Source organism: Homalodisca vitripennis, unplaced genomic scaffold (assembly GCF_021130785.1).
Source record: "Homalodisca vitripennis isolate AUS2020 unplaced genomic scaffold, UT_GWSS_2.1 ScUCBcl_213;HRSCAF=1649, whole genome shotgun sequence".
NCBI lineage: Eukaryota > Metazoa > Arthropoda > Insecta > Hemiptera > Cicadellidae > Homalodisca > Homalodisca vitripennis.
In genome coordinates, this window is record NW_025776368.1 from 1,251 (window position 1) to 145,429 (window position 144,179).

Below are 144,179 nucleotides of genomic sequence, written 5' to 3' on the forward strand. Positions count from 1 at the left end.
ACACTTGTAGCATCGTTAGATGTAGCAAAGGGACCTGGGGGTTGCTTTCCACCATAGAGTTCCATGTTAGAAGTAAAAAAAGTTTTGCATCTACAAGTGCGTAGATTTTGAGGCCGTATCTCGCTGCCTTATTCGGTATATACTGCCGAAATTTACACCGGCATCGAAAACCTTCCAAAATTTACACAAACTTATAAACCGTTGAAAGACCTGACGTCTTGGAGCAGCGTTGTCAAATTTCTTTCTTTAAGATCATGTAAGTTTGTCGTCAAATCTAATAGCCTGTAAATAACCGTCTCTTGGATATAGTTGCTGCATAGATCTCAGGTCCCGTTCCATCATTGGACCAAAGTTCATAAGTGTTCAAGTGGTTAGCTTTTTTCACTCCTATAAGATATAAGAGCCCAATAAATGCTTGAAATTCTACTAAATCAGTGACGTTGCAGCCTAGCGCTCTTGTGTAATTTTGACGCATTTCTTGTAAACTGCTGGTTTGTATAACGTGCAATGTCTGATATCATGTCGTTTAGGGAAAAATATCTTCCAACAATCAACTGGGTGGTTCAATTCTCTAAAATGACCGATTAACAGAAGGGGTTTTCTTTAAAATATTTTGTCTTGCCCTTTTCGTTATTTGTAGCATGTGAACATTCCAGTTAGTAACTCCGTCTTTAGATGTGTAAAGTGCAGAAACCGCTCAATGGGCTGTTTAGAACCTTTTCCGTGTAGAAGGCCCTGGTTTGCACAGTGTTTACATCTACATAAATTGATTGTACAATATTTACTTTTTTCATCATCGGTGTCATAACAAGGGCTATCGTCATCAGACTGTTCTGTGTGCACGTCATCAATGTCATGTTCACTCTCATTATCGGTATCTGATAAATGACCTTGAAAAGACATATCACCCTCACTTACGTCATGTTCGTTGTCATTTGTTCTCTCCATCACTAAACAAATGAGAAATGGAGCTTACGAGTGAAAATCCATTAAAAAAAAAAAACCCCAACACAACCAAACACTAAAACCACAGTCAATAATAAAACTAGATGGAATGTGCCGCGATCACTCGCGCCGTTAGGGTCGACTTAACACAGACACTGACGGGGTCGCTTGCATAGTTATGGCCAAACTAACAAAGGCGTGGGCTCAGACATTCCTCACACCTGCCACTCCCCTCCCTCATTACAGATTCTTGAAAAAAATAGAAAGCTGCCTAATATACTCTAGATAGCTTATTTATAACCTGAGGCCCATACAACGAACATTAAAAATATATGTCTTTAACAACAGCTAAAAATGTTAGGTTCAACCTAATAGCGAGAGTTCCCGCGGGTTAATGTCGGGTGCAAGTGTTTACCTATTCCCCGGTTATATATTGTATTTTATTAATAAACTAATGTGGTACATAATTTTTAGTTGGTGTTATAAAACGGTACAAAAATATGATGTAACTTTAACAAAAAAAATTTTGATGTCGGGTGCAAGTGTCCACCTGTTTCCCGGTTTATACATAGTACTTTATTAATAAACTATTGTGGTACAAAATTATTTATTGGTATTAAAAAAGGTACAAAAATGGTACAAATATATAATATAACTTTAACATAAAAATGTTTATGTCGGGTTCAAGTGTCCACCTGTTCTCAGGTTTATACATAGTACTTTATTTTAATAAACTGTTGTGGTACAAAATTATTTATTGTTATTAGAAAAAGGTACAAAAATGGTACAAAAATATGATATAACTTTAACATAAAAATGTTTTATGTCGGGTGCAAGTGTCCACCTGTTCCCCGGTTTATACATAGCACTTTATTAATAAACTATTGTGGTACAAAATTATTTATTGGTATTACAATAAGGTACAAAAATGGTACAAAAATATGATATAAATGTAACATAAAAATATTAATGTCGGGGAACAGGGGGACACACGTCCTGTGAGGTGGGAGGAGAGAGTAGCGAGGACGGTTGCAGATGTTCCCATTTTTACGGAGCAGCAGCTTGTAGCAGCGGTGTCTACCATGCGCAACGAGAAGGCGCTAGGACATGATGGAATTCCAGCTGAGGTTCTGAAGGTTGTTGCGGCGAGTTATCCGCTCTTGCTGCTGAATATGTTTAATGATCGTTTGGTAGCGGCTGTGTTCCCGTCGCACTGAAAGGTTGCTAGGTTGGCACTGATCAGCAAGGGCAAATGTGACACGAACTCCCCGTCGGCATACAGGCCACTTTGTATGCTTGACACCGCGGGGTAGCTCTATAAAAGTTTGCTGAAACCCAGATTGCAGTCTTCCATCGAAGCCGCCGGAGACCTCTCTCCCTGGCAACACAGCTTTCGAAAGCGACAATCAACTCTAAACGCCATTACAGAGGTGGTCAGTGCCGTCCAGCAGGCCGAAACAGCTTGTCACCATGGTCGGCCGATTGTGCTGTTGTGCCGACGGATGCCTTGACGTAAAGAACGGGTTTAACTCTGATCAGTGGGAGGACATGTTAGAGCCCGACTATCTCCTGTTCGTTGTGCAGGACTACCTGAATAACCATCAGCTGTTGTATGACACCAAAGACGGAAGGGGAACGAAAGAGATCACTGCCGGTTCGGCTCAAGGGTCTATTCTCGGCCCATACAATTCAATTCAAACCTTTTATCACCCTAAACAATATATATTATATGGTAAAATTGAGCCATTTAGTCTAAAAGTTTGCAAACGTACCATAGTGTCACATTCATACATACATATTTTGCATTCATTAATTCCAGTCACTCGCCAATTTTCACCATTTTCAACGCCAGAGTCAATTTTCAAAATGAGTGGTCTCCCAGTTACATGCTAAAAACTCGCCGACATTATAAAATGCCATTAACGCTAAAAAGCGTTTAAGACGGGTTTTTAACGGCTTAGGCGTTGATGCATTTTTAATGGAAGCTGGCAATCTGTTGACGACCTGTTTGCGAAGGCAAGTGTTCATAAACCACCATTCTATGTTTTCCAGAACGGTAGTTGTCTCTGCCTCTTGTCTCATATCCGTGCACGTCACGGCAACTACATAATATACATCTCCCGCAGTAGACCAGACCTATCGAATTACCCTTGCAGAATCTCGACATTTGAAGTTAGTGATCTACCTCTCCTGGATATCCATAAGGTTGCACATATTTGTGACATCGGTTGTTGTTGTACCTAGTGTGGGTTCACCTGGAAGCTATAAACCAACCAGAATTGAACCCTTTGGGGAAATTAAATTTATAAATAAATATTATTGTGTTAAAGCTATCAGATACATTACATGAAATCTTCATAATTTCTTTCAGAGGAAATGAGTACACATCTTTAGAGAAACTAAACAAAATTTTCATGGAAAAACGAGACCATAGGAACACTATTCATTTTAGGCTCTCTAAATATACATGCTTGAAACTGATCTCACATTCAGAATTTGTTTATAACATTCCATTTACAGTATGAGAGAGACGTGGTAACACACATATTCAATACAGTTATTTGAGTTTTTGTAAAGCTTAAACGTAACAGGTATTAAATCTTTGATACCTAGAAGTTCAAGTATATGAACAGTTATAATTCCTGAAATGGAAAGATATTAAACAAATTCAACAAAAAGTAAAATTCTGCAGCGATTTTTAGATTGTTATATTGAGACTGTTATTTAAATTCAAATAATAACGAAGAAGGTTTTTTATGTATGTAGTCGTTATTGTTTACTATGCGGAAACAGCGTGCACAAACCAGAACTCGAACTCTGGCCCTTGAGTTGATAAGTTGAGACAGAATTACTCAGCTACGTTAGAAGGCGTCTACTAGACACATTCTGGTAATTTTTCAGCGTAAGCCCAATAGATATGCAAGTGCACCTTTGCATTAACATGCTGTAATTATTATTGCTATATGTTTTTAATATTGCTATATAATGTAAAATTCTTATCATAAAAATAAATTATAATGTAGTTCAAGCTAAAAGTTTAATTATTTGTAAATAGCAATAGCGCCCAGTACGGAATAACTGGATTGACTGATTTTTGTTTTGTGTACAAAGAGAAATACAAAACAATATGGGTTAAAATAATGTTTGTTTGCTAAAATGTTAACAGTTATAAGAATTATCACACGTAAACTCTTAAAACATAACCTACTCAGTTGTTTTTATTATTAATATACACTACTATGCAGTTAATATACACTACTTAGAATTCACTGTTAAAATTTACCACACTACAGCATACCGGAAAGTTAGCTGTCAGTCATATGTATGAAAATGGGTTTCTTAAACAATTAGAAGTTTGTATCAACTGTGTATACCTGATTCAAAACTCATTACGTCATTCAGTATTTTGGTATGAAACCGTTAAGCCGATAATTCATACACGTTCAGGGTATAGAAAGATTTTACACAGTCTAAAAGGCACGCGAGGTGTTGCTTGGCAGCAAGATGTTCAGCTAAAAAATTTCGAGACAGAAAAGTGTATTAGCTGCAAGAATTAAAAGATTACTTAATTCTTGAAAGCATAGAACGTTATAACGTATTGAACGATAGAACGTTAGATTAAACTTATGCTAACCAGTAACTTATGAGTAACACGCTTACGAAAATATGCATTATTTAAAATGAAAATAATAACGAGACAGTTTTATGACTCTCAGGCTTATTCCGAGATTGGACATGCACCATCATATATAACTCATTCTTCTCTATGTGGAAATTTCATTCAAAGTTTTTTACCAGTTTTCGGGTAAGCAAGCGATAGGAAAGAGTGCGATAAAGTACAATATTGTCACTAACGTTTAAAATTGGCTGCAATATATTATTATTTATTTTTATTCTTGAACTAAAAATGTTACTTGTAAAACCTTACATAATAGCACCGAGTTTCTTAATTTTTTTCAATATTTTCTCGGTTACCTTTCATAGTTACCTTTAATAACTTTGCAAAAATATTAGATGAACCTCATCCAAATCCAATCGGTTAACATGTACTAATATAAAACACAGTGTTCCTCAAATATAAATTAACCTTCATGCAAATATTTAAGTCTAAAGTCAGTTCGTTTTCGGGCTATCGTGCGGACTGACAGACAGACAGAATTAAAATATTTCAAGTCTCACGAGTGATGAATTTCGCTAAAGCTCAATGAATAATTTAATTTTTAAATATATAACAGAATTAACATAAGTGCAATAAAATGAGACAATATAAGGTCGCGCGGAGCTGAACATAACGTACACCTATTACCATTATAAATTAGTTTAAATCGTGGAATTAAGGGTGTAAACTAAAAAAAATGGCTTTGTGATAACTTAATTTTAAGTACCACCGACATCACCTATAACAACAAGCTGAGCACTGAATTTAATTTTTAGGAATAAAATGTCACAAATAATTTCTAATAACCCAATAAATTTCTAAGGAGCCAGTCTATTACGTCTACTAAAAACTATTTTAATACTATGAAAACTTAATTTTAAACGTAGAGCTAATATAAATGTTGTCATTATGCGAGTTACTTTATCTGCATGGTTATCGAGTCATAACGTTTTCTCAATAACATTCACCATTACAATGTTCCAGTTAGTGAGGAACCATTTCTGATATGTCTGTGAAATAGAGTGATGACTATATTATTTATTCAATATTGAATATTTTATGTACCTATTGAAAAAAATGTATTTACCTCAGTTTCCAATTGGAAATGTTTGAGTTTCTTCAAAAATCCAGTTTGAAATTTACATTCTTTATTTCAAATATTTCCGTAATAAATAAAGTTTACAGTATAACCAGGACATGGGCTTAATCAATAACACCTGAAATATTGAATAGCAATCTTTACTAGCATATATTTAATTTAATGTAATATTTGTGTATATGAAAACCAGTGCCTCAGTTACCTTGGTCCCGGTATCTGGACCACAAATTAGATTACGTGTGACTTCTGAACAAACATTTTGATTGTTCCTATGTGATTTTGCAGTAGGTTGGTTTCCTGTCAGTGTGTGATGAAAATTATATTCCGATAAACAATTGTAGTGAAAAAATGTCATAACAACTCGGATTTGGTATTATTTTCAAATATAGCATTTTTGACTTTTTTTTAGAGTATAATTATTATTAATAGTGTAAGTGAACCATGTAAAGGTGACAAAGGAATCTAAGGAGTTGTTTCTATAACTGTATCATCACAATCGGCAAGTTATAATCTCTTGTAAAGTAAAAGAAAGCTCTGGTAGTAATCTCATCAACTAATTGAATAAAGTAAAAGATATAGACTATAATTCTGCTCAAATCTGTACAACAACGTTTTTAGAAATGATTGAGTTTAAACAAATTAACGTATTTCGTTATGAGTTTTAATCCGAGGTCAGCTAAAATTCACTAGTTTTAAAAGTTTTACAATACTATATAATGCCTGAAAATTTTCTCTAAGTCACATTGAAGTAAATAATTCTCCTCGTACTCTTTTCACTTCTTATAAACTATGTAAGAATGGACCAAAACACATTTGGATTTAGTAAAATATGTAATTGTAGACTGATTGTTTCTGTACATTTATAGTACTGAAGGGATTTAAAACCATAATTCTGCTTAAGCATAAAACATAATTAAATTTTAATCAACATAAGTATCACTACACAGGAAAATAAATTCATTGCAATAGTCCTTAATATTAAAATCCTCTTAACTGAAAATGCGTTATAATAACATAGGAATTGTTTCACTGTATTTTTTTCTTTAATTGATTATCGCAAGACTAGTATATAGCTTTGGGTAAAAAGAATAGTTAGAGAAAATCTTTGAATTGTACATAATTAAGTAAGTCGTCCATAAATCCTTGTCTCGATCCTGGTCTTCGCCATAGTACTCCTGGTATAGATTTCCCACGCCCTGCGTGTTGAACTTCTTTGTATATTAATCTAAAAAATTAAATAAGAACTAGCCCTTAGCAAGCTTTCGGCAATTGCACTTGTTCCTGGTCTGGCTTCTCTAACCGTGGTGTAAGTTTAAAGAATTTTGTAAATAAAACATATGCATTTATCGAAAGCTTTGTGATACCTGTCCTTTGTTGTTTTCATAGATAAAACAATTACTTAAACTGGTGTGCATGTTTAACCTGTTTCTCTTTGTTTCGCTTTTAGCCTTTACTTGATTGTTTACGTCATGATTATTACTAACATTATGTACATGTTACTATTTCATGTTCAACGAAATCTTATGCATTAAATATATTTCTATATTTATAGATATGATAAACGTAAAATCAATTTTACTTTAAAAATTAACCATTCGTACTATAACCTTTTCCAACAATTATCCTATACTGTGTACTGTTTCCATCATTGAGAAATCTTATGTAGGAGATAAGATAGACCTGTAATAATTTTGTGATAAGTTTAAAGACTTTATAGGTCCTATTTAAGACCTACAAAAAAGTGATAAAATATTCCAACTCACCTATGTTTCTATCAACTGCATACATTAGATTCAAAAGTTATAAGGCCGTTCAATATCTTGCAAATATTAAGTCTATATGCTCGCTTTAGGTACATGGAGAATTAAAAACAGTACAAAGCGCAAATTTAACTGAGAACATACCGATAGGATTTCTTTTGTATAGTAATCATCAATATGTGAGATATGAAAGTTTAAAAGATCAACAAACATAAATATCTGTTTAATTTCAATCACGTTACTATTTTCGTAATATATTTGTATATGTTATTATTTATTTATACCAAATAATATAGGCACTGGACTAGTGATTTATGCTGATAAATTGTAGATAAAACCAGGATTTAAACTGCGTACCTTGAATGTCATGAGATAGTGAGAGCAGAAATTGTGATTTATGGACAATAAAAATAACTCACTGGACGTCCTGGTCCTGGTTCTCTCTCTGAGCCTCACATCGTGATCCTTGTTCAGTGGTTCTCCGAGGTGCTGTGATTAGATTGACATTTAATACTGAACAGTTCAAAACACTAAATTTTCCAAACATTTCTATTGTTGTTTCCATGGATATAAGTAATTTAAATGTGGACTTATCAGGAGCTGGACGTATTAGGAGACATATCAGCTGAGTTATATTAATAACAGTGTCAATATTTTCATTTCCTTAAGGAACGTTCTTATATAGTCAAAACCACAAGATATCTTTGTATTTATGTTATAGTCTATTGGCCAAACATTTACGTGTAGAAGCTAACAGCTTTCAGTTTTGTTAAAGTGATGAACTTTTCCCCCAAAAATGAAATTGATCTTCATCCTACACTACCTTTGTTTCGGTAATACAATAAGTAAAAATCTATGAAGCAATATGTTTATCTAAAATAATTATTTTACTATAAACATTTGAATCCAGCTGTCAGACACGTAAGTGATAGCTATATTACCGTCAGCCAACTATGTGGAAAGACTAAATTAGCCATTTTGAGCCAAATATTTGTACCGATATTGTCAAACATTCAGTTATAATATTTTTATAAAGAGTGACATACGAATCTTTAAACCTGTAAAATACGCTATTGTACTAATCTTTGTGTTTTACTCTAACTTTGGTCATTAAACTTTTTCACCGTGCCCTAGGCTGACATGCACTAAGGGTTAATATCAACTAATTAGTACTACACACCCTGCAGCAACAAAGGGGACTAGCTGTTGATTTGAAACTTCTATTAACTTCTCGAGCATGTTTTTTGTACTGTAACTCACTTTAACCCAAATAAGGACTATAATCTGAAAATGTTTACAGCAGGTATAGTATTACTACATGTGCATTAAAGAATATTTTACAACTACGGAGTACCTCACATTTATTTAAAAAGAACCTCTAAATATAAAAACGAATTCAATTTCCAAAGCTATATCTTATGTCCTTTTATGCAAACTTTGTTATTCCAATAAATACATATTACATATATATATATATATATATATATATATATTTATAATGCAAACCTTGTTATTCCAATAAATACATATTATATATATATATATATATATATATATATATATATATATATATATATATATAGTTATAACATTTATAGCTAATGCATCACTTACGTATGTAGAATTATGCATTTAATTTTAAACATCTAAGCCAGTAATGCAGGGTATAACACGGAAGTTAAATTCATAACTTCTGCGTCAGTTATTTGAAACTGAGTTAAGAAGCTTTCACTTTAATTTCTAAATGGTTTTGTAACTTGGGAAGACGATACGATATTATTCTGATAACTTTAACAAAAGTTGTTTTCTGGAATGTCATTTTTTGACAGGTTTTCTCTCGCAGACATATACTTTAATTACACAAATATAATTATATTGCTTATTGGTTTTGAAATTAGTCTGTAAAATATAATAGAAACAAATTCTTTTGATACTATTGCAAGTATTAGTTGGCAAACTTGACAATGAATTCGCTTGGTAAAGAAAATAATTGACAGAGGTATTTCTTAATTTAATTTCCAAAAAAAAAAACGGTAAAATTTCTGTGGGAGCGTATCTACACGTAACTATACTCTGAGCAGTTGTTGGTCCTATAGTTTCACGTTGCAGTCCTAAGACACCTTCAGTCTGTAGTGTAATTTTACTACATTACAAACTTAATTAAAAGGCTTGTGTTAATGGAGCTAAACTCGAAATACACAGCCCTTCCCACCACATTTGCGTTACGGAAGAATAGGTGGGTTTGCCGTTCTTTTAGATCGTGTCAGTCAACATGTAGTGCACTCAGTTGTGTACCTGATGAGACATGAGGATACAGCGTGCGATATGAAAGTAATGATCATATTCAGGAAAAAAACTGATTTATTCATCCAAATAGTACAAATGGACAAAATACTTCAACATAGCCTCCTCCTGCAATACACCTGCGTAGACAATTGCTTGGAAAGCACCCTGGAACTCCTCGACTGGAATGCCTCTCAGGAGCATTATAACTTCAGCTTGGATGTTCTCCACCGACTCCAATTCCTTTCATCTCAGCTCTCTCTTCAGCCGGTGGTAAAAAAATATCACACGGACCTATGGGGTTGTAAGAAGGTTGGGACAGCACGGGATTCTTGTTCTGGGTAGGTTAGATGGTAACGACGAAGGCCGTGTGGCTGTGGGCATTTTTGTAGTGGAGTTACAAACTCAAAATGGACGATTCATCGAACTTCAAACAAGACTATCAGCATTATTTTGATACGAGACTTCCTCATGTGCAGTTTTTGGGGTTCGGGAGAGTATTTTGTGAGCCACTGGGAGCTCTGCCTTTTGTATTGAAGTATGTACTGATGCTGTTGTGTAACTCACATGTATATCTTAAATTTGTGCTTGGGTGTTTAAGCTGACGAATTAATCTCCAACACTACTTATTCTAATCCTTGATGAAACAGAAATTAAATTATTATAAGAGAGAAATCTAGTTTGGGAAGATTTAAATTCTTCTAGTTTAATGATGATTGTCTTATTTTGGTACGAACGCTGTTTTTGTCAGTTTTTAAACTTAGTTAAATTTATATTACTCTAAACAATTGACTATATCTTAATTAAGAAGTAACTCTCTTTAATGATAAAAAAATAGTAGCCACGAACTGTTACTCGTTTTTCGCTACACTGTTGCAGCGGTTGACGTGGGTTGTGGTGAGTAACCAGCTGCTACTTGACTATCTGGAGGACTATCAAAGGCGAGTTGATCACTCCGAGGTACTGCGGCCTGAGCGTGGCTGAGATGAAGCTTGCCACTCGGGACCTCTCCCTGGACTTCGTAGCGGCTGAAACCTGTGGTGAAAGAATCACAATTGTCCGGCATATGTGAACCGTCTGGATTAGTAACGCTATGCGTACACAGACCTTAATATTATGTAAGGAAAGGACAATGATAACGTCTTAATTAAATTGTGTAATACTCAAATTGGATTTTTAGGCTAGGGCAACGCTTAGGTTACAGCTGTTGTATATAACAAAATATACTCGTCTAAAACTTAAAATTAGGTACTGAGGTTAAAATTGTACTATTTAAAAGTAACGATGTTAACTTATGAGAGTCAAATGCATTACAATTATTTCCTAGTAATTTATAAAGATCACCATAACAAATGGTTAGATGAAACTATAACTAAAACAGTTCGTATTCATGCTTAGGTTACTCATATCCGCACTTTGAAAAAGAAATCTCAATTAGATATACTCACATAAGTAACTTAATTTTACTAATAGTTTAAAAGTGTCTTATGTGAGACTAAAAGTAAAATTGATGAAAATCTGAAACATTATAATCTATCACTTCAAGCGTGTATCTGTACACTCCACAAAATGTTTATAAATATTGCAAAAATATTCTACCGATATCTCATTCCCCTTTCAATATACCTATCAGTTTATTTATGTGTTTGCATTTTTTTTTTGCTGTATTATCAAGTATTATACTTGCATAAATAATGAAGGTGGAGGGAAAATAACTCTTTCCCTGCTGATAAGTAAAACTGTACCTAATGTAGTAGAATTTGTCACTTAATAAAACTTATTTTTAAAATTATTTTGTTCAAATTTCTTTAAGATGTTTATCATATTAACAGAAGGTATAAAACATATTTCTTACATGGAAAACCCTAAAATATTGTAAATGTTTAGCTTAAGAAGATTTATTTCTGCATTGTATAAATTAATTATATGTGGGTATAGTAAAATTTTTTATTTATATCAAGTTAATATTGTTCCGTATATTTATATGGAGTGAGTATTTTAATGTTAGCCATTGGGACCAGGAGTCATATTGATACCATACTTAATATTATGAAACTAAGGTACATTCTCACAGAATCTAAATAATTTATCACCAAACGCTAATGAAGAATAGCTTAAATGTATAGAACGTCACAAGTGTTATATTTAAAAGTAGATGTGAGGAAATTCTGAGCTAAATCAATATTGCCTATGTCAGTGTGTGAATAATTGAATAATTCAAGTTATTAAAGAACTCCCTTACATTCCTTTCCTCCATTGTTTTGTAATCGGTGCCATACTAATGAATTCCTCACAAAGGAACTTAAGTGTGGAAGTCAAAAAGTAAGTGTAATACCTACAAATAGTAATGGGGCAATGCAAAACTAATCACGTATTTAGTGTGTCAGCTTTCAGGTAACAAAGGTGCATTGTGAGTTAATTATAGTTTTATAATTAAATGCTTGTAATACGATTCTTAGAAAGACTTCAAAGAATTGAATTTTACAAATAATTAAAATACCTTGGAGTATAATTAAGCCTATTTAGACCGTACTTTATGATGTGGAATATATTATAATTAAGTAAGGTTCTATTACCTGTTTGATTATAGAAACTTTGTAAACGAGATAATTTCTTTCTTAAAAAAAGGAGAAAAAGGAACTTTATCTAGTACACGCAAAATACTGCTCACTTACCCCTATTTTGGTACTTATAAAGCAACTATTGTGTGATATACACAACCGTAGATTTATGAAGGTTATTTTCAATCTTAAAAATCTATACTATTTAAAACAACATATAAAAATAACAATTGTATCTTCCATTGGAAAAGATGTACGAGAAACAAAAGACAAGGTTGACCTATGTATAAAATAATAGTACTTCAGACTATCCAACAAATTATTTTGATTTCTAGATTAAAAATGAGAGAAATTTTCTGTTCACTGGCTCTACTGCTTTACATGTTTAATGTTATCGAAGCGTAATTAAAATGACTGAAGCAAGGATATTTTGATCCTTGAACAAGAATATTGTTTTCCAATATATTGTTTATTATATAACAATAATCTATAACAAGTATTGATTTTTGTCAACTATTTACAAAACAGGCCTAATTACCACCACCGTAATCAATTTTTTGATAGGAGATATACAGCCCAAAGCACAAGTTTATCAGCATCTATATGGTTTGACAATAAAATGTAATGTCTTAATATTATATTTACAAAACAAGAATGTAGTCCTAATTATATCATTAATAATTATACAATTTTATTTACATTATAATCGAGCTTTAAATACGTATGAGCTTTTTTAGTGGTTGGTCCTATGATTAAATTCGGTAAAACCACGATGTAAACTTTTTTGGGTGGCAAGACGTAGCAAGAGAGGAAAGTGTTATTTTTAATAATAAAAGAAACTTATCCATGTAGGTCCTGGTCCTGGTCCTGCTTCTCACCATCACATCCTGTCACTGGTGGTGGTTCTCCGGGTACTGCGAGTTCAACTACTTTGAATAAGAAAAATGAACTATGCATCAAAATTAAAATCCCTTAAACATTTTTCCTCCTTATTTCCATGGAAATATACAATTTTTATAAGTTTTACTTTTTGTGTATTTCACCTGTTATATTCGTTGAAGTGCTGTTCGCATATATAAAAAGAACCTGCATGTGTTACAAATTCAATGACAGGGGTGACTGAAAATGGTTGAGAGCTTTCATAAAGTATGGAATCCTAGATATTGGAAGGCTGTAGAGGTAAGTACCTCTGTAGAAAATAATATGTTATATTATTCGTAGTTTAAACTGCCGATTTGGGGATCTTGGCTCTCAGAGATTGAGAGCTTTCTGAGTCTATGTGTTTGTTGCCTATGTTGTTCTGAGTCTACTACTAACACTAAACAGAACGCTTGTTATCTGATTACCCCATCACATACATTTTAAGGAGGCAAACGTGTGAATAAAACCGTATTATAAACATTTTAATGAGGATTGTCCCCTGACTCAAGTTACGATTCATGTGCTAAATCATTATTGTTTATAGTAAATCGTTGAGATATATTTTAAATAGTGTGTAGCACACTGTACACTGAATCAGCATGGTAATTTAACAACTCTTTATAGCTTAAGATTAGATAATGCCCTTCCTACTGAAGGGAGTAAACAATCATCTTTAATATTACAATAGAGAAATGATCTAGATGAAGACAACCACATAAGCCAATAACCGGGTCAGTTGGGTTACCTCCGGTTATTCCGAGACAGATTATCCTTACGAAGCAGGCCAGCCCACGTAAAGATGAGAATTTAACCACCACACAACAGCCCCAAACGTTAGTCCAGGTCTAATCCCGGAGATATAAAGCCACTACAATAGCTCTGGCTAAAAATCACAAGACTCTCCGATCGAAAGACTGCACTGTATAAATAACTATATTCACCTCGCAGTTGTAGTCTCTGATTCAGTCACCTGTCAACTACATTTAGAACTTAACTAGAGACATGATCTCTATATTAGAGCCTCCTTGGCAAAAAATGACCGATGGCCCCCAGTGTTGCCCCCTTCCAATTGTGACAAGGGCAACCTGGTAAGGGCTAGCACTAATACCAATCCTATAACACCAGTTTACTGCTTTCTTTGGGATTGCATTGGTAGATTCCGTAACTGTGGGTTTATAAAATTTCTATTCACAAGAACTATCACGTAAACTCATCTGCATATACCTGTGGGAAAAGACCTCTACTGTTACAGACCTAAACAGGTCGTCCATAACAAGGAGAAAGGACGCTACCCTGGGGAGACACTTAAGTGGTCCTTTCACTGAACCTTTAACCAAAAGCAGTGGTGGTAACATTTCTAACTATTAGTAGGACCCTAAGATCCAGAAAACTTCTATACAAATGATTTTTTAAATATATATAAATATATATTTCAAGTTTAGTTATTTAAACCTGAAAATTGAGTCTTTAGAAGTGAGAAAAAACATTACAGTGCGTATGAATGTAGAGACATTTATTATGAGCTCCTTAGTAAACAATATATGTAATTTACATATTGCTCATTGCTTGAAATTAATTTATCTTAGAATTTAAAACATGCTAAGAAGCATTTCTATCACTGCATAAAAATAACGGAGCAGTTTTTAAATTTTAAAGTAGATTTTGTAATACAAATAGGAAACACAGTCATCAGATTGGACTGTAATGCTCAATAACTTAAAACAAACAAAACTTAAAGTATTTTTACGACCATTAATAAATGCTTTATAATCTGATGTGATTAAAATGTTAGTCTCAGAACTAAAACCTTACAATGTAATATATTAACCCTTATATATGTTATGTAATATATAAAACCTTACGTGTAATTTATTACAATGAAGAATACATAAATAAGCAGTATACTTCTTTTATAAGTTTTAAATGTATTGATACTGTAAGGAAATTCAAATTACTAAAGAAGTTGCGTACTGGGGTCATTCGGATAATGGTTTACTTGACAATGGTGTCCATTCAATTTAGAAGTTAATTTATTGTTCGTTACAGGGATGAGACTATTATAAGATATAAATAGATTTCAATTGTAAAATATTTACCATTTTAATTTGCTACATCTAATCTCTTATACTATGGATGCGTGCTCTGGTGTATATTTACTTAACTAACGGAATAAGTTAGGAATTATAGACTATTTTTCTGCACCAATTTTTGAAACAGTTTTTAAATTACTTAGTTGTAAACATAAAAAAATGAATTAGTTGGGTATTATTAATGTTAGTCAGGTAACATACGCCAATTTCAAGTAAATTAAATATTTAGCCTGACAAAACAAATCCAGAAAGTTGCTGGAAGACATACGTTAGAAAATCCTTTTCCTAACAAATTAATTATTCTTTATCAACTATGTTAAACCGATCCTAAACTGCCGACCAGGACGAAGGTCCTGCGCTACACGGCTCTGATACGACCAGTGCTCACATATGCGGCCCCAGCATGGTACCACCTCACCTGCAAGACCGCAAGGAGGCAGTTGCTCGCTGTCCAGAGCGTGTGTCTCCGGCGGGCCACTGGGTCGCCCTGGTTCGTGAGGAACACCGTAGTCAGGGCTTCGTCCAACGTCCCTACCATCAGGAGCTTCGTAGAAGGCCTGACATCGAGCCTTGAGGAAGCTGCAGAGTCCTCACCGTGGGATCACATCCGTGAACTTTGCGCCCAGGAGGTCCCCCAACTGCGTCTTCCTATGGATGACTGATGACATCGACTACAACTTCGACTGCACCACGACACTTCACCCCACTGACAGGTAGCGAAAGCTACTAGGGCTATGACCCTCGAGACACAAGGCAAAAGCCTAACCGGCAGAGGCCTTGAAAGATGTGGGGGATCCACCCCACCACAGTCACAGCGACTTGACTTGACTTGACTTGCTGTAACTCCTAATGATTTTCCATATGATTGAACCCGATTCTCCCTGCACGCTTTGGGCACAGAGAGGTTTACGACAACCCAAAACACAAGTTTTAGAGCTTTTCAATAAGGAAAAGAAATTTTGTAAACACTGAAAATCTTTGGAAAAATAAAGGGAAATTCAACGAAATAACAAATATTATAATTCTGTTTGCTTTAAAATGAGATCTTCTTTTTATATAAACTGTTCAAATGTTTTGTTTTGTATTTAATAAAATGAACATGTCTATCATTAAATAAACGATAAATTTCTCTTCAGTATATTAGTCCAAAGGATATCTCTTGAACGAGTTGAACTATCATTTTAAAATGTTTATGAAAACATTTACATGGACAAGCTTGAGTACAGTGGGGCCCCAAAGCAACGCGTAGTATGGGCCACACCTAACCTGTTATATTAAAGATCGAATAACACTTACGCTATTTGTGGCCAAACCGTTATGTCAAGGGTTTTTAAATATTTAACTTTTTTGTCAAGCTATTTTATGAAATATCTGCAATGATATTTTATAGTAATTTTATAATTGGACCTAGTCTCCCATTATTTATATTTTGGAAAACAAAATTAGGTTCTGAGTCAAGTAGTCATGAAAAAAAGTTATACAGACAATTGGAACAATGATGAATCTAATCTAACTTTTTAAAGAATTAAACTTTTTGATTTCATAACGTCCAAAACTTTTTAAAATTTCAGCGGTAATTCAAGTAATGTGATATCCTACAAATAATTATTTGCTCCACAAGTTCTAACTACAATGTAATTTCGTAAGCCTCTATTTTGAAATCTATGAAACAGAAAGAACTCCTTTATAATTTTACGGCAATTTTGTGTATTAAACTGCTAGTCCATGTATTTGGTATTGTTCAAAAGCTCTAATTATCTAAATATGCCCTTTATGAGTTTCAAATACATCTGTTTGTAGAATTATGTCCCATGAGCAGGTTATAATGTTAGTTTATGAGAATAAATGTTTATTTATTGTTATTTTTTTATTAAGAAATATTCAGCCGTTATCATAAAATTTCACTTTAAAAAAATATTTTGATAATTTTCAATCACCATTTTGAAAAATTTTTTTAATCAAAAAAGGTTTTCTGACGGCTCATTATTTTCGTGTTTTTGTCTATTTTGAAGAAATGAACTAAAAAATATGTAGTTTAATTGAAAAAAACTGCAGAAAAAATTGAAAATAAACAAAATATTTCCATTTTTCATTATACATTCTATTATTTACGTGGAAATTGTTATTATTTATTTAAATTATATTTTTTTTATACCAGTGCTATTTTTAAGCATTAAGCAAAATAATAATGAATCATGCATATTTAAAAATTACGTGGAAAAAGTGTAGTGTTCCTTTTAGGTTGGAAATTAATTGTGAATTGAAATGTTCTAATCTATACTTTTGTCAAAAAATGTATAATTTGTGGCTGTTGAAACACGACTAAAAAGTAACTATTAAACCTTCCAACAATATTTTGCAATGTAATTAGATTTTCTGTCAACATTCGAAACCATTTTTCGTAAACTAATTATGGTTTCAGTAAATCGAAGGAAATTCCTTGAACTATGTGTTCTGAACTCATGTGTAATACACAATATATTTGATTCAGCATTGTAATTTTACAGCTCATTCATAACGTAAGGTTAAATATGAGTGAGTGAACATATGTAACTATATTGAAGTGAGTAAAACAATCCTCTTGGTGATAAACTGAATATTGCAATTCTCAACCGCGCAAAATTAGGATAACCATCTAAGCCAGTAACCGGGTCAGTTAGGTTACCTCCGGTTATTGCGAGACAGATTGTCCTTAGGATGCAGACCAGTCTTCCTAAGGATAAGTATTTAACCAACAGACAACAGCCCAAAAGTTAGTACTGTCTGATCCCGGTGATATAAAGCCACTACAATAGCTCAGGCTGAAAAACACAAGACTCTCTGATCGGAAACCTGAACTGCATTAGTAACCATATTCCCTTGTAACGAACCTCTCCAGTTGTGGTCCTCAATTCAGTCACCTGTCAAAAACAACATTTAGAACTTAACTTGAGACATAAACTCGATAGTAGAGCTTCCTCGGCAAGAAGGAACGATGGCTCCAAATGATGCCCTCCAAAGTTGACAAGGGCATCCTGGGCCGGGATATAACAAATACAATCCTATCACACCAGGTCACTGCTCCTTTTAGGGTTGTAGGTTATTAGACGTGACTTGGGTTTTAAATTTACCAGTCAATGTCATCTCATCTGCATATACCTGTGCGAAAAGACCTCTACTGTTACAGACCTAAACATGTCGTACATAACAAGGAGAAAGGACGCCATCCTGAAGAGATCCTTAAGTGGTTCTTTTACTGACCTTTTACCCCAAATAGTGGGTTTAACTTTTATAAATTATTAGTAGGAATTTAAGATCCACAAATTTCTGTAATAATATTTTAGTTATTTAGTTTTGGAAATAGAGTCTGGAAAAAGAAGTAAACCTTACAGTAAGGTGTCAATTAGATTCCAGAAACTTTTAATCCGTTTCTTGGTAAAAAGGATATTAAATTTACCTATTTTTTATTGTTCAAAAGTTCTTTTGGAATTTAAACCATGCTGAGAATGGTTTTCATTATTAATAAAAAAAAACTTAAAGCGGTTTTATGGTTTAAGGGAGATTTTGTAAAATATATAGTCAGGACTATCATTTTATTAAACTCAATTGCTTCAAGGAATTAGAACTATCAAAACTAACGGAAGTAACACGTATGGAAAGGTGTAGAACTAATAATCACTTATTCTGCCCATTAATAAGTGCCTTTTATTCTGATGTGATTAAAATGTTAGTCTCAGAACTAAAACAAGTAATAGGCGACGTATAATATATAATAAATGAATAAAAAGTACAACTCGCTGGAAAGTTATGGAAACATTTATTAATACTTTTAAGAAATTCACGTTGTAAAGAAGCTGTGTACTGGAGTCTTTCTGGTAATGCTGTACTTTACGAGGTTGTCATTTCAATTTAGACGTTCAGCAGACGCATTTGTATACGAATGATTTATTCTAGTTTACCACGAAACAAAAGTTAACTTATTATTAGAGATAGAAAGAATACCATTAGAAGATGGGAATAATATCTAATTACGAATTTCTATTACTGTATCATTTTAATTTGCAATGTCTTATCTCTTGTACTGTGAATGCGTGCTCTGGTGAATGTTTACATAACTAACGGAATGAGTTAGGAATTTTAGACTATAAACATCTTTAAAATAATTTGGAACCGTATTTAAAATTATTGAGTTTTAAACATTAAACGTGGTGTAGTTGTGTATTTATAATGTTAGACAGGTAATGTACAATAATTTAAACTATACTTAATATTTAGCCTAACAAAAAATTCGGAATAGTTGCACGAAGACGTATTTTGGAACAGTCTTCTCATAAAATATTATATATTGGTCATCAACTATGGAAAGCAGTTCAAATCTGGTGTGATTTTGGAAAATTATTGAACCCGATTCTCCCTGCACGCTTAGGATACAGAGAGGATTAAAACAGCCCAAACACAAGTTTAGTAGCTTTTCTATAAAGAAAATCCGTGAAAGTCTTTAAAAAAAAATTCAACGAAATAATACATTATATTTGAAACTTTTATTTTCTTTAGAATTAGGTAATCGTTTTATATAAACTTTTCATAAGTTTTGTGTAGTATTTAATAGTCAATATAACTAAAATGTAAATTTCTTTGGGTATCAAGAGTCGTTATTAAGAGAAATTGTGATTACTCAATAATAGAATTAACCCATCCTTGTAAGTCCTGGTCCTCGTCCAGCTTCTGACCATCACATTGTAATACATGTGGTGATTACCTGACGTGCTGCAAGTTTAACGGCTTTGTAAATGCTGAAACATATATATATATATATAATAACTGTTTTTTATATTTCATATGGGTGTCCTATTCTTATATCTTTTGGCACCTTTTTATATCAAAGATACTACTAACAAGAATATCTCCATGACAAATTTTTATCTCATTTTATTTTGTCATGAAAATTTTTTTATTACTTGTCATTACTTACATAGAAAAATACGATATTTTAAGTAACATTAGAACCTTATGAAGCGTTTCTATTACTGTATAATGTAATGTTCTTATCTGTTATTTATTGTACTGTAGAAGAAAGAACTGGTGTACGTTTAAGAAATTAATTGGATGATTTAACAGTTGTAGACCATATTTCTCTTACAAACCGCTAAATATGTTTTTAAATTTATTTAATATAAACAATCAAATATCATTTATTGATTATTAAATTTCCTTTAGAAACTGTACACATGATAGTACACAGTTTGTTGACTGTTTATTAATTCATCAATTGAATAATTAGAAATTGTAAAAAGATGTCATGTCGTAAAGTTTCCCTGGATATTGCATCCAAACACTAATAGTGTAGCACATTTATCAGATACGGAAAAAAAAACTTATAAGAATCTTTATAGTGAAGTTTTATTTACCCGTTTGTGCGTCTAAAATTTATGTGTTGGGGTAATCATACGACAAAAGTTTAGCATTATTAGTAGTCGTGACGTCAGCAATATAAGGGACAGCTAAAACGTAAGCAGCAGTTTCAGTAAAATATTATTTTATATCCATGAAAACAAAATAGCATTTATAATTTAATGTTTTTAAAAAAGTCTAAAGCTTTATGTCGCTGCATTTTTTAAATTTCCTAGAACTCACAGCTAGTCGTGGAAGTAGCACCAGGAACACGATGATTGGCCAGAAGCAGGGCTTACAAGAATGAGTTACTGTAATTCAATATATATCATAGTTTTTACTCACTTTTCCTCGTAATACAAAGCAGTTTACAATCTAGTTTTAGCGATTTTTAAAGCACAGAACATCAGAATATATTATATATATAGTGCTAACAGAAGTCTAAAAATAAATAGTAAATACACTTCATTGTTATGTTTTAAAGCTACTAATTCGTGTTTGGTGCTATGTATAATCCTCTTAGAATTTCGAGAGAATACTACAGTGTCCGGGAATACGTTGAGGATAATAAATTGTAGATCACTCCTGTTATATTGATTTGGTCTTGTTGTGTTTGATCTGTCAGTAGTCTATACTTTAAGTTAGGATATTATAATTTTCTTGACGAATGCCTATGCATGTTATGTTTTTGGCAATAAATGAATTGATTGATTGAATTGATTGATTGATTGATCTTAGTACCCAAAAAGTACAGGGAGAATCAGTTTACAATATTTCGTACAGAATGGACACCAATAAATATTGGAAGTTTTCGCGTAATTTTATAAAAACTATGTATATATTGTTATGAGAAGCATTTTCTAATTTGTCTTTTACAACAATATTTTTAGCGTTGCTAGTAAGCAAAAAAATTCGTAATGAGTTGAAATTAGTCGTTGATTTTGATTTAAGATATAAAAGTGACAATTATTTGTGGTTTAATTGATATATTTCAAAAATTAAAAACAGCACCAAACAGTTGTGACCTAAATTTGTTCTAGAAGATTTACGTCATTCTATTAGTTACAGAAATCAACGCCATAACACTCTTTCACAATACAAAAGATAATAATGGGTTAATTTAATTTATGCATAATGCATAATTAGATTCTAACACTAATTTTTATAATAAAATTCCTTTTTGTAAATGATAATAATAAAATTTCAGTTTCATAACAAAATAAATAAGTCGTTTTGGAGAATAATGCGTCAGCTAAACTTCTAAATCGAGAGGGCACCCAACCGGAGTGACCCATTGCCTGAATAACCGAAGCTCACATTTTCTTTAGAAATTTGCAATACAAAAGCATCAGGACAAATTAAAACCATAAATCCGAAAGACTGTATGGTACAAACATTCCTCTCCCGAACCCCAAAAAGTGCACAAGAGCATGTCATCTTCAAGCTCCACCACGAAAATGCCCTCAGCCACACGGCATTCTTAGGTGTCCCAATCTACTTACAGCCCTGACATAGCTCTGTGTGATATTTGTAGTCCACTGGCTGAAGAGAGAGCTGAAGGGATAGCAAAAAGTATTTTCACCATTTTTATCAATCTGATGATTAATTTTTTTCCAGATAATAATCATTATTTTCATTATGTACAGTGTATCCTCATGTCTCATCAGGTGCACAACTAAGAGCACTACGATGTTGACACGATCCAAAAGCGCAGTGGAGCTACTGAGTCTTGAATAACGCAGATGTGGTGGGAAGGGCTGATTCAATACGTATGTTGAGTTTAGCTCGAGTTCACCTTCCTCTTAGTGCAGCGTCTAAAATCTAATGCTGTTGAGACTTCTCAAATCTCGAGTCATGTTCATCGAAAGCGATCCAAAAATATTTACCGAATTAGTTACCGAAAACGAAAAAAGATAAAAGGAAACCCCCGCATCGGTTTAACACTTAACATTAAAAGCCTCACTGAATCATCCTTCTCACCATAGATGTGTACTGTTTAGAAGATTTGATTTCACGTAATATTTGCTTGTGTGGAAGATGGTTGATTTAAGTTGCTGCACATATAAGAGAAAGGTAGACTGGAGCTAAACTCAACACGTACATAGAATCAGCTTTCCCAAACAGCTGCGTTACTGTGTTTGATAGTAGTGCACAGGTCAATCGTACGGATTTGGCAGAGCGAATATTTACGGTTCTTATTTGCAACCATGATTAGTGAATTAATAAACAGTCAACAAACTGTGTACTATCATGTGATATTGTAATGCCAAATTTATTAATAGAGTACAAAGAAATTATAATATATTGTGCTCAATGTAACTTTTAACTTGCAATAGATGATTCCATTGCACACCTTTGCGGTAGTACCCTCGTTTCCTTACCATACATTTTATTTGAGTACTGATATAAAACCATGCATGAGGTTTCTACTAAGACTGTCATAATTAATGAATTAATATAATGGTGCTTTCTACCTTGGAATTAGGCTGAGCGTCATAGAAGCCTAACATTTAACATAGTAAACTCACACGAATTCTCTTTGGTTACCGTGAGATAAAAATTTTCTTCCTGTATGATTGTATGTTTATCTGTCCACAGGTTATCTCGTAAGTGAAATATGCTATAGAGTTCAAATTTGGCTTGCAAACTAAGCGAACCCTATTGCAAAACACGTAATAAAAGTGAAGAATATAATAAAATATTTGTGTTAATTTCTCATTATTTACGTATAAGGAGTGTAACTTCACTCTCCTCTCCAAAACTTTTAAGCTAGTCAGCTTCCAACAACTGACTGAGAAGTTAGTAATGTAAAGTCTGTGTTACATATTATATTGAATGCATATCTTAGGTGTTTAAAATTCAATGCATCATTTTACATACGTAAATGATGCATTAGCTAGAAATGTTAAAAAAATTTATAAATATAATACTTATTCCTTTGAATAACAAAGCATGAAATTAAAGGACATAACATATATATATATTCAACAAACATTACATCACAAAAAGTGCTTGCTCCATTTTGTAAATAAATTTAAGGTACTATTTAGTTAAAAAAAAACTCTTTTTTTAAATTTTGTAATACGATATCCGCTACGAATATCTTTTTATAAATTAACACTTGGTCAAGACACAATCCCTTTTACTAATTGTCACATGTTAACCCCTTATTCGGATTAAAGTGAGTTTCAATATAAAAACATGTTCGAGAAGTAAAGTTGTAGATGTGTATAATCAATGGCTAGTTCTCTTTATTGTTGCAGGGTTGTGTAGTAATAAGTAATTGATATAAACCCTTATTTCAAGTTAGGCTAGGGCACGCTGGGAACGTTTATTGACCAATTGAACGTCACTTGCGTAGGATAAAATATTGACATTTTCCTTGAAATAATCTAGCTGATATGCCCCCTACAGATGTACTCATCTAAATTACTTATATCCATGGAAACAACGAAAGAAAAGTTCAGGGTATTTAAATATTCTGCATTGCTCAATACTATAATCAAAATTCACTCTAATCACAGCACCTCGGAAAACTAGCAAACAAGGAACACGATGTGAGGCTCAGAGAGAGGACCTGGACCAGAAAACTACATTAAGTTATTTTTATTGTTTTATATCGTAGTTTCTGCTTTCACTATCTCTTGACATCTAAATTACGTAGTTTATATCCTAGTTTTCTTGACAATTTACCATAGCAAAAGTAACAATTAATTATTTAACAACAATTAATTTGCAGTCATTCAGGAACTTGAAGGATACATTCTAACGGGTGGCGAGACGGGTGGCGAGAAAGATCTTTTTAAACCTAACTGGTATTTAGGTAATTATTGCCTACTATAAAGTTAAGCTGGGTTTTGAACCTGCACTTCTCGACTAAGTACGGACTACACAGATCCAAGTGTCCACAGATGAATCTTAGAGGAATGAGGATTAGCACAATTCACTAAATAAAAAGTGTAAGGTAGTAAAATTACACTGAAGGTTGCAACAAAAATTCGTACACTGAATTTGGAACGACTGGGTCCTAAATATTAAACGAGGTCGTGAAACGTTGATTGGAAGGTAGGGCCCACGATATTAACACCAAAACACCGTGCCGGTTCGTCGAGGGAGCGGGCAGCCAGCTTTGATCATAAAACTCCGACCACAGAAACTCTAAGATGTCCTCGCCCTACGGAAGCCAGAAGAGAAGAGAGCAAGAAACCTAAATCCAGATATCTAGAAACCTGAAAACTAGAATCAATCAAACAGGCAGAATTCCACAGAAACATCTAGAAATAGAGATAAACCATCTGGAAAAAAACAGACGACTCGACCAGCTGTAGTGAAACAGCTCCCGGCCCGTCCAACGGCCAACAAAATAAAGTGGCAAACGCCACAAGGTGACTTAGGACTGCACCGTGAAACCGGAAGATCACCAACTGTTCAGAATATAGATAGGTGTATAATGTGCCTCGCAGATATTTTGGCGTATTTCGCCTCCACCAAATGTTTTCTTCACATAGCGTATTGAATGTTAATGTTGCTACTTGTTGCGATAGTAACAAATCCATTTTTTTAGATTACATTCTAATTTCATAACCAATATGCAATAGTAGATATAATAATATGTTCATAATTAAAGCATATTTTAGAGATAGTTTCGTATGCGAGTGAAAACTTGGCTAAAAGTGACATTCCAGAAAACAACTTTTCTTATCCTCGTCAGATTAATGTCATATCATCTTTTCTTGTTACAAAACCGTTTATTAATTACACTGCAAGGTTCTTTCCTCAGTTTCCAAGAAATGACGGAGTAGCTAGTAATTTAACGATAAAGTTTTTAAAATACAATCCAAGCTCTACAGCCGTAAGTGATGTCTTTGCTACAAATGTTTAAAGCTGTAATTATAATACATATTCATTTGAATAAGAAAGTATGAAACAAAAGGACAAAAAATAAATGTAGCTTTGGAAATTGATTAATTTTTATATTTACAGGACTTTTCTTATAAATAAATGCAAGGTACGTAGTTATAAAACATTGTTTTTGCAAATTTTTAAATACGAAATCCAGTACTAAGACGTTTTTGTTAAATAAAACTTGGTCAAGAGAACATTTTCTAAATTGTCAGATTAAAAGCTCTTATTTGGATATAAGTGAGTTAATAAATGTTTGAAAAGTAACATGATAGAAGTGTCCAATCAACAACTAGTACACTTAGTTGTTACGGGACTGTATAGTACTGTTTAACTGATGGAAACCCTTATTGCATGTGAGACTAGAGCACGCTGAGAATCTTCAATGACAAAGGTAAGAGTAAAACATACAAATAAGTACTAGTATTGTATGTACTACAATAAGTAACCTAGTACTAGTGTATTTCTCAAAGAATAATTTACGAATTAAAAGTTTCGAAGGTCACCCTTCAAAAAATATATAATATAGAATGTTTTACATTAACTGTTACAAGTACTTGACTGAAATTGGCTAGATTAGTATTTCCATAACGTTGACTGACGGTCAGATTTAAATGTTTTTAATAAAACAAAATATTTGTGATAAACCTATTGCTTGATATTTTTTACTACATTCTAGTTCTTTTATTACGACCGAGATCAAAGCTAGTTTTGGCTGATAATTAATTTCATTTTTAGAGATAAGGTGTCATAAATTTTACGACACATAAGGCTGTTTGCTTATACTCGTAAACGTTCTCCCTATATTAGAAAAGAAATAGAAAGAATTCATGTAGGTAGTTGAATAATTACTTAAGAACGTCACTTGCATATAATAAAATATATACATCTAAATTACTTGTATCCTTGAAGAAAGTTTCGGGGTATTTCAATGTTCTGAATTGCTCAGTATTATATTCGTCATTCTAACCGGAGGACCTCGGAGAACCACCGAATAAGTAACACGATGTGAGGCTCAGAGAGAAGTCTAGGACCGTCGTGTACAGTGAGTCATTTTTATTATTTATATACTTTTTTATACTGTTTGTAGATATTGAAAAAGTTATTCCTTCTCCTCTTATGACACACAAAATACGTAGTTACATCCCAGACACCTTATCACAGCATAAAACACTGGTCCAGTGCATATGCAGGGTGTCCCACTTCTCCCACAAACTTCTCAGATGGTTTATTTTCATCAAAACCGGAAAAATTTTACATAAACATTGTCGGTAAGCGCTTTGTTAGCAAGCTACGGGTAGCCAAAGGGTTCACCCGTTTTTTCAGGAAAGGAAGGAAATTAAGCGAAACCGATGTTTTTATGGTGCAAACATAGTTTTTAAGTTATTTGAACTTATTGGATCCATTTAAATCTATTGGAAGTGAAAAGCTGAATTAAATACATCCAAGACCAGTGAAACTAATTATTCCTGAGATATCCGACAAAATATTCAAAATTGGTCTCAAAAAATATTCTCTCTTTTGATTTTAAGTGTATCAAGTTCAATAAATGGGTAATAAAAGCGCAAAATTTCTATCAACAACTTATATATAGTATAACTCTGATTACTGATAGCTCGTATAACTGTCTACCAACCTGTGGTTTAGTAGAGTAAGCAAAATTATCAGTCATTGTTTCCAGGAAGTAAAGAACACTTAATACTTGTATTCATTGAAAATGTATTGAAATATTATAAAAGAAAAATTATGCGTCTTTTTCTCGATCTAGGGCTTATAAATGTACTATTCTTAAAACTTTTGCAAAGCATAATAGTTTTTGAAACTCGAAAATTCACAATCAGTGCATTCATAAGCAGTTTATTATCTTTTTATTTTATGCTCACTCTCAAAACAAGGTTCTTTGATTGCAAGTAACTAATGAAGATTACTTTTAGTCCAGATAATTATTTTACCACAATATGTAATAAAGGTTCATACTTTTTGCTTCCAAAACAATCGATTCGATTCCTAGATTACATTAAGTGCCGCCAGCCTCGGATTTAATCTACAAGTGAGAGCTTTTTCACCACACCGAAGGTAGTATGAACAATCTTTTAATTATGATTCAAGTCTCTATTACGTCCTAAAGATTGAGGTATGATTCTTCGTCCTCAACCAATTTCGGAATGGTTAACACATATGGAATATGCCCGTTATAATCTTGTTGAGTAAAACATGAATTAATGTTATTAATACGTGATAGGTGTTATTTAGCTACTATGATATTATCTAAAATTTTACGATCAGTGTCATAATATTTTTTCCCATAAGGTATATATTATGCGTATTAATTTCTCCTAAATATATTGCAAGATCTTAAGAAGGCTATAAAGTAATAAAAAATTACAGTTTAATTGGAAAATTGATTTCAAACTCAAACCTTCAGAATGCGTATGATTAAAACAACTGTAATAAAACCAGATCGTTTCCATCGTTTCTTCCACAGGTCTATTACAAAGTTGCACACCAAGGCTACACTAAGTGTCGCTTACAAGTGTTCGGTGAGGTTTCATGAGTAATTTCAAGTCATTACAATAATTGAACTCTTTAATGATAGACTTCGATATAATTTAGTTGAGAAATAATATAATTTTTTGATAGAAAAATGTTTTTACACCTTCAGTGAATTTATTGGAAATAAATATTCTGTATGATATAAAATTAATTAGTTTTAATAATTGATTAATTATAATATATTAATATTAATAATTGATTAATAATAATTGTATAGATAAAAAAACTGTACATATATTTTTTTATATTTATGACGCAATCCATAAACAATAACAATACCACAACAACAACAATACCAATATTATGACGCAATATCATGTTACATGTCTGATGAAAATAAAGGATATCTAACTGATCTGATTTGATTTAAGTGTTCAAAATATCAGTGGTCTTATTGTTAAAACCTCAAAAATGATATCATGATTTTAATTACATTTTAAATATTATAAGCTTCTTCTCATGAGTCGCTGGAGTCCAGTTAATTTCAATAAGTTATCCACCAAAAATACCGCCCACCACTCAAGGGGCTAGAATAATATCACCAAATTTTGTCTATTGAAAGCGAAGACACTTCTGGAAATCAGGTTTTTGAAAAGATCTTAAATTAATTAAAAAGGTCGGAAATAGAAGTGTTTATAGAAATAGGCTTCTTAACGTACTTATTTATACCTGTATTTTCTTAAATGAGTCAGTCTGGCAAATTCAAATTTGATATAAATATACAAAAAGTTTTAGACAGAAATGTTTCTAAATCAGAAAGCGTAGGCTTGTAGAAGTCCCATAAATGTATCGTCTTACTACAAATGTCTTCCTATACATGTAACTTTAAAAATTAGTGAACCCATACTTGTTAAGGATTTGGTGACAACATTATCTACAAGGCCTTTTCCAGTAAAAAATTTGGCGTTCATTTACATATTTTTTTACATACATAAAAGGGAAAAATAAAAATACTTAGCCTGCACGTCTGGTAGCATAAAATTGTTTTAGGATGGACATATTAACGCCTTAAAATTTCGTATGGACATAAAGTTAATATATTTGTTATTACTATGATATAAACGATAAGTTATTTAGAAAAAAATCAACGTGAATTATATCTGTGGCTTGGTGCTGAAAAGGCCAATGTCCAAAATGTGCTATTTTCAGGTTAAGGTGCCATATAACATTTACTGACCTGTTCTACCTAGTGCCAAAACGGCCAATGTCCAATTACAAAAATAAAGAAGATTCAGACTCTATGTGGTCCAATGTCCATAATAGTTTCTTCTAGCCATTTTATTAAAGAAAGGCCAAAGTATACATTGGCCCAAGCATGGTTACCGAATCTTGATGCTAGAAAGGCCAAAGTCAACATTGGCCCTTTTACTTCTCTTTGAAGGTAATAACTCTTAATACTCTATGGAATGGACATTGGCCTTATTACAGCTGATACATTACAGTGTTTCCATTTCATTCATGCTTTCTTTCCACAAATATAATCATAGTAACCACTGCTCTGTTTATTATTGTTATTGAGTTTTAAAATGAATTCAAGAGGAAGAAAATTAGTAAACATAGCATTGTTTGAGTACAACCCTCAAGGTAAGAATGCATTTTCTATTTATTATACATTAATTATGTTTTGGTTTCTTTCAGGTTAGTGAGATTATGAAATGTTAGGCTATAATCAACTTAGCCATAAAACACCTGATAAATATTATGTTTAAAGATTATTAATAGATATAACTTTATTGGTTTCTTTGTGCTTTTCAGGTGAAATGAAAGGATATATTTTAAAATGCAGAGTTGGGTCTTCCCTCAACTCTATAGCCTACCTTATTGCTAACCTGTAATATATTATTGTTGTATCTTCTGTTTACATATTGATGGATCTTAACAATTTCAATTCACTTAATTTAACTTAACCTATAGGCTACACTAACTGCGCCGATGAGTTTAATTAATATTGTACAGCCATTTGTACAGATTAATTTTTGTAATACTAAATTTTGTTTTAATTTCAGATGAGATCAATGGACCTGTCCCTGGATCTTCAAATGAAGACAAGTGCAAGAGCCAGTCTACTCAGTTGGAACATAGAAACGACTATGTTGGAGATGAGAGTCCAGTAAGACTTGACTTTGGCGACCCTTTTGATCCATCATGAGATGAATATCAACCACCAGACGAAGATGATTGTTCTAGTAGTGAAGATGAGACATTAGTTAAAAGGAAAAAAAGACACAAGAACTCAAGTGTTGTAGTGATTCAACCACCTGTAATTATGATAAGTAGTGATAATACTCCAGGTCAAGATAATGACTGTTTGAATGTCATCATTGAAGCAATTGATGTTTCTAGCACTTCTGGGCGTAAAAGTAGAGGCCGAAAAAAGTCGAAAGATGTGGGACCAGAAAGCGGATAAGAAACCCTAGTTCTTGGATTCGCAATGTAAAAAAGAAAATGAAAAATGAAGGACTGCAATTCAATACTGAAAAGGGTAAAGTGGTTACAGGTGTAAATGTTTTCAGACATTGAAAGAAATTTCATCTTCTCCGATTACTATACATTGCCAAGTGAAGCAAAAAACCATTTCATTGCTGGCTCTATTGACGAAGTAAAAAAGCAACGAGAGAGATTAAGAGAAGAAGATGGGCGTAGCAGTAGGCGTCAGTTTACTCGCCACTACTTTCTTCCTCTAGATGGAAAAAGAATTGAGGTATGTCAAAAGATGTACTTGCAAACTCTTGATTTGACTCTGAAAAAGGTGAGATTTATTGTGGAGAAGAAAAGATCTTCAACATCAGGTCTTTGTCTAGAACACAAAAGAGGAAAGCACGGAAACCATCCAAAAATATCTGAAGATGCTAAAAATGTGTTTCGGGACCACATTAAATTGTTCCCAGCATATGAGTCTCATTACTCTCGCTCACATACACAAAAGAAATATCTCTCCAGACCTTTCTATATAAAAAATGTATAGACTGTGTTGTAAATATTGTACAGACAATAATATTATACCAGAAAAAGATCATACGTACAGAAAGATTTTCGTTGAAGAATTTAATTTGCATTTTAAAAATCCCAAAAATGATACTTGTGCGAAATGTGACAAATATGACATGATTATAAAATCATCGGTCATGTAGGAAGAAAGCATAAATACACAGAAGTTAAAAGATGAACATTTAGAAATGGCTGATTCTGCTTATAACCAAAAGAAGATTGATATAGACATATCAAAGACAAACTCTGACACTGTAGTGGTATCTTTTGACTTAGAACAATGTTTACCGACACCTCGTCTTGTTAATGGTGTATCGTTTTATAAACGACAACTATGGACCTATAATTTGACTTTATATGAGACCAGAAATAGACACCCGAATCCTTCCAGACCTATGTGTTTTTTGTGGGATGAAACTGTAGCAATTCGTGGCAGCCAGGAACTTGGATCGTGCATTTACAAATATGTAAAAGAGATTTTAGGAGATGACGTAAAAAAGGTAATCTTTTACAGTGATTGTTGCCCTGGCCAAACTAGAAACCATTATGAGCTCAATATCTTTGCTTCTGGTTAGGGAACGACAAGCACGAAACAATCCTCTTGTGATCCACCATAAGTTTCTTGTACCGGGCCATACACACATGGAAGCTGACGGTGTGCATGCGCTCATTGAAATATCTAGGAAAAGAACAGTAACTTGTATAGAGATACCAAGGGACTGGTCCAATTTCATAAGATGTATTGAATGCACCCCAAAGATTGAAGTATTTCAGATGGAACAAACTGAATTTTTAAATTTCAAGTCATTGTTTAAAACTGAATTTGTGCACAGAAACCAAAAATTGATGGTGAAAGGGTGTACTGGAACTCTATTCATTGGTTAAAATATGATTACAACAAAGAAAACTCTTCCCAAATTTTGTACAATTTATCGTTTAAGGAATCTGAAGAGTTCAAGGTGTTGGACATAAGCAGAAAAAAAAACGCTACGGCATACTCAAAGGTGTATGGTTGTCCCCATCAATAATACGCCAATTACTTTGTCAAAAGAAAAAGTAGAAGATCTTACATCTTTAATGCCATATATTAGTACTAATAGCAAACTGTACTACAGTGCTTTTATTAATAGCCTACAGAGTAGTTCCGAGGTTGAAGATATAAATCCATTTGAAGACTTTTCTGACGATGTTGGGGAAGAAAACTATAATAGTGAAGGTGTATGAAACCATATGGAATAACATTGTTATACTGTAGATAAGATTCATTCATATTCTAAGACACGCTTAGCCTATATTAAAAATGTTCAAACAATGTGTGTAAAAAACAATAAATATGACATGAATAGATCATTGATTTTTTATATGCCTGAATTAATTTCCTTTGTGCTAATAACAAAATAGTAAATTTTCATCAGAAACTACTGTTATTGAGTAACTAAATTTAAAACACCATATAAAATTACAGGGCCAATCTCCACAAATTTTGTAAACATTTATAATTACCAAAATTAAGAAAAAAGGCCAATGTCCTAAACAAAAATGTTTTAAAAAATATTACAAGCATTTAGTTATTATCAAAAATATCAGTTATAAAACTAATATTAAGGTAGAAAATTTCATTGAAATATATTTCAATTTGACTTCACAGTAAATGTTTCAACAAATGAAGAAATTTTGTGCAAGCCGTAGTGAAAAATCAGGTTTTTGGACTTCGGCCTTTTTTGCACCAAGGCACAGATATATATATATATATATATATATATATATATATATTATATATATATATATATATATATATATATATCGTTTAGATATATGTTTTGAAATTATACGTAATACACCATATACAACTCTTTTATAGTGTAAGATTAGGTAAAACACATTCTACTGAAATGAGTAAACAATCCTCCTGATCATAAACTGAATATTGTAATGCACAAACAAGCCAGGACGACCTTATAAGGCAATGACCGTGTCTGTTGGGTTAGCTTCGGTTATTACCAGACAGGTTATCCTTCGGATGCAAACCAGTCCGGACTTGTCGTGTTCATAACCACGAGACAACGGCCCCAACAGTTAGTTAAGGTTTAATCCTGGAGATAAAGTCACTTACATAGCTTCAGCTTAAGACCACAAGACTTACGAGATTCACGAGTAGTATCGTACTAAATGTGTATTATCAAAATATTTTTAATGAAAATAGTTATTATTAAATTTATAAGATCACATTATTAGTCTGAACCCTCGGTAGATTTATTTTAAACCAATTTTAATTTTGAGCCTAAAAGGAAACATATGTATTATATTGTAAGGTCAGTCAGACTTTTTTAATTTTTTGTTTATTTTCATATTAAATAATGAACATTGCTAATTTTCAGTGGTCTAATGAATACAAAGCTATTGAGTGCTTTTGTATTTCGTTATCTAGTGTATATAAAAAAGACTGTAAAAATATTGCTAAGCAATAAATGACTAAAATTAGCGGCATGTTTTTCATGAGAAACCCCACCAGCTCTCTTCGCTTCATTACTCACGCAGTCCTACTTCACATTGAGTAATGTTTCATTACTTCACCCTTTTAGCCACCTCAGTTTATTCGCCGACTCAAGTATATACGCAATAAATTTCGCGAATATTAGAGCAATGAGTAATTTAAATTGTAAAATTTTACCTTTTCTGAATGTTGTATTTGTTGTTTGCTCCAAGAGCATTTTCAAAATATTATGAATATATTTAACATGCTGTATACTCGTGTATACAGCATGTGAAATATATTCATACAAAATATGAAGTTATCAAACCTCTGCCATAACACTATTAGGGTTGTCGCACTGGCTTAATGGACTCTTCATAATTATTGTATAGTTGACATTGATTATCCACCCGTACTTTAAAACATTATCACTTTAGTATTCACATGCAAGTTACAAAAGTGAAATTTTGTATTTTTAAAATAAAAAAATAAAATGTGACACATCTAAATATACATGTGGTATTTCTTAAATAAATACCCATATTAGAGAAGGTTAAATATAAGGAGCTGTTAAATACTCTGTTTGGCTTAAAAAGGGTTTGTCCATATCCGCAAAGTACGTTAAAGGTTTTCACTTAAAACATTCTCTCTTTTTATTAATAAACCACTTCCATTAATAATATGCTTTGAAATATTTTTAAGTAAACAGTATTTAGCCACTTGAATCTCATATAAAGCGTTGTTTTTGATGTAAAAAAAAATAATATTTTTTCCCCAGTTAAGATGGAGTCACTATTGTACTATACCATTTTTAACCTGTTACTCTTTTAAAATAAAAACATAAAACTTATTAATTCACAAATGCTTGAAATTGTTAAAACTTGTGAAATAGTGTTTTTTTTCTTTTGGGATAAATACTTTTCATTTTTATCCATGTCTTAGTACTCAATCGTTTTTCATATATATTTCAAAGAGCAGACTTACTGATTTTTTATCCAAAATAAGAGTCCATTTGTAGATGGACAAAAATATTCATAAAAACGTTGATACTCATAAGAAACACAATTATCTAAAAAAGCCAATTCCACAGTTACTATTAGAGTATTTCAGATAAGTTGTTTAAATTCGTACTTCAAATACTTTATAGATGTCTTTTTGCAATGGCTAAATAAACACTAAAAAATATAAATGATAGAGACTGGAACATATTCCTGACTTGAAAATAACTAGATTACTAATAAATAGTAATGTTTTAGAATCCTGAAGTTGAAGAGTGAAAGTACGTATATACTACGTACTACGTTATTAGTATATAATGGAACACACACAATTATCTGTAAAATTAAATAATATACAAGTGAATAGATGCAATAATCCAATGTTAAAAATACTAACTGGTATTGCTAGAGTCGGTAACCACACGGTATAGGACTTTGGACTTTGCATCTGACATAGAAAGAAACCACAGCTTCATAACCTGTGTGTGACCAGGCACAGTGTTTGTCAGTATCAATGACCTTCGACTCTTCTCCTTAATCTGTATAATAAGACTCCCGCACAGGCCATAAGCCCACGAGGATGGATGTAATAAGCCTTAAGAGGGGATCTGACTCTACTCTTTTATAACAAATTTTTAATGCACGGCATGTGTTACAACAATATAAGCGTATAGTTTTAAATACTATGTTGGACACTATAGGTACTTCCTTGTACACAGCACCTCACCGCCTGGTTGTCAAAGTCCTTAAAGTTGACCTTTATCTTGTCGTATGTAACACTTTAATCGTTTAAATGCCTTTATTAGTTGAATAAAGGATTATTAAATGTTGAAATGGCTTTTGTGATTATCAATCGACTCGACTTTAGAATTGACATAGACAATTCATAAACCTTATAAATTTAAAATAATGAACTGCATACTCTCTATAAACCACTTCTACAAATACGTGAGTTAGTATTAGGTTTTCTGCTTATACATAACTATGGGTAACCACCAATTCAATAACAGTAAACTAAAGTATAATAAGTTTTAGGCTATAAGTTGTGTCTTGCAATTATACTATCCTGTGTCTAGTGCTGCGTTTTACATTGCAGCTTTAGTAGGGATTTACTGGTTGGCCTAACAATGGGTTTCTTGAGTAGTATCATACCAAGTGCGTAGTGTGATGATATTTTCACAATGATTAGTAACTACTGTAAAAGATCCAGAACAATTTTATTGATTTAGAAGTGTTTGTAATTCTATTTGCACTCCATTTTATAGTTCGTTCTTAAAAAGCTTGTTTTGTAAAGTATGATTTATTTTCTATGTTTGTTATTTGTATAATGTTTTGTCTTTTTTATATTAAGTAATGAACATATATAACAGTCTCAATATTAATACAATGTAACAAGCGCTTGATTACTTTACACAATGTTTTCAGTATATTAATCTGTACTGAAGTGTACCGCAACGTTTTATTAACCTTGTACTCTCAAATAATATACTCGATATCAGGTGATAGATGTACAAAAAATATTCCTTCACGACATGTTTTATACAATCAGATAAAAAAATCTTGCCTCAATGATTCATAATAATTACCCTATAATAGAGTTTAATAAAATCGAATTAAATTACAACTATGTAAGACATATTCATATTGTTACTCAATTTTAATTCCAAACAAACATATAATCAAGGATAATTATGGTATTATAACGTATTATTATGCTATATGTGCTATCGCATGTCCTGCACAACTACGTTTATTTCATGATAACACTGGAAATAATTATTACTTAACGCTGAAAGCCTCAGTATTACAAGCAACAGATGAGTCCAGTAATGCTTTGCTCTAAGTTTAAATTAAATTTTGTATATTTAATGTTGCGTGGAAGAGTGCTCTGGTTTAAACTCCTGTAACAAATTTAATGGATTACGAGTTATATAATTTATTTTTATACAATAAGTTCCATTCTATTTTCTTAAATCCTGAGTGTGTAACATTTTACTTACTATAATTAAGCGTTTTTGATCTTTGGTGCTTTTATGCACTAGGTTAAACTATTTGTGAATATTTAACTTCCTATAAAATGCCGTAGGGATGACTGTGCCATATACGCAATAATATACTTCTCTTGAACAACTATACAATTTTTTTATGCATAAACATGTAAATACCACTATGGATTTTAAAATTGTTTAATGAAACAGTAAAGAGATTCTTCCTGCACACTTTGCATAGATAGATGATTAAAATCAGAGGGAACACATCTTAGGAGGTTATTAATTTGGTTACTTTATATGAGGACAATATCGAGTTCGATTATAGTGCATATCACTTCATAAGATTTTGCTGATATTTACACATTGATCTTAGGGTAAACAATTGATGAAACGTGAAAATTGCCTAGTAGATAAGTGTTTGAGCAAACTGGGTACAATAACATGTTTTACAAATGTTTTGCTAAGGTGATTTTCACAAATTATTAGTGGAGAATTTTATTTTAGAATTTTCTGTAAAGGCCAATAAGCATCTAATCTATTTTAACAGTCGTCACGTTTATCCGAAAAATTACTAGGATTTAATCAAGTTAGCAATTTGTAAGTTTTAACTTTTTTAACATTTGTAAATACAGTATCTGGCAGATATTGCAGGTATAACATTACATATATGTGTTATTATAGATATGTGCATGAGATTAATGGCGTTAACGCAACCCATCTATGCATGGGTATGGCAGAATAACATATATTGTAATATGTCAAGGTTTGTTAACTAATACTGTTGATGTACACTGAATTTAAAATCAGATTAAGGTTGAAAGTAATACAATTTGTAGGTAAAGGACGCAATGATAAACACTTGAAATAGAAATTGTGCTACAGCTTTGCAGTACGTGTATATATATTCTTGTTTTATTGAAAGGATAAGCCGATCCTCTTTTAACCCTTATTTTACCCGTCCTCAAGGGCCACTGGCCAGTGCGTGGATCATATCAAACAGAATCAGGGGGAGAGTCGATACAGATCAAGGTATTTGGTACTGATGAAAAGTGCTCCGGTCACAGACAGGACTCGAACCTGCGCTATCTCTAACTCAGACTGAAAGTTCAACGTCTATTTTTAAGCTTAAATGAAAGATTATACTACTTTATTTTAAAAAAACTCAGTTTAAAAAGTTATGTTATAATTTTCAGGCCATAATGAGTGTACGGTTAAATTTACAAGACCTTCATAAAAATATTATATTACTCCTATATTTATACAAAATGTATTGATTTGTTTAAATTTCAATATGTAAATAGCATAAGTTTTTTAAATTATTATATTTTTTATTGATTTATGACAACATACTTTAATTTTATGGATACTTTGATAAACAAAGATCCACTGTAGTCACAAAAACCAAAACCTTAACCTAAACCTAAACCATGCTACTTTACTCATGATTTGGAACGTGCTGTGCAATATTCTCCAGAACGGTTTTATCATATTTTACCACGAAACAGTTATTAGAACAAAAATTATTATTTATATTAAACATTTAATATTTAAATATAAATATGTAATATAATAATTTGTGTATAGACAGTATCCCTTCATTTTGTTTCTCTTCTGAAATGGATGAGCTCTAATGTAATCTCAGCAACTAATTGAATACATTAAATACATTTTCATAATTGTTGATTATAAAGAACTAAGCGTAATTAAGTTACGAACTTTAATCGTAAGTCAAACAGCATTCACTAATTACGCATTCTTTACATATTTACCCTATTATAAAATCCCAGAAAGATGACACTTAGACACCTTTAAGAAAATAATTCTCTAATTAATTTTTATAATTTTTATCTCATATTTGTGAAGGGATCTTAAATGTTTTAATTTTTTAGAAAAAAATCCTAAAATTAATTATTTATGTACATTTAAAGTACTAAAGAATTAACAACCCAAAGTTACAAGTATTTTTTTTTAGTTTTGTACACAAAGCATACTAATGTTAATATTTGATTATGATAATCTTAACGAAATAAATAAATAAATTATAAAATCCTTAAAAGATTAAAATTTTTGTTAAAGATTTAAACGCGTATACTTCAATTAAACTGTTTTAATGTTGTTTACTGTAATTAATAATCTCTAAAACTTGCATGTAAACTGCTTTAGGTAATAAGAAAACTAGAGCCAAAACTATGATTTAAAAATAATCAAAGTAACTCATCCCTAAGTCCTTGTCTTGAACCTGGTCTTCGGCTTTGTACTCCTGGTGAAGATTTCCTGACGTTCTGCGTGTTGAAAGTCTTTGAACGTTAGACTGAACTATAACAAATTTCATTGATTTTATCAAACCTTGTAGTTGCACCTGTCCCTGGACTTGATATTCCTACCCAACGTAGTATGAGTTCAAAGAACTATGTAAACATCACTTTTAATTTATCAAACACTTTAAAATAATTGTACTTTGCTGTTTCCATGGATATTAAACAATATTAATATATAATCTGGGGTCTATGTTTTACCTGTTTTTTTTTTTCTTTCTTGATACCTTTTCTTGCGTTAGGACTAATAATATGAATATACCGATCTTGTTATCAGATCACCCTTACACATATATACTAAAGACGCAAACATCTTCCATTGCCTGTCTTATATTATTGTGTACTTGATAAATTATCATTGTTTTGATCCAACATTCAGGCACACTGTTCTATTTGTCATGTAATACTTATTAGTATATTTGCAACTAAAAGAGCCTGCGTAGATTTAGGGTAAGTTTTCCCTTTGATGTAGCTAATTCAACTAGTCTACATTACAATACATGACAAATTAAAATGTAAAGTTATTTAGGCAAATAAGTTACTAAGTAAGTTATTGTAGCGTTTTTTAAAGCTACATTGATTTATTTTTTTTATTAAAACTTAAATTAAATAAAAATTTTGGGATCGAAATATTGGGATTTAATTTTAGATTAGATTGTGAAAAGTCAGGGTAAAAACGAACATGTAATCCTTTGGCAAGTTAGTACTGGTAGTTTTAAATTGTTAGGAAGGCAGGTTAACTGCCTTGAATTGATTAGAACTTGTCTTGTTGCGAGTATTGTTCTCCTGGTTTGATACAGCTGGACCAATGAGAGAACACCGCGGATGTCCTGCAAAGTTGATTGGAAAGGGAAGTATTTAAGCGCCCGCTCATAATTTTCGCCCTTCTTTTGGTTATTTTCGTAAGTAAGTTGATTAAAGTGCACCGTGTTTCTTAAATGTTTTTCCGCGAGGTATTTTGAGGTAAGCACCAAATTTATGGTACGTTTTATTGAAATAGTCTTCCTGATTTGATATTAAACTAATTTTGTTGTCTTTTTTATAGGAAAAAAGTAAATTCATAGAAACCACTGAGCAATCTGAATAAGTTATTCTCGAGGAACAATAGAGCATAATAGAATCATACAAGTTACATTTGGTTCATGCTTGCAAGAAAAGTGAATTAAAATTGAACTTTGTTAATAACTTTAATTGAGATTTGGAAAAGTAGTAATTTATTAATATTAAATTAGAACTTTTTTATTGTGAATTAATAATTGGAAATTAATTGAACATTAATAATTGTTTGTGAGTTGTAATCTGAATTGCAGAGACTTAAAAGTTAAGGTTCAACTAGTGTAAAGAGAAGTTTAAATTTTTATTTTTTGAATTTTGAGTGAACTTAGAAGTGAACATTTTTATTTTAGTTATTTCCAAGTGGTATTAGATTTTTATTTTAAAACTTTATTATATTATTTAGAAGTGAGCTCTGATTTTTAGTTTGATATATTTGATTAATATTTTTATTTCTTGCCAAAGGAACTTTTAAATTTACTAAATGGTTTTTCAATTCTTTGTAAAAAAAAGAGTGATGAAAATTATGAAACGTTGAACTTATTAATTTGCCAACTTAAAATAAATCCATTATTTTTATTTAGAACTGTGATTTTTATTTTAGACAAACCAGATAATATTTAATAGTTAAACAATATTTAGTAATAAATAAATTGAACTTAATATTCACCAGGAGCTTACTAATAAAAAAATATTTTATATCGTCTTAGATGTCTCATTGATAATTTAAATATTGATACTCTGGAATATTTATATCCACAATCCAAGTCGTTATAGTTATTAAATAAACAATTTATTATTTGAAAACGGGAAAGTGTTGCAGGATTCAATATCATTTCGTTTGATTTCCTAACAGTTTCTTTGTAAATTATTAACTCATGTACAGGACTAAGAAAATGTAGTCTGTTAATATTATCATAACAAGTGTGCAATGTTCAAACCACGGCAGGAACGTTTGGGAGTGCCAATTGCCGAGTGGTGAAAGACGTTGGACTCTGGGTCTGAGTTAGAGACAGCGCAGGTTAGAATCCTGTCTGTGACCCTTGCACTTTTTATCAGTACCATCGACCTTGTACTCTATCAACTTTACCGCATACTCTGTTTAATAAGATCCTCGCACAGGCCAGTGATCCATGAGGACGGGCATAATAAAGCTTAAAAGGGAATTGGCTTCTCCTTAAAAAAAAAATGTTTAGTTGTCTTTTAAATAATTATTAATTAAAATATATTGAAATATGTCCTCTTTTGCTCCTAATAACAATTAAATGTGTATTTATATTTCAAAATAAAGTAATAAAATAAAATTTTATAAATACTTTTCATGGTTTTGTCTTTTGTTACTATCAAATACTCATTAAAAATTCTAATCGTAACATATGAATAAATTTAACTATCATGATCCGACACAAAAGCACTGTTATAATTGATAATATTCAGGTATAGATTTTTCACTCCTGTTTTGGGATATTATTTTAACAGTATACGCCGTTAGAATAGGGTATGATAATTCATTTTATAGCGAGATTTGCATGAAACTGTTGTGGGTTTTTCAGTGGAATATGTCAAGGGAGAAATATTTAGGAATAGAATTAGAGAATAATAGGAAATATTTACGCATAAATGGATGACAGGTGCACCGTTATTGCTAATGCTTTGGTTTTACAATTTGACGAAAAGTACTAATATTGGTGAGAAGAAGAGTGTTTGTGTAATAGTATTGAATATACACACTAAAATTGCCTCAGAACATACTGGCTAATTAGAATATGACTATTCTAAGAAAACATTTTATTTCCGAAAAGATTCTTAAATGAACAATTCAGTCGATAGAAAATAAATAACACATAGCTATGTTAGGACTGTAAGGAGGCTGGGGCACCACGGGGTGGTCTTGTTCTGGGTAGGGTAGTTAGTAACGATGAAGGCCGTGTGGCTGGGGGGATTTTAGTAGTGGAGCTTGCAGATGAATTTAATATCAGGCCTAATAAGGGAGATCTGGCGTTTCAGTCTCGAGCGCCTCCAGATAAAAGACTGCATTGATAGTTTTTCCTTGCGTTAAAAACTCAAAATGGACGATTCCTCGAACGTTAAAGAAGACTGACTATCAGCATTATTGTTTAGATACGAGACTTGCTCATTTTCTCCTTTTAGGTTTAGGAGAAGATTGTGTGTGCCTTGGAGCTCTGCCTTTTGAATTCTGGATTTAAATATGTACTGATATACTTGTAAAAACTCACATTTATATCGAAAATGTGTGCCAGGGTTATTGAGGCAATGGTTCACTCCAGCAGGGACCACTGGCGATTTTGAAGTTTTGGGGCTGACGTATTATTCTCCAAAACTAATTATTCCATATCATCATGAAACAGATATTTTAATAATATTTGAAATTTTTATTAATAATATTACAAAGAGAAAATTTAATATGTAAATCTAGCATTGGAATCCACTTAGGTACTCATAGTAGAGTATATTATTTTGGTTGGTCCGTTATTATCTCTTGTACTCTGAACTAGAGCTCTGGCGTGACTTTCAGTAACTAATAGAAAGAGTTAAATAAACTTCTAGAAATACTAGAACTAGTAACTATTAGTTACTATTTTTATACTTTTAAATAAAAAATTATGGTTGCCTGTAAAGTCGGCTTTACGGGCGAAGATTTTACGTGACACCGTCATTTTCTCGGTAGAATATTTATTGATATGAATATTATTAAATTGCACAATAGGAACAAGGAATTGAATGAAAATAAGAATTGCACAAATTTTAACTATAGAAATATATTTTGTTTACTAAAAACATTGTACATAATTTGAAATTAATTAAAATTTGTTATTGTAAATGGTAAAGTTGAATAAAACATTTACTAAAATTGGAATTTGAAATTCTTGCTAAACACAGTTAAATTCTAACTCCGCGCATGGTGATTGGTCGGTTTAGTTCGTTTGTTTGGTCGCACTGTTATGACAGGTTAGAGGTTATAATTTGTTATTTTAAATGTTTGACTAGCAATACGCGCTGTTTCTCTTCTCAGTCGTCTGAATTACGATTGATTGCAGAGTGATTTAAACTAATAATTTACTTAACACTATCAACATTTGTCAATAGTATGACATAACCTATAAACTCAGTTTCTCAACTTTTGTGTCAATCTAACAATTAATCAATCAATCATAGTTTACGATAATGAAATATCAGTGTACAATTATTTACCTTTATTGTTGTAGTTGTTGTAAATGACGAATCTAAGCACTCCACATTTTCACGAATAAACATAGTTATCTGCTTTATCCCGTGCGGCGGACCCACAGTTATCTGCTTTATCCCGTGCGGATCCCGTGCGGCGGACCCACTGGACGGGCATCGTAACGTTACCGGGCGTTACACTTTTTCATGAGTGACTCCGAGCCGCAACCTAATTTAAGACGTTGTCACGTCAAAAGCATTGACTAATTTCAACTCATCATGAATATCTTGCTTACTAGAAATGCTAGAAATATTGCTGTAAAAACAATTAGCCTAAGTAAATGTTTCTCATGAACAGTTATATATATTTTTGATAACACTACGTGAAAACTTAAAATATCTATAGCTGTCCGTTCTGTGTTAAATAATGTAAACTGATTCTCCCTGTACTCTTGGGTACTAAGAGGATTATACACATCACCAAACATAAATTAGTAGTTTTATTCAAAATATAACAATGGAATGTATTAACTATATTTCATTACCACTTACATTACCACTACATTTGTACTATTCTAGTGTTTTGTGCTTTAAATAATGGCTAAAACTGGAATGTAAACTGCTTTGTATAACGAGAATTAGTAAGTAAATCTATGATTTATATTTCATTAAAGTAAATCATCCATGTAAGTCCTGGTCCTGGTCCTGATCATGCTTCTGGCCATCACACCGTGTTCCTAGTGCTACTTCCGTGACTAGCTGTGAATTGAACGAAGTTTGAAAAATACAGTGACATAACACTTTATAATTATTTAAAAACATTAAATTATAACTGCCATATTGTTTCCATATATATAAGATAATATTTTACTTAAACTGCTGCTTACGTTTAAGCTGTTCCTTATATTGCTGACGTCACGACTACTAATAATACTAAACGCTTGTTGTCTGATTACCGCAACACATAAATTTTAGAGGCACAAACGGGTAAATAAAACTTAACTATAAAGATTCTAATAAGATTTTTCCCCGTTTCTATCTCTATCTATGTGCTACATTATTAGTGTTTGGATGCAATTTCCAGACACTGTTCGACATAACTTGTTATAGTTTTGCTAATTATTCTACAATGGTTTATATTATAAATGCAAACTCTTTTGAAAATTTTTGGGTGTGTAATAATCAAACTAACCCTATTGGTCAGATTTAAATTAAAAAGACAATTACTTAGATACAAAGAAAACTTACGCGTAATTTTATATTAAATTGAATTGAATTTTAAAATTAACAATGTAGTATTTCGCTGGTTACCGTGTGACAGGACGCAGTGTATTCAATTATTTTGTATTTCAATATATAAATATCGTAAGTCGTAGTAAGATGAAAATAGTAATAACAAGTACAATATATTATTTATAAAGATGGTAGCAATGGTATTTAAAACCAATCTACATATTCTGATATCTTATAAAACTCTTATGTTTACCTTGTTGGACATTTCCCATAGAGTATTTAATAGGCAAGTGTATCAATAGGTAATAAAGACACAATTTAGATAATCCTGTACGACGATTTATCATCATGCGACAGTAATTCATTTCTTATAAATTAATGAAATTTTAGGCTCAAAAATAAATATAACACCTCAAAGTATATTTGAGACATCGTATAGGTTATTACATAATTAGCAAGTAAGCTTCTCAGGTAAAAAAGGCGCATTGTGAGAGAATGCTATTTACTCGTATCATTATTTACTTCGCCAGTAATAAATTCCTCACGAAGAATTAAAAGAATGGCAGCTGTCAAATGAGTGTAATATCAAAAAATAATGATTTAAAACAATTTCGATAATGTTTTACTCTACATGTTGAGGTATGTAAGCTAACTAATATAATTATTAATAAAGTAGAGTGCAATTTATAAAATAATTGTATGATTAAATGAACCAATCATAAGATGTTGTTTACTTTCTAATTTTATATAAGAAATAACAGAACAAGATACTTTATCATGCAGACGTGACATGCCTGCACATACACTATATGGATAATAGTAAAGAATATATAGTGGAATTATAAATATACTAGCATTTATTGGTACATATATGAACCCAATCAGCAAAACAATATATTTACTGTATAAAATAGGGGCATGATGTAATCGTTAGGTATTCAATACTTGTAGTAATAAAGTAAAAACCCAGGTATTACAATTTAGGTACATTTACAAAACTAAGGTTATTTTAAATTATAAATACCCTTGTCTTTGCTGGGCCAGATATTAAATTTTGGTAAATATTCAATTGTCCCTTTATTTTATAGTCAAATTTTAAAAACCTAAAAGTGTTGCATGTAAATACGATATAAACGGCTATTGTCCACTATATACTTTAAATCAGAAATAAAGAAGAGAAATTTTTAGATATATACTTTTCTCCAAAGAATGTTTATTTGAGTGTCAAACCACAGAGGATAATTCATTAAAGTTTACTAATAATATTTTTTAATGTAACTATATTTGATATCAACATTTGAAACCATCTTTTTATAAATTAATTACGGTTCCAGTTTTCTTGTAAATGAAATTTAAAATCTTACAACACATAATGTCCAAAATTTTAAATGTATATCATTTTCTTGATTATAGTTTTTATACGTCAAATAAATGTTAGAGATCACAGAGTATGGGCTTGATCTGTAAAACCCCCTTGAATACATCCTTCGTTGAAAACATTATAATCCTGAAGGACTTTCTGAAATCATGTGTAATACACCGTATACCTGAAACAGGACTGTAGCTTTACTACTCATTTACAACGTAAGATTAGAGAAGGCACTTCCTACTGATGTGGGTAAACAATCCAACTAGTCATAAACTAAATAGGTATTATTATGCACAAACGTAAAAGATTTTGACAACCATCTAAGGCAGTAACCTGGTCAGTTCGGAGCTTATTGCAAGACAGGATATCCTTAGGATGCATTCCAATCCTACCCAGTATGTCCCACCACAAAGCAAATACTTCAAACGTTAGTCTAGGTCTAATCCAGTAGATATAAAGCATCTGCAATACCTTAGGCTCAAGACCAAAAGACCCTCCGATCGGAAGCATACACTACATTATTAACTATATCCCCCTGGTAACAAACCTTTCCAGACGTAGTCTCCAATTCTGTCACCTGTCAACAAAAACATTAGGAACTTGACTTCACTGATAGAGCTTCTTCGACAAAAAAGGACCGATGAAATCGTTCTTGACAAATCTTCTTACCAGATACATTCACAGCTTTGTACATAACGACGATCACACGGCAAACAAATATTTACATGCCTCAGCAAACAAAATAGATATTGTGTCATCCTACCGAGTGACTTCAGCGACGCTCAGCCAAATTCCATGGTTGGACATGCAACATGATAGAACTTATTCATTTTTATGTAGAAATGAAGTCTCACGCAAAATTTAAGTCTACAGGCGAAACCTATCTCGAAGTATCGTGCCACATAATACATTAACATTTTTGTACATTAAACTGGTTTTCAAAACCAGTGTTTAAATTAAAATGTCTACACACCAAGCCAATATAACATGATGAAGGAACAGGAACTTTCCGAACATTTTACATCGTTCAGTGATACAAAAAATAGTAACTCTACGTTTGGAGACCGTACAAAAAATGGATTTGTTTATTTTAACCTAGTTTGTAATTATGTATTAGGCTAGTTATTTACCTGAAGAAGATATCAGATTTCAGATCTCCAACGTAGTGTTACTGATTTTTTGTATCACTGAACGATGGCAAACGTCCGGAAAGTTCCTGTTTCCTCACTATCCTTTCATTGTCAAAAACAAACTTGTATCATGATACTGTATGTGTTGTGATAGTTAGGCTAAGTGTTAATATGTCACATGTTAAAAATGTGTTGAGATTGTTTACAAACTTATTTATTCTGCTATTTTCTTGTTGCTATCAAGGTCACCCATTAAGATGGATTTAAACATATTCGCTAACCCTCAGACAAATCCCATTGAGTGATATGAACCTTTATCGAACTCAATGTTCCTCATAAACAAATGAAGCTTCAAGCAAACTTTCAAATACAAAGTCGGTTCCTTCTCGAAATATCGAATTGACAGACAGACAGACCTGACATTTTCCAGCCCTGTGAGTTATAGGCTTCGCTATAACTCAGCCAATGATTTTGTATCATATCATGAGTGTTGGAAAAAATGTGATTAGTTGATTCACGATGTCATTATGTCCTTTTCCAAATGTGACGAGGGCAGCCAGAGCTGGTTTAACACAAAAATAATTGTAGCACCCCAGTTTACTGCTCCCTTTAGGATAGTATTAAGGTTATTAGACGTTACTGCCATTTTAAATTTACCAGTCACAAGTATTATCATGTCAACTCATCTGTATATACCTGTGGGAAAAGACCACTCCTCTTACAGACCTAAACAGGTCGTCCATAGCAAGGAGAAAGGACGCCATCCTGAAGAGACTTAAGTGGTTCTTTCACTGATCTTTCACCCGAAATAGTTGGTTTAACGTTTCTATATATAAGTAAGAATTTAAAATACAAATATTTCTTTACTGGTAAATGTAAATGTACATGAAAACTTTAGTTATTTTATTCTGGAAACAGAGAATCTGTAAAAAGTAAGAAAACTTATTACAGTAAAGTGTCACAATGTATTAGATTGCAGATACATTTTTTATCGGTTTCTTGGTAAAAAGGATAGTAAAGTTACCCATTGTTCATTGCTTATAAGTTTTATTGGAATTTAAAACATAATGAGGATTGTTTTCATTATTAGATAACAAAGAAACCAGAGCATTTCTTATAGTTTAAAGGAGATTTTGTAAAACAAATGATCAAAACACTCATTTTATTGAACACTCCATTGCTTCAAGGACTTAAAGCTAACAAATCTAACGGACTTACACGAATTTAAAGGCTTATAACTAATAAACAATTGTTCTGACCATTAATAAGTGCTTTATTTCCTGATGTGATTAAAATGTTTGTCTCAGAACTAAAACGAGTAATAGGCGACTAACTCGCCTATAACAAGTGAAGTAAGAAAGTGAAGTTTGAAGTGGAGTGAGTTATATAATAAGTGAATGAAAATTGCAACTCGCTGGAAAGTTCTAAAATTTATTGATACTGTTCAGAAATTAATAAACATTATAAATAATGTTTGTACTGGAGTCATTCTGATAGTGCTGTATTTACAATGGTTTCCTCTCGATTTAGAAGTTCAGCACACGCATTTGTATACGAACGATTTATGCTGTTTACCACGACACACAAGTTAAATTATTGATATCAAGAATACTATTAGAAGATGTAAAAGAAATATAAGTAAGAAGTTTTATTACTGCATAATTTTAATTTGACATGTCTTATCTATTGTACTGTGGATGCGTGCTCTTGTGAATGTTTACGTAACTAACGGAATGAGTTAGGAATTTTAGGCTATATCTTTTATTAAAATTATTTGAAACAGTATTTTAAATTATTGAGTTTTAAACATCAAACGTGATGTAGTTGTGTATTACTAATGTTAGTCAGGTAACGTACACTAATTTAAACCAAAATTAATATTTAGCCAAACAAAAAGTCCAAAAAGTTGTTTAAAAAGTATGTTAGAACAATCTTCTTATAAAATATTAAATACTTTTCATCAACTATGGAAAACAGTTTCAAAACTTCTGTGACGCTTATGAATTTGGAAAATGATTGAACCGAATTCTCCCTGCACGTTTCGGGTACATAGAGGATTAAAACAACAAAAACAAAAGTTTAGTAGCTTTTCTATAAAGAAAAGCAGTGAAAATCATTTGAAAAATAAAAGGAAATTCAACGAAATAATACATTTAAAACTTCTATTTGCTTTGGAATCAGGCAATCGTTTTATGTGAACTGATCATGTGTTTTGTTTATGTATTTAGTATTCACTTAAACTAAAATGTAAAGTTCTTTGAGTATTAAGTCATTACTAGGAGAAATTGTGATTACTCCATAATAGAAGTAACTCATGATTGTAAGTCCTAGTCCTCTTCCAGCTACTGACCATCACATTGTACTACATTTTGTGATTATCTGACAGGTTACAAGTTGAACAACTTTGAAAATGCTGACACATACTCGTAATACTATTTAATGATCAAAACATTGAAACATCAGTTGTTTCTATGGATATGAAATAATATTTCAGTAGAAACTGTTAATTATATTTCTTATGGGTGTCTCATTCTTTCGGCACCTTTTTACGTCAAGGATACTACTAACAAGAAATTAATTTATAATTGTCTGATCATCCATACACATACATTATGTAGAGAAACTATATATAAGTTATTCACTATGGTATTTTGGAATGCTTACTTAGTAAATATCCCTCTTGGCATTACATTTTAGGGCGAAAGATTACTTATTTATTCTGAGTGAAAACAAAATATTCGCCTTGATAAAGTCAGTTACAGTTATTTTTGAGGTTGAGTGGTACATGTTCCCATAATTTGGGGAGCATTTTTAGAGCAGAAAATTTTTATTTTTATGGAGCATTCGTAGAACGAGGGCACACTTCATCTAGGTTGTCTAATTGTGGAGAAAGGCGAGATCGAAGCCAAAATCTTCGATTGTAATGGAGCATCCATATAATACGGCCTCTTTTTCTTCATAGTTTTTAAAGGGCGGCCGATTTTTTACGCTTTGAAGCATTGAGAAGCAAAGAGCCAACCAGATTTCAACATTAGCAGTCTCAAAAACATTTCAATGCAATCAACCAGAGCCTCCTTGGAACGTTGAAAACACGACCAGAATGCCAATTATAAAACACTCTTAATATCAAAAGGTAGTAAAATAGGAGCATTTATTTAAGATATTTCCTAATTTTTTCTTCATAATCTACAAAGCAGATCATCTCCAAAATGCCGAGACCACTTCTTTTCAATGGGTTAAGCAGGTCGTCCACAACAAGATTTATAGGGATTAGAGAATGCCATCCTAAGGGAAGCCAAAAAATAATATTTTTAGGTATTCTGAACATTAGCAAGGTTTTAAGGACAATATCTCAAATATTTCTTACTTAGTATAATTCAAGTAGTCGATGCTTATTTTAGCTTGGATATTTAGAAGTACTGAAAGGAAGAGAATACACTACTGTAGGTGTCAAAATATACTGGTTTTAGAGAAATCAAACCCTAGCTCCTTGGAAAAACAAGATCTTACATTTTACTAAAACGAAGCTAAATGTGTTGTGAATTGGTCTTATTTTTAGTCAGTTGTGTGAAAGTTGTCGCTTTCATAAGAGGAAGATTTCAAATGTAAAGGATCATACAAATTAACTGAAAGTTTTAGCAACCTTCAACTTTCAACAAAGTATCAGGTCTTACTCCTAGAGGTCTTACTCCTTTAATGAGTAACATGAAACTAAACGACGTTATTAATCACTAAATAAAAATATTTAAGAAATAAAAAATAAATTGCTTAGGTTAGTTTTGCGATTTAATATAATCCTCGAATTAATATACTTGCGATAATCCTCTTATTAAATTGAAATTTTTGTGCTGAGGACGTAATGTAATAGGCTACTCCAGCAATCCTCCTACTCGATTTAGCAGTCTAGCGTGACGCATTATTCTTTACATTGCCTCATTTTATTTTTTCATGAAAAAATTGTATTATTACCTGTTATTACTTACAGTGAAAAATACAATATCTTAAAGTGACATTGAGACCTAATTGGTCGTTTATATTACTGTATAACGTAAGGTTCTCATCTATTATTTACTGTAATGTAGAAGTGAGATCTGGTGTTCGTTTAAGAAATTAATTGAATGATTTAACAATTATAGACCATATTTATCTTACAAACTCCACTAAATATGTTTTTAAATTTATTTAATTTAAACAATCAAACATAATTTATTTAGGAATTTTAATCGTTGTCAGCTAGCATACACCTACTTCAACAATTTTTCAATATTTAGATTTTCGAACATGCAAAAATACTGTTATAAGACATAAATTACAAAATGTTTCTCTTAAACATATCTCTTATCAGGTAGGTCAAAATAGTTCATAAATTACTGTAATGTGATGATCACAAGAAGAGTAATTGTAAACAGATTCTCTCTGTATGTCTTTTATACTGAGAGGATTACAATCTACTAAGTGTACTAATTTAGTTTAATTTTCTTCTAAATAAAATGGAATTTGGTTAAAATTTCTAAATTAAACTAAAATTTGAGAAAATAATAATATTATATATAAATTTAATTTCCTTTAGAACCCTAAAATTTTTACATTCAAGCTGAGTTATTCCAGTGTTTTGTAGAAAGTAATTGCCTCTAAAATAAGGATGTAAACTGATTTTGGTAATAATAGATAGAGGAAAAATAGCCATTATATCTAAACTATAAACACAACTCATCCTTGTGATTCCTCATACTGGCCCTGGACTTTCTCCTGCTTCTGGTCATTACATCGTGTTCCTGGGGGTGCTTCATTGCTACTATTTAAAAGAAATTAATATTGCTGAAATATAAAACTTTTAACTTAACCAAAAACATTTCAACACTTGTATACTCTGTTGCATCCATGGATATTAAATAAATGTTATTTATAATTTTAAAGTATACACTGTTTTATTACTGTGTGGTTTCATTATAATATGTTATTGTTGTTTTTGTCTTAACGAGCTCGTATGTATCACGACTTCAGTTAATCTAAATTGCGGTTATCTGATCCCCAATTCATATTATGTTTTAAGGACAATTGAACACAATAAAGTTCAAAGTTAAATTAATTACAATAAAATTTGAATAAGGAAAATTTTCATGTGTACTTGGTAAACATCCCTTATAGGTATAGTTTGTGAGGGAGAAAGATTCTATATTTAATCAGATCAGCAAGTACCTCCAGTGGAGAAAGTGTCTACTTTTGTTGTCGATGTTACATCCGTATCCGCTGCTGCTGCAGCTTCTGGATCTGAATCTGAGTATGGAAGAGAGGAGGGATAACTCTCCCTTTCAGCAACGCTGGAGAATTGTTGTAGCTTGGCAAAGGAGGAATGTTCATGCCTTTTATTAATTGGTAATGATTGGCTCTTGAATTCATATTCAATTGAAATAATACACTATTACTTGAAAAGAAATTAAACTATTATAACTTGCGAGATATAATGGTCGAAGGGGTTGAGTTTTTATTTGTGTTCCAGAACTTAATACATAAATCCCTTGCGGTACGCGATCCAAATCTATTTATGAGCGGTTATGCAGCTATAATAGCGGTCTGTCAAAGTTGGAGAGAGAGAAAAATCCGGTGTTTTCTGAGATCGACTTCTTTGGCGTATCTCTAGTCTCATTCGAGAAAAAAGTTTGTTAATTGTTTAGGGAAGAGAGATTCAATCAATATGGCCTCTCTTTTATAATGTATTACTTCCTTGTTCTAGTACTTGACCTGTATTATATTCAATACATCGATATTCACTTATGTCATAGTAAAAATGTGTTCCATTTTATACATAACCAATTAAGGTTTGGTGGGGATTTATTATCTAACTATTTCTTATTTGTTACACATCGTTCTATTATTTTTTATATTGATTTATATTTATCTTGTTACCGGTTATAATATCCATCTTGTTATCAGTTTATAGTTTACCTTGTTACTATATTATAATTATGATGTTTCCATTAAAAGGAAATCCTAACCCTAATGCTAAAAAAATATTAATGCGAAAGTGCCTTTCCTTGTTTGTTTAGCTTTCACGCATAAACTATTTAACCGATTGCCCTGAAAATTTGCGTTGACATTTTTAGGGTCACTGGGACGATTATAGACCTACTATAATTTCAAAAATCCCACCGGACTATTCCCCACTGGTCTCTAAAATAGCAAAACATCCATCAGCCTCTAAAGTTACAAAACATAAATAGAAAGATCTTGTTAAATGTAATCATCTGTTTGTGTCAACATTGATTTGTTCAGCGCAATCATATGTTTAAATTTAACCATTATTTTAAGAATAATATTTATGTTTTATAATAACTATGAATGTTTATGTACAGGAATGTTTAGACACTCCAGACTGGCTGACTTTACTACAGTCCGAAAAACAAGACAATAAATGATTACTGAAACTGTTACATAAGCCTCCTAAGGATTTCTTCCTTATACCGGGACTAGATACTTTTGACCGGAGGCAAAAGTTTGTATGTGTTTTTTTTTACATCGTGACAAAAATGAAAACTCGAATATGGCACTGGATACACTTTGACCGAAAGAAGATTGCAAGAGACGTAAGTAGACAGAAATGGCTTCTCAATCCTTAGTCTTTACATATATTCTATTTATCAGGACAACGGGGTATATTCCACTAAGGCACTTGAAATATCTTACACCGGAAGTCAACGCTTTTTGACAGAAGTAGGATTCCTAAATCTACACACACCCATATATCCTGCTTTATATATACATTATTCAGTCAATAAAGGAAACTCAAATTTGGCATAACATACATAAACATACTTACGAAAGAAGTGATTTTAAACATCCGGAAGTAACATTTTTGACCGAGGTAGGCATTTAGTCTTAAGTAGGTAAATATATTACTTTCATCGGAACAACAAGGCAAACTCAACTATGGCGCTGGTAATATAGTTTCCAGCCAACTAATTATACTCAAAACCACGGCATATCCAGACTCTTGAGGACTGATGAAGCGGCTTCTTCCTCCGTAAATTTCTTCTGTAATTCTTATTTCAGGACGGATGCTATTGGTTTCCTGAGAGGCTGGAAGTGATGCGTGGTGCATGAGCTACGTAGTCTGTTTAACAATTAATTTCTATCTGTTAAAATTCCTTGATTGTTTAGTTTGTTTTTTGTTTTGTTTGCATACTTATTATCTATATTGCTGGTTTTATTCAGATCTACTTGTAATATTTGTAAAATTGGTGTTGTACCGTTGTGATAAACAAATAAATAAATAAAATAAATAAGTATATTAAACCTTAAGTAAATCACAGATACTGGAACTCAGTGGTTATTTTTTAAATCCAAAGTAGGTTTTTGAGACTGATTTGTAAATATTCTTAACCGAGAGAAAAAGGAAAACTCAGCTTTGGCGTCGGATGAGGTCCTAAATTTCCTAACCATTAAAAGTTTTTTTTTTTAAATTTATGGCTGAATATGACTGTTGTATCTAAGCATCTAAATATGTTCTGAAGTACCTAAAAGAATTGTATCTTGCTTTGTTATAAGTATTGTTATTTATTTATACTATTAAGATTATTTATCTATTTATCCTTGTATTGTTATTTAGATTAGTTTCTAGGGGTATGCGTCTGTTGTTGTTTTCTTGATGCTGGATGAAATGTTAAATTATATACAATGTATTATATGATTTGAATGTTGTATGGTAATGGGAAATATATTATTTCTATTTCTATTCTATTTCTATATATAATTAATTTTAACTAGAAATGCTCCTATACTCGCAAAACGTAATATTAGAGTTAGTTCTTAACTTCTGATCGTCTAACTATGAACTTTAGAATAATACGTACATGATCATATGCTTAATTACGTTTATATCATATTATAGGTAACCATTATATTACATCACATGTGCTTTGACTAAGTATACTAGAGACTTTAAATTTAAAAATTGCAGGCGAAGGTGCGGGTAACATCTATCAATATTATAAACGCGAGAATGTCTTTGTTTGTTTGTATTGATTTGACGCGTATTCAACTGTTCGTTCTAAATTTTACATCGGCATTTTAAACTGCCACGATTAACTGCTAGTGTATAAATAAAAACAATATTGGTTTTAGATACCTACATTTCCTACTACTTTCTTTGTACAGTTCCTGATACACTATATTTCCGTGAAAACATCACTTAACAGTTACTTGGATGTTTTAACAATCGAAAGAACTAAGAGCTATCCCTCGTTAGGGATGCACCTTCCAAAGCAAGGTTAAAATCAAGCCTTTTAGAGATCAAGGTTTGATTGTGTCCTGATGGCCATCGAGACTTGGCCTCTAGTTTCCTCTGTAGGAAGACCGGCACCACCATCGTTCATCACCAGCGTCCCCCAGGCGATGACCTTGCCCCGTGACCTTGCCTCGCCAGACCGGGGACATATACACGTGGCTCGACCTCACGAATTGCGCAATAATAAAGACTTTGTGAGCTGTGTTCCAAAAGGTCACTTCGCCATCCTCTGCCGTTGAGCCGAAAAATTACTCCACGGATTGTTAAATAAAAGAAAGGTAGCAAATTCCAAAATTTTCAAGTGTGAAATCTACGGTAAATGACTCTTTTTGGATGATTAAGGACAAGAAGTGTATGAGAGACAATTATGTTGGCTGAGCTCAAACTGACATTGACAACGAAATAGTTAGCCGAATAACATAATGATAATTGAGAGAATACAGCATTTTACGTAAACTCCACTTAGGCCTACAGCTTATAAAACCATTTTCACTATTCTACAGCATCTGATCAACTTTAATAGGCTACATTTTATTAAGAAAGGGGGTACTGCCGACCTTTGGGGTCGAACTATGGGACTTTCGTTAAAACAGTAAAACGGTAGGTTTCTCGGTTCAGACGCTATACATCGCATAAGGGTGGTCTACCACAACCTGTATAGCGTACCTTTCTGATAAACACCTAACATATATTGGTGGTACAAATGTTAAAACTTCGTGAAAAGTAGATACAGTTTATGAGTGAATTATGAATGATTTTAAGTGAAAATTGACTAAATACACTGTTCACTACGCCTTATAAATAGCTCTTTTAAACAGCAAATATTTTGTATTTAAAATTCAGTTTTATGGTTCAAAAATACTAATTTTCGTAACTTTTTCTGCATCGCAAAGTTTTGAACTCCTGTATTTATGTAGCGTTTTATTGAATTGAATTTTTACGTTTTAAATTTGTCCGTTACACGGTGTAATTGTTACTCCTACATATATCTAGGTTCTAACACTTTCGGCCTGACAATGGCGTTATTAAACTAACCTCATTTACAGACGTCAGAGCTGTAATCCGTTGTTTCGCAAATAGAGTTTTACCCAGAAACAGAAGTTTTCTACAGCCCTTAAGAATACTTCTCCATTATTTATTGAACGGCAGCCCGGATTCGTTGCATCATGTCTTCTCGAGTCCTGGATCCTGATGCATAAGCCAAGTATGTTAAGCCTCAAACAAGTAGTAGTTTAGGCCTTTAAATCGGAGGATTTGGGGGAGGGGGGTAGTTGACTGGAACTGTTTGTCAGCACCGATTCGGAGAAGTTGTTACACAAATGTCCATGCAAGTGTTCTAAAAAAAACGCGCAAATAATTTGGTTATCGCACCTAGTATTAAGGTTGGTTGTCTCGCATCCAGTGGGATTTTCAAAAACTTTTCAAAACTTCATGTTGTGACGGCTCATTTCTCCATTGCTCCGAAAAGATGCTTCGTCACACCATAGAACTTAAATATCAATCTTCGTGCATGTCATCATGGGCTGATAAATAAAATTTCATTCTTAGAAGTCATCTCTATGCAATGCTTGATGTAGCGAAATCCAGTATGGGTGCGTTACTGTCGTAAGGACCTGAGTACTGTCATTGGCTAATTCCTGCATCGGTAACAAACTCTCCTAGATGAGTCATGAGGGTTGAGCTGAATCGCAGCCAAAAGGTCTGGTGCCTTATCATTACTTACAGGCCTAGCGAGCTGGTTCACTTTGTTGTAGTCCGGTTGTGTGTTTCTAGTTTCACGAACACGACTAGCAAGTGTTTGTTAAACCTTTTGTGAATAATGTTCACGGTCCGGGTAGCGTCAAGCGTACAGCGCGGCAGCAGCTGTGTAGTTCTACAACCATTTACCTAATACCCTATCACCGTCAACATAGAGAAAGCTTCTTCTTTGTAAAAGGCATAATATTTGATAGACAATTATACACGTCATCAAGAACAAGGCACAACACACTAACTAAAAAATCTGATAATACATTATTATCATCTCTTATCAGTTGTTCAGAAAGGTTCAGAGTCGATGAAGATACGCATGACCACGGCAGTAAAATGTAACGAAACGTACAAACACGTGTGTAGAATAATAAAGAAGGTTAAAATATATCTCACATTGCTATTTAATTTGTTATCAAAACATCCATCACAGGTCTGTGATGAGATATCAATCAATCAATCATCAAAGTTTAACTTTGATAAGAATTTGCTCATTTTATTAAACGGTTTATCTAACAGGTACACTTACGGTAACTCTCCTTAAACGTAAAGTGTTTGAAAAAGAATTGGTGGAAACTTTGGATTACCCTAAAGTAAAGGCAGAACACAACGACATACTAAATGTAACAAAACGCCATGAACATTATTTTTGGCGCCTTTTCTCAACCATCCAAGATAAATCCGAACTTTGAAGTACAAAAAAATAGCTTTTAAGAGAGCTATTTGATAGGTGTAAAGTCATACCATACTAGTTGAATATATTAAATTATACGACTTTGAAATATCCCAGCTTTGTGTATTATCCTTTCAAAATTAGCTGTAGATTAACATAGTGCCTGGAAATAAAAAAAATAATTTAACTGTATTTGTTAAGAGTGTAAAAAGGATATTAAACTTCTAATTTGAAATAGGCGAATGCTGCTCTTTCAATCTGAAAACATTTGTGTAAACCTTGATATTTCTCTATTTACTCAATATTTTATTTCTAGAAGTTACGCATTAAAATAGTACAAGAATTAATTTTCCAAAATTTATTTACAATATTAAAGAAACATACATGAACATCAACCCTCCACCACCCCTCAGTCTCGTGTTACAAAACTAACACGACTCCTGTATATAAAATTTTGAAAGATCCAGCTGCACATATGTGAAAAATACTGCAAAATTTAGACACACAAACAATTTCGACACTTCTGTCAGCCATGGAGCCTGGGACCAGCAGAGCGATACGACGTTGAATGGTGTCCAGACGAGGGATTTCACGACTGCTGTCAGCCATGGAGCCTGGGATCAGCAGAATGCTACAACGATGAATGGTGTCCAGACGAGGGATTTCACGACTGCTGTCAGCCATGGAGTCTGGGATCAGCAGAGCGCTAAGACGATGAATGGTGTCCAGACGAGGGATTTCACGACTGCTGTCAGCCAAGGAGCCTGGGACCAGCAGAGCGCTACGACGATGAATGGTGTCCAGACGAGGGATTTCACGACTGCTGTAAGCCATGGAGCCTGGGATCAGCAGAGCGCTACGACGAGGAATGGTGTCCAGACGAGGGATTTCACGACTGCTGTCAGCCATGGAGCCTTTGATCAGCAGAGCGCTACAATGAAGAATGGTGTCCAAACGAGGGATTTCACCACTGCTGTCAGTCATGGAGCCTGGGACCAGAAGAGCGCTACGACGAAGAATGGTGTCCATACGAGGGATTTCACCACTGCTGTCAGTCATGGAGCCTGGGACCAGAAGAGCGCTACGACGAAGAATGGTGTCCATACGAGGGATTTCTCCACTGCTGTCAGTCATGGAGCCTGGAACCAGCAGGGCGCTTTGTTGAAGAAAGATTCACTATCCTCCCAACCTTTACTATAATCCACTCTCCAGCTTGGAACCATACAATCACCTCTGGTAATCTTGAACCAGAGGTGGCTCATTCTTCTTGCCGCATTAAAATGGGGAAAACTGCTCGACGTTCTAATATCAACTCTTTAACTGACTATCAATCATTGTAGAGGGCAATTTAGAACAATTTGGGCGCAGCTGGAATTCTGTATATGTATAATATAATCGGACCTAAACGTTGTAACATGTTTACGCTTCAACTTCGAATTTTGACTAAATATTTAACATAGATTACCATAGAAACAATTAACAGTGTTTCATGATTGTTAGCATTTCTGTCATAAATTTTAACTTTTTGTGTCAGCCAGTTACTCGTAAATAATACTGTTTTCACTCTGCAGCATTTACTTTAGTCGTTTAGTTCCACCTACCTTATATTTATCTATCGGCAAATCAATATTTTCATCAAGAATTGTAAAATGATAACGAATTATATCTATGCTTGATTTAAAATATTTAAAAAAATTTAGGGAGAATGTTGCAAATTGCCACCAGTCTTTCAACATACAAAAATTAAGGTTATAAAAAAGCGCCTAACAATTATTACACTATATTTAAAAAAAAGATGCATGTGATCATCAAAATACTAATTTTTGCAACATTTTGTTGCATTAAACACCCCATTGTGTTCTCCTAAATTTGCCATTTGATATTCAAAAGTGTCTACCACTTGTGTAACACTTTCCGTTCACTAAAAGTGTTAATTCCTATCAAATTTAAACATTAATTGCGGTCTATTTATTAGTGGCCTGGGATGATTTGTTTAATAACAAACCACATAACAATGCCAGCTAGGTCTTAACATTTTTTAGTTAATCTGAACACGTTGTTGTAGTTCAGTTACTTTTTACCGGTATGGACAAGCTTGTCCTCCACAGCTGCTGAACCTTTTTGATCAAGTTCGGGAGAAATGATAACGTGCACGAAGATGAATATTTTCCCCCAGCGTTTTGTGGCGCGAAGAAACAACCTCCCAAAACAATAGAGATGTGAACCGCCACAACATGAGGTTCTGAGCTTTTCAGAACCTCACTGGATGCGTGAGGTAGCCAACCAAAAGTACTGGACCCTCAATACTTGGTGCGGTATTTCTGGTACCTAAACTGTTTGCCCGTAATTTTTTAAGGACACTTGACGGAAATCTGAACAACAACTTTTCTACCGATTACTTTCCAAATTTACTGTTAATATTCCAGAACAAACAAACTCAGGAATGCGGTTTATGCGTGTTGGGGCGCCAGCCTGACTACTCTGATGCGGTGCTTCAAACTCTCTTCCAGTCAACTATCCACCCAGATCCTAGGATTTAACGTGCTTGAATTTGTGAGGAAGGTTAAAAGACTTAATTTCCGCATCAAAGTCCACGATTTTAGATGGCCCAATGCATCGAATCAGCTGTTCTATCAATACATGGAGAAGGGGTCTTAAGGGCTCTATAAAAATTAGTTCTAGTGTAGAAAACAGCAAATTAAAGTCCAAACATTTAAAAATAAGGTAAGTGTAATAAAATAATTATTGAATTGAAATATTTTGAACCTTGATAATTAACTAACCTATATTTTAATGAATAACCTAAATTACAAAATATAACGGAGAAAAGGTTTTTTAGGGTAAATAATGTATTCCCTAAAAACGTACAGCAAATACAGGAGTTCACTATGCTTTAATGCAACGAAACGACATGAAAATTAGTACTTTTATCGTCATTTTCGAACCTTACAAGAGCTATTTTGTCTTTAAAATGTTTTGTTTCATATAATGTCTACAAATACTATACTATTTCAATCAGTATTTATTTTCTTTACATATCAATATCAATTTTTCTTTATTAGTCACCCTCAAAAACCGCTGATATTCATTTTGTGTACGGACTTGCTAGATTAGCTAGCAGATTGTAGAGAGAGCGCTTTCCAGATAGGCTGCACCCAGTTCATAGCGTCTTCAGTGCCTTTCATATTGGTCGTAGGGAAACTGGACATTTGAAAAATAATGTTTTAGAACGGGTAAAATCCGTACGGACTGTTGATTTTGAAGAAGAGGATTTATTATTCGTAGAAGAAAAATCCCTCCACCAGCGTTCGCGCTATTGCTCATAATTTGGATGTATGCAAAAGTTCTGTGTGGAAAGTGTCAAATGAAGAACTTTTGTGCCCTTACAGACATCAGAAAGTACAAGCCTTAGAACCTGCAGATTTTCCTCTCAGGGTAGACTGCTCTCGTTGGTCCTTCACAAATTAGTTGATGAACCCGATTTTTTAAAGTATGTTCTCTTTACTGACGAAGCGTCATTTACTCCAGATGGCATATTTAATAGCCGAAACAGCCATTTATGGGCTGAAGAGAACCCTCATGAAATTGTGCAACGTAAGTTCAGCACAAATTTTCTGTCAATATCTGTGCTGGAATAGTAGACGGATATTTGATTGGGCCACACATTATACCAAACAGACTGAACGGACCTACTTATGAAGTTTTTTTGAAGGAAATCTTACCTGAGCTGTTGGAACATGTTCCTATTGAAACTAGACAAAGAATGTGGTTCCTACATAATGGAGCACCGGCCCACTTTTCCCTGATTGCTAGACAACATTTGAATGAACTGTATGGAGATCGTTGGATTGGACGTGGAGGTCCCGTCCCTTGGCCTCCACGGTCACCTGACCTCACACCCATCGATTTTTACTTGTGGGGACACATGAAGCAATTAGTGTATACCACTCCCATACAGAATGAAATGGATGTAGTAGCTAGAGTTGTTGAGGCTGCTGCAGTTATTCAAGACAGTAATCCTTTTGAAGGGGTGAGAGAATCGTGCTTACGACGCTCCAGAATCTGCAACGAGTTACAAGGACGCCACTTTGAGCAAAGATTATGAAAGTTTTACAGTAACGTAATCATTGATTTCTTAATAAAAAATACGTTCAATACAATTTTTCAAACACATTGAATTAATTACGCTGTTTCACACAATTTCCATGTAAGAAAACTCTATACCCAACCATAACGTAGCCATAATAACATTTTTTTTTAAGATTTAAAAACCAAGATTCACAATTGGTTAAGAACTTGTTTTTAATTTACCTTAAAACAAATTTAAAAAATAAATATTAAATTTCAGGTTATAATATTGTTCACTATTTTAATAAAGAACCTTAAAAGTTTATTCGTAAAAATACACTACATTGTTGTATGTACTTGCAATGAATGGATTTAACCTGTTTTTACGTTTGGTGCTGTAACTCTGTTATTTGTTATTCAATCTTTTTGGAATTTGGAAAAACTAACAGGAATTACAAAGAAGAACAGAACATTCAAACGGTGACAATCACTTTCAAAACATAGACTTGCTCAACAACGTCTTGATAGTTTGTTTATTAGTTTTTCTTCATTTAAAACACCTGATTTGGTTGCTGATTGTTGGTCAGCTGTTTTCAAGTAATATTATGCTATTTTTGTTAATAGCATTGTGAATAGTTTGTTTCTTTTTTATTTGCGTGTGTGTAACACATTGATTACTGTAAATGGAAAAAAATGATAGTAATATTTTTTTTAGGTTATAATAATTGTTCAGTATTTTAATAAAGAACTTTAAAAAGTTTTTTCGTAAAAATTCCACTGCATTGTTGTATGTACTTGCAATGCATGGATTTAACCTCTTTTAAACACATTGAATTAATTACGCTGTTTCACACAATTGCCATGTAAGAAAACTCTATACCCAACCATAACGTAGCCATAATAACATATTTTTAAGATTTAAAAACCAAGATTCACAATTGGTTAAGAACTTGTTTTTAATTTACCTTAAAACAAATTAAAAAAAAAATATATTAAATTTCAGGTTATAATAATGTTCACTATTTTAATAAAGATCCTTAAAAGTTTATTCGTAAAAATACACTACATTGTTGTATGTACTTGCAATGAATGGATTTAACCTGTTTTTACGTTTGGTGCTGTAACTCCGTTATTTGTTATTCAATCTTTTTGAAACAAAATTTTTTTAATCGGTAATAAAATACGCTAAAAAAGTTATCCTAGTGGATTTGTTGTCAAAGTAGCCGTTTCAAAGCTAATACAATTTGACAATTTTGAACGGCCGCCATTTTGAAATGCAATGAGATATTTGTTTTATTTTTTCAGTGAAATGGGCCAACACTAGTTTAACATAACTGTTAAGTTTGAATTCTGAATCTTATGTGGTTTTTGAGTAGTAATTTTTTTCCCAAAACACACAAACAGACAGACAGACAGTAAACGGTACGTTTCCGGACCCACGTGCAATGGAGTTTTTTCCTTGTTTTGATGACCTGTATCAAGTCCTGAAATATTGCACACCTTTTATGAATCACCCTGTATTTATATACTAATCATTTATCCGTAGCCATTATACGTACAAGATTAATATACTGTAGTATTTACAGTACACTGCAATGTGTAGGACATGTATGTATAGGACATGCATACATACATACATTGTCCTATACATGTGTCCTGTATGTATAGGACAATATATTATCCTGTATTGTGCGTATAAATGCTTGGAATTTTAGAAACCCCGTATTGACGCTTGCAATACAATGTACATACTGTCACTGCAATAAAAAAGATTTAGATTTTGAATTAAGGATGGTCGGAGGGGACAACCATTCCCCTGTATGCCCGTAACATCGCTACAGAGTTGCCATCCAAACGTGGGAAACTGGGAATAAGCCGGAAATTTAATGCGCCGTGGAAAAACGGGAAATATGATTTCGTTGTAGAAAGAGGAAAATATAACACCCGACTTTTCTATCTAAGAGTTTACGAAATCAGGAAATAATTTGAACAGTTTTTTTAATCACGATTTGATCAATCCCGTATATTGTATTTTACGCTATTTGATACGTTTAATTGTGAGTGAGGATTGATGAAGTGCGGATAATGATGAGTGTGTGGGGGGATTATCGATTTGATCGATGCCTCCACTTTTTTTTTATTTATTATTTATAAAACACGGAGGTTATCAATGCCCGTAGGGTTAACGGACACCTACACTTTAAAATATGGTGTCACGTTATCAGTACAAAGAATAGACAGCGGATCGCTGTGTCAAAGAAAATTATCACATTAAGACAATAAGAATAACAACAGCAGTGAACAGAGGACTAAAACTATATAACAAAAATAGCCGAGAGGCTGTAAAGGGGCCCAATAGTTAAAATATGTCAGATAAATAATAACGATATAAATATAACAACAATCTAATGCTAAAACCAGGTAAGTTAGTGAAGGTAAGGTTGTAAAGGGACCCACCCTCACTAATAACAAATAACATTAACAAAAAAATAGAAGGACAAAGTTTATATAACGTAACAGGTACTCGCTCAGATCAAATCTTTGAGATAATACTCGTTCTTCTTAAGATTTCAAAAAGTTTTACAATGACTGACTCATCATCCCCAACAGATCGAATAGACTTGCTGGGAGCTGGCAAGATCGTCTTAGCATTGCATAATCACGGCATTCGACCAAAATATGCTCGACACTCAGAGCCACTCCACAACACGCACACTCCGGAGGATCCCCGCGGCTCATGAGGTACCCGTGAGTCAGCAGCGTGTGACCGATTCGCAACCGACACAACACTACTTCCTCTCTGCGGTTCTCGCAGATGGCTGTCCCCCAGGGGGCTACTGTGTGTTTTATGGCTCTCAGCTTGTTGCACACCGTACGAGACCAAGAGTCACCCCAAACTCGTCTTAACTTCTCCTTCACCATTGGCTTTAGGTCTGACCCTGTCACCATAGCAGTAAAAGGAGGAAGCTCATGAGCACTCCCAGCAGCCCTGTCGGCAAGCTCATTTCCGGGAATTCCCGCGTGACCGGGCACCCACACCAGAACAACCTGTATATTTTGGACTGGACTTGAAGTCTGTGAATGGCACATCGGATGTCGCGCACAAGGACATGTTTTGGATACATGTCCTTAATTGCTTGCAGACTACTAAGCGAGTCGGAGCAGATGACCAGCCTTCTGGTCCTGGGGCAGACGATGTTCAATGCTTTAAAAATAGCGGTCAGTTCTGCCGTGTAGACTGACGCTACAGAGAGCAGAGAGAATCTATACTCACGACTCGCCGTTATGAACGCACATCCGGTGCCATCCTCAGACCTAGATCCATCAGTGTAAATTATGTCGCAAGGTGCTCGAGCACTCAAGAGTTCCCGGAAAGCCTGCGTGAACACTAAATTAGAAGTGCTTCCTTTCTTGTACTTGTGAAGTGACAGGACAACTTCGGGAATTAATACTAACCAGGGAGGAATATCACTCTGGTAGCATTGACTTACTTGGTACTCCTCGATACCAAGGTCCGAGAGGAGCGCTTTAGCCCTTACTCCAAAGGGAGCTGAGATGTTAAGGCGATTAGCATAGACTTCGAGCAAGTCACTTTCAAATACGTGTTCATATTCCGGATTTTCGGGCTTGGCTTTAAGGGAATGAAAATAATGTATGGCAAGTTGCTTGCGTCTCATATCCAGCGTTGGTTTACTAGCCTCCGCTAATAAGCTAGGTGTAGGGCTTGAACGAAAAGCTCCAGTAGCCAACCTGATCGCAGAGTGGTGAATCGAGTCAAGCATTCATAACGCGCTTGGCCGGGCAGAAGAATAAACCTGAGAACCATAGTCAAGGCACGAACGGACAAAAGCTTTGTAGAAACGCAGCATACATGTCCTGTCCGCGCCCCACTTGGTCCCAGTAAGAACTCGAAGCATATTTAGCCTTTGTAAACATTTTGCCTTGAGGGATTTTAAGTGAGGGATCCATGTAAGTCGGGAATCAAATGTAAGACCCAAGAATCTCACATTCCGACTTGATTTTATTCGGGATCTGTTCAAGTTAAGAGACAGTTCTAAATATTTTCTTAGTCTGGATAATGTTATACATTGGGTTTTGGAAGTAGAGAACAAAAATCCCGTCCGCCTACTCCATTCCTCCAGTCGTCTTATGGTTAGCTGCAGGGAACGCTCCGCCGTAGCAAGTCTTCTTGCAGAGACGTTAACGGCGAAGTCGTCCACAAACAAAGAACAGCGCACAGGACGGCGAACACAAGCCGTTATACCGTTTATGGTGACGGCGAATAACGTGCACCTCAAAACACTTCCCTGTGGTACCCCATTCTCCACATTGGTTGTGCTTGATAGGTTTGTCCCTAGTCTAATCTGAAATGTACGGTCAGACATGAACCCCTGAATGAAAGCCAGCATATTACCACTCACTCCCAATGCCTGGAGAGTGTTAATGATGCCTTTCCGCCACGCTGTGTCATATGCCTTTTTCAGGTCAAAAAAGACAGCGACTACCTGCTTTCGCTCAAGGAATGCGTCACGTATGGTTGTCTCAAGTGAAACCATGAGGTCCAACGTCGATCGTCCTTGGCGAAAGCCGCATTGATCTCTCGAAAGGAGATTGTTCTTTTCGAGGAACCAGATTAACCTACGGTTTACCATCCGCTCCAACACCTTAGAAAGGCAGCTGGTAAGCGAGATGGGCCGGTAACTAGACGGAGATAGTTTGTCCTGTCCCGGTTTGTATAAGGGGATGACGTGGGATTTACGCCTTGCTAGTGGGAAAGTTTGTTCCTCAAACACTCTATTGAAGAGTGCTAAGAGGGCCCCCTTACACCCTGAGGGTAAATGTCTAAGCATGGCATAGTGCACGTCATCCGGACCAGGAGCAGAGTTGGAAGTACATGACAGTGCGGAGTCCAACTTATGCATCGAAAAACTTATATTTAAGGGACATGGATTTGAATTGTTGAGTAGTATGTCTGTTTGTTCAGAATATTGCTCATATCTGAAAAACTCAGGACAGTAAAACGAACCTTTTGAAACCTCCGATATGGAGGAGGCCAACAGGTCGGCAACATCCCGGGGATCAGTCACAACGTCTCCGCCTGACTTGAGTCCCAAAATTGGCAAAGGTTGGGGTTTGTCGCACACCGACCTTAAACTTCTCCATACTTCGACCTTAGGAGTTGTTAGAGATATTGGGGTCACGAAATTTTGCCATGAGGTTCTTCGGGAATTTCTGAAGACTCGTCGCGTTTTTGCCCTATGGAACCGGTAGCTTTCAAGATTTTATTGGGTTGGGCGTTTGTTTAATCTTCGCAGGGCGCGTCTTCGCTCTCGCAATGCTCTCGAACACTCCTCTGTCCACCAAGGAACATTTTTTTCGTCTTGGTTCGGGTGATGTATTTGGAATGCTGTCCTTAGCTGCAGTTATTATAGAGTTTGTAAAAACTTCTACTACAGTATTTATGTCCAATAGAGTATTTATCTCTAGTAACGTAAATTGTTTTTTGGATTTATCCCAGTCACCTTTGTTGAGGATCAATTTTGGTCTTCTAGTGATATTCTACGAAAAATCAGGTATTTTGATCTGAATATGGAAGTGATCACTCCGGAATGTATCGGAGAGAACCTCCCAATCGATTCTATGAGCAAGTTCTGGACTGCATATAGATAAATCTATAGCAGACCGACCTCCCGTCCTAGGACACAAGTACGTTGGGGATCCGTCATTAAGGACAAATGTATTGTGATCTCCGAGGACTCTTGCGACCAAGTTTCCCCTTGGTGTGGAATGGTCTGACCCCCAATTGTTGTGGTGGGCATTGAAGTCGCCTAGGAGAAGAAAAGGCTTTGGTAACTGGCCGATTAGTGACTCGAGATCACCTTGACAGAGGGTAACTGGGATTGGTGCAAAGTAGACGGTATATATATATACAGTTTAATCGGGACTTGGATTGACACACAAACGCATTGGAGATTGGAGTGGAGGGGCACCTCAGAGGCACCTAGGGATTCATCCACGAATAGAGCAACGCCACCACAGGCATAACCGTCGTGAGGGAAATCTTCCCGAAAGATGTCAAATTCCCTCAAGGGGAGTTTAGTTTCTTGGATGCTAATTACATGAGATTTTTTTTTTAAAAAAGATTTTTTACATCTTCCAAATGTCCGCGATAATCATTAATATTCCATTGGATAATTTTTAATTTGTTCATGTTTTACTGTATGTAATTTTCTGTCTGTTTTAATTTTTATTCAGTTTAAATGTACCTATGTAGGAATGGACATATGGTCGTTATTTTCCTTTAGCGGGTGCCACAGACACAGAAAATGGCCTGGGAATGGCTCCTGTTTGTTTAGGGGGTCCCTTTGCTACGGGGGCAGAAGTCGTATGACTACTCCCTTGTGTTTGCGGCAAGGCCTTGGCACTCAACTGCTGCACCAAGGCAGCGACCAGTTGAGTGAGATGCCTCCACTATTTTCGATAAGATTATCATGGTTATACCAACCCTATGCAACCCAATGTCGAGGCGTTTCAGAGTACATGACTACAATCTAGCGAACAAGCTGTGACCTGAACCCCCGTCTTTCTTGTATTGATTAATTAGGGACGGTTCGATTACTCGACTGTTCGTTGGCCCAACGACCCTTTTTGTTTAGTTTCTTTACGTTGTAAAAATAGGGCCTTTTCCCAACGAACCTTTTAGTATTTTTTTACAGGTATAGGTTTGTTGGACCAACGGTCAGTGGTGTAATTGGACCGTGAATTAATATTAAGCAATAATATTTGAACGGGGTCGTTGGGCCAACGAACCTTAAGGGAATGAATCCTACGATGTTCCAAAGTGGGCCAATTACACTACCAGATGTTGGCCCAATGACCCAAATCGCTGTTTCACCTCATTTAAGCGACCAGAGGGTCGATTAGTTTACTATTTCATTCTCCGTCTCTTTCTAAGCCTTCTTGCAATACAATGTTTTACTTTTTTATCATTCCAATTAATATATTGCTTTAGTGTTGTTCTCTAGATACTAATGTAACTAGAAAATATTTCATATATGATAAGATAACCCGATAAATATTAAATACTAAAAATAAAGATATACGTATTAGTAGGAGTATGTACTATTATAATATAAGTATTAGTATTCACAATTGCTGATATAATTTACATGTATGTATATTTATTTATTGTATAGTTCAGTATGGAGCTGACGAATATAGTTCTCACAACTTATAGCGATTGTTACAAAGTCCTGGAGACAGTAGGGTTATCCTATTGTTTAGCCCCCAAAAACACTCTCTTCTTTGCTATGTGAAATACATCCAACTTGGAGTAAAGTAGTTCAGCTTTGACCGTTTATGAACGGTTCATTTTGTACCGGAAATAAATTAAGTTCTTGTATAAATGAAGTTTCATTCAATATTTGAAATAAAAATATGAAATCTTTATTGACATATTTTACAACAAGTAATGAAAATTAATAATCATTTACGGTTGAATTGAGTTTGTTTACAAATGTATTTATCACGATATTTTACCGTTAATATCCTGGTTCCAATAAGACCAATGTAAAAATATCCACTAACGCTCAGCCAAATCCCATGCAGTGACATGTACTATTATGGAACTTAATGTTTCCTTATGTATAAATCTAGCTTTATGTTCAATATCCAGTCTATTTTTTTGTTCTTTTTCGATATATCTTGTGGTCGTACAAACAGACAGACAGAACATATCTCTCCAGCCCTTCAAGTCATTTATCTAAGTATATAAACCACTGAGAACAATCAGCACGGCAGAAATAGGATGGTGGCACAACAGGAAATACGAGTGATCTAATTAGCTTACTTACTAAGTGAGTAATACTTACTACAGAAAAAATACATTTTTTTGTTTATGTTATAAGTGGTTTATTTTTTATTTTATTTGTAAATAAGGTCTGTATTATTGATTCATAGGGAAAGGATGTAAATGAATTATGTATCGTAGAGTCATCAGGCAGAAGTGTGGGAGTACCAGCTAAAAAAACACCTCATCTTTTTCAGAGCGCCCTGAGCAGTATGGCGGTTTGTGTGTTTTAAACGAGTAGGCGACGGCCTCTATGAAATAAGATACATTACTCAGCTCATTCTGTGTCAGAACTTAAAACGTTTTAAATCGCGATTTACTGAACTATAGGCTCAAACAAATATTTAAAGCTCCACAATTTTACTAATGCCCCATATTTCAATCTCCTTGTCGCTAATAAAATAAAGATTTTAGTTTAATAACAATTGTTTTATATAACTGTATGGCTGCATTAAAAAATGCATTGTTATCTGTTGACATTTAACATTAATTTTCCCTTATTCGGATTACTTGTTTCTAAGTTATCGGTTATCATAGTAGCAATATGTTTGAAAAGTCCCAATGTACGTGTCCTTTATTGCAGTTATTTAAATGAAACTGTTATAGAATATAAATAGTATTTGTTTTATACGTGTACACGCAGAAATAAACGATAAATGTTGACTCATTACCGTTATTACAGTTTAAATAGTTAATTAGTGGTTTAAGTGGTGTAGCCGCCATAGCTGCTGTATCTAAATTGAATGTACAGTGATTTCGGTTTGGAACTAATAATTATAGATTATGTGGTGTTTCATGTTGCGATTTATGATTTTCTACGATATTTTCTACTGATAATTCAGTGTATAATTATGACAATTTTATAAAATTTAGTACAAAACCCTGGAAATAGTGGCGACATCACGGTTTGTTCTACACAGACCCCAATGATGTATTGCGTGTCCGTCATATTAATTATGATCACAATTACTATGCCATTATTGATTGTATGATATGTAGACATCATATGGGAACTCCGGTTAAAATACTAAACCACAGTTTAATGGCAGTATTAATTATTTACCGAATATTTCCTATTGTTTAAACAAAAGTATTAACAGGAAAATCTAGCAGTATGTACATTTTGTTTTAAGATAAAAAATTTATGATTGGAATATTGTATTTGAAATGATGACATATTAAATGTGCTTATCATCAAATACTTTGCATATAACGAGAATTAGTATTAAATATTGGCCTATATCATTATGTATATATTATTCAAATCATTATTCATTATTTAAATGATATATAAAGTGAGACATTAATAGGACCTGCCAGATCCTTCATAAAGCCCTGTCTTTATTTGTCTATCTGTCCGTATAAACGTTAAATTTTTAAAGGAAGGGCTAAGGGTATAGAAATTCGATAGCCAGATTTCTCTTGAACTAAGGGAAGAACCCTAATTTTTGTGTGTGTCCGTATGTGTGATAACTGTTGATAGAAAAGTCCTAGAGCATTTAAACTGAATATATAGGTTTCTTTTTGATCAAGGAAAACCTAAATTAATTCAGGTCTCAAAATACTGCCTGTCTTTTCATCTCTGAAACCTACAACGTTAAGGTCTTTCAAATCTATTGATATTCGTTGCATCGTTTTGTATTTTGTTTAGTTTAAAGGTACAACTCTTAAATTAATTAAGACCTCTACATAAATATAATGATTAACTAAAATTGTTATCCATCCTAATAAGCTATTCTCTTGTATGCTTCCGAAATAAAATTATCAATTCAATTTAAAAAATCAAAGGTAATTCGTTTATACCTGAAAATATCAGCTACAAAGGTACACGTTTGGGCAACATGATGGATGTTTGGGATCGTCATATGATTAACGAAAATTTTTTATATATTGTGTAAAAGAGACAGGTTTAAATAAAGAATTACTGATCAGAAGTATGGTTGTTGCATTGTGTGCAGTGTCTCTACTGTTAAAATTCTTGCATAATGAAAACATGTAGGAAGCACTTCCCTGACAGTTTTGACGTATATACAGATAACGTCTCAGTGTTTTCTAAATCGGTATATATGATCTAATGTGCATCACTGTGTTTGTACCTAAAGATGGTTTCTTTTGCTAATAACACAGTGTAGCGATTACGATGGTTATCGCAAGATAACAGAGACAAGGAACGTCGATTGTTGACTTCAGAGCAATCATCTTTTTAAAAGAGCTCTTGTTAGTGGTAGTTTGTTAGTCATATATAATAGCTCTTTTTACCCAGATAAAGTTTTAGTGAGTGTACCTTAGCACTTTGTCTGCTAAAATGAGACACAATTTACATTTATCATCTCAGGAAAAGTCACTCCAAGATCTCCCGCATTTACCAACCCTGAATATTCTATCACAGTAAAATACTATTCTATCAGTAGTACCATGAAAGACTTACGTAAGAATACCTAAGTTATTAGCACTAGTAAGGAAAGGTTTTAATGTTTTCATTTTCATTTGTTGTATAAAATGACAGTTTTGATATTATAATCTTCAAATATTCTGAATGTTTGAGCCAGCTGGATCAATAGAAGCAATTGAAGTTTATTCCAATACACACGAGTGCCCGAGATGAGTTGTTTGTCAAGTCTCCGATTCTCATTTCACGTTACATCATTATCATCCAACTAATGAGAATCAACAAAGTTCACACTAATTCAAGTTTTATTGGTAGATAATTAGAGTAAGTGTGGGTTAGGATTCTCATGTATTACTACATGAATCACTAATAATATAGTTTAAGATAAATAAAATAAAACAAAGGAATAATGGAGAATAGAAAATATGAGTTGGATATATAGTAAAATATTTAAGATATAGATACAGTATTTGCCTCCCTATATGTACTGTCCTAAGAATATGACGTCATAGACCTCACGTGCAATACAATCTAAAGAAGGAAGGGAGAGGAAGGAATATAATATGTATTGCACGTAAAGTGCTTACTGCAGAAAAACTAAGCCCTCTCATACTTATTGATATTAACTTTGGAAAATTTAATAATTGACGTGTATGAAACATTTTAGCCTTTGCTTGATCCTCTCGCTCCAAAATGCTGTAATAAACCATCTAAAATGGTCGTATCTGCTTGTTTAAAAATCAACTGACTAAAAAATTTAAACTGGAAAGTACTCGTACGCTTAGTTCGTCAAAGTTTTAGAATTAGTTAAAAAGGTCTTTACTTTCAGATTATGTTCTCAAACTGTGCTATAATCTATAGTTTTATTCCCGCTCTTTCTTATAAAATATTGCAATCAAAGCCAAAAACATTCCACATAATTTCGAATTTATATAAAGTATATGGCTTCTGGACATAATTACTGTGAATAAACAATAATTCCATACTAGTAAACTAAAGTACACTGTTCTATCATTTAATACTAATGTTGCGTCTAATGCTACGTTGTAATGATTTGTTCACTTTTGAGTAAAGCTTTAGTAGGGCTTCAATAGTTGAATTAACCATGGGTTTCTTAGGTTGTACCATATCAAATGTGTAGTGTATGGTAATAGTAAGTAATATGTAATTTCATAACAATTATTAGTTATTCTTATAAATCCAGATCATGTTATTAATTTACAAATTATATTTATACTCAATTTTATAATTTGTTCCTGAAAAAGACACATATATTTTAAAATAGGAGATATTATTTTAGTTTTTTTAATGTGTTTTTGATGTTAAATAATGGACTTTTTAACAATTTAAAGCCGTATTACAATATATAACAGACGTTAAACTGCTTTATACAATGTTTTCAGTGACTTTTACATTTACAAGACTGCTAAAATCTTCATAAGCATAAAATGACATAATACTGAATGAACTCGTGGCTAACAATTCTGCTAGCCGGACAGTTTTTCACGCGAAATTAAACAATCAGCTCTTTCCGCTTGATTACTCTCACAGTCTGGGTTCTCATTGAGTAAAGTTTCATCTCTCTAAACAAATTAACCGGCTCGGTTTACTCGTTGGATAAAGTAATTAAGCTAAGCAAACGTTTCACAGGGAATTAGAGCAAGGAGTAAGGAGTAATCAAATTTGGTCATATTTATCTTTTCAGAAAACGATTTTTTTTCTTATTCATATCGTCCAGGAGCATTTTGAGCGCGTATAAATATACTTTAATATACTGCAAATAACTATTTTTTCAATTATTATTATAAATTGAAATGTAATTTTTTTTTTAATTTTCTTAACTGTACAGTATAATTTCTTAAGCTATAAATTAAGCCTAAGCTATAAGTTCAATAACATCTATAATATTAAAGGATTTTACTTAAGTATGAATATGCTTTTATCTATCTATATTATAATACTTTGTATACATTTTTATCTGGTATAATTCGGAGTCTTACACTACGTTTTAGTTTTAAATACTTCCAAATAAAGGGTTCTATTCCCACGCTAAGGTTTTAATGTAAATTTTATGAGATTGTTTTTGTTCAGTTGTTTAGAGTAAGCTGGTTGTGTATGTTGTAATAAACTGATGGTTATGCTCTCCAGTATAAATTGGGAATTTTGTTTCAGAAACCGATCTCTGTGGAACAAGAGTAAGCTTGTACCGGTGTTTAGTTGCATATTCTAATACTTAGGAAGTAGTTATTAATAATAGGAACAAAGTTTCTTGGTAAATAATAATAAAATTGGCACGCATAGCAATATGTTTTCTCTTTAATGTTTTAGCCGTTGGTAAGTTTACCGGTTACTACCTCGCGCGGCTTGTCTGTAAGTAAAGTTTACATGTTTCGTATTAATTAACCCCTTCATGCCAGTCATCTATTTTTTATGTAATATAAAGTAATGTATTTCCATTACTAATAAGACGTTTCCATTACTTCAAATTCCCATTTAATTTTCGTTGTATTATTGAAGAGAAATATATGGACGATAAAATGGCGGAAAGCAGCCCCTTCCACGCGCATCACGGCCGCGCAGTGTCTTTGTGTCAGTCAGCCTGTCATTGACCTTGGCTGAGACAAAAGACGTCCGTACAGACCCACCGAGGGATTGACTTACTTCAATTTACCTTTGCGTAGTGATTGCAGATTTAGCGTTAGTGCAAAGTATTGATTATATTATTTATTTTGTTGTGATGTGATTTGCGTGGTGTTGATTTATTACCTTTGGTATATAATGTCAAAAGAACTAAGTGGTGCTGAGTATCGGAAACGAAGGTTAGAGAAAAGTCACGCAGAAAATCTTGAGCTTAAGAAAGTAAAGAATTTATCTACCTACTTTTCGAGGGACACTTCAGTAGTTGCAGTTTCTCAAGTACCCACTTGTAGCTCACAAGTACCTACAAGCGATGAGGACTTGGAGCAAACACCTGTAGGCTTACCTGAAGATGCAGAAGACCACGTCCTTCTTCAGGAACCTTTTTCTAAGGTAGGCCTAGTTAAAGCTGAAGGTACCGATTGCGAGTTGAACCTTAGAGAAAATATAACAGCTGTTATAAGTTCTTCTGATAAAGGTAATTTGAAAACACTCTTACAGCCGAACAAAAAGGGCAAATAATAAAATTAGGCCCCCATCAGCCTAAAGGGCCATTTCCAAAAGAATCAGAAGGGAGAAATAAAAATAGGGGATTTGACGAGAAATGGTATTTTCAAAAGAATAAAGAAAACCAATTGAGAATAAAACGTAATTGTTTATGCTATTCAAACATCCTCAATGTTTGCTATTGTCAGCCATGCTGGCTTTTCAATATGGCCTATACTGACGTGGGATTTTCGAAAGGTACGTCTGATTGGGCACATTTAGGTTTAAACATAAAAGACCATGAAGAAGATTCGCAAAGTCATGCAATTGCGTGTGAAATATACTATCGCTGGCAGTTAGGCCTAACAGTTGATAGTGAGAATCTGGAGGAGATTAAAAAAGCCACTGATTACTGGAGACAAGTTTTAAGGCGAGTGGTGGACGTCATTATTAAGTTAGCTACAAACGACTTACCACTGAGAGAGCACAGATTGTGTAATGACGATGAAGATGCAACTAAATCGAAATTAAATTTCCTTGAGATAATACATATGCTAGCAAGATATGACCAGGTCCTTGCAGATTTAATTAAGTTACCAAAACGTAGTGTTAACTACCTTAGTCCTCAGATTCAAAATGAGCTGATCAACCTAATTTCCAAAGAGATAAAAAAAGAAATCAAGGAAGAAATGAAAAAAATCCCCTATGTTTCTATTATCTTTGATACAACTCAAGATATAGCGAAAACCGACCAGCTGAGTACAGTGTTTCGTTATATAAAGATAAAAACTGACGAAGGCGACAGGCCAGTACTAGTCATAGAAGAAGCGTTCGGGGGCTTTTTTGAAATAGAAAGCCAGAAATCAGAATACTTATCAAATGTTGTTTTCAATATCATAGAAAAGTATTCAGGTATATCTAAAGTCCGATGGCAAGGCTACGATGGAGCCGCTAATATGAGTGGTATATATTCAGGCCTTCAAGCAAGAATAAAACAAAAAAATCCTGCAGCTAAGTATATTCACTGTTGTGCTCATGCCCTTAACTTGGTAATCAACGATTCAGTATCAAACATTCCTGAAATCAGAACCTTTTTTGATAATGTTCAAAGTCGTTATGTATTTTTTTAAACTATATCAAGATGGGCACTGTTGACTAAGTCGGCTATGTTACAATAAACCTTAAAGAAAGTGTGTCCAACAAGGTGGACTTCAAGAAATCAAGCGTCGACGCTCTTCGATGTGGTTATTTTGACATAATGAAAGTACTGACTTTCCTAACGTTAAAAGGAGCTGTGCATACAAAGCAAATGTGTATGTTGAAAGAATCAGTCAATATATGCTTGCATAAAATACTTGTGTTTATAGAAACAAACCTTACACCAGACATTCTTACTTCTGAATTAGGGATGTACAACTTCACAACATTTAGATGCGACCGCTCATCATCAACCTGTATTAAAGAATCAGGAGGTGGAATCATGATTGCTGTTCATAAGGATTTCTGTGCTTCTGAGGTCAAGACCTCTATCATCAACGTAGAGCATGTGTTCGTATCAATTAAACTTCCAGGACTAAACTTACTGATTGGTGCAGTTTATTTGCCCCCTAGCTCCCCTTCTAGCTTGTATACTAGTTTCTGCGATGCGGCTGAAGAAGCAAACTTGTCAACTGGAAAGATGATCTTACTATCATAGCTGGTGACTTCAACCTTCCCTCTGCAAACTGGAGCAATGCCGCATGTACCCCCCTTCTTCAGGTTTACGTCACTTACTGGATACTACGCAATTCCTGCAAATTAAGAACATTAACAATATTTCAAATCCCAGAGGCGTTATCCTTGATTTGGTGTTCTCATCAATGCATGACATTGAAGTAATGAACTGTGAAGATTCCTTGTTGCATCAGGAATACATTCACCCTGCTCTAGTCTTTGAACTTCCTACTGGCCCCCAAACTAAGAGAAAGTGTCGGAATTTAATTTATAATCTCCGGAAATGTAACTTGACTGAAGTATTCAATTGGGTGTGCCAAGACAAACATACCCATCATTTTCTCCTTTAGATGATGTGGAAGATAACTATTGACTTCTGCTATAATTTTAGGGAGACAATTATTAAGAATTGCCCTTTGAAGAGAGGGCAATTCCCTAAATGGTTTTCCAAAGAACTGAAAGAACTTATCGTCCAAAAGAAGATACTTCACAAGGACTATAAGAACTCTTTAAATGAGGCTACTTATGCTAGGTTTAGTAAGGTTCGAAATGATTCTAAAAGATTGGCCAGAGCTAACCACCAAAATTATCTTGCCGAAACTGGTGAAAGTCTAAGAAGTAACCCTAAAAGGTTTTGGAGTCTCTTACGTGAAGTCAGATCATCAAATTTTAGTCCAACAAGTCTTAGGTTTGATTCATCGTCTGAAAAAGCTGAAAACCTCAAGCTATAGCGGATCTTTTTGCGGAATTCTTTTCATCTGTGTATAGGAAGGATACCGTACCAGCGCCTGTCTACACATTTGGGGAGACCATTCATCTTTCCTCTATGCACATATCTGCTAATGAAGTCGAATTAAAACTTAAATCCTTGAATATCTCGAAGAGTCCCGGTCCAGATGAAATTCCTGCTGCTGCCTTAAAGTTTTGCAGTGAAGTAGTAGCGCCTCATCTGTCTATCTATTTCAACTATCTGCTTGCCGGAGGAGTCTTTCCTTCAAATTTGAAAGCTGGATACCTCATACCAATACATAAGTCGGACGACAAATCATTAGCAAAGAATTATAGGCCTGTTGTTATTCAGTCTAGTTTAGCTAAGGTGTTCGAAAGCCTGGTTCTTGATAAACTTGCCTTCAGCTTGAGGAATGTCATTACTCCACAACAACACGGTTTCACCTTCTGGTGTCCCTCAAGGGTCCCATCTAGGACTATTCCTCTTTACTTTATTTGTGAACAATATTGCCATTAATCTTGAAGGAGATTTCCTTTTGTTTGCTGACGATGTAAAAATATTCGGGGAAGTGGCATCATATCAACAACTGGTTCGTCTACAAGATGATCTCATGAAGATTGAGGAATGGTGCGTATTCAATGGCATGGACTTAAACCCTACTAAATGTCTGGTGATAACATTTTCAAAATCCAGAAAGACTCATCAATTTAACTATATACATAAAAATTCCACATTAAGAAGAGTTAAGGAGGTTAAAGATCTGGGCATTCTTCTGACTGCAAATATGGATTTTGGAGCTCATATTTCTAATGTATGTGGAAAAGCTCTTAAAACACTTGGGCTTGTCAATAGAATTTGTAGGCAGGGACTGTCTGCCTCTTCTCTCAAGACTCTTTATGTTGCTCTGGTCCGATCATTAATGGAGTATTCAAGTATGTATTCAAGATATGTTGTATGGTGTCCTCATCAGATTGGACATTGTTCATCCTTGGATGCTGTGCGGAGACGATTTATTAGGATGATTGGAGTCAAGCTCGGATACAGATACATAGAGGTTGACATTCAAGCAATGGAGCGTTGTCTAAATTTACCAACTCTTTCATCAAGAATAACGCTCATTGACTTAATGTTCCATTACAAAATTCTTAATAAGACCATTGATTGTTCCGAGATACTTCAAATTATTGATTTCCACGTTCCTCGGTCGGCGAGACATTTCCAGCTGTTTACCATCAATCATCTCTCGACAAACCACCTTTACCACAGCGCTATTCCAAGATTGATGAGGATTGGAAATGCAGTCTCTGCAGATCTGGATTTTTTTGGGATGACCCTGTCATCATTTAAAAAGGATGGCAGCCACTATACTGCATGAGCTTGATTAGTTTATTGTTACATAGCCAGATGTCACTGTTATAATAAAAGTATTCTTGTTACTTCTATTGTTGTTATATTTATACATAAACTACTTACGTTTTCCCTTAAGAATATTATATATTTAATTGATCATTGTTGCTCTTGTTGTTTAATGTTGATTTGTTATTGTTTTAGCTGTTTTGTTGATCTGATTAATTTATAGTTATGATGTGGATGTAATTTTGTTGAATTTATTGATGTAAAGAGCAAATGATAGTCATCAAGAAAACAAATATTGTAAAAAGGTGTATTTCCGTTCATTTTAATAAATAAATAAATTAATTAAATAAATAAAAGTTAAAGACCAAGAAGAATTAAATCAAGCTAAATCACTTTTGAAATATTTTGAGCAGTTTCCTACAGTAATATTGATAGTTATTGAAAGTTTGTTGCTTGAAACTATGGACATAATTTCTAAAAAACTTCAAAGTACCGAAGAAGACTTGGAACACGCAAAAAAATGCTCTTAAGTCTCAAAACAAAAATTAACAAACTTAGGAATGAGTGGCAAACAGTTTAAAGCAGGTGCAACTAAGCTTTGTTTGCAATGGAAAGTTGTACCACATTTCTTTGACTCAAGAACATAAAAGAAGACAAGAATGTTTGATGAAGTGCAAGTTGATGACCCTATTAAAGACAATGAGAAACGTTTCCGGGTTGAGGTGTTCAACCGTAGCCTTGACATAATCACAACACAGCTGACAGAGCGTTTTGAGGCTGTTACTCACATTACAAGTAGTTTCCTATGTCTGAAGCCTTCTTTTTTAGTTGGAGCAAGTGATGAAGAAATCTTAGAATCAAGCAACATTTTGATATTAAACTACCAAGATGACGTCTTCCTTAACTTAGGTCCACATATTGTAAGACTAAAAACTTGTTTTTTAAGTCACGTGGAAAAACTCAAAAGTATAAGGGATCTTGCAGATACTTTAATAGTGCGTGCTCAAGTTGGTTTCAGCTTTCCAGATGTTGTGAATGCTTGTTTGATTTTTTTGACACTACCTGTTACAACTGCAAGTGCAAAGAGATCATTTTCAAAACTTAAACTGATAAAGAACTATCTTCGCAGCACCATGTCCCAAGAACGTCTGAGTGCCTTAGCAACCATATCTATAGAGCGCAGCAGAGCCAGGCACATCAAATTGGACGACACAATAACACAGTTTGCTAGCATGAAGTCACGAAAGAAGATTAGTTAAGATAGTAATATGCGAGTTGGTTTTGTAACTACTTAACTACTATGTTCACGTTTTAGATAATGTACTCAAATTTAAACTAGGGTTTTGAATACATATTTATTAAATATATTGAAATTTGTACTTTCATTCCAAACCCTATGGAATTAAATTGAGATTTAAATACATATTGCTATACACGTAAACTAGGTCTCTTACGAGGAACAAAACTTTATAAAGAATATTAGACTGTAAGTTGTTATAAAAAATGATGTTTGGTCAAAGACGCTTTACATTGCTTATGAAATGATGGCGAAGAAACGTTTGTTACGGTAGTGAGGAACTGTCGGCACTGATTGATCATGTAGGTAAAAAGTAAAAAAGTTGGGTACTGAGTGGCTCCATGGGGCCAAAATCCTCACTACGCGACTGCATTAGCCATTAGCCGTTTAAGGTAATGCTAATTTGTTTATTTACAAAAAATTAGAACAGTAATTTTAAAGATTTACAGAATGTGGTTATGACATACCAGGGTCTATTTAGGTCTTTTTATACCGTTTTAAAGTGCAGTTCATTTCAACTTTATATCATATCTACATGCACCAAATACATTTTATTGAACACGAAATCGTAACAGCTAATGTATTCAAAATGGTTTTATTACTACGATAACATAAAATAATTGTAATATATAGTACATTTTCGTACACATTAAACTATTTAATATTTTTTGGCGAAAGAGGAAGGTCAAGTTACAACAGTTTTGTATGAAATAGTAACTATTTTTCATCCAAAATTTTGAACTAATGTTAGTAAATGTAGATTATTGCTACAAATTTACGAGTAAAAAACAATTCTTGTCCATAATGTGCAGATTACTATGACAAATTTGTTTAATAACACCTTATCTAATACGGTTCATAGTCAGTCAATAACATTTATGCATTGTCGAAGAAGTATTTTCAAAACGTAGAAGCAAACGAATATTAAACTAAAAGACCATATTCAATCACTTTAAGAATAATTGACATATTAACAATAAACTTAACTCACACAGCACGGCTTTCACAAATAAAGCTCTGGGGGGTCACACCATACACTCCCATCCATAATTAGGTCAATTAGAACTAGTTATGTGATGTTCTTGGGAGGTGACGCCAAAATTATATCAGAAATTAAACAGATGCTCACATTTCAGACAATATTATAAACATGACCGTGAAAACACAATAGTTTACAGTTACGTATGTTTTTTAATATTGTACTCGTTTTCTAGTTTTAACCACGATCTCGGGGGCATTATGTTACATTTTACAGAATGCAATATTGTGGAAACTCTAGTTACAAAAGTTTAAAACTCTCCTAGGTTTATGATACGTATCTTATTTTGTCAATAGGCTTCGTATCATATTGCTTTCTAAACTTAGTTAATTTTAAATTATATTCAAGCAAATCACTTCCGTAGCATAGTTTAGTACTGCTATGGTACCATTGATGACATATCTCTCTTTTACAATAAAAAATAGTAACCACGATTTATGTTACTCCCTGTACGTCACACTGTTGCAAGGGTTGACGTAGGTTGTGCTGAGTAACCGGCTGTTACTTGGCTATCTGGAGGACTCTCAAAGGGGGGCTGATCTCTCCGAGGTACAGCGGCCTGAGCGTGGCTGAGGTAAACAAAAATTCAAATCAATATGTATCTAAATCATTGCTTAGTTATTTATTATTTAATAGACGTAAATAAAAATATTTTCAAAACATAGTAGAGACGTTTATTTTAAGCACATTATTGATTAGAGAGTAAAAATATTCATAAGTGAATTGGTTTTAAAGACTTTGGAGTCATAAACTGCATGTACTTCTCAATAATAAAATGTATTATTTGACTTATCTTACATATTGATTACATACGTTTTATAATTATGTGGATTTACAATATTAATGAAGATATATATATATATATATATATATATATATATATATATATATATATATATATATATATATATATATATATATATATATATATATATATATATATATATATACTTGAAACAGGAGTGCACACACATGGCCAAAACCTACAAAAGCGTGGGAAGCCGCCGGAAACAACTAGTACTAGTCCACATATGATACTGGACATTCAAATTTCATAATTTATATTTTTTCTACTAATGTTTTGTTATACAACAATTTATTTTTACAAGCAAACGTATGAAATCATTACATTATAGTAGTATTTTTTATTTCTTCATCGGTTATTGGATGAGCGTTAGCGAAGCCTCTCACTAGTGAAACTAGAAAACATTTTATTTCTCTCTTTTGTCTGTTTGTCTGTCCAATTGTTTATTTGTCTATATGCCAGTCAATCCATATTATATCTTTTAAATATTCTTATCTATATACTTAAAAATTTAATATGAACCCTGGTTTAAATATACAGTAGGTAACAATGAGTCAACGATGTTTCATGTCACTCCAATGAATATGGCTTAGCATTTGTAAATGTTTTACGATAGACTCATGTGTAACTATGATGTAAAAGTGAAAAAAGCAGAATAAGTGAATTAGTAAATTAGCTAAATTGAATAATACGAGATGTTATCATGCGAAATATTAATACATGCAACGTATTCATAACGTAAAATGAAAGAGTAATACAGAAAAGTCAGGTCTAAAAGCGTGTAACAAGATTATATTTAAGTAGTTTTGTAAATTTGAGTAGTAGTAACCTTGCTACCTGACCATAACTGATATTATTTGAACCCTGGTGTAAAACTAAACTCATGGGATAAATTTAAACACATCTTGTTGTTATCTCAGAAAAGATCATCTGTAGAATTGCGCGTGAAACATTTTGCGAATCGGTCTTCCATAGTAAAGAATGAATTCTATAGTGGTGCATGTTCATCCAGGGAATTTTCCTGAACGTTACTGAAGTTTATTACTCAGTAGGCTAAAACAGTTTCTTTTTTGTCTGCTGGGGGATGCAAAACTGTCTTTCAGACATCTCAACAAAAATATGAAGTATCAACTTTAAAATTTGCACACAATTTCAGAGAAGCTTTTTCGTGACACCTAGTGTGGCGTACTCCTACATTGTTGTAATTAAAATGGTTGTAGAATATCACATGTTCAATGACTGGGGGTTACCAGAGAATATCAAAACTGAGAGATCTTCTTGTTTATAATAGTTTTATTTGACCATTCTCTTTTATAAAATACAGGGTCAATGCAATTTATATTTTTAATAATGTATTTCTAAGGATGGATATCCCCGAAATAGAAGTATACAGTACTGTAACAACCCTAATTACAACCTTATTACAACCTCAATTAACCTTAAGAATAATATAACCTTTGATTTGCAACGACAAAAATTTAATATACTACCTTTTATTTTCATTTGTAAAATTTTATTTTTTAATTCACATAATTGTGAATCTAGATATTTACTTAAAAACTAACGACTCTTAATTGCTGTCTTAGAGTACCTATTAAGTCAATAAAAATTTAAAATATCTGGTGACTTTTAAGATTTAGCCTATTATTACTGTTATTCAACCCTTATTGTTCACTAAAATCACTTTGGTGTTGGTGTAATTCTATATAATCTCATTTTCAGCTAAGGCGTTTTTCACCACAACGACTCATTCTAGTTTGATATGAAACAGTAATTAAATTATTATTATTTAAACTAACAAGTAGAATTTTGAAAATTATATTGAAATCTAATAGGTTATTTATATTACTTTGTCACTTTAATTACATATTTCTTATTTCTTGTATTGTGAGAGAGAGACATCTGGTGTTGAAACTAAGTGAATCGATCGAACATTATAGATCATGTTCCTCTCAAAAATGGCGAACGCAGTTTAAACAAATTATTAAATATAATAAATAAACATAATTTTGTTAGCAGTTTTAAACTTAAACACCTGGCAGAAACTGTTCTCAACTCCAGGTCAAATATATCCTATTACAAATTGCCGGAAAATTGCTTCATATGTATGAACGGATAGTATATAGCTTGAACTATGTGTAGATAATTATTGTAAACTGATTATTTCTGTACACTTAGAGTACTGGTACTAAAAAGATTTATAAATATAAATATCAAGTTGTTTTTAGCTTACAAAATATATGAAAGTCGTTAGTTCATCAAGATAATCTTCCTCATTGTAAAAACCCTGTTAACTGTAAACGCAATTTGTTAATTGTAATTAAAATTCAATTATTCAATTCCTTAGGGGAAGCAAAATACTATTTTGATAAGTTAATTTAAAACAATCAATTATTTGAATCATTTGTGTGAAATTAAAGATGAAATACATTTAACTTAATTTTCAAATATTTTACTTCGTATACATACTATAGAGACAAACATTTGTTTAAAATACAATTAATGTTATTTCTGTCTTTGTTTATGGGGTGTATATGGTAATAGATCCAAACTGCTTTAGTTCCTTTAAAAAAAAAGTAAAATATTTCCCCCTGTACGCTTTAGCTACGGAGTAGTTATAGTAGTGGAGAACAAAAATTTAGCAGCTTAATAACTATTGTTACGATAGAGAGAGATAGTGAGAGTATACATTGTGATTTATAAATAATAAAACTAAGTAAATCATCCATGTAGGTCCTGGTCCTGGTCCTGCTCCTGGGTATCCCATCGTGTTCCTGGTGGTGGTTCTCCGTCTTACTACAAGTTGAACTTTTTTGAACAAGTATACTGAAATATCGCACAACATTTTTAAGAAATCTCTAAACTTTTCCCTTTCGTTTGTATGGAAATCCATAATTTTAATAAAGATTACTGCTGGGTATGTTTCATCTGTTTTACTGATTTTTATTTCTATATTAAATTAAATATTTTTAGTTCACATCTTTTAACATCATTCAACCGACCAACTGTTAAATTCTGTACAGTCTAACGTGGAATAAAACATAGATTTAAGGATTTGTTGTCCGTATTATTTTATGATGAGTGGTATAAACTATCCAGGGAAAGTGTTCTATGTGCCGTTTACTCTGTTGTTCATTTACATATACAAACCTACGTACACTTCACAATTATGTTATCATGTAATTCGGATAGTATTTAATACACGGCACTTTCCAATTTCCTTACAAAATTACAGCTATCACAAATTTTATTACATGAGTGCAAGTCACTAATGTAATTATGTAAAATCTTACCTGAGAATATTGAAAAGTTTATTGCTATACATAAGATTGTGTATTTAAGAGAATCTATTAAATTAGCTCAAGCGTTTTCTACAACACCGCCTTGATGTCTTAAAGATCTATGGACTTATTCAAATAATTCTATTCATTATTCTAATCATTATTCTATTCAAGTTTATTCTACATGAGTTTAAAAAACTATACTTGAGTATTTTATTATGCAAACAAGCAAACTATACTAGCAGTAAGATGATCCTACTTACGTACTGCTCATAGTTTTTAGAAACGCATCATTATAATAAATGACTTGATTTTTACCTATAACAACAGCTAAATAATGTTTACTCTGTTGGTTACAACCTCTAACACTATCCTCCGAGGTGGCTTCTGTGAGGATCCTTCGTCAAGTGCTCATGTCCCATAATCAGACTCAATACTAGAGAAGACAGTGGTCTACGTAAGGATAGAATATCAGACGCTACCCTGGCGGAAGGTGACCAGAAATAGCCTACTCATCCTGAGACTGGATGAAATCATCATCTTCTCGTATTTACAGTTTGAACCCATATCGGGGTAAAGGATACCCTCCTAAAAGCAACCTTCGTCATGTCACTTGTGAATGGAACACGGACTGAGGTCACTGTAGTTGAATATAGAAGGAAGAAATTCTTCCTAAAGTATTATGGAATAATTAAGTTATTATCCCAGTAGTTCTATTCTTCTATTTTTCTTCTATTTTTTCAGGGAATTCGGTTTTGGCCTATAAGAGAAAATATAGTTATATAAAGAAATAGTTTATCTTTATTTTATTTTATTCAAAGTTTATTCAACTAAATATATATTTTCACTGCGTTAACTGATTTAATGAATGAACAGCCACACACTGTGTAACACACATCTTATGATTCCAACAAATATTGTATCAACCAGTATTACAATTACATTACGCATACAACATTTGGACGATGTTAATACAGTTGACCATTTCAAAAATTAAATCTTTGTTAAACTCGTATTAACTTCTATTTTGCTAACAGATACTTACTGTCTGTTATTAAAACTACTCCTGGTCTCCGCCTTGGTAATTTTATCGCCAATAAACTGACCGGATATGAGCGCTTCGCCGTCAGGCAGCAAAGGGTAATTGCACAATACTTCACTTTAACACCAACTGCTTGTGTTCTATATAACGAGAAAGTGTCAATCTCGGATTTGAAATAAAGAAAGCTCAGCATTTCTTAATTAAACCGTAAAATCAACTTTTTCCCATTAAAGTTGTAAATAAGTAATACTCATGGACGAAGAATAAAAAGCCAAATTTACCTAGTGTAACGTGTCTATAGTAAGGTTATCTATTATAAACCAATTACAACTATTTTTGTTTTAGTATAAGAGCGATCAATTGTGTTCTGAACTAATAACCCTTTATTTTAAGAATGCACAAGTTCCAATGGAATTCAATAATTAAACTCAGTATAAAATAATAGTAATTTTAATAAAATTTAAAATCAATAATACAGCAACGCCAAGCTATCTTTTTTACTTTGAATTTATTCTCAATTATTTCATATTTTTAACTCATCAAAAGTTCACAAGTCCAGTCTTAAAATTAACAACCAATCAATCTTTCAATAATTGTGTCCTTCAAGTTCTCAGTGCTACTGTTTTCAACACAAACTCAAAATAAAAATCTTCATTAAACTTCAAAATAAAATAATCTTCTTCTAATATAAAATGAAACAAATAATAAAATAAGACTTCTTCTCAAAATAAAAATCAAACAAATTAAGGTAATATTAATATTTAATATATGAACAAAGACATGTCCAATCAGTTAAACTCAAAATTGTATCAAGTTCAAACTACTTATTTTCTGTAAATTTCCAATATATAAATTATTGAATTATCCAGAATTGTCCGCTTGGCTTTGAATGTTAAATTTAGGAACTTGTTAAAATGTATATAGAATCTCAGAACGTTAAATAAATTTTCTTTTTTAGTAAGCTATTCCTGATTAAACCAAATTGAACAGGAAAATATCATCAAGTAATTTTCTATTTCAATATTAAATTCTAACTTTCACAGTACCTCACACATCTGCTGAAGACTTCACCAAGTAACCAAAATGACTATTATAGATTAATTATTTTAAACTTGAGACTTTAAATTTTGAAAAGAAATTTTAATCTTAAACTCAACCTTCTTCCCGAAAAATCAATATGGCAAGAGTAGGCTATCACTTTACATGACTTCTCTCTGAGCACACAGCAAAGAATCTCCTGAAAACGTGGTTGAAGCCACCGAAAGGATCTAGAAGTCCCTCCCACCATCTAATCAAGCTAACATTGGCCAATCAAAATTGAGCAAACACAATGTCTGAATTGGATGGTACCAATCCAACCCAGACCTGTAACCTATGCTCAATACCTAGATACAAAAGGAAGCTTCTAGCATTCCTCGAACCCGAATTGACAAGAAATTCAGCACTGCTGGAAGGCTCACAATCTTACAAGTCAATTATTATATTAATTCAAAATTCTCTTAATAAAAATATAAAGATTCCTATAAATAATTAAATAATATAGGAAGCATCCTATACCTAGCTACTTATTACTTTTCAAACTTAATTTTCTTTTTCATTATTACTGAAAAACATTTAGACTTTAGTGTCATAACCGAAGAAGTTATAATAATAATCATGTCATAATTATAATGTTATATAGTAAAATAAAAATTAATTATATTATAATTTATAAATATTTACTAAAGAAACTACTAACATGATAGTACTGAAAAATGGTTATGTCAGGGTTGTTAATGACAATATTTAAATAAATAGAATATTATTTAAAGGTATCCCTTTCTTTCAAATTAAAAGAACAGTTTCTGAACATCCTACATTATTCTCCCATAACTCGGTATGTATGTAGTTTTTCACTTGTCAATTTTTAAATTTTTATTAGTTTTGAAGGAAAGTTACAGTTTTGCTCACTAACCTCTTCACCTCCTTCCAAACAAATAAATCGAGAATGAAAATTTATCTTTAACCAAAATTATCGCAAATTTAATTTTATTTTAAATGAACTCTCATTTCCCCCCACATTTCTCGTAAAATCGGTAATAAAATACTTCCCTCATCTTGATAGAATATCAATGGACATGTAGTTTACGATATGATGTGGTTTAAATAAAAAAACAAAACATATCAATTAATTTTTAAGACCCTAAAATATTTTTTTCTTCATGAAAATACATTGTTCGTAGATTCTCTGAACATAAATGTTAAACAGAGACTCGTAGTTAGTTAAAATAAAACAGTTTTCGCAACGTTCTCATTGGTTTAGCCATAGACTATATGTAATATTTCTACGCACTTTACCATTAATACTATTAAATTAAAAGGACTGAAATAAGAACTCGAATAGACTTTGCAAATAATTTACGTGGTGTTACATTGTTGCTGGAAGAGCATGGAGTGAAAGAGAAAGGCTCTAGTTTGTAAGAGAGGGATGATGCTTTTATGTGATTGGTTAGTAGGATCGCGAGATTGGTCCGCCAATGCAACGTTTATTAAATAACTGCATGAATTGTAATACCAATATAATTGATGAACCAGAAATATAAATTTTATTAAGGAAAATAGTAAAAGATATAACAATACATTACACTATATTACTGTGATCGCAACAGGTACCTTAACAAATGTTGGATAATGGATTGGAATAATATGATTATTGTATATTTTAACGAATGTAACTATATTATTTGGACAGAACACGTGTCTGTGTAGAACCATATTGGTATCAATTAAACATTTATATCAAATAATACATTTTTAGCTTGATTCTACTCTATACATAAATTCATATACACAAAAGTACTTTTCCAATATTACGGCACAAATACAAACGGTTGCCAAACCACTAAATGCAATAAAGGTGTGAACCGATAGGATATTATTCATCCGGTCACACTCGGAATCGACACATATTCGCATCAAACCAATAACTATAAACCACTGTTGGCAATAAGATTATGAACGTTACTAATTATTTGCGGTAATTACCTCAACAAAATTGGTTATACTGTGGCGATTGCTTTACAGTGTACAAACAAAAAATAAAGGTATAATTTAAAATCGATGGATAAGAATTCATAACATTTCAGAGTAACCAATTTATAAGTTTGGCCAGGTACTTAACAAGGGATCTAGAATTTAGTCTATTAATTATAAAGGTTTTATTAATATTATTTGTTCAAGACCAAAATAAGCTGCTCGTAAAGTGAGTTCTGCTGTTTGTCAGTAAAACCAAATATATTATCTCATTCATATTTATCATGGTAAGTAATAAATAATTTTCAGACGTAGGTCATATTTAAGATCAGAATTTAATGTATAATTGAAAGAAAATTAAGAAATTGTATTTATCAGTTTACCCATAGCACTAACATAGTTTAAAATTATATGTAATAACATAAATTTTGTTGTAAACATATTTTGATTATTTATGAAAGTAAAAAATGTATCGTTGTTTACAACGACAACACACACCGTATCGTTGACCTTCCGACTATCCGTCTGTGCGATAAAGATCCTAGAGGCCAAGATGAGAGTCTAGTAGGGCGTACTCTGGAGGAATTTTCAGAAAATTAATAGGCCTATATCGTCTATAAGGTACCAAAAGAAAATCCAGTACAATTGTTTAAACAGCTTTCACGTGAAAGTGTAACAAACCAACAAACTCACTTTCACATTTGTAATACCCGTATTAGTTGTGATAAATCACATTCTATGAAATCCATTTGTTGTACTATCTGCATTTTACAATCCGATGAATATTGAAAGCAAATAATATTTAAATGAATACATTAACATGACATGGCGGCTTTTATAAATATAAGAAAAGCTTCGGTAATTATTTTGTATAAAGTTAAAAGTAAAAATTTAAACTTTTATTAAAAACTCGATTATTAATGGTGTAAAAATTAAGAACTGTTTAGTTACGGTTAACTACCTCAAGGTGCAGCGCTATCATTCAGACGTTTTATTGGCTGTGAACCACTGGTACAACAACAACAACCACTGGTGGAACAATATGAGGATCCTATTTCATTCGGAAGTAGCCTCTCAGAAGGAAGTAAGAATCTTGTACTTATGTTTGGTATTTTACAAATAGAAGTGTATTGCAGACTTGAATTTCTCATACGAACTAGATTTAGACCCTTTATTAGTAGTAATTCGTTTAGCATAGATTTAGTATTTCATGTGAATTACGCCGTTTTGCTATCAATAGCTGTTTGATATCAACTTACATCAACATACAAAGACTGGTAGCCTAGAGATACTATTTATTTCACAGAAAGTTTACTTTTATAAAACTGTACAACTCGTTAAAGAAAGAAGTGAATAAAACGTATTGAAATCTTAATCTTGGTCGTGTAAGCTATAAATGATGAAAACAGGTGAAATGAGTTGGAGAGATGAAAAATACTCGGGAGAACACGGACGGACGAGTAATCAAGCGCGGAGAGCTGACGTCTTAATTTTCCGTGCAAAAACTGTGCAGTCATCAGAACTGTTACCTTTATGTCTGAGGTTTCTGCTGTTGGTGAGAGCTTAACTTAGAAAAAATCCAAGAGATCTTTTATTAAAGTTTACAAGTTTTAATGTTGCAATTGCTCAGAAAATTATAGTTTACTTTGACAATTTAATTAAACCTATGGTCTTCCATCGTGTTAGTGGGAGAAATGCCATTATAATCAATGGTTAATTGGCTGAGCTGTAGCGAATCCCTTCATTCCTTCGGCTGGATAAACTTTATGTCTGCCTATCTGTTTTTCTGCATAGTTGTCCTTGGATGATAGCAACATTGAATTAGATGTAGCAGCATTGATTAGAATGATATTAAATGGGATTTGCCTTATTTTCATTGAATACTTTTCCATTGGTCTTACGGTTTAAAATAATGATATGGAAATAAACAGAGTAAATGAATTTATTAGTACAGTGAACAAATTATATTACACTAATACAACACGAAGTCCAGTCTTCGCAAATCACATATTAAACGTAACTTTAATACCTTCGTAAATGTCTAAAATATATATGTTCTTTAAGGAAGCGTCTGATATTATTGGATTTGTGTCTAGGATCCCTATTGAGCCCAATCTTGACCCTTAATATTGCACTGAAAACCGTCACATATAATGCATAGTAACAATTTTAAGCCGTTTTAACCAAATTTTTTTCTCAAATAATTTTTTCCAGCTAGTGGTTGTGATATCCCCTAGAATCATACAGCAAATTACTCACTAGATATTATGATTGTTGGTAATATATGTTGATTTTATTCCTATAGTTTAATATGCACGATATAAGGTTATATATATATATATATATATATATATATATATATATATATATATATTCTATATATAAGTATAAATAGGTAGTATAGAATGTAGAATTATAACCCTAAATAACATATTATCGTATACTAATACTTTTGGGGATAAGATAAAATTTGTTAAGTTTATCATTAGAAAAATACAAACTTCTTCATTGAAGGAATACCACTCCAAATTGTCTTTTAACAATTCCCATTTATTAAATACTTTGTTGTTTTATACCTTATCAATAATAACATTTTTCTATTTACTTTTTACGTTCAAATAGGTTTCTACGTTTATTACTACTCAGCGATTGATGAAACAATACTTACGATTGTGTATTAATTAAACCTATTTAAACTCTCCATAAGAAGAACGCTAATATAGAAGAGATCTGGATAATATAAGAGGCTCCCAATTCAATAACATATATCTTATTAATTTATTCACCGAAGATGTTTATTTGAGCGCCTTTATACGAGTAAGTATAATTCACTTTAGACAGTTGATAGGAATTTAACCGTATGATGTTCTCACTCTAAGCGATTTGGAGTTTACCTTTTGATTCTTTTAATAAATTTATCTGATAACGAGAAATGTTATTTGTTTGAATGCCATTTTAAAATTACTATTTGATCTTAAAAAACCAAACAAGGCTTATTGAATAGCTAATATAAAACGATTCTACAGCCCTTGAGTTGATATTTATTACTATCTAATAAATTAATGTAGCTCTCGTAAAAATATAATCAATGTAGGTTTGGATTTATCAATAATCAATAATGCCAAACATACCAAAGGTACTGTTAAAGACTGGAATGTTTCGAAATAGATATGTATGTGTCAAGACCACAGCATAAACTCTATTTATGACATGAAAGAGTGTGATTGCCATCACCTTTGGACCTTTTAGTAATATGATCAATGTGTAAACTTGATTTACCAACCTCACTGACAAACACTTAAGTAATTATAGAATTCTTCTAAAATTATAAAACGTCCTTGATTACGTCTGGTTGTTCGAAAGTTCGAACTAAGTTACAAACAGTCTACATCTCTCTTGCCTCTTTCATGTCAATATTTTTTTTCATTTTCCTTATTTACAGCAAATATATAGGATAAAGATAATTTGCCGTATTTACAGCAAATATATAGGATAAAGATCATTTACAATGTGTGACACATATTGCATGCAAAAGAGAGAATGATCAATTTATGGCTAACAGAACACTACTCTAAATCAAAAGAGACAAACCAAGTACGATTCCTCTAAGGCGAATTTAGAATCTGTTCGGAGAATTCTAACATCATAATGTAAGTCATGTGAAGCAAAAGTAAATTAAATTAAAAACACACGCAAATTTTAGTATAAAGTATATACATGAAATAGAAATGTTTAACAGTTTGATTAGGCTTTATCTAATGAATATGTTTTTGTATTGATAATATACCCCACTTACAGCAAAGCCAAAATAAAAAATAGTGGTTCAGAGTCTAATAAAACAATCAAGATTGCAAGAAATACAAACATTTTTTTTAAAATAAGAATACAAACGTACAGCACTAAACAGAATACAATAATTACGGAACGCTAACAGACTATAAATATGATTTTTTAAAGTATAAGATGTGCATGTAATAACGGGACATAAATGGTTAGTGACAAAAATGTTTATACCTATATTTTAAACATTGAATTTTCAATATCATTGACTATAAACAACAATCTTTTTAAAGATTTGCCAAACGAATGAATGATTGTGTGATTAATTACCTTTTACTTAAGGTGGAATACGGTTAAACATTCGTGGTCCTACAAAATTTATTTTTCTATTAACATAAAATTGGTACTAACTTTTCAGGTGCTTCAGAAACAACACATAATCACCAGACACGTTGAACGGAGTATACACAGTTGACCGAAAAAATTTTAATTATATTAATTATATTAGAGCAGATTAGTTACCTGAAGTTTCAAAGATTACTTGCAACCATTGTGAACTTTGCTAAAATTGAATTAAATCAGAAATACGCAATAACTGATATTTAAACCATGCACTAAATTATCTGTATTGACCTAAAGAGTAAATTTGCTAAACATTAGTGTATCGTTAAAATGCGCTCACTGGTTATTAATTTTATATATTTAACAGTTTTATGTGATGCGGCAAAACTCGTTCCAGTGTTTTAGTGAATGTATTGATGTAAAAACGTTCTTACACGTCTCTGTCACTGCATCAATCCATCTTAAAATACAGTTTATTGTCAGTCCTTAGTTTTTTACCTTATCATAATTAGGTAGGAAAGTTCCATCTACATCAACGTTACGTACAGATGTAAAATCGATCAAAGTTTGGTAATGAGATATCATAATTGGTTTAGTTTTTCCTGGTTTAGTTTAAGTCTATGTTTACTAGTCCAGTCCAGCATTTTGTTGATAGGCCCGGAACTCAATAACCACGATAACAATTTAGTCATAATATCCAATAAAGCCAAAAATTAATAGTCTCTTGGGAATTTTATATTTTTTAGTACTTTTATTTTATTTACAGTGTTAAAAAATGAGTAAAACCTTTATAATAATAGTTTAATCAGCAGGTTTTCCAGTCGAGTTATAAGTTATAAGCAAAGAGATCCATTATTCTCGACAAACACTCATTCTATTTAGTTATGAAACAGAATTTTAATTTTTTCTAAATTTTAAGTTACAATTTAGAATGTAAAATATTTAAAATTGACAATGGAATATAATTTTAATCGCCCTTACTTATAACTTTAATTGGATACTTTTATTTATTCTACAAAGAAAGAGAGCTCTAGTGTACGTTTTAGTAACAAACCGAATGATGCAAAATGTATAGACCGTATTTTCTTACAAACCTTTATAAAACTGTATTTAATATTATGGAGTTTTTAAAATTTAACATGAATTAGTAAGGCAATACTAATTTAGCAGGCTAGGACATATTAGTTTAATATAATTTTCAACATTTAGTCTTCTAAAACGCTTAAAATATTGCTTTAAACAATTAGTGAAGAAATACTTCTCACAAACAGCTGTATATTTTTTTATAAACTACATAAAAGATTTAAAAAAATCAAAATTGATTTGTTGACAAGGAATATTGTTGATCAACTATTCTCCCGGGATTCTTTTGTTACGGAGAGGATTAATAACAGCTAAAACTAAATCTTCCATATACTCATAAATGAAGTGACATTCGTTAAAAATTACAATCCTTACATACTTCGAAAGAATTAGAATGAAATAATCAACCAATCAATACAAAATTAAAACTAGGATGCTGTGGTTAAAAAGAAATAGTGAGAGGGGAAATCGTGATGTCTAAATGTTAAAATTACTCAGCCATGTGAGTCCTGGTCCTGGTTCTGCCTCTGGCCCTTGCATGGTGTTACTTGTAGTCCTCCTCTGTGTGCTGAGTTAAATGATTATTAAAGAAGTTGATATTGATAAAATTAGTATTTTACTTTGATGCCATTGCACCTATACGTGTTTTGTTATCTAAAAAATTAAAACACTTTTTACCTACTGAGATAGAGATAAACTTACATACGCACTTAACAATGATGAAAATCAAAGTTTGAAGATATAGTAAAGAAACTTACTGATGGAAAAATTCACGTAAAAAGCACATTGTTCTTTAAAACCAAAAGAGCTCGCTAAAAAATGCTACGTATTTACTAGTTTTGAGACAGTAATTATTAATGTTTAAACAAGCGGACTTTACTTCAGCACGCAAAAGGTTTGTATGAGCCCTTTACTTACATGGTTGTTCCTTTCTGAAATAGGGAATACGCTTACTAGCAAACAAATGTATCCTAATACCTGTTGGTTAAGTTAGATTAGGTTGAATGTAACAGTTTGAGGAAGATATAGAAGCACTGTGAGGGCTCTGCACGTTTATGTATTTTCTGCTCGAATGACGTTTATACTTTCCTCATTATAATGATTTATTTACATGATTTTATGTTACGGTATCTGATGTTTAGCCTATTATCTATAGTAAATAACATTAGCTATATTATTATCTAACATAGGTTGTACACAGTAAATGAAAAAACAATATTTTTTAGTAATGAAACACAACCACATGAATGCGCAAAAATTTACAATTCCTATATTAATTACAAAAGGCTGAGGATGTATAAGGCATAAGATGGAAAAACAAAATGTCTTATAATACCTTATGCTTTGCAAAATTACACATTAACATATAAAACCATGTGTTATTGCAAGGAAAATAAAGTTATTAAATTCGCTGACCAGTTAAGTGATAATTATTTCTTGTAATTTAATCATAAAAATAAAATAATTTTAATGGAAAATATTCTGAAAATAGAAATGTTCTCAGTAATTTATTTAAATTAATGTTCCACTGTAGCCACAAAAATGACGTCAAACTATACGAAACTACATAACCTCTCATTATTTAAAACATGTTCACCAAGCTCCTCCACAGCAATGTATTATATTTTATCATGAAATAAAACTATTTTATAGTGAAATGAAGCCTATATTTTGGTTACAATGTAATCTAACAAGGTTTTCCTGTAAATATATAAATTCAATTGTCTACTACGTTTCTTTTTTAAGGAGGAATAGAGCTCTGGTAGATATATCGGTAACTAATATAATAATAAAGTAAAATTTTGAAACCATATTTAATTTCAAACATGTAATAGTCCGTTTTAGGAATTATTGAGTTTAAACAATTATACATCATTAAATAATAAATTGTAATCTTCATTAATTAGCATTTACTAGTTTCAACCTATTGCCTATATTTACCCTACTATAAAATGCAAAAAAATATCTTTAAGACGTCTATAAGACAAAAACTTTTTTTAGTAATCTTAACGCTTGTTGTCAATTATGTATGAATGAGTCACAAAAAATGTGTGAGTATATCTAACTTAAAGACATTTTTAACCGATTATTTTTGTGCACTTATGGTACAAAAGGATTTTTGACAGCCAAAATTAAAGTTTTTCCTATTAAAGTAACAACAAACTTAATTTTTTGATTATGTTTCTTTTTATGAACTAAGATATAAACTGATTTAAAAATTACTTAAATATTTAAATTCAATTAATTGTAAACGCGTTTTCATTCCATATGAACTGTTCCTCTAATTTTGGCTCTTTTAGTGTCAAGAAATGTTTTAGGATATTCAAACTACCTCTAAATAATAAAAGTAACTCACCTATAAGCCCTGGTCCTGGGACTGGTTATCGTAATCCTGGTGGTTATTCTCGGACCTGCGTGTTAAATATAAAATTGAAATATAAAAAAATCCTGGTCCATGTCAAACTTCTGGCCTTTATATTTTGCCTTTCGTGATGCTTCACTGATAATTTGAGAGTTACCGATTTTCGTAAACAAAACTTTGGAATAAAAAAAAAAATATTTTAATAAATGTCCTTTGTTGTTTCCATGGATAATAAATATTGTTACACTTGTTTACGTTATGACTACTATATTGGTATTAAACTATGTTTTGTCATCTTATACCCTATACACACATACAACATCAACACCGGCTTGAGAAAACCATTACACAATGATCCTTGATCAGACATTAGTTAAGAATGGTAATTGAATAGTTTTTCTGAACTGAAATCAATTGTTCCACTAGCTATTATATAAGTGATGTTGTATATACTAGTTTACGTTAGTTAATATACAACAGTTTGCCTATATTTCTTGTACCTATACTAATATTTTGCGTGGTGCTACCTTTAAATAAGTTATTGTGTTTTTCTCATTGCAGGTTTAGTAGTTGGATTTCTTTTGTAGTATCATACAAAATGCGTACTGTGATGACATTTTTACAGTAATTAATGGCTATTGTTAATGAATGATAAAAATCCACGTTATTAGTTTACAAGCGCCTGTAGTTATATTTCTACTCAATTTAATAATTTCTTTCCTTAAAGGAACATATATAGAAAGGCAGGACACATTCTTTTTAAGTTTTTGATTCATGTTTTGTAATGTTTTTCTATTTTGATATTAAATAATGGACCTATGTAACAGCCTAAGTATATTTACAATATATTACGCTTGATTAATCATAAAACGTTTCAGTTATGGCCAGCAGTACTGACAAGTAGAGGAATATTTTAATCACCTTTTACTTTTAAAGGATGAAATTGAAATCAGGTATTAGATTTCAAAATTTTTTCATGGCAGGTTTTCATACCCAAATACTTAAAAATCTTAAGTAAATAGATTATCATAATTATCATAATATAAATTGTCAAAACATCTATTCAAATTCTCGGAAATTTATTGATACTATTATTCAATTTACATTCCTAACGAATATCTAATCACGGGTGGTCATCTCAAGTAGGTATTCACCTGAAACCAAACTAAAGCTATCGCATATCCTGCACAACTACTGATATTTCGTCATAACACCGAAAATGATTATTACTTAAAGGTGAATAACTCAGTTTTACAAGCGACAAATGAGTCCTAATCTTATTTGAAATTGAACATTGTACATTTAAAGTTCTGTGGAAGAGCGCTCTGGTGTAAACTCCCGTAACTAATTAGGTAACTGAAACGGTTACAAATTATAGACCATATGTGTATTTAATAAGTTCCACTCCTTGTTTTGAAATGTTAAATGTATTACATTTTATTTGGTGTAGTTGCGCGTTCTTAATCGTTGCTGGGTTTCATGCGCTAGTTTAACTTACTTGTGAATATTTAATAACTTTCTACAAAATGCCGTAAGGATTGCTGTGTGACATACGTAAGAATATACTTCTCATGAAAAACTATAACATTTGTATCAAGCATGCACAAACACGTATACAGGGTAACAATTGCCACACCTTGCTCACGTCTATCAGGACCGAAGTGGAGTGGTGCTTCCTTCCTATAGCTTCATTGATGTTTTTCAGGACTCTGCGAAGCTGAAGGGTGGTGGAGTGGCCGGTGCGGAAGCAGAATTGTTCTGTCCTGATAGACGTGAAGAACTCCTCAGGGAATCTCGCCAAGACGATCTTCTCCAGAAACTTGGAGAGCACAGGCAGGGAGATCGGCCTGTGGTTCTCCGGGAAGAGACGGTCCTTGCCGGGCTTGGGTATCATGATCACCTTGGCATCCTTCCAGGTGGTCGGATAGTAAGCCAGGCGTAGGCATGAGTTGAAGATGCAGGTGATCGTGACGATTACCCAAGCCAGCAGGTTCTTCAATGCTAGAGTTCCTAAGGAGTCCGGGCCAGGGGCCTTCTTCGGGCGAAGGCGGCGAATATGGTCTTGCACTTCAAGTGTAGTCACAGTGGGCAGTAGGTTGTCTTCGTCAGGTTGGTATTCCTCCAGGAAGTTTTTCAATCATTTCGCACGTGTCCTCGTCGTAGACATCCGCGAGTGGGGAGAATTGGTCTTCCATGGTGTCGGCGAAGGCCTCTGCTCAATCTCCAGGGGAGTAGACAATACCACGCTGTCCATGAAGTGGTCGGTTGGTCTTCTTCTCCCCTCGAAGTGCCCTTGAGATTTTCCAGATGCCACCGACACCACCGTCAGCTTGATGTTCCACAAAGTCATCCCACGCAGCCGCTCTGTGTTCAGCCAGGAGAAGAGAGCACTTCCTGGCCTGGCGGTTGAAGGTCTGCTTGGCGTGGGGACTGCTGATACTCCCTTCGCAGCCTGCGACGAAGGCGAATCTCCTCTCTCAACTCCTCGGGTAGAGGTGGAGTGATGTCCGTCCGGGAGAGAGGAGATGACGAGGCCGTCATAGCTTCTTGGAGGATGGAAGTCAAGTCGTGTACTTGTCGGTCTAGCTGGCCGGTGACTCGGCAGGAGTTGGTGGTGGCCGATGTCTGTCAGCGAGGTGGTTTACAAAGTGGTGCCAGTTGTTCTTGGTGGGACGAGTAGGAGGATTTGATGGCGCTCCGTCGCCCGAGAGGTCGAATACAAGTAGCACGTGGTCTGACGAGAGATCAGACACTGCAAACACCTCGATGTGTCCGTCCAGCGAGCCAGCTAGACCGATGTCCAGTATGTCCGGGAGGTGCCGTCCATTGTGATTGTAGTGCGTGGGCTCCTCAGGTGTCAGTAGTTGGATGTGGAGTCGGTTGTCTAGGAGACAGTGGAAACTTCTGCCGTTGGAGTTGGTGTTCCAGCATCTCCAGTCCAGATGCTTTCCATTGAGGTCCACAGCAACAAGTGCAGGGGAACCAGGACGCAGCAGGGTATCAAGGCAGCGGGTTTGCAGAGTGTTTCTAGGTGGATTGTAGACGGAGGCAATCTCCAGTTCGGCTCCGCTGTAGTGGATGGCAATCCGGGTGATCTCAGCTCCTGGGGCAGGGACTGCTGCCAGGAGACGATGGGTCACTCGCTGATGCACTATGATCGCCGAGCCTCCGCCGGGTTAGTTGTAGCTGCCTATCGGTGCGGTATATCTGGTAATTGGGGATATTGAAGCGATCTGTCGCCCTGAGTCTCCTGTAGAAGAGCGATGTCCACATCCATTTCAGTTAGTAGCTGACCGAGTTCCAGCCGCTTGTTTGCCAGCCCGTCGGCGTTCCAGCTGACAACTCTCAGTTTACCCATGGACGGTGCCGGACAACATGTCCATGAGGCGTGACATCAACGCCACTATACAACAAGTACAAGTCGCTGTGACTGTGGGGGCTGGATCCCCCACTTCTCTCAAGGCCTCTGCCGGTTTGGCTTTTGCCTTGTGTCACAAGGGTCAAAGCCCTAGTAGCTTTCGCTACCTGTCAGTGTTATAGTAATGTGGAGTGTAGTCTTGTAGTTTGGTTTAGTCGTCCATTGGAAGACGGAGTTGGGGGACCTCCTGGTCACGTAGATGACGGATGTGTTCCCACGGCGAGGATTCTGCTGCTTCTTCAAGGGTTGAAGTAAGTCCATCCACGAAGCTTCTGATCGTAGGGACGTTGGCCGATGCTCTGACCACGGTGTTTCTTACAAACCAGGGCGACCCAGTGGCCCGCCGGAGGCACCTACTCTGGACTGCGAGTAGTTTTCTCCGGGCGGACTTGCAGGTGAGGTGATACCATGCTGGAGCCGCGTAAGTGATCACTGGTCTGGTCAGAGCCGTGTAGAGCAGGACCTTCGTCCTGGTTGGCAGCTTCGTGGAGCGGAGCAGTGGGCCGATGCTAGCAAAGCCCTTCCTTGCCAGTCCACAGATCCTCGTGACGTGGGGAGTGAAGGTCAGTTTGCTGTCCAGGAGTACCCCCAGGTACTTGACCGTCGTCTTCCAAGGAATGTTGTCCCCGTTGAGAGTCAGTTGTCGGCCATCCGCTTGCCTCCTTGACCTTGTGAAGTTGATCGCTTCACACTTGTCTACGTTGACCTTGATCCGCCATTTCTCGCACCAGGGCTCCAGTAGACCCAGCTGCCGCTGCATGTACACTCTGGCCATCCTCAGGTTTGCAGATGTGGCCGTGAAGAGTGCATCATCGGCGTACAACGACAGCTGCACTCTTGGAGCAACTGGGATGTCGTTTGTGTACCACAGGTACAGGATCGGGCCGAGCACTGACCCCTGTGGTACACCGGAGGAGACCGGACGAGTCGTGGAGGTGGATCGGGCAACGCAGACGGAGAAGGTCCGATGGTGAAGGTAGCTGCGGATTAGCCGGAACATCCTGCCAGGCAGCGGGGACTCTGTGAGTTTGTACAGTAGGCCGTCGTGCCACACTTTGTCGAAGGCCTTGCTCACGTCTATCAGGACCGAAGTTGAATGATGTTTCCTCTCCACCGCTCCAGAGATGTAGTTTAGAACTCTGCGGAGTTGGAGGGTGGTCGAGTGTCCACTTCGGAATCCGAACTGTTCAGTCCTGATAGACGTGAAAAACTCCTCAGGGAACCTCGCCAGCATGATCCTCTCGAAGATCTTGGAGAGTACAGGGAGTAGGGAGATGGGCCTGTGGTTCTCCGGGAAAAGAGGGTCCTTGCCGGGCTTGGGAATCATAATTACCTTGGCATCCTTCCAGGTGGTCGGGAAGTGGGCCAAGCGTATGCAGGAGTTCATTATGCAAGTGATAGTGATGATCACCCAAGCCGGCAAGTTCTTCAAAGCTGGCGTTCCCAGGGAGTCTGGGCCAGGAGCCTTCTTTCGGCGGAGGCGACGGATGTTGTCGTGTATTTCTTGTGTAGTCACCAAGGGCAGCGGGTCATCCTCTTCAGGTTCGTAGTCCTCCAGGAAGTCTTCGATTCTTTCGCAGGCGACCTCGTCGTAGATGTCAGCGTGTGGGGAGAATTGGTCTTCCATGGTGTCGGCGAAGGCCTCAGCTCTGTCTCTGGGGGAGTAAACTATACCACGTTGGCCGTGGAGAGGGCGGTTTACCTTCTTGTCCCCTCGGAGGGCTTTGGAGACCTTCCAGATGCCGCCGACACCATCGTCAGCTTGGTGTTCCACGAAGTTGTCCCACGCAGCTGCTCTGTGTTCCGCCAAGAGACGTGAGCATCTCCTGGCTTGGCGGTTGAAGACTTGCTTAGCATGGGGACACCGTGTCAGCTGGTACTCCCTTCGCAGTCTACGACGTAGGCGTATCTCCTCTCTCAGGTTCTCGGGAAGAGGTGGAGTGAGATTCTTCTGTGAGAGAGGGGACGAGGAAATTTCTACAGCCTCCTGGAGGGTGTTGGTCAGGTCCAGAACCTGTTGGTCTAGCTGGTCTGGCGATTCGGCCGGGGTTGGTGGGGGCCGAGGTCTGTCGGCGAGGTGGTTTGCATATTTGTGCCAGTTGACCTTGGTGGGGCGCGTCGGAGGGTAGGCTGGCGCTCCATCGTCCGGTAGGTCAAAGACAACTGACACGTGGTCTGACGAGAGGTCAGACACAGCAAACACCTCGACATTTCCATCCAGTGACCCAGCTAGACCAATGTCAAGGATGTCCGGCGGGTGTCCTTGGTGGTGGTAGTGTGTAGGCTCCTCAGGGGCCAGTACATGGACGTGGTGGCGGGTTTCCAGGAGACGCTTGAGGTCCCTGCCGGTGGAGTTTGTCTTCCGGCATCCCCAGTCCAGGTGTTTCGCATTGAGGTCCCCAGCGATGAGTGCAGGAAAGCCGGGTCGCAGCAGGCAGTCGAGGCAGTGCGGTTGGAGCAACCTCTTTGGCGGGTTGTAGACGGAAGCTATCTCTAGCTCCGTCCCATTGTAACTGACGGCAACCCGGGTGATTTCAGTCCCCGGGGTAGTAACTGCAGCCAGTAGGCGATGAGTCACCCTCCGGTGGACTAAGACCGCCGTGCCTCCGCTGGGTCGGATGTCCTGCAGCTGTCTATCAGTGCGATACACCTGGAAATTTGGGATGGTGAAGGAGTCCGTCTGCCTGAAGTGGGTCTCCTGGAGGAGAGCGATGTCCACGTCCATGTCCTGGAGGAGCTGGCTGAATTCCAGCCTCTTGTCAGCAAGCCCGTTGGCATTCCAGCTGACAACTCTCAGCTTACCCATGCATGGTGGCGGACAACATATCCATGAGGCGAGACATCATCGCCACCATGCTGGTCAGCTGGGAGAGGAACTGTGATATTCCTGCCTTGAGTTCCTCAGGAATACGGGCAGCAGGCTGAGAGGTCGGCATGTTGCTTTGTGTGGGCGGCTGGGCCTGAGGTTCTGCACTAGCAGCCATCTTTGGCAGTTCCAAGCGAGGTTTCGGAGTAGGCCTGGGTAGGGCTGATCTCCTCTCAGGTCTCACAGGGGCTGGTACAGCTTCATTCCTCGGGCTCTCTTCTCGCGGCTCAGAGATGGAGGTTTTCGCGGCAGGCCGAGCTCTCCGATTTTCCGGCTTCCGAGCAGGTCGGTGTCGGCGACGTCGAACCACCTCGAAGTCCTCGTCTTCTCGGCTGTCAGTGGAGGGCTCTGTGATGTCGTCAACAGGGGCAGCTGGGGCAGAGTCAGGAGCTTCCCGAGGCTTTGGAGGCTCAATCGTGGAAGGTACAGGCCTCTGAACCCTCCTGGCAACGGCAGCATACGAGAGCTGCTTCTCGTTTTTGAAGGTGACACACCCACGGTAGTTGGCAGAGTGGGCCTCTCCACAATTGCAGCATCTGGCCGGGCTTGAAGCTTCCTTCGGGCAGAGGCTGGACGGATGATTATCACCGCATCGTACGCAGCGGAGCTCACGGTGGCAGTGGCTGGAGCCATGCCCAAACCCCTGGCATCGGTGGCACTGGACTGGTCCACTAGGCCTGGTGTACTTCCTGACCTCCAGCCTGCAGAAGAACAGAGTCCGGGCGGTGTAGACATCAGTAGGAGGCCGGAGCCCATCGCCTCCACGGAGGGTGATGAGCCACAGGCTGGTCGGTTGTCCACGTCTTGTCTTCAGGAGCTTGGCCTCCACGATGCCATAGCATTCTCCTAGGAAAGCCTCGACGACCTCTTCCGGCGATAGGGTGGCTGAGAGACCTTTGATCACCACCTTGAGGAGGCGCTCATTGGTCATGGCGAAAGTGTGGAACTTCAGCCCCCGTTCCTGTAAGTACCTTTGTAGTTGCTGAAGGTGGGCCACGGTGCTCGTCTTCAGCCGTAGCGTCCGAGCGGTGTAGATTGCCTCCAGGTCGCCCCCAACCAGCTGTTTGATGGTAACAGCATGGCTGGCCCATCCTTTTGGGGACGTCCAGGATGATGGGAGGAATGCGTGGCCCTAGCTCGACGTCTATGTCTTCGCCTGCGTAGGTGTCCGTCCGTCGGCTTTTCGGCGGAAGAGTCGGAGCTGGAGCCGCTTGTCGTTTCCGCAGTCCCGCGGCAGGACGGCCTGAAGTTCCAGAGTTGGCCTCAGTAGTAGCTGGATCCATCAGCTGGGCAACTGGAGCAGAAGTCCCCGGTTGTGTCAGGTGGCCTTTGGAAAGGCATTTTTGGGATTCCGACCGGCGTGGGTTCCCCTGGCACTTGGTCGCCGCACCCTGGCAGCTCTCGGGGGTAATCCCGACTTCACCCGGAACCTGATCTCCTGTCCCGGGTGGCACGGCGTTGCTGGGTCGAGATGCAGTCGGCAGGTCGTGGATGGTCTCCAATCGGCCATCGGAGGTCTCCATCAGGCCGTGGGAGGTCGCTGGGGCAGCGGGAGCCGCCATCCGGGCCTCTTTTTCAGAAGAATAAACCCTAAAAGTCGAGGTGGATGCTTGACCGGTCAGTAGTCCTTTATTTATGTAAACTTTATGTAGGCTCTTGTTTTTCTTGACTTTTAATTTTCTTCGATCTTCTGAGTCTGAACTCTCTGAACATTCTGAGGGTGAATAGTTATTGTCTTCATCTATATCATCACTATTATCAATCAAAGCTTTAAAAATATTTAATCTATTACTATTTTGCTGATCCATTTTTTGGTTAAACCTGTTTACATACCGCATAAACACAGCTGAACATGTACTGAAAGTTTTCACGTAGTTTTATCAAAAATATATGTAACTGTTGATGAGAAATATTTTCTTACTCGTGTTTTCCAGATATATTTATAGCATTTCTAGTAAGCAAGATTTTCGTAATGAGTTAAAATTAGTAAATGCTTTTTATTTAACATATAAAACCAGTAACTCATTTTTGTTTGATAGGTATAATTCAAAAATTAAAAACTTAGTGGCAAAAATTTGTTACAAAATGTGTTATAGATGTTTTAACTCATTCTATTAGTTACTGAAATTCACGCCAGATCTCTCTTTCACAGTACAAGAGATAATAACAGGCCAAGCCAAATTACAGTATTTATATTGGTTAACTATATTTTACTTATACAATTATAAACACACAAATATTACAAATATTAAAATTTCTCTCCGTAACTGATAATATCTTAATTTCCGTTTCATCAAGAATTAGAGTAAGTAGTTTTGGAGGATAATGCATCAGCTTCAATAACCCTAGCACACATATTTGATATACATGTGAGTTATACAACTGCATCAGTACATATTTAAATCCAGAATCGAAAAGGCAGAGCTCCGAGTGGCACACAATTCTTACCCAAACAAAATGCATATTTAATGCACATTTGCAATCGCATATCAAAACAATGCTGAGTGTCTTCTTTGACGTTAGAGGAATCGTACCTTTTGAGTTTTATACCGCAAGGAAAAACTGTCAACGCAGTCCTTTATCTGGAGGTGCTTGAGACTGAAACGCCGGATCGCCCGCATCAGGCCTGATATTAAAGTCATCTTCAAACTCCATCACGAAAATGCCCCCAGCCACACGGCTTTCGTTGTTACCCACTACCTGATCAGAGCAAGACCTGCGTGGTGCCCCAGCCTGCTTACAGCCCTGATATAGCTCCGTGTATTTTTTTCTGTTCCATTGACTGAAGAGAGAGCTGAAGCGATAGCACTGGAAGTCAGTTGAGAACAACCAAGCTGAAGTTATAATGATCCTGAGGAGCATTCCACTCGAGAATTTCAAAGAGCACTTTCCAGACATGATAGAGTTGTCTACGCAGGTTTATTGATGCAGGAGGAGGATATGTTGAAGTATTTTGTTGATTTGTATCAATCGCATGAATAGATCGTTTTAGTTTTTTAGTAAATGCTCATTACTTTCATAACGCACCCTGTATCCTTATGTCTCATCAGGTGCTTGGAAAAACATAATAATGGTCGGAATATAAAAAGACTTTCTATTAAAACTTCTTATGAAATATTAGTAATATTGATCTATTGTGTTCCTCTATTTTTCCTTGATACACTCTAGATTTCAATATCGCATAATATATTGGTGCGGTACATATAAGTATTTTAAGATAATCTAAGAACCACCCTAAACCAATTTTTACGTAACATGTAAAAACTTTTAAAAATGTAAAGTTCCTTTCCCCTCTACAAAGAAATATATATTAAACCTACTCAACATAATTTTGTGTAAAAAGTCTTTGGATTGTTTTTTTATTAAAACATCTATGTAGATTGAATTAATTTAAGACTACCCTAGGTTAAAAAGTCTAATTTTCGCCATTCTTTTCAATATTTGGACCCACGGGTATTAATCACATTTCATTAAACAGGAAAATAGGTACGTTAAGGTACTATTATAGAGTTTCACGTTCTTTATATATTTTGTATGTTGCTTTTTATATTTTGAATGTAGGCGGGGTATTACGTTTAGTATTGTATTAGTATCAGCACCCTGTATGATGATTAACATTAGCATATTGACAAAATATACGGTGATGATTTTAAGTGGAAAAGAATTATAGTTAAATATATGAATAATCTATATTTTATAGAGGCTTACTTGGAAAACATAGTTTTACAATAAAATGTATTATTTTCTAAATTTCCAAAATCTCATATAAAGGTTTGTGTAATGATCCATCATACCATAATATTATTGGTGTTATCCATTGGATTAAGTAATTAACTAAACTAGATTCGTGTGACACGTGATAAAAATATAGCTGGCGATATAAGTTATATTAAATTTGATGTTTAAGGGAAAACGAATTATTTGGAACTGATTCATTTACCAGCAAGTTATATGATTCAAAATTTGTTAATTATTCAACTGTTTCTCATACAGCTGGTGGTTTTACAAACACTTAAGCAGAACAATGTTTGGAGTTGAATAAAACTATTATAATATTTGTTTAGTCACGATTCTAAAATAAATAGTTGATACAATCTAGACAGTAAAGCGGGAAAACGTGGGTTAAATATTGAGTTTTAGTACACGAGCTGCTAAACCAGGTCCTCGCAGGAATAACCTATCTTACCTAATAAGACCTGAGTATGTAAAAAACCAATATTTTCTTACAATTATTTATATTGACAGAATTTAAAACCTTTCCAAGCTATTTTATTTTTAATTATTTCATTTATGGACTTTGGCCTACTGCATTTTTAAAAAGCTGCACCTTTTGAGACATTTAAGAATAGTATGAATATTTCCAACTTAATTAATAGGGAATGACAATATTATTAAGTAGAAAATAGTATCGTGTCTTGAATATGATACAAAAACGTAGCATAGATTAGTACATTTTTAACATGTTTATAAAATAATACGACTATAGCCGAAAATAATTTCAGATTGTATGGCAATGGGTTTATTTTAAATCTCCGACTTGAGTGCACTGTTTTTAAAGTTAAATATAAAACGGATCAAAACATTGAATTATTCTTCAGTAAATTTCGGCGTTACTTGTCCGGTGACGTCATTCCACTGATGAATGACGTCCATGCACTATGACCGGTCACAAGAGTCAAGGTCAGACAATGGATCTTGTCGGATTCGACTTTCGCACTGACTGTTTTACCCACGACCAGTTGTACGTCCTGCTCAGTAGAGTTCGACGCCCAGAAGACATCGTGGTCCTTGTCCATCCTGGTCGAGTATTCGAAGAAGTCGGTTACGCGAGGAACATCGTGTATGGCGAACTTCTTCAGTAAACCAGATTGACACTGACAGTAGGTAAGGGGGTCTCCCGAACCAAAACTTCCCGTCGTGATTGACTCTGGCAGTAGGCTAGGGGGCCTGCTCATACAAAATTCCCCTTCGTGATTGACTCTGACAGTAAGCTAAGGGGCCTGCTCATACGAAATTTCCCCCGCGTGATTGAATCTGACAGTAGACTAGTGGGCTACCGAAAAAAACTCCCCCTCGCGATTGACTCTGACAGTAGGCTAGGGGGCCTGCTCATACAAAATCCCCCCTCGTGATTGAATCTGACAGTAGACTAGGGGGCTACCGAAAAAACTCCCCCTCGTGATTGACTCTGACAGTAAGCTAGGGGGCCTGCTCATACGAATTTCCCCCGCGTGATTAAATCTGACAGTAGACTAGGGGGCTACCGAAAAAAACTCCCCCTCGCGATTGACTCTGACAGTAGGCTAGAGGGCCTGCTCATACAAAATCCTCCCTCGTGATTGACTCTGACAGTAGGCTAGGGGGCCTGCTCATAAGAAATCCCCTTCGTGATTGAGTCCGACAGTAGGCTAGACTACTATATTTTTACTTGTTATAAAATTTTAAACAATAAATAAAACAAATTTAAATAATTTTGAAATTTATAAGCAGCTGAATGTATTTGAGCTTTATAACCAAGGTATTTAACAGATATTTCGTGTGCTAAATTTCATTTAACAACTTTTTATTAATTACAGAGTTTTAGTATTAAAAATTAAGTATTAAAAGTGTAAATAAGCATAATTTTTTTAAGAAACCTATCACTCTTGTTCTTTAGTTTTTATAATAAAAATGTGGGTTATAATTTTAATATACGAAATTATGGTTTGAATTATATTATAATATAATTCGAAATTTTTGTCAAGCCAAACAATTAGAATCTTACAGCACAAAATTATCAAAACTTAAATGTATTGAATTCTTTTTGTATCCTTGTATTCTTAATGCGAAGGAATTACAGAGCTCAAGTGTGGTGTTGGCCTGCGAAACAGAATGACGTATCCCCTAGAATTAAATTTAGAAAAATAAAGTATATCCGGAAAAAATTTTACTCTAGTACTCTATCTCAAAAATGTTTATGGATCCCCATGAAAAGTTTTCCACGTTAGTCTAAGCGTACATACATGCATGGTCGTGCTTTTTCGGTCGCTCGAATGCTTAGTAAGCTAATTTGTTATTTTTAGTTTTTATGTTGTGTAGTTTTCAAAAGGTTGACACGCTAATATATGTCTTTACTTAAAACTTAAAATTTAATTTGTGGAATTGCATTGGTCTCTTAATCCAATATTTATAACAAAAAACTGATATCATATTTTTCCTTTAATTGTATATTCAATTGTAAACTATAATTAAAACTAGGGAAATATTATTTAATAAAACATATTTTTAAATACATACATACGTACAATAATACATTAACATAAGCTATTTTAGCAAACTAACGAATTATTATCTTCATAAATTCCCTCACAAAAACCAAAATTGGAATGAACCGCCTTCCCTACAAGGAAGGGTTTAAAGCAGATTGTGTGTCCTATTAACTATTTTTTAGTGTTTTGCATGGTTATTTTTTACTATGTAATATGCATGAGCCAATTTAAAGCATGGCTAAAGGATACAATTTAAGAGTATAATCATCTTGCACCTGAATGAATTAATATATTCATGTCGTTAAAATGGTTGCCTAAAAAGAGAAAGTTAACGAAAAACCTATAAATTTTTATTTAGCGTAAAATAAGGTGCATAATGTATAATACATTGATACAATTGTGTTTCCGGAAATATAAATACTTCTAAGAAAAACCATCGTTTATAGCCTTGGCCGGTCATAAAATTATGTCATTTAGAAGCCTATACGTGTTTTTATAAGTCATAAGATGGCAGTTTACAATGTATAGCACATAAACCTGCTTTTTCGATTGAAGGGATATAGGAATTTCTCTTAAGACAGAAAACACACTACACTTTCTGTGGCGGTGTATAAAGTGTTAATAATTAAAATTTTCCACAAATCATATTAACAGTTGCTATACACACATAAGCCCAACAGTCCTACGGTAAATAAATGTATAATTAGCGTCAGGTAAGCGTAAACAAAACCTTATAATATTGCTAAATTCAGTTAGTTGTCTGAAGGTGATATAGCTGTTCTTAGTGTCCAACGGTTAGTTGTAATTGTGTCAAACTAATAGAAATAATTCTTTAAAAAATATTGCTATTTTATTTTTTAGTTCTTTTAATCCTTATCTTAATCTGAATTGAAACGAAATGACAAATATCACAATACAAATGTCATGGGCCCGAGACCAAATCCAAAGTGATGGCCGTAATACGAGTAATTACAATAGCAATCTATAATAGATTTTATTATGTTTAAAGTGAAATATGCATGTGAAAACAAGAGCCTCAGTTACTCCGATATCTGGGTATAAACCATAATACCTCTAAGGCTAGGTAGCTCGTCACTTCCTAACAATTATTTTGATTGTTCTCATCTGATTTTGCAGTGGATTGGATTTCCTGTCAGTGTGTGAAAAATGATATCCCGATAAACATTTTTAGTTATGTTTTATACCAACTAGAACCTAGCATTATTCTTAAATATAGCATTTTTTTACTTTCTTCGGAGTAAAATTATTATTAATATTGGAAGTTCAACATTTAAAAGTGACAATGGAATCTAAGAGAAGTTATTTCTAAAACTATATAATTTTAATCGGCAATTTCTAGCCTCTTGTAAAGTGGATGAGAGCTGTAAAGGTAATCTTATTAACTAGTGCAATAAAGTAACAGATATGGACCATAATTTTCCTCAAATATGTACCATACCATTTTTAGAAATTATTGAGTTAAAACAAGTTAACGCAATACGTTATGAATTTTAATACTTAATGAGATAACATTTACTAATTTCAAATTATTTTCAATATTTACAGAACTATTAAATGCCTTAAAGATGTCTCTCAGACACAATTCAGTTAATAATTCTCTTGGTAATCTTTACACTTTTTATAAAACATGTGAGAATGGATCTTAAAAGATTTGGAGGTTTTCAAGAAGATAGTGTTAAACTGATTCATTCTGTACACTTAGAGTACTGAAGGGATTTAAAACTATAAATCACAAGTTCTTTCAGTTCGTCCACAAAACATACGAAAGTTATTTGTTGGTCTAGATAGAACAAGAAAATAAAGTCTGTCAACAACTAGTTGAATAAATTAAAATGTATAGACTATATTTCTCCACACAGTTTTTAGAAATCTTTGAGTTTTAACGCAATACGTTCTAAATCTTAAACCTAAATGAGCTAACAATTACTAATTTCAAATTATTTTCAATATTTACAGAACTATTAAATGCCTTAAAGATGTCTCTCAGACACAATTAAGTAAATAATTCTCTTGGTAATCTTTACACTTTTTATAAAACATGTGAGAATGGATCTTAAACGATTTGGAGGTTTTCAAGAAGATAGTTGTAAACTGATTCTTTCTGTACACTTAGAGTACTGAAGGGATTTAAAACCATAGATCACAAGTTCTTTTAGTTTTTCCACGACATATACGAAAGTTACTTGTTAGTCAAGATAAAACAAGATAATAAAGTCAGTCAACAACTAGTTGAATAAATTGAAATGTATAGACTATAATTCTCCATACAGCTTTTATAAAACTGAGTTTTAACGCAGTACGTTCTGAATCTTAATCCTAAATGAAGTAACATATACTACTCATAATTTAAAATTATTTTCAATATTTACTCTACTATAAAACCCCTAAAAGATTTCTCTTAAGGCACATTTAAGAAAATAATTCTTTTGTTAGTGTTTCACTTTTTATGAAACATGTGAGAACGGATCATAAAACATTTGGTGATTTTAAAGAAGATAGCTTTAAACTGATTCTTTCTGTACACTAAGAGTATTGAAGCGATATAAAACTATATATCACAAGTTCTTTAAGTTTTTCCACGATATATACGAAAGTTACTTGTTAGTCAAGATAAAAAAATAAAATAAAATTATTGTAAAATTCATAAAAATTTTAATTCTTTTAACTGCAAACTCGTTATAATTGAATTGGAACTGTTTACCTTTTTTGGCTGTGGTTAATTATCGCTAAATCTAAGATGTAAATTGCTTTCATAAAGAAGAATAATCAAAGAAAATAAGTTGAAAGAAGAAAAGTAACTCATCTATAAGTCCTTGTCTCTGTCCTGGTCGTCGCCAGCGTACTCCTGGTGTTTTTTTCCACATCCTGCGTGTTAAACGACTTAGAAAATTAAACGGAACAATTAAAAAGGTCCTGGCTCTTACCAAGCTCTTGGCCGTTGCACTTGTTCCTAGTCGTGCTTCTATATACTAATGTGGCGTGAGTTCAACGATTTTTCTAAATAACATTACTGAATTTATAAAAAACTTTGCAATTCATGTTCTTTATTGTTTCTATGGATATTTAAAATATATTAATATGTACACTGCTGTATATTTCATATGTTTGTTTTTTATAGATTTCCCTTCACTTACACTATAATTAACAGTAAATAGATGTTTGTTATCAGATTACCCGAACACATGCATACTATAGAAATAAACATGTTTTATTTCTCGTCTTACCATATTAATGTCAACGTGATAGAGTATCATGATTTAGATCATTCAGGCACAATACTCGATATGTCGTCATCGCTAAATAGTGTATCTGCAAGTAAAAGAACCTTGGTAGGTTACTTTTCCTTTGATGTATATAACTTAAATAGTCTACATAACAGTATATGTAAATTACAATTGTAAAGTTCCTTAGATTATACAACTTACGATATCGATAAGTTATTAAATAAACAATACATTAATTGAAATATGGGTTGGAACAGTTTACTCCGATCTTACTCGCCAACGTTATGGATGTCCAGAAGTGGCACATCCCAAACCGCAAATGTCAAGATTCTTGGGGTCATGTTAATTCGAAATTTCTAGTCTATTGCAGCAGATGACTGTTGGAGGTGGTAGGGTTCGTTTTCTAATAGATAAATGTTCTTGCCAGCCTAGACAAAAGGTTGTGTCGCACCCTACCCGTTTTGACTAAAGAGGCCGGTTCAAAAACGGCCTCCCACTCTTTCGAGGGTACATGATGAGATGAGTACCCTAAATTATTCCTCATGGATGTCAATATGAGGCGAACCCTACCCCTAACCTTACTCATCCAGAATATCCTGTCACTCCGGAAGCAGTGCTAAGTTCCTTATAGGACAAGGTTCAATTTATAATCTTATTGTCCTAAAGGTATAACAATATTTATATTGGAAGAGTTTAACCCTTTCAGGGCCAGGACCAAATATGAGATGTTCCAAAATTTTTTCACATATCATATCCCCTTGTGACTAGTCAAAAGTGCCAGGCTAAAATTGACGATTTTGCAGTCTCTTAGATTAAAATTTATAACTTTTCATAAACATTAGAGAATGACCTAAAAGTTGCACCAAATTACTCGTATAGATATATACTATCAACAAAAAAATATATAGATGTAGTTTTAAGTAATTTAAAATTTAAAAAAATAATGTTTTAATGGATTACATAAAAAATTTTATTTTTTTATTTTTTTTTGTAAATAACTAAAAAAGGAAAAATAATTTTAACGTAGGAAGCTATGTTATTATATTGTACATTTATAAAGGAACAACCATACAAAATTTTGTGTTATTTCTCTCATAAATAAATTTTTTATGACACATTTTGTATAAATACGCATAATTGTAGTTCGCAACAAGTGATAAAGCAACTGACTCTTACACTGCAAGAAACTTAAAATAGATATTCACATTATGGATGTACCGGTAAACAGATGATTGTAGGATCCATAAGCAGTTTCAATACAGTTAAAAACACTATTTACCAAGAAATATTTACACAATTTTATTTGAAATTTATTTACACTTTTTCTATTTACAAATATGCTACTTACAATTTCACTCCCGTGAGTTCACAAATTGTCAGTCATTGTAACTACTACACACAATAGCTAAGCAGGTAATTACTAACACTACTAATATTTACAACCACAAAATAAAATAATGAAGAAGAATCCAGCATACAATAGTACGATTACACTAAAGCATAAATAATTAACAACAATAGATTGAGTCACCTGATAATGTCACGTGACAATTACGAAATAAAAATGCATAGACCTCCAAAATAAAAATTATATTCATATTAACTATCTACAAATATAGCAGGGAATAAAAAAAACATAAAACTTTAATTATTTGACGTTGTATTTATTTAAGAAAACGACGAATATCAAGGCGGAAATATATGTCACCGACGGCAATATTTTGCCGCCTGGCACTTTTCAGACACGATCTATGGCGGCAATATATTGCCGCCTGGCCCTGAAAGGGTTAAAAGTAAAATTTTACTACACCGTTTTGGGCTTGAAAATTCCTTTTAATATATACTCGCAAAAAACGTTTAAACTTACTTCACATGCATAGTATATTTCTTGATAAACCGCATCCATGAAGAAAAAGCTCTTTGGTATTTTAATTTTATAACATATAGTCAAGATTAAACTTTCATATATGACTTTTTAGTTAAATGTTGGCCTATTTCCAAAATAAGCGCATTCAAAATCTTGTCGCACATTTTCTACCCACTTCTTTAGGAACGCTAAACTTGATCTAATCAATTCACAAATTTTACTTTCTATACATGACGTTTTGGATCCTTTATTACTTCAGGTTGCGAAAGTCATATCCTCTAACCAGGACTCGAACTCAAGCCTGTAAATCGATAAGCTGAGACAGTGATCGATTAGCTAGATTAGCTACTAAGATAGTAAAAGATGTCTAATAGGCACATTCTGGCAATTGTTTATCCTGCACCTTCCTACTAGATGTCAATATTCAGCTGTTGTATAACTTTTTAGAAAAGCAAATTATATGTTATAATAAAATCTCACTTAGTTGAGAAACTCAATATTTTAAGGGGACAATAGAGCACGTTACAGAATAATTGATAACTGTTCAACTTGAAATTGTTTTATTTGTATGTTTATTTTTTGGTTCAAAGAGGCTTTTAACGTCTCCTCTAGAGATTCAGTAATTGATTTTATTCGGAATGTCTATGAAGGTTTATTTTTGACCTCTGGTGGTAGTTCTAGTAAAATTTTGATTAAATCAACAATTATAGACTATATTTCTCCTCAAAAAGTTTTACAATACCGTTACGTAATTTCTAAGTGCAAGCAATCAAATATAATTAAGTTATAAATTTTAATCCTAAGACAACTTACTTTCACTAATTTCAAATTATTTACAATGGCTGAAAGATGTCTCTCAGGCATATTTAACTAAATAATTCTCTAAGTAATCTTTACATTTTTTATCAAATATGTATGAAAGGACCTTAAAACACTTAGAGATGACATTTAAGGTGATTGTAAACTTATTCTTTCTGTTCACTTCGAGTATATTAAGGATTTAAATAAATAAAATGACTGAAAGATGTCTCTTAGACATATTTAAGTAATCAATACTCTTTATCAAATATACATGAACGGATATTGAAAGATTTGGGCGTTGTAAACCGATTCATTAAAAATGCACATTAATATTCGAGGAAAATAATGAACCAACATTATAATTATGTACCGTTATTATAGCACATATATATTATATTTATATGGAGCTAATACTTCGTAAATCAAAACAACTTTTCGGAAATACTTGGTTTATTCCGAGATTAAACTTCACTCAAAATTTGACAAAGTTTACAAACTTTAGATTCGATTTTCTTCAAAATTTCACACAATCGAACAAATTTAATTAAGAGTCTGATCAAAAAAGAATTAAAATTAAAATGTATACTTCTCTTTGACACCTGAAGAAGATGTTTTAATTCTTCAACGCGTGATTTTAATCCGTTTATGTTCCATTGGAGTATTGAAAACATTTATTTGTTATTTTAAAAAAGTTATTTTATTTCTGGTTTTTGAGAATTGTGGATTTTTAAATTTACCTGTGACTGTCTTGAATTCTGTTTCTAAGGTTTGTTCATCCACAATCTCGTCCTCCTCCATAACACTTGATTGGGATGAAAAACGGGAATGTGTGGAAGTTTTTGGTGATCCTTGGGAGCGGTTGTCAATCTTACTTTTAATACTTTGTTTTAGTTTGTCGTTGAGTGCTTTTCTTTTAGCTGGCGTTTGCTGTTGAGGCTTTAGTTTCTCGGATACATTAGTTTTTTCGTTTGGTGTTTTTAGGAATTTTGCTCTAGTGCTCTGTAGACGAGGATCGTCAGATGTCTTCGCTGGAAGTAGCTTCTGTTGTACTTGGGGGATTGGATTGAAGTTAACCGAGAGTAAACTAATGAAATTTGCCATTTGTTGTGTCAGGGCTTCAACCATCGCCTCCAAGGAAGAACAATGAGAACAGGAAGGAGTATCTCGGGTTGTTGAGGCAGCAGCTTTTGCGTAAGACACATCTTTCTTCGGCAGTTGAGCTGTTCGTCTTCTATACTCTTTGCGAGCATCCACGAATGACAGCTTGTTAACTGTGGCAATCTTTATTACCTCCTTTTCTTCTAGGTATATCTTACAATTTCTTGAGGCTGCGGAGTGTTTTCCTTTGCAGTTAACGCAGAAGGGTTCTATGTTGCATGTCTTTTCGTTGTGGTATTCTTTACCGCATTGTACGCACAGTTCTTTGTTTTGGCATACTTTGCTAGAATGTCCGAACTTCTGATTATTCCTCTTTGCATGGAGTCAGATAATGGTCTTTTCAGATTACTTTCGCAATCTCTGTTTACTACACTGTGCCTTGGAGTTGAGGAGGTATCCAGAGAAAGTTAACCAGCGCTTTGTGTGAAGAGGTGCGGGCCGAAACACCAGGAACGGGCGTGCCCTCGGGTCCTTGAACAAACAGACCCTACCCCAGTTCCCCGGGGCCTGGTGTTAGCTCGTTTAACCGAGACGGGAATTCGCGCACGACTCGGGCTCGCACGTAGCAGCAGAGACTCCGACATCTCTGCTCACTGCACACTTCCTGACCAAGGACTGACGTGGCTGGTCTCAGATCCGTATCGTCACTGACGCGTCGGCATCGCAAGCGCACATCAGCCCCAGCACACTAACAAGAAGGCACTCCTTGATTAGGGCTGGGGCACTCCCGGCGGGTGACGAAGCGGAACAGTCGGAAAGGAGTGAGTAGGGATGGATATGATTAAGGATACGGGAAAGGATGGGAAAGGCAGTTTAACGTCATACCCAGGACGTTGATTTCCATCTAGGTTACGGTGTATATAGTAATAGATCTAAAGTGCAGAAAAGATTTAGTTAATTGGAAAAAATATAACCTGTTTCCATCTGTATTCTTTGGGTTCAGAGTGAATAAAATAACAGAGAACACAAGTTTACCAAGTACTACACAAGATTAAGAAATGGATTTTGTATCTCGTAAGTATACTGACGGCACAAAAAGGAATAAAGGAATCTGAAATAAATATAAATATATATATATATATATATATATATATATATATATATATATATATATATATATATATATAATTGTTGATATTTAATTCTGATGTGTATATTTTGCAATCTCATTATCACTATGAACTGTTCCAATATTTTGTGCTGTGATTAATACTCAATAAAATATGATATAAACTGTTTTAGGAACGAGATAGTGAGAGTAGAAATTGTGATTTCTAAATAATAAAAGTAAATCACTTATCTTTGAAGGTCCTGCTTCTGCTCCTGGCCACCGTATCCTGTTCTTAATGGTGGTTCTCCGACTTACTGAGAGTTGAACTACTTTTGAACGAGGAAACTGAACTGTCGAAGAAATTTGTAAAGAAATCTCAAAACTTTTCCTTGTAGTTTCTATGGAAATCTATAAATTAATAAATATTACTTTTGGGTATTTTTCTGTTGTTTCGTTTCTCATATTGCTGTATTAAACTACTGTACTTATGTTTAGGTTACGTGTTTTATCAAAATTCAAAATACAGAAACTTTTATTAATTCTTATTATCTAATTATAAATACGTAAATGCTGAGCAGTCAAATTTGTATAAAAACATAATTTAATAGTTTTTTGTCCGTATACCTAATACGGTAATATATGGTTTATGATATAAAATACCTAAGGAGAGTGCTCGATATGTCGATTACACTGTTGTTCATTCGCATAACAAATCCTCCGTATATTCAACAAATATGGTATGACATCATTTAAGTGGTCAAAATACAGACAAATTGATTGTATACTTCCTTACAAGATTATAGCCATTAAAATCTTGTTACATGTACAAAGCACTAATGTAATTATGTACATGCTTAACTCTCAATATTGAACAGTTTTTTAATTTACTTAATATTGTGCATTAAAGAATTGACAAAATTAGCTCAAGTGTTTTTCTCCAAAACTTCATGTATGTGTTAAAGATCTTAAAGGTGTAAATTTATTGAGAAGGATAAAATATAATTTCCTTATAACGAAGATTATATTACATTTGGAGTTTAATACCGTTAGAAAAAAATGTCTTAACGGATTTGCATGTCTAAAAAATCCGATCAGAGGGGTCATATTTGAAAAAAGTCGAGAACTTTCTTATCTCTGAGGTTGCGAGTCGATGAAGGTCAGAGCTACAACTACTAAGGGTCCCAATGTGAAAATTTTTATTGGGTGATAGTTCTACTATTACAAATGTAAATTTTTATTATTTCCTATAGACTAGGACTTTTGATAGGTTAACAGTTTCTTAGGTTTTAACTGTCCCAGCTCACTCGTCTCATATGTTGGGAGCTTTTTATTCTGGGAGTTTCTTAATCATGGTAATACCCAGAAGCTGAGTTTTTCTTTAGTCAGACGGTTCCAGAGGCTGCGATATTCTATAGATCAAATGGCATATTCGACAGTTATGTTGATGTCATAGGCTGGAGAGGTAGAGGTTAGTTTTCCCGAGAGGCTACAGATTCTAGTTATGGGAGGATTTTAGAGGCTAAAATACTCACAGAGAAAAAGGATATTTACAAAAGCATGTCATTCCAATAGCTTAACAGTTTTACAGAGTGTGGTGTTAGAGATTTGGCTGTCCGTGTAAAGTTGCAAGCTTCTAGAAACATAGAGACGGAATGAATCTAAAAACAAAATTGGACCAGACTCTTAATCTCACCTTCGGTTAGCAAAAATTTGCCTTTCCAACTATTCTTTACAATTATATGATTGATTCAAATCTTTGCATGTCAGTAATAAATGTTTTAACACATATTGTTTTATATCTAAAGTTTATTTTAGACAAGAAAATGAGTTTGGAAAAACATAATAATGGTCGGAATATAAAAAGATTTTCTATTGAAACTTCTTATAAAATATTAGTAATATTGATCTATCTATTTCTACGTTCCTCTATTTTACCTTGATACACTCTAGATTTCAATATCGCATAATATTTTGGTGCAGTACGTATAAGTATTTTAAGATAATCTAAGAACCACCCTAAACTAATTTTTACGTAACATGTAAAAACTTTAAAAATGTAAAGTTCCTTTCCCCTCTACAAAGAAATATATATTAAACCTACTAAACATAATTTTGTTTAAAAAGTCTTTAGATTGTTTTTTTATTAAAACATCTATGTAAATTGAAATAATTTAAGACTACCCTAGGTTAAAAAGTCTAATTTTCGCCATTCTTTTCAATATTTGGACCCACGGGGATTAATCACTTTTCATTAAACATGAAAAGAGGTACGTTAATGTACTATTATAGAGTTTCACCTTCTTTATATATTTTGTATGTTGCTTTTTATATTTTGAATGTAGGCGGTGTATTACGTTTAGTATTGTATTAGTATCAGCACCCTGTGTGAGCATATTGACAAAATATACGGTGATGACTTTAAGTGGAAAAGAATTATAGTGAAATATATGAATAATCCATATTTTATAGGAGCTTACTTGGAAAACATAGTTTCACAATAAAATGTATTATTTTCTTAATTTCCAAAATATCATATAAAGGTATGTGTAATGATCTTTCATACCATAATAATATTAATAATATTTTTGTTATCCATTGGATTAAGTAATTAACTAAACTAGATTCATGTGATACCTGATAAAAATATAGCTGGCGATCTAGGTAATATTAAATTTGATGTTTAAGGGAAAACGAATTATTTTGAACTGATTCATTTACCTGCAAGTTATATGATTCAAAATTTGTTAATTATTCAACTGTTTCTCATACAGGTGGTGGTTTTACAAACACTCAAGCAGAACAATGTTTGGAGTTGAATAAAACTATTATAATATTTGTTTGGTCACGATTCTAAAATAAATAGTTGATACAATCTAGACAGTAAAGCGGGAAAACGTGGGTTAAATATTGAGTTTTAGTAAACGAGCTGCTAAACCAGGTCCTCGCAGAAATAACCTATCTTACCTAATAAGACCTGAGTATGTAAAAAAACCAATATTTTCTTACAATTATTTATATCGACAGAATTTTAAAACCTTTCCAAGCTATTTTATTTTTAATTATTTCATTTATGGACTTTAGCCTACTGCATTTTTAAAAAGCTGCACCTTTTGACACATTTAAGAATCGTATGAATAATTTCCAACTTAATTAATAGGGATTGAGAATATTATTAAGTAGAACATAATATCGTGTCTTGAATATGATAAAAAAACGTAGCATAGATTAGTACATTTTTATAAAATAATAATACTATAGCCGAAAATAATTTCAGATTGTATGGCAATGGGTTTATTTTAAATGTCCGACTTGAGGGCACTGTCTTTAAAGTTAAATCTAAAACGGATCAATAGATTAGAGTATTCTCCAGTAAATTTCGGCGTTACTTGTCCGGTGACGTCATTCCACTGATGAATGACGTCCATGCACTATGACCGGTCACAAGAGTCAAGGTCAGACAATCGATCTTTTCGGAGTCGACCTTCCCACTGACTGTTTACCCTCGACCAGTTGTACGTCCTGCTCAGTAGAGTTCGACGCCCAGAAGACATCGAGGTCCTTGTCCGTCCTGATCGAGTATTCGATGAAGTTGGCTACGCGAGGAACATCGTGTATGGTGAACTTCTTCAGTAAACCAGATTGACACTGACAGTAAGTTCGGGGGTCTGCCGAACCAAAACTTCCCGTCGTGATTGACTCTGGCCGTAGGCTAGGGGGCCTGCTCATACAAAATTCCCCCGCGTGATTGAATCTGACAGTAGACTAGGGGGCTACCGAAAAAAACTCCCCCTCGTGATTGACTCTGGCAGTAGGCTAGGGGGCCTGCTCATACAAAATTCCCCTTCGTGATTGACTCTGAATAGGCTAGGGGGCTTCCGAAACAAAACTCCCCCTCGTGATTGACTTTAGCAGTAGGCTAGGTGTAACATCAGAGCTATGGTGATAGTTTCAGTAACTAATTAGTTACATCAACAATTACAGACCATATTCCTCCTAAAATATCGTTATGAGAGTAGACAATTAAATTAAGTTATTAATTTCATTCCTAAGTAAACTAAAATTCACTAATTTCAAATTATTTTCAATATTGCACTTATATAAAATTTCCGAGTATTATCGCTCTGAAATATATAAGTAAATAATTTTCCAAGTAATCATTACACTTTTTATCTCATATGTATGAAATGATATTATATCATTTGGACAGTATATGGAAAATTTATGTAGATTTTCTTCTGCACTTTTAAGTAGAAGAACCACAACCTCCCCGATACGGGATCAACCAACTCAGCAGTAACTGGGGAGAGAAAACGAAGAATCCGGTGGGGACCTGTCCACCGATAGCAAAGTTTGGCTGCCCGTTTATCCACGGCCGAACTGACCGGATGGGCCTTACAAAAGACAAGATCCCCCACCTGGAAGGTGTTAGCAATACGTCCCTTATTGAATTTTCTCCTCAACCTTTCCCTACACTGTAGGAGCTTAACCCTGACTGCTTCCCAAGTGTCACTCTATGAGGCCTAGGGCGAGTTGTTATATTATACAATCAAATGTAACCAAACCGGGTTGAGTTTCTTTTAACGTGAAGTTACCTTTAAGTTATGAAATGTTTTTAATACTATGTTCTCAGGAATACACAATTATCTTAATTAAGATCAAATATATTATTTTCTTAAATGGGGAAAAAGATATCGACACATAAAAAAGTTGTTGATCTTAACACGGTTAAGCTTTTAAAACTAAAAAAAACAATTCCACCTCTTGTATGATTAATAAAAGTTCTTAACTTAAAATATAAATCTCCCAATTTAATTTATAATGCTGCTTTGTTTCCATGAAGTCATTGGTAGCGATTTCATTTTGTTCATGCAACTTCCTACGCCCAAAGAGGCTCTTAACGTTTCGACTAGAAGTTTAGCATCAACCTCTCTATAAGGGACTTAGTAATACATGCTGTTTATTATGTAATTTAGCAGCATTGTACGTAGTTATCTGACATTAAGTAATTCTTAAAATAAGTAATAACCTATAGAAGTAGTTCAGTTCCGATTAATATTTTAAAATAAATGAATTATTATCTATTTTATTCTTAACTAATAGGAACAAAGTTACTCTCAGTTATGTTTTAAATTTATTTTAAAAAGGAAGTTTTTCCAGATAAATAATTTTTATTAAAACTGTACTGCTTAAAAAACAAATGTTTATTAACTGCAAGATGTGTCACAATATGAAAAAAAAATGTTTGGACTAAGACAGGAAACAAAGAGAAGAATATAAATTTAATTCTGAATGTCTATGAAGGTTATCTTCAGAGCTCTGGCGATGGTTTCAGTAACTAATTGGTTAAATCAACAATTACAGACCATATTTCTACTCAAATCTGTATAGTATAGTTATTATTTTATTGAGTGTAAAGAAGATGTATATTGTTATCAAGATGTGAATTTTATTAATAAGTCAACTAGCATTCACTTATTTCAAATCATGTTTAATATCGCACTGTTATTAAATGCCTGAGTGATATCTCTAAGACATATTTAAGTAAATAATTCTCCAAGTAATATTTACACTATTTATCAGATATTTATGAATGGATATTATATAGCTTTGTGTATATGTCCAAATTGATTGTAAACTGATTCTTTCTGTACAATTATAGTACTGAAAGGATTTAAAAACACAAGTTTCAAGTTCTAATTTTAGTTCTCAAAATATACGAAAATAAACCTTCAAATATTCTTTACACTTTTTATGAGATATATATGAAAAAATAGTATATAGCTTGACGATCTGTTGAAAATGATTGTGAACTGATTCTTTCTGTACACCTAGAGTACTGAGAGGATTTATAAACATAAATCTCACGTTCTTTTTTAGATCGCAAAATATACGAAAATATTCTTCAATTAATCTTTACACTTTTTATCAGATATGTATGAACGGATATAATATAGCTTGGACGATGTGTTGGAAATAATTGTAAACTGATTCTTTCTGTACACTTAGAGTACTGAAAGGATTTATAAACTTAAATCTCAAAGTTCTTTTTAGCTCACAAAATATACGAAAGTCATTTGTTGATCAAGATAATCTTCCTCATTATAAAAACCCTGTTAATTTTAAACGCATTATAACTAAATATAAACTGTTTCACTGTAGATTTAAACTGCAATTATTTAATTCCATAGAGGAAGGCTAATACTATTTTTGTAAGTTAATTTAAAAACAATTAAATTATTTGAAAAAAGTTTGTGAAATTAAAGATAAAATACCTTTCACAGATTTTTCAAATATTTTACTGTGATTTCTTTAAAATTAATAACTCCTGTATACGACTAATGAAATGAAAGCTATAACGAATTTTATAACCATTCTGCAATGTTCAAACCACTACCATAACACTAATAGTGTAGTCACACTAGATTAATTAACTTTCCATATTATTTGCATAGCTGACTTTGATTACTCTCTTGTACTTTAAGGAATTATGATTTTATTTTTGCTGCGCAAGTTACGTCAACAAATTATGTTTTATATTCAAATATAGAAGGTATTTTGCTCAGTATCACTATAAACATATTAGAGAAGTTTTTTAAAAATAAGCTGTTATATACTTGATTTTTTGGTTAAAGAGGCATCTGCACAGGACGTAAAAGTCTTTCAGTAAATGCATTGTCTCTTTGTATTAAGAAACCACTTCAATTAATTTATTTTATTTGGAATATTTAAATCAAGTAGTCTACAATACGGTATACTATTGAAATTACGTCAACATTTAATTACAATATGAAAATATAATTACTATACAAATACTTCACTAGTTTATTTATAAACGCGGTTAACTCAGAATATTGACATTTTCATTCATAAATAGCACCCGTGTATATTAAGATTATTGTTAGGGAATAGCGCGTCCGATTCGAAACTCAAACTCTGACCCTTTACGTCGCGGCGTCGTATAGCTGAGTCGGTAAACACGTACCTACAAAGACAGTAGAATATGTCTACTAGGCACATTCTAGTAATATTTATTTAGCGTGTACCCAATAGATGAGAAGTTGCAGGTATTATAGTAAATGTAATGCGTAAATATTTTATTTATGAAAGCTATAGTGGAGTCCATTAAGAAAGTGAGTGATTAAACCCTCGACAGGAGAGAATTCTTGTGTAGGATTCAGTAAATTATTCATAAAGTTAAAAGTTATAGTATATTTTTGTTTTGAAAACTACCCTATACTACTGCTTTTTGAAATATGTAATTGAAACTGTGTAACATGATATAGTCGATCACTGATATTATTATTCAGCTAGCATACACTTATTGTACTTAAATTTCAATATTTATTCCATGAACATACGTCAGAAAGAAGAAGCGGTTTGACTTAAGTAAGAAACTTCTCTTATATGCGTATTGATTTTTCATCAAATATCTAAAAACAGGTCCAATTTCACCATGCGTCAAAAATTTGTTTATCTTATATTACAAAACGATTCTCCCTGTATTCTTCGGGTACAGAGCAGATTATAAATAGCCTAAAAACACAACATTTGCAGTTCTTAAACAAAGCTATGACAACCTTATTAAATCTAGATATCAACTTAATGAAATGATTAACACGTATTTCAATGTTGTTATTTAGTAATAGTGTTGTCCAATGCAACTGTTCTGGTTGTCATTAAAACTAGGATGTGTAAACTGCTTTGGTAGTGAGAGATCGAGGAGCAGATGCTGTGATTTCTAAGAAAATAAAAAATAACTTATCTGGAAGTTCTGGTCCTGGTCCTAGCCATAATGTATCCTGGAGGATTTTCCCGGACGTGTTCGACATAGAACAATTTTTCAACTTAAACTGAGCTATAGAAAAAAGAATGAACAAAACCTGTTTTTTGTTTGTTTCTATGTGTGTACGTAATTTGTACATATTGTACTGTTGGGTATGTTTCAGCTGTTTTCCTTATTTTATTTTAATTTTTAACTATGCAGGCATTTCTTACGCTACGTCTATTATTGAAAGGCAGCAAAATTCCCGTACAACATATTCATACATTCTCTAGTTACAAATACATCAATAAACATATTTATATCATGCTTGTTTCGAGATCCTACCCACAGGCACGTTTGACATGGCATTTTACTACACAGCTACATCTACAACACCTACATAACATCATATCAGATTCAAGTAGTCTGCCATACAATGCACTTTTAAATGTCCCCTAATAATTATTCCTAACGTTACTTAACGAATTACAAGTAACATTTTTGAAGGAAACAGGATTATTCCGGACATTTTCCATCGCTCAGTGACATATTTAAATGAATCTACATACATTCAAAATCTACAATCTGATCTCTTCTTCACGTAAATGACCAAATCAATTCATAATTACTATATAGGTAAATAAAATATTAAAAAGCCAAAGCGTTGACACGTATAAGTCTGGAACTACAACATTCTTGTTGTGTGTCCATTCCATGCACCCTTACTCTAAAACATGCACTTAATAAAAACTAAATACTAATTATTACAACAGAACTACATAATACATATAATAGCTATAAAATATTATAAACATTTAACAAAGAATATTCCAAAATTTATTCACAAACTGTACATCACGATTCTGAAACTTATAGATTGATAGTAAAGTGCACATATATCAGGTTAAACTTTTATAGTGCAAATAACTTTCTATTCATATTAAAAGAATAAAAAAATTATTTACTTTATGTTTATACGGATGTTAAAACGTTAAATTAGTCTATCATTTAAAACATGTTTATAAGCTAACTCACATTAGGATTAAGTATTTATAATTTTCACTTTTATGCAAGTTAAAAATATGTTAACGTACGGATAGTTATTTAATGAAGAATCTGTTGTTGATACGGTTGTCACCAAACATTTAACAACTATGAGTTAAAATAATGTTTTATGTTACGTGCTAGTAAGATGATACTTGTATGCGACTTCTACAAACCTAGAATTCCAGAACTTGGAATGTCTAGTTTAAAACATATTCTGGCTCTGGTTTAAAAACTAATTTACCGAAGTTTCTCGTTAAAGAAGATATAGGCATGCATAAGTAGGCCGAGAAGCATATTTCAATAAAAAGTCTATTTCCGAACTTTATAATTAATTTCAGACCTTGACAAAAACTTGATTTCCATAAGTGCCTCACCATTCAAGAGACTAAATTTTTGTGAAATGTATCAAGCCCCTAGAGGTGTCAGCGTGAGAAGGGAAAGCCAGCTCTGAGCCAGCCTCTCCATTCAAAGCAGGTAATGGGTGGCACACCCTTGTCTAGGTTGGCAAGATCCATTGGCTCTTTGGGAACGAACACTAGCGCCCCAGAATTTTGAAATTTGCGGTTAGTGATGTGCCCGCTCCTGGACATCCATAATGTAGCACAGATCGGTTTGTCCTGTACCCAGTGTGAGTTCAACCGGATGGTATAAACCAATTAGAAGGAAACTCTCTGGGGAAAGTAAATTTATACATAAATATTACTGTATTAGAGCTAGCAGATACATTATATGAATCCTTTATAGTTTTTCAAGGGAAATGACTAAACATCTTCAGAGAAACTAAACAACACTTTCTTGGTAAAACAAGATCTTAGGAACACAATTTATCTTCGGCTCTCTAAATATACATGCTTAAAACTGCTGTGACTTTCAGATTGTTTTTATATAAAATTCCATTTATTATGAGAGATATCTCGTAACATATGTATTCAGATTTTGTAAAGCAATAATTTTAGTAGCCTTCAGCCTAAACGTAACAGGTCTTAAATGTTGATTGATTCAATTATCTGAACCGTTATAATTCCTGAACTATAAAAAATATCGAAGAAATTCAACAAAAAGTAAATTTCTGCAACGATTTCTAATTTTTATTGAAACCCCTATTTAAATTCAAATACTAAAGAAGAAGTTTTTTATGAATGATTATACTTCAGACTAGGTTAAGATTATTGTTGCTATGCGAAAACAGCGTGCGCGAACAAGCACTCGAACTCGAGCCCTGGAGTTGATAAGCTGATACAGAATTACTCAGCTACGGTAGAAGGTGTCTACTAGGCACATTCTGGTAATTCTTCCTGCAGCATGTGCCCAATAGATGTGCAAGTACACCTTTTGCATTAATATGATATAATTAATATTGTGACATTGCATAATACTGTTGTATAATGCAAATTACTTGTCATGAAAAATAAATTACAATGTAATTCAAACGAAAGATTTAAGTATCTTAAAATAGCAATGGCGTCCAGTACGGAATTGCTAACTGGATTACCTGATTTTTATTACGTGTAGAAAGAGTTATAACAAAAAATATGGGATAACTGATTAATTGTTTGCTAAACTGTTCACAGTAATATGAATTATTGCTTTTAAAGGCATTTAAACATAGTTAGGATTACGTGTTTATAATGCCAGTCAGTTAATATACACTAATTTTAACTCACTGTTAATATATAGCAAACTACAAAATACCGGAAATATTTAGGCAACTTATGACTAACAACTCATAAGTAGGAAAATGGTTTTCTTAAACAATTATATGCTTGTATTGCCGGTATAAACCAGATCTAAAATTCATAAAGTCATTCTAAATCTTTGAATGAAAACATTAAGCCGGTTATACATTTTCGTTTCGAGTACAGAAATATATAAAAACAGCCCAAACGCAAATTTAATATTTAATAGAACTAGATAGTAATAGATTTAATTTAATAAACGTACTATTGCTTTACGGAGAACATACCAGTGGGTTTTATTTCATATAGTAATCATTCTAATGCAAGATATAAAAGTCATAAAAAATCAATAAAAATTAAATTTCTTTTTTATTTTTAATCATTTTATTATGCTTTAATATTATTTTATTTTTAACCACTTACGCATGCACTGTTGTAGTAATTTATGTTGTGATTAATTTTCTATGAAACTAGGATGTAAACTACGTTCTTTGGATGTCAAGAGAAAGTCAAGAGCAGAAACTATGATCTAAAAAAAAAATAACTCACTCTAGGTCCTGGGGACCTCCTGGTCCTCCTTCTGAGCCTCACATTGTGTTTCTTGTTCGGTGGTTCTCCGAGATGTTGTGATTCGAGTGACTTTTGAATAAAATACTGAACAATACAATACATTAATTATTGACCTTTCTTTTCTTGTTTTCATATATATAGTTTAATTTCGTTGTATATTTCTGTTTGGAACATATCAGTAGAATTATTTTAATAAAGTTGTGGGAATGTATTTCCACGCAAGTGACGTTCTTTTATAATTTATAAAACAATAAACACAAGAATTCTTTCTATTTCTTTTCTAGTCTAGTGGTCATGCATCTAAAATTAAACAAACAGCCTTGACATTCGAGAAATTGTAATTATTCTTCCCAAAATTAAACTGAATGTAAGCCAAAACGAGCTTTGATGCGGGTCGTAATAAAAGAGATGAACGGAAGTAAAAACATATTAAGTTTTATGTTTAACAAAGATAATTGTTTCATTAGAAACATTGACATCCGACCGTCGGCCATCGAGATGTAAAAATTAAATTAGCTATTTTAGCCAATTATTGTTTACGGATCTTATCAAATAATTCAGTTTATATAGTTTTTATAAAATGTAGCCTACAAAGATTTAAACATTTTAAATTATTCATTGTAAAACGCTCTAGTATACTTATTTTTATATTTTACTCTGACCCTGATCATTCGAGGTTCCCAACTAGTCCAAGTCAGACAGCTGAGTATGCACTAAGGGTTTGTATCAATTAATTAGTTCTACACAGCCCAGCATCAACAAAGGAATTTTTTCGACTGCACATGCAATCATAATCAGAGATGACAGATTATATATATTTCCAAAAAATCTGCATTTTAAAATATGAAGTATAATTTTCAGTCTATAATAAAGAGTTTAATTATCTAATTTATGAGGGTAACAGTATAAATACATTCATATTTTAGCCTAATTTTTTTATAGATAATAAATTGATTAGCTTACATTGCACTCAAAATAGACATAAGTTTCTTCGTAAATTATTATTTTGCCCATTTGCTTAATTAATTATATTTTAACACGAAATAGTCACAGTCATCCATTTTAAAATGTTCAACTCTAATACAATAAACATAAGCTACATCAAAAAAATTCCTAGCTTTTTTCCACAATATAATTTAAACAATTTATAGTTCTGCATGAGAGAGAATTCAAATTGTTTTTGAAAGAAAATATTTTTTTTCAGGGTAAGATTTCTATAACTAAATTACTTGAACTTTTAATGTATTTTTCCTTTTATGGAAATTATTGAGTATAAACTATATAAAGCAATAACTTATGAATTTTAATCCTGTCAGCTAGCATTCTCTAATTTCAACTTATTTCTAATGTTTACGCTACTTCGAAGTGCCTGAAAGATGTCTCTCAGACATAATCAAGTAAATAATTCTCTTAGTAATCTATTAAGTTATTGTAAATATTTGTAAACGGATCTCACAACATTTATACTTTTTAAATAAAGACAATGTTAACTGATTCAATCTGTACAATTAGAGTACTGAAACGATTAAAACCCTAAATCACGTGTTTTTACTTGTTCTCTTAAACACGTACTGGCGTTAACGTTTTATTATGATGATGGTCTTCTCCAATCAAGAAATAACCTGATTATAAACTTTCTTAAAATGAAATGATTTAATATTTATTTCGTCATCGAAACACTGATCACAACATATATACAAAAACAAGAAATGATCTCCACATGTGCGTAGCATGTGTGTGGAGATTGTGCTTCGATCAACAGCATGAGTATTATACTAATATATAGTATAATTATATAAAATGTTTTTATTATACATATTTAATAATGCAATGTATATATGCCCATGATATAAGAAAAAATAAAAAGCAAATAAATCATAACTACAAGAAATCTAATGCTTTATTATACCTAATAATAACAGAAATGATTATGTGATGATGAATGATTTCTAAATAATAAAAAATATGAACTTAACTTACCCCAAACAAAAAGATTATATCGATAACAGTTTATTAGGAGACTTGGAACCACTCACACTTATACACTCACACCACACAAAGAACATAATCTCTCTCTCTCTCTCTCTCTCTCTCTCTCTCTCTCTCTCTCTCTCTCTCTCTCTCTCTCTCTCTCTCTCTCTCTCTCTCTCTCTCTTCTCTCTCTCTCTCTCTCTCTCTCCCCGCCCCCTTCCAATCACTACCTTTACTACCAACAAAAGACACTCTCCCTCAACACACAATTCTTCAAAGTTCCAAAATCATAATACTATCATGCGCCAACCCACTGTCAATTATCCTGATGAATACAGGGTCAACAATTAAGCTAATATACATAGTTATAAAGTATTCGAATTCTCCTTTAGTGACCGAAAGATTGCATTCTTTTAATATAAGTGTTGGGTTTGTAAACACTTGGTACCTTAAGGCAGTCTGGTAATTTAGAGAAAATTATATTTGCAATATAGTGTGAATTTGTGCAATTTATAGACTTCTGCAATTTAAAGAAGATTAAATCATGTTAAATGTAAAAGCGTGATAGAATTTTTGCTGTGAATAATAATCGCTAAAAGTACAATGTAAACTCCTTATGGTAAGAAGAATATCTATAGAAACATCTTTGGTTTCTAAATAATTATAGTAACTCATCTTTAAATGCTTGCCATGATCTTGATCTTTGTCTTCGTACTTCCGGTGTAGATTTTCCTCGTCCTGCGTGGTTAAGGGACTTTTAAAATTACATAGAAAAATGTCCTTGTCTTTATCAAGCTTTTGGCCATCGCAATTCTTCCTGTTCCTGCTTCTACAACTCATCTTGGTGTGAGTTCAACGAATTTTATACACAATACCATGATTTTATCGATAAATACTTATTTATTATTCATCTGTTTTTTCATTTGAGTTTTTACTTTCACTTGCTCTTTTTACGTCATGTCTATGCGGGCAATAAACGTTTCTTGTTATCTGATTACCCAATCGCATACATAGCATAGGGAGAGATATGTTTCGTTACTCGTCTTACATTAGTGTGTAAATATTAACTATAAATTTTTTCAATTACATTAAAAACGTAAAACCAATATTTAATACATTTTATTGTTTTGTGAGGCCTTTCGATATCTTGACATAAAACCAATATTTAATAAAATGTATTAAATATTGGTTTTATGTTTTAAATTTAATTTAACAGTGATCAATATAAGCTCCATCTACAGCATTATAACTTTTTTGATACAGTATAGAGACACTGTTCGATGTCATTTTATGACTAGTATATCTGCAACTAAAAGAACCAACGGAGTATTTATCCAAGTTTTTGTTCTTATATATCTAATTTCAGTAGTCTATATTACAGTGGATTTGAACTGCAATTTTACAGTTATTTAGGAAACACAAGTTACTACATTGATAGGTTATTTAGTAAACAATAAATTATTTGAAACGTTGGTGAATGGGTAGATTTAAATTTTTGTCAATAGTTACATGTTTTGAATATACTCCATGATCAGTAAAAATGGAAAAAAACGTAAATCATATAATTGGATCCTCTAAAGGGCTCAATTTTGCAGTTAATATTGCAAAACACAACAAAGCAACATTCATTTCATGAATTGTAAATTGTCCATTTTTGTACTTAAATGTTGTACTTAAACATAATTAAATACATTTTAAAACTTTCTTTGTTAAACTAAAGAAATCCAGACAACTATTAATTGACGTCTAATCACGTAAACTTTGAAGAATCTCGTGAATTAGTGAGCAACTTATAAAATGATTCATTAAGAATCACGATTCTTAAAAAAATGACATACATAGATTTTAAGTGCTAGATAAAACTATTCTTTTACATAGAAAATAGTGCGTTTTTTGATGATGCATCCATCCATCTATCCATCATTTAAACCTATCACTTAGAATGGTGTCTCAGGTTTTCTTTAGTCTGAGTGGGGTTATGTAAAAGCTTCTTAGTATATTTGTCTGCCTGACTGTCTATTCGGGCAATGTTAATTAACAGATTTACTACGCAGTACGTCTGGAGAAGTAAAATTTCAAAATATTTTCATAAAAGCGTACATTGAAATGTATTACGAACTGTAAATAAAATAATTTAATCCGTCTTATTTCTGATTCTGCTTCTTAGAGACGAGTCTCCCTCATCTGAGAATTCATTCTTGTGTATGCAGAAATTAATATTCATTCACATTATACAGTCTTCTATTTTCAAATAAGTTGCGATATTTGAGTAAATATATCACATTTTAATATACCTTACTTGTGTGCCTCAGTACTCTACCAATTTACATAGTCTACGACTAACTCATCGTCATTAAAATCACCTATAAATACAATTAAAAACTTTTCTTTATCAATCATCCCAAATCCCATCAATTGACACATTCCATGATCGGTGTCTATGATGCTTATATAGAAAAAATAATAAAAAAATATGAATTATATATGTCAGTTAACAATACATATATATATTATGACGTGCAGACATTCAGTTAGTGCGAAATGCAATGTTATATCTTCCCGAGTTATAGTCTTTGATAACTCTAACCTGACTGTAACGATTTCATCCTCATTGATCATGAACAAAGTAATGTATGTGTGTTTTGAAAGCCGTAAATATATCGAACACCTCAACTTTTAATTGATTCAGTGTGAAATGTAGATAGTATTATTGCTGATGTGACAAACTGTTATAACTCCCAGCCAGTGTAACATTCATACATGATAATATCTGCATAATAAATACAAACTTACCGTTGATGACGGCTTCCATATATCATCGTGCTACACTATAATAACATATCCTGGTAATTCTTAAAATCTGATACCCAGTTTTATTTCAGTGACGATGTGGTTATATTAAATATTTTAAACTGTAATTATATGTATCTTCAGTTGATGTAAACCTAGAGGAAGTCGAAATCGTAGAGTATCGATAATCATGGAAGTATCAAAAATTATTTTTATCTGAGGATTATTTTCCTTGACTTACCAAAATTAAAATTTATCAAGATACACATAAATAACAGCTATTCACAATCAGACAATATGAATTGGACAACATTCGGACTGTATATGATGGTTGGCTTACATTGATAGAACATTCATTCACGTTTTTTAGTGTACTAAGCAGAGAAAAATAAAATTCTTACCTCTCACCCTTTTTTTTCTCTCCTATTTCGAGCTCTATAGCAACTGGCTATAGTAGTGATTGGTTTAATTTTTAGTGTAAATTTGTCTATCGATATCCAGGTTGAGTGCATAAAGTAAGCGATTTGGCTTTAAACTTCTGCACTAACAGACCCATTTTATAGAAGTGCTCTTAAAAGTAGCAAAATGCTAGAAACAATTTTTATATTTAAGTTATTTTATCTGAGTATAGAAGGAAAATTCGCTCGGGAGACGTTACTAAATACAAGGCAACATCTTAATTTTAGTACTAGTAAGCTGTATTGTAGGGGATATTGTATTATACTGGAAACTTTAATAACGAATATTGTGTTTTTATAATTCAATAAAAATTTAAATTCTCTGACAAGTTTAAAGATGCACTGATGCTGTTGTAAAGCTCTCACTGCTTACGAATATGTGTGATTCGGTTATTCAGGCAATGGTTCAATCCAGCAGGGTTCCCCCTCGATTTTAGCTCAAGAATTATTTTCCACAACGATATATTTATATTTAATCATGAAGCAGAAATTAAATTATTATTAGGTATAAAGATAAAATTTGATATTTAAATTTGACATTGGAATTTAATTAGACATTGTAAACACTGCATAGTTTTAATAAACCCTTTATTTCCTCTTGTACTGTGGAAGAGAGAGATCTGGCGTGAATTTCAGTAACTAATAGAATGAGTTAAAACTTCTATGACATATTTATGTGCACAATTTTTTGGGAACTGAATATAAATTATTAACTTTTACTAATGAAAAAATCATTGTTATATATTAAATTAAAAGAATTAACTAATTTCACTTTATTACAAATGTCTTGCTTACTCTATTCTAAAAAGATTTCCATCAAACAGTAAAGTTGAAAAAATGTTTCTCATAAACGGATATATAAATATTTTTAATAAAACTGTTTGAAAATTCCCAAAATATTAGTATGCCTGTAGCTGCTACACAATCGTGATAACTGATTCTCCCTGTACTCTATGGGTACTGAGAGGATTATACACAACACCTAACACAAATTAGTGGCTTTTACACGAAACATAAAAATGATTTGTGTTAAATATATTTAATTTGTATTACTATTAGCAATACCGATAAAAATTTCCAGTGCTTTGAGCTGTGATTAAGACAAAAATAAGACAAAAATTGCTTTGGGTAACGAGAGATAGGGAGTAAAATAATTTTGCTTGATAAAGAATGAAAGTAACTCAAGTAAATCCTGATCCTGGTCCTACTTCTGGCTGTCCCGCCGTGTTCCTAGTGGTATTTCCGGGGCTTGTTGTGAATTGAACAAAGTTTGAAAATTGCGGCGACATAACGCTTAAGAATTATTTAAAAACATTATATTATATCAATGCCATGTTGTTTCCATGGATATAAAATAATAATTTATGTAAACTGCTGCTTACATCTCATCTTTTTCTTTGTATTGCTGACGTCACGACTACTACTAACACTAAACAGAACGCTTGTTATCTGATTACCCCATCACATACATTTTAAGTAAGCAAACGTGTAAATAAAACTTAATTATAAACAATTTAATGAGGATGTCCCCCGACTCAAGTTATGATTTATGTGCTACATTATTATTGTTTAATAACAATAGTCAGGGACATGACATTTTATACTAAATTGTTAATTATTCTATATTACATTTAAAAAAATACTTCAGCAAATAACATAAATATAATTCATCAATAATCATATTTAAGTTTATATTATAAATACAAACTTTTTTGATGTGTATTAGTCACGTTAAACTTACCGGACAGATTTAACTAAATTTGATATGTCCATTACTTAGATACAAAGAAAACATGCGCATTTGTATTTAAAAATATTCCCTAAACATTTTCATGAAATTTTTATTTAATTTTAAAACTTCAACATGTATTTGAATTGAAAATCAATAATATAGCATTTCGATGTTAACCCTATGACACAACGCAATTTATTCAAAGTTTTTAATTTTAGTAAATAACCATCAAATCTCGTATTAATATAAATACAAAATAGTAATTTCAAGTACGATATGGTATTTATATAGATGGCTCCAATGAAATATTAAAACCAATTTCCATATATTATCCTTATATTTAGCTTGTTTTCCTTATATTTCCACAAAACGTGTTTTTAACTAATACTGTACGTCGATGCATCATCATACAATAGCAATCATTACGTTATGAACTAATAAAAATTTTCGTGCCTCATAATAAGTGTAATACCTCAAACGATCTAGATTAAGACAACCATCTAAGCCAATAACCGGGTCAGTTGGGTTACTTTCCGGTTATTGCGAGACAGATTACCCTTAGGATGCAGGCCAACCCACGTAAGGATGAGTATTTAACCACCAGACAACAGCCCCAAACTTTAGTCCCAGGTCTAATCCCGGAGATATAAAGACACTACAAAAGCTCAGGCTGAAAATCACAAGACTCTCCGATCGAAAGACTGCACTGCATGAATAAAAATATTCCCTTTGCAGTTTTAGTCCCTAATTCCGTCACCTGTCAACAACATTTAGAACTTAACTAGAGACATGAACTCGATAGTAGAGGCTCCTTGGCAAAAAATGACCGATGGCCACCAATGTTGCCCCCTTCCAATTGTGACAGGGAAACTTGGACCGGGTTAGCACTAAGACCAATCCTATAACACCAGTTTACTGCTTTGTTCAGGGCTGCATTGGTAAATTCCGTAACTGTGGTTTTATAAACTTTCCATTCACAAGAATTATAATGTCAACTCATCTGTATATACTTGTGGGACAAGACCACTACTGTTACAGACCTAAACAGGTCGTCCATACCCAGGAAAAAGGACGCTAACCTGGGGAGAGCCTTAAGTGGTCCTTTCACAGAAGTTTTAAACAAAAATAGAGATCGTAACATTTCTAACTATTAGTAGGACCTTTATATTCAGAAAAATTCTATACCAATGATTTTTTAATATATGTTTCAAGTTTAGTTATTTAAAGCTGGAAATGGAGTCTTGAAAAGTGAGAAAAAATATTACAGTGCATAAGAATGTTGAGGCACCTTATTTCTTATCACCGCCTTGTTAAAAATAAATGTAACTTACACATTGCTGATTGCTTGAAAGTTCTCTTGGAATCTAAAACATGCCGAGAAGCCTTTATAAACACAGCATAAAAATATCAGAGCAGTTTTTTAATTTTGAGATAGATTTTATAATACAAATAGGAAACACAGTCATTAGATTGAACTCTAATGCTTCAAGGACTTAACATAAAGAAAACTTATAGAAAGTAAACGTATGTAAAAGTGCTTAGAAGTAAAATTATTTGCATTCATCAAATAAAGAGTAGAATTCTCTGATAATTTTTAAAATTCACATTACTAAAGAAATTGTATACTGGGGTCATTCGGGTAATGGTTTACTTCAAAATGGTGTCCACTCAATTTAGAAGTTGAGGTGACCCATTTATATATGAATGATTCATTATAGTCTGCCAAAACACGAAAGTTAAATTATTATTCATTACAGGGTGGAGATGGAGACTATTAGAAGATGGAAATAGATTTTAATTTAAAACTTTTATTAATTTATCATTTTAATTTGCTATGTCTTATCTCTTATACTATGAATACGTGCTCTGCTGTATGGTTACTTAACTAACTGAATAAGTAAGGAATATAGACTGTATTATTCTGCAAAAGTTTTTGAAACCGTATTAAATTTATTTAGCTTTAAACATGAAACGTGAATTTAGTTGGGTATTATAAATGTTACTTAGGTACAATACGCTAATTTCAAATAAAGTAACTATTCAGCCTGACCAAAATATATAGAAAGTTGCTGGAAGACGCACGTTAGAAAATCCTTCTGATAACAAATTAATTACTATTCATCAACTACGTTAAACCGATCCTAGACTGCTGTAACTGTTTATAAAATTTTCAATATGATTGAACCCGATTCTCCCTGCACGCTTTTGGCTCAGAGATGATTAAAACAACCCAAAAAACTAGTTAAGTAGCTTTGTAATAAGGAAACGAAATTTGTGAACATCGGCAATCTTTAATAAATAAAGAAAAATCTCACGAAATAACAGATATAAAAAAATGTTTGGCTTTGGAATCAGGTCTTCGTTTCACATAAACTGTTTAAGTGTTTTGTGTTGTATTTAGTAGTCACTAAACTTAAATGTAAATATGCTTTGGGTATGACGAGTCATTATTAGGAGAAATTGTGATTACTCAATAATAGAAGTTACTCAGCCTTGTAAGTCCTGGTCCTCGTCCAGCTACTGACCATCACATTGTACTACATGTGGGGATTATCTGACGTGCTGCAAGTTAAACGACTTTGGATAAGCTGCGACATAATCGCAATACTATTTAATGTTCAAAAATATTACAATATCAGATCTTTTTTTGTTTCTATGGATATTAAATAATGATGATCAAATGATGTTAAAACTTAGAAAGGGGTTGTTTTTGAGATTCTTCGTTTTTTCATTGCCGCTTATGTTTTGGTCCCTTTAGACGAACAAGACTCCAGATTTCAGGAGTCAAGTCTGCAACAGCGTGAGTCTTCAAACGCTACACGTATGAGGAAGGTGAACTGGAGATAAACTCATCATTTGCATGTTAAATTATACCTATATTGTTGTATATTTTTAGATTATTTTAAGCTGGAATTATGATATTTAAATATAGTTGCAATAATACTCGTAATTTAACATTATTTAAATCTAAAAAAGCTCCTTACTTTGCATGTACGTTTTAAACAGATTTAAAATTCTACTACGAAATCCTTCAATTTCAGAAATTTTCCTAATTAGCTTTATTAACAATATCCTCAGAATTGGTATGTTAAAACATGCTAATAAAAAATGTTACATAAAAATATAAATAGTTTGGTTAGGATGCTTTAATATACTAGTTATGAGGACAGAAATTATTTAAAAAACTTATATCTACCCAAAAATCAATTGTTACAGAAGTTGCCAAAATCTATTGTAATTGAAATTAGTTATTTTAACCAATACCATTTGCACTACCTTAAATTAAAACATATACTAGCTTTCTATAACATTTTACCATAATTTGTTTTGCATAACAGTAATATTTTGTAAGCTTTTAATTATAAGTCATTGGCGAAGCCTATTATCTAAGAAACCGATGCATCTCTCTTCTGAATATCTCCTAACAGGATAACCTGGCAATTAATTTAACTATTAAACTAAAATTAAAAGTTTTAATGAATTTTAAATGGCATTTTTAACGTAGGCTGTAACGCTGATTCGTGATGTGCATTACTCCTATTTTTTATACAAAAAATTCAAATAATACCTGTTAGTAGACAAGGCAAAAAAATAATTGCAAACTTTTTCCTTTAAACTAAATATATATTTATACTTATAATGAGTATTGCAAACTACCTTTTAAGTCATTAACATAAAGAAATTTGGAGGGTGAAAGAAGAGCTATACTATCCATCCCAACTAGTCCACGTATTCGGTCATGTTATGTATCTTGAAAATCACAATCATAGCCACAAAATGAGATTTCCTAACTGAGAGTGTCATAAATAAATCTCAGAACTTTCTATTCATATTAGCTTCACTGATAAACTATATTAGCTTATCAGTGAACAATACTTAAACATAAACATCAAGTATATAACAATAAATTACTATGTCTACATTAACCACACTAGCTGTAGCCTTTAACTAATGTTGAGTCTTCTGATACATATTAATTAATGTTTTACTCTTTCGGATTGCAGCTTAAGTGTCAATGTACAGCAAAAAATTAGAAACGAGGAGTGTCGAGGGTTTTTCAAGATGCATGAGTAGCATCGTACTAAATGTGTATTATCAAAATATTTCCACTGAAAATAATTATTAAATTTATAAGACCGTATTATTAGCTTGTAAACTCTGGTTAGTTTTATTTCCAACCAATGTTAAATTTGTTACTAAAAGGGAACATGTATATCATGTTGTAAGGTTAGTCAGAATTTTTAAATGTTTTTTTTATATTAAATAATGGACATTGCTAACTATATAAAGCTAATTTATTTAGTGGTCTAATGCATACAAATCTTTTGGCTCATTTATTATCTAGTGTATATAAAAAGACTTAGCTGCATGTTTTTCATGAGAAAACCCATCAGCTCTCCCCGCTTCATTGCTCACGCAGTCCGAGATCTCACTGAGTAATGTTTCATCTCTCCAAGTCAGTTAACCAGCTATGTGAAGCTGGCGGCACCCATTAACTAAAATACACCCAAAACTAGTGGAATCGTTTGTTTAGCGTTTGTTTAGGTTTGTTTAGCTATTTTTAGCGTTTGTTTGGCATTAATGTGCGAAATATGCAAAAAACAAAGTGGGTGCCGCTAGCTTCACACCAGCGGCACCCATTAACGAAAATACGCCAAAAAACTAGTGGAATCGTTTGTTTGACGTTTGTTTAGGTTTGTTTAGCTATTTTCAGCGTTTGTTTGGCATTAATGTGCGAAATATGCAAAAATCAGTAGGTGCCGCTAGCTTTACACCAGCGGCACCCATTAACGAAAATACGCCAAAAACTAGTGGAATCGTTTGTTTGACGTTTGTTTAGGTTTGTTTAGCTATTTTCAGCGTTTGTTTGGCATTAATGTGCGAAATATGCAAAAATCAGTAGGTGCCGCTAGCTTTAACACCAGCGGCACCCATTAATGAAAATACGCCAAAACCTAATGGACTCGTTTGTTTGACGTTTGTTTAGGTTTGTTTAGCTATTTTCAGCGTTTGTTTGGCATTAATGTGCGAAATATGCTAAAAACAGTGGGTGCTGCTAGCTTCACTCCAGCGGCACCCATTAACGAAAATACGCCAAAAACTAGTGGAATCGTTTGTTTGGCGTTTTGTTTAGGTACGTTTTAGCTGTTTTCAGCGTTTGTTTGGCATTAATGTGCGAAATATTCAAAAATCTGTGGGTGCCGCTAGCTTCACACCAGCGGCACCCATTAACGAAAATACGCCAAAAACTAATGGAATCGTTTGTTTAGCACCAGCGGATATTTTTAATTACCTGAACAATAAATTGAGCATTTCCTAATTTATACTGCAAATTGTTTGCTGTGCAATAATTAAGTTACGAAATAATTTTAAATATATTTGTAACTGTATGTTTTTGCCATTTTGTATATAAAATGTAATATATTAATATCTATATTTTATTAAGGTAACAATCTTTTATGACTTTACTAGCGGACCCGGCGAGCTTCGCTGCGCATTTCAATAAGTTTCCCCGCGGCTTCGCACGCAATTTCCCGTTGAAAACAGTACACTATATTCACTTATTCATTTTCTATCACATTCTAAACATTGCTGAGATAATTGATAGTCGTTCCTTCGTGAGCTTCTTGGGCGCATTATGAAGGTATGTACCACATTCCTGATACTTCTGTCAAAAAAAAACAACCTAAGGTTGATTTTATAACATTCTTTATATTTGTAGCCAACGTAAGATAGTAATTATGATATCTGCATTGCTCTTCTGATCAAGCATGAGCATGGTTTATATTAAATAAATATTGCAGTTAAAGGTGAATTTTTACGTCAAATTTGAATTGTATTATCTGGATAGTAAAGTCTATGTTTAACAGTGATTGCAGAAACAGTTTAAACAAAATTTGTCGTTTCTCTTAAGCTTACTCTATGCCTTAAAACTATAAGTGTAGTAATTAAATTATATATAAATATATTTTTTGTCGCATTATATATGTTTACAAAGAACAGCTGATTAAAAATTTGAAAAGACTCTTTCACTTAATAACATATGTTTGCTGCAATGCATTTCTTACGGGTATTTCTGTAACCAGTGGGGCGGAATCCTGAATCGGGAAAGGGATATAAAAAGTATCCTATAACCTTCTACAGATCAAGACGAACAAATTAAAAAAAAAAATTAGTGCGAATCCGTCCAGCCGTTTGTGAGTGATGCTGTTACACACGAACAGTTTCATTTTTATATAATAGATTTCTTTAGTTTTAATTCTTTATATTGAAAGCGTATACATTAGTATGGATTATGTTTGTTTGTTTTCTTTTATGTTTATTTTTTTAAGATTATAAACATTGAAACCCCTACATATTTACAAATTTATTTTGAAAAACATTCATTATTTTAATGTTAATGCCAAATGTTTAACAATATTTTATAAATTTATAGCTTACTTTTTATATTTTAAGAAACAGTATTTACGTTATATATCGATAAGGTAAAAAAATGTTATCTTTTTTTACTATATTAGATTTGTTTTCTTAAAATTGGTAGCATGTATCATAATAATGCAGTAAATTTTCAAAAAAATATTTAAAATTAAACAATAAAGCGGTAATTTTGAACACTTTTCATCATTATTGTCCTTTTTACTAAAAATTGGATATTAAAACAAGTATGATTGATAACATAATATAGTGGGATCATATTCCTACAATTATATGTTTTAAACTGTATATCATCAAATTCCATTAATGTATGGATTCATTTGTATAATTTATTATACGTAGTACAGTACGATACGATTCATTAATTTGTCCCTTAGTTGTATTCTTTATAATGAAAAATCATACTGTGTTTAGTAATATTATGAAATATTCCATTAAAATTTTGTGTTGCATGCAAAAAACTCATGGGTACTTTATATTATATTATATTGTATTATATTATATTATATATTATATATATATATATATATATATATATATATATATATTTCAAATCTACAGTGTATAGTAATGTTAATAATATTCAATAAAATTATGTTGGATTAAAAAAACGTTAAATTAATTATTCCTTATATCTAAGGTAATGGCGTTAAAGTTATTGTTGTCAACCAACACTATACACAAACGAAATGCGAGGCTAAAACAAAAGGTGACGATTAGTTTTTTTTACAGATTTTTAGAATAGGTACCGCAAGTAATGTTGTAGACCACGTAACTGTAACTGGTGCGAAGCTACGCGGCAACTACACAATTTCGGAAATTATTGTCCAACAAAATCTAAAAATATCTAAACAAGCCTGAACAAACTCTAAACAAACGATAACACTAGTTTTTGGCGTAATGGGCGTATTTCGTTAATGGATGCCACTAGCGATCAAGCAGAGCCTACTTTGTATTTTGCATATTTCGCGCCATATAGGGGCGGCAAGGTCTGACACGGCGACGGCAGCCAAGGAACGTATCCATTAGTTTTTTTGAATATTCCGCACACTAATGCCAAACAAACGCTGCAAATAGCTAAACAAACCTAAACAAACGCTAAACAAACGATTCCACTAGTTTTTGGCGTATTTTCGTTAATGGGTGCCGCTGGTGTGAAGCTAGCGGCACCCACTGATTTTTGCATATTTCGCACATTAATGCCAAACAAAACGCTGAAAACAGCTAAACATTCCTAAACAAACGCCAAAACAAACGATTCCACTAGTTTTTGGCGTATTTTCGTTTAATGGGTGCCGATGGAGTGAAGCTAGCGGCACCCACTGTTTTTTGCATATTTCGCACACTAATGCCAAACAAACGCTGAAAATAGCTAAACAAACCTAAACAAACGTCATAACAAACGATTCCACTAGTTTTTGGCGTATTTTCGTTAATGGGTGCCGCTGGTTGTGAAGCTAGCGGCACCCACTTTGTTTTTTGCATATTTCGCACATTAATGCCAAACAAACGCTGAAAATAGCTAAACAAACCTAAAACAAACGTCAAACAAACGATTTCCACTAGTTTTTGGGTGTATTTTGGTTAATGGGTGCCGCCAGCTTCACATAGCTCAGTTATAACCGACTCAGTTTACTCGGCGACTCAAATTACGCAAAACATATCCCAAAGGTTAGAGCAATGAGTAATTTAAATTGTAAAATTTTATCTTTTCTCAATAATCACTTTTTATTTGTTATTTACTCCAAGAATATTTCCAAATATTAGGAGGGGTTAATGTACAATACTTTGGTGTATCCATTGTAACCACAAACAAACTACTAGTAACAACACAACCTACAATTATTTAAATATGTTCACTAATATTCTCGATAACGATTAATTATACTTTGGCATGAAACCGAGTTATGTTATTATACATAGTTTATATGAGTAAAGGTGACAGAGGAATCTAATACATTTTTCCTATAACTGTATCATTAATATAAATTATTAATATTTAATTTCTAGTACATTGGAAGAGAGCTCTACTGGTAATCTCAGTAACTAATTGTATAAATTAAAAACTATAAACTATATTTCTCTACAAATCTGGAGAATATCGTAATTTAATTATTGAGTTTAACCTAGTTAGCGCGATAAATTTATATATTTTAATCCTAATTAAGTTAACATTGACTAATATTAACTTATTTTAAATATGTACCCTACTGCAAAATTCTTGAAATT